The sequence below is a fragment of the Megalobrama amblycephala genome, linkage group LG4 (genome assembly GCF_018812025.1).
Source record: "Megalobrama amblycephala isolate DHTTF-2021 linkage group LG4, ASM1881202v1, whole genome shotgun sequence".
Taxonomy (NCBI): domain Eukaryota; kingdom Metazoa; phylum Chordata; class Actinopteri; order Cypriniformes; family Xenocyprididae; genus Megalobrama; species Megalobrama amblycephala.
In genome coordinates this window covers 24493299-24615194 of record NC_063047.1, presented here as the reverse complement: position 1 = coordinate 24615194, position 121896 = coordinate 24493299, and the positions used below count along the sequence as shown (strand labels likewise).

The 121896-nt window shown below is 38.5% G+C and overlaps 4 protein-coding genes and 1 long non-coding RNA gene across 9 annotated transcripts in view; 3 read left to right on the top strand and 2 right to left on the bottom strand.

Moving 5' to 3' along the window:
• Positions 1-22257: 22257 nt before the first annotated feature.
• Positions 22258-23883, bottom strand: LOC125266103. The gene is made up of 3 exons (XR_007184435.1): positions 23143-23883; positions 22979-23043; positions 22258-22506 (listed from the first exon to the last, which is right to left on the bottom strand). It is a non-coding gene; the product is annotated as an uncharacterized LOC125266103 (long non-coding RNA).
• A 323-nt stretch (positions 23884-24206) lies between these two features.
• Positions 24207-30089, top strand: LOC125266167 (cell wall adhesin EAP1-like; the record flags this gene model as incomplete). The annotated part of the gene is made up of 3 exons (XM_048186620.1): positions 24207-24422; positions 28359-28814; positions 29130-30089. Coding segments are annotated over exons 1-3 (1632 nt in total), but the record flags the coding sequence as incomplete, so codon positions are not given.
• A 5629-nt stretch (positions 30090-35718) lies between these two features.
• Positions 35719-36744, bottom strand: LOC125266102 (tyrosine-protein phosphatase non-receptor type substrate 1-like). Its single transcript, XM_048186567.1, has 2 exons — positions 36659-36744; positions 35719-36504 (listed from the first exon to the last, which is right to left on the bottom strand). The coding sequence occupies exons 1-2, from the start codon at positions 36681-36683 to the stop codon at positions 36083-36085; spliced, it is 447 nt and encodes a 148-aa protein (XP_048042524.1). The 5' UTR covers positions 36684-36744; the 3' UTR covers positions 35719-36082.
• Positions 36745-38817: 2073 nt separating this feature from the next.
• zgc:63972 (protein CutA homolog) lies at positions 38818-61420 on the top strand. Its single transcript, XM_048188505.1, has 6 exons — positions 38818-39199; positions 42887-43035; positions 52251-52310; positions 52486-52531; positions 53861-53910; positions 60975-61420. Exons 1-6 carry the CDS (start codon positions 39104-39106, stop codon positions 61075-61077), a joined length of 504 nt encoding a protein of 167 aa, XP_048044462.1. The 5' UTR covers positions 38818-39103; the 3' UTR covers positions 61078-61420.
• A 12535-nt stretch (positions 61421-73955) lies between these two features.
• dab2ipb (DAB2 interacting protein b) overlaps positions 73956-121896 on the top strand; it is a 179479-nt gene continuing 131538 nt past the window's right edge. Inside the window, exons 1-4 of one of the 5 annotated variants that reach the window (XM_048188492.1) lie at positions 73956-74057; positions 74962-75160; positions 107557-107678; positions 117035-117161. In XM_048188492.1, coding sequence (XP_048044449.1) covers positions 75076-75160; positions 107557-107678; positions 117035-117161 — 334 coding nt within the window. In that variant the 5' untranslated portion in view covers positions 73956-74057; positions 74962-75075. Of the gene's footprint in view, positions 74058-74761; positions 75161-75979; positions 76069-101784; positions 102011-107556; positions 107679-117034; positions 117162-121896 lie in introns of those variants that run through there. The other 4 variants (XM_048188493.1, XM_048188491.1, XM_048188494.1 and 1 more) reach the window with 4 other exon arrangements.

Genomic DNA, 121896 nt, shown 5'->3' with positions numbered 1-121896 from the left:
CAGACCTTGAAAATAGCATAATAAAGCATTTCGCACACACACACACTCACATTCAGAGAATGTTGGGTGACATACAGTTTTTAAGCAAAATAAAAATAATACAAGGCCTCCAGAGGCTAATTGTGAATCTACCTTGCTTTCTCTCACCTTCTTGTAAGCTAAAAGCAGAGACGTGAATGTGTGTGAGAGATAGAAAAGAGAGAAAAAGAGTGTTTGATAGCATGAAAGCAGTGCTACAGATGGAGCCTAAATAAAGCCCTATTAGTCTAAATTAGTCCATCACACATCTGCACTCCAGGGAGGCTGAATTTTTTACATTGCTGGGTTCATCTCAGTGTTAAGCTGATCTTGACAGTACATTTATTAGATGATAACCTTTATCTAACCAGGAGGTATGTTAGCCCAAGTTGAAAACCCCATTTTTAAAAGATAGCTGGATATGACAGACGGATCAAATGACTGATCGAATTTTACACTGCTATCATTGAGACCATTCTCACCTAATCAATCACTGTCTGGTTTGGGGCCACGTCTGCCCACACCAAGGACAAGCCACAGCACATTATTAAATCTGTAGAGCGCATTATGAGTTTCACCTGCCTTCTCTCAACAACCTCAGGGCAAGGAAGAGTGTAAGCAGGTCCAAAGCCCACCTGTCCTCCCCCACACCGACCATCAACTTTTTCAAGCTGTTCCCTCAGGTCAGTCAGAAAAAAAGACTAGCAAAACTGCTGCTTTCACACAAACAACAAAAAGTGACTCATGGATATTCTCCTTTAATTGACATTGACGTTGATGTTGACATTACCTACAATGCCCCCACATACGTGAGGCTAATAAAAGAAAATAAATATTATGCATACTGATGAGCTGTATTGTTCTAAGGCCATTGTGTGCTTGTTTCACCACCATTATACAACCAATTCCTGCATGTAAACATGGCTGATATTGAGATTACTGTGAGGTGGAATGATGGATGGACACGGGTCAGAGAGTCCTCTAATCAGTCAAACAGCTGAGATGATCAAAGAGATGAAAAAGAGCTAAGAGTTTGAGACATTACAGCACAGGGAAGGTGCATTACTTAGAAGTACAGGTACTTTAGCTTTTATGTGGTCTTTGTAGTACTTTGATCATATTTATCGTGTTATTTATTTCTCTACCTACCTGTTTTCCGGCTCCACCTAGTGGTGGCCTCCATTCTTTTGTATTAAGCAGATCTATAATATCTGAAAACAGCTATCCTTTAGCTGCTCGCTGTAAATGCGACGTCATCACAACACTGATTGGCTGACAGGTGCACAGTCACAAACCCTTCATTAGCAACTATCCTGAGTGTGAGTGATGTCAAAGGCTGTTGCTACGTCCAACAAACCATGGCGCTCTCATGCCACACATCATGTTCTCAAGCAGTGAAAAATACATCTTGGATCAAAGAGGACACTGACAGTGCACTGACAGACAAGAAAGAGCAGGTTACTTTTGGCACTTTTTGGTTACTTTCTCAGTCTCAGCTTTCAAATTGTGTCATTTTTTACAAAATTCAAACAACAAATACAGTATTGTGGCTCTTTCATGTGTTGTGACGGATTGCTGTAGTGCCTCAGTTCAAGTGGCACATGAACTGATAATCTCTTCCTAATAGCATGAAATAAACATGAATGAACATCAGGAGGTATGTTGTTTCAACCATGGAAAGACGTCAATACGCACCATTTTTCAAGTCCACCGACGTTAATATACTAAAGGCGGGTGCACACTGTGCAATTTTGGCCACGATTTGGTCGTCTGAGACAAATTTTGAGAATCCTAAAAGATTCCTATTATCCTAGGCAAAAATCTGTAGTCTTTGATTGCTAGTTCGACATGTTCACTGACAGTCGATTAATGACCTTTGCGTTCAAATTTTTCCTCAGACGAAATTCTGCCGGTGACAGAAGATTTAGCGCACAGTCCTGCAGTGTGACTTCTCCTACGACAAACATCAAATTGTCTTCGCAATTGCACCATTGTCTTCGCAATTGCACCATTTCAGTCCCGCGTGTAATGCAGCTCATTGTCACCGAATGTGTGTGGGTTGATGATGTAAAACTCAGGACAAGTTTTCAAGCACGTGTCCATTTTTAACACGTCTTGACTGTCGTACGGTCTGACATAAATGACAGCTGAGATCCCACAGTGTGACATGAGGATCATGTTTGTACAGTCTGACAAGCAATCATAAAGGACTATTATAAATCGCACAGTGTGCACCCACCTTAACTCTCCAGTATGGACAAAATGGCGGATTCACAGCGTTATGATTGGTCAGATCGCCTGTCAATCAAACTCCAGGTGAAGGGTGAATTGCTGATTTTAAAGGTGCTAGCAGGCTAACGTTAGCATTTCTCAAATCACCTACTGTGCCTTTAAGAGCCCACAAAAACGTGCACAGGTAAAACATCTATAATATATTGAAATTTTATGAAATTCAAGATTTAAATGTTCTGTGCAAAAAATACACAGCGGGTTGGAATACACATCAATGGAGAAAAGGTTTTTTTAATGAATATTCGCTGCTAAAATATGCACAATGAAGAATATGAAGAAAAAAACTACATTTTATTTTTTAATCTCTTTGTAATTTTATTAGGGCTGTCGTATGAATTACATGATATATTGCTAAATCAAATTAGTCACATATAAAAGTGAGAAAATCTTGATAAGCCGTAATAGTCTGGGACGTGAGCAGAGTACTCACATGCTTATCCTGTTTTTAGAAATAGCTCCTCATTACTCGGCTGTAGTGCAATCCAAAATCACATAGCAATTTTATACAAGACAGAATATAACTTGAGAGAAAAGAGTGTGTTTGTGTATGTTTGTGTTCTGTTCTACAAACTAGAAGACTAATACATTAATAAATAATAATTGTTTGTGTTTAGGTTGAGTAGCACATTTAATGCCTTGTTGCATTAATATGTATAAGGAATGATGAAAACTTTATGTTTTCAAGTGAAATTCTTGAATTAAATATATAAAAACCTTGCTACTTGGATAATTCAATCAGACGTGGTACTTTTTTCTGAGAATTTGTAAAATCGCTATGTTAAACATGCATATTAAGGACAATACAATTATCATAAGATAACATGAAATCATTTATTTCAAGTTGTGTCAGGCTGTAGCATAATATATGACTATAATGTATGGGCAAATACCTTTATAAGTCTCCAGTTGGCTAGAAATCTCCATGTGAGAGGACATTGGTAAAATAGTTTACTTCTATTTTTTTGCCTCCCCTCATTGTAAATACAAAGTGCATATAGCTTTACTTAGCATATGTGACAATATTTGATCATTTTACAAGGCTTAATATACAATAGAGTTGCACTGTTAAATGTATTCAATAACAATAACTGCTTTAGTGTTCAATGTCTTACTGTTTGTTGTCCTTTTGACTGAGTTATAATGTTAATATAATGCTATATAGAGCCCCTTGTTTACACTAATTATATGAAAATAGGGATAGTTACTATTCATACAAAGTGTAAATGGAAGTAATATGCTGTGTGTAGTACTAAAGGTAGAATATATGTGCAACAGTGGGCGGAGTGAAAAAAATGAAAATAGCTTTTGCAACGAGCCTTGATATTTGCAGTGTGTAAATTGTAAATAGACACTGTCATTTTTGTTGTTGGGGTCTACATTTATAATGATTACTTTTTACAAAGTCCAGGAAGACTATTCACATCTAGATAATGATACCTGATATATTTAAACACTAAGTTTCTACTTGATTTGTAGATCAGTGAGGGTTTAAGAAAAACTGTTAAACTGTAAAATGCTTTTGTTCAGTTTCTCCAGTCTTGCATCTGCTGGTTAGGAGGTCTAAATGAAAGTGAACTGAGAGGACATGCTCAATCAGTGGCCACATAAATCACACTTAACCTACATGTGCTGTGTTCACATACCAGCTCTCTTCAATTCTTCATTAAAACTCAGTTCTGTCGTGACAACTCTTGGAGTGTTTGGCACAGTAACGAATATGACAATGTAGATGTATTTGGTCTTGGCGGAATAGATCTGCTACGCTGCTGCTGCTGTTGATTATTGCTGCTGCTGCTGCTGCTGCAGAGCAAGTACGGGACTTGCTACTGCCAATACATACACGATATGAATAATGAATATGTAATATGGTGCATATTTTTAGCTGACTATCAAGTTTATGGTCACTGAAGGGCTTTTCTGGGGTAAATGTAATGTTCTTGTAATGTCTTCATGGTTGAAACGCTGATTGAGCAATTACATGAGACATGATACAGATTTCGTTAAGTTGTACTGTATTTTTCAACATACCTTCTGATGTTCATTCATGTTTATTTCTTGCTGTAACTAGTAGTAAAGAGATTATCATTTCAAGCGTGCAGCCACTTTGCTTGATCTGATGCGGGAACAGTGATCTGTCATGCCACATTAGAGAGTGCTAAAATGGTATTTATTGTTTGAATTTCATAATAAAATGGACAGAGTTTGAAATTGGACAAACATTCACTTGCTTCATGTGGTGTTGAACATGAAAAGTGACGCACCGTCTCTGTTCTTGTTCTCTTCATAAATAAATGCAAAATCTAGCCTATATGCTTGTCCCGTAAGTTCATGGTTAAAATTAAAAATGTGAATGAAAACAAAAGCTATTAAATGTCTCATTATCATTTAAAATATGACGGGTAATATTAGATTATGACAGAATTTTTAAGACCCTGTCCATCAAAATGATGGACAATGTGACAAAGTCTAACGCAACTTCTGTTACACATGTAAATAAACAAAATATTCCTTCTCAGTCAGAAACTACTCTTTGAACAACAATTTGCATGCACAATTCACTTACAGGTGTTAATGGCTGAACCTGACTCATGTTTTTGTTCTTAAATGCCTAGAAATGTATTCAATCTCTAGTAAAAACAAGCAAGCAGGGGAGGTGGTTAGAGTCATACAGCCGGATGATGAGACAATGAGCATTCGCGCCCTCTCCTGCTGTGTGAAGAGTGCATTCTGGGTAACTCCCACAATGCATCTATGAGAGGGCAGCTGCTTCTAGTAGTTTGGAGCAAGCAGATGGTTACGATTGTCTCTGTCAGTTATGCTCGGGTGGAAAAGGTAAAGCAGGCGTTTATCGAGCGAACAGCAATCATGTGCTGAACTTTTGCTGGAATACACACTGTACGCCATCACCTACACATATTTACTCCCTACTGTTCACTAGACTCATGCAGAGGCATATCTATGTACAGCAAACATGTAAAACAAAAACTTCCCTCTGCTCTGTAGTTGATCACATCACCAGGACCTGATGGTCCTCTCAGAGTGATGCCACACATGCTGTTACATTATCATATTTGCAATCTACAACATCTTTCATTGTACTAATGGAGTTTGAATGTGATACACAGAATGTATGGTCTGGACCCACATCAAAGGAATTACTGAAGATTTATTCTCATTTATTCTAGTTGCATCTTACACAACAGTTATTTACGGTTCTTGAATTTGATTGGCTGGGTGGCGTTCCAAGAATGCTGGTATGCATTGCATCTCTGACATTTATATTATTAAAATGTATATGTATTTGGAACCTGAATGCATAATCCACTTTCACACATGAAAGCTGTTATATTACATCAAAATGGCCAGATTACCTTTCCCAGTGATTTATATAAAGTGACATTGTGTATATCTACTGTTCACATATGCAACATGCCTTTCCTCTCTCTCGCATACAGAGAAGCTCTTTCAATTTTAATGTCTGTCCAATTTGAAAACATTTCTTTCCACAATGCAGAAAATCATGATTTTCGACTCCTGCGTCACAGGCTTACAACTAAATGGCATGGAGTAATTGCTGCAGCTCTTCAGAACTTGATTGACTCAATCTCTCTGACAGAGGACCTCTTACGTCAAAACATCCTGACCTTGTACGTGCTCAAACTGTAAATCTTTTAGCAATACAAAAGTTTAAAACAATACAATAAATCTTAATTTACTTAAACTATTGGAAAAGGCTTTTCCTTTAGGAAAAGGCTATAGGCCTATAGGGCTTTTCACACTGTGCTTATCCCCAGGTTATCGTAGATCTAAACACCGGTTTTAACACCAGCTAAAGGAACGTTGCACACTTGTAATTTAGAAGCGGGGTTAGCACCGCCTTTTTTCCCGGGGTTATGAAAGCCTGCTCCGGAGCAGGGTTGGCACCACTTTTGCGGTGTTACCGGCATTGCGGTGCCAGACTTGTACAGTGTGAAACGATGCGGTGCTAGAATGTTAAGACTAGATGCTAGTCAATAGTGTGCCTCATATTCACTTCACTCATATTTGAGCGAAGATGAGACCGTTTCATTCTTACCTTTATAGTTAGAAATGTCCATTCAGTACAAACTCGATAGTAAAGTCGGCAATATGAGGATGTGCAATAGCGCTGGTAATTCTGTAGCTATGTAAACAGGTCGCGTGCTGTATCCAATTAATGTCACTGACACCGCAAATATGCAAATAAGAACGTTAACCCAGTGTTTAGGAATGTTCAATGTGAAACGTCAGCTTATGAATACCCAGGATTAATTGTTAACCCTGGATATATTATGAGCAGTGTGAAACGTGAAGCAAGATAACCCAGGATTCCATTGACCAAGGGTTTACAATGACCCAGGGTTAACTATTTCAAAGCCCTTTTGTGTGAAAGCATATTGTTTGTCAAGGTTTAAGATCTACATACTCCAAAACTAGCCTCTAGTGCTACCTGTTATTGCTGTTTGTACTTTGTTTGAACAAGGGAATTTAATACTGTCTTCATCTGTTGTTGTTGTTGTTTTTGTTTTGTTTTTTGATAATTTTGTTGTATTTGCTTTTTATTTTGAGCCCAGAGGCTAACGTCTGCCTTGGTGTAATGGAATTTGTCCCTGAGGCATTTTAACCCGACAAAAAGATTGTTCTAGAAGTCCATCATGGGAGAAACACACACTAGAGACACACAGCTCCAATGCCCCCATTTTGCCCATCAGCAAAGCAAAGACATCCTCCTGAGAGAAAATGTGGGAAATGAAGGCTTTGATGTAAAAGGTGCATTTGTGTCTGAGAGAGTTTGCGGGATTGTTTTAATAGAGAACTAAAAAGAGGAGTGTACATATGTGATGCCATTTAGGAAATAATATGCACACATTATGTGAACATGTCCCGGTCTGCTGGTAAACTAAATGGTTTATAGCGCACACATTGGTGTACGACCATACATATATTCAAAATTACATACAGATGAGCATTTGATATAAACACATGCATATTTCACACATGTATTGCCCATGAGAATATGAAAATCGCAAGCTTAGATGTCATGAAAACTATTAATTTTCCTAATGCACTCACATTTATCTAGCTGAACTCATCACCTCTCTCTGGATGATTGTGTGTATGTTTTGGAGATTTTAGTACTGGATAAATATTTAACATGGTGGGGAAAAGAGGTAAAGTGAGTAAGAATGCGTGAGAGAGACAGAGAGCAATGAAAAGGGAGGACAGAGGGGTGTTGGGCTGCAGAGTCTCTGAAGGGAAAAGAAACCTGCGATACAGCAGCAGTGAGCACACACTCGTTTGATCTGCTCCTCTCCTTTTATTTCCCTATCTTCTTTTTGTTTCATTCTGTTTGTCTTTTTTACAAAAGTGAGAGAGGAAACTCAAAGTAAGACTGAAGGAACGAGCGAGGGAACGTTCTCGATATAAGACGGGTAGATGGAATTGCACACAGATATTAGCATGAGCAAACAGACAATCTCAGACATCCTTTGAGACCAGGCACCAGACATGGAGTGCTAACAGTGTCTAAACAGACATTCTTTCAGTCTATGAAACACTTCAATACTAATTCCACATGGGGTTTTTTCAATGTTAAACTACTTTTTCTCAATTTATTTTAAGAAATAACTTTAATTGAATGCTCAATGATTTTTTTTTTTTTTTTTTTGTCTGACTTCCATCATTTTAATTGGTTTCTAAAAGCTATTTTATAACTCATAGAAGGCACAATGTAACTGTCCAATTATTGGACACTTTCATTCATTTGAATGAAACAAACATGATTCACTGCAAATAGCACGTTTCTACAATGGCATTTGGTAAATAAAAACTTGATGCTGCCACTAGATGTCAGTATAAGTCCCCTATTTATAAGTCTACTAATAGTATGCAAACAACAACAACAACACTATGTCAAATAAGTCATTTGTCTGAACACAGTGGCACAACAACCCAATTTTTATAGCAACACAAAACATATTTTTCTGTCCAGATAAGCAGTATTCATAAAAGAGTATTCAAATAAAGACTTTGGTAAGTCATTATTTTAGCCATTGACTTCAATAGTAGGAAAAAAATACTATGAAAGTCAATGGCTACTGTCAACTGTCTGATTACCAACATTCTTCAAAATATCTTCTTTTGTGTTTAACAAAAGAAAGAATGTCATACATGTTTGGAACAACTCAAGGGTGAGTAAATGATTACAACATTTTAATTTTTGGGGTGAACTAACCCTTGAATTTCCAGAATGCCTGTGATGGCATGTTTGTGTATGTGGTGCATTCATGAAATAATTCTGGAAGCCATGCAAGACTTCACTCTCTCATTATTGATGTTCTTAAATCCAATTTTCCAATGTTCCTTCGCACCCCCTTTTTCATCAAACTCCTCTTCAGGAGTGTGGTTACCTGGGCTTGTCATTACTTTGCCATTATTCTATTAACCGTTAACCGCTCTCTTGTTATCAGCTTCCACTGCCATGCTAGTCTCCCTCATTAACATTGATTTTCCTCCCAAACACGGAAGGAGCGAGGTCCGGCTCACAAGACCGCTCATCCATCTCTTTCTCACAAACACACTCTCATTTGTCATTTATCTCCTTGATGCAAACCTGGGCATCATTTAACTTTAATTTCCTCACTCACGCATACGTTGGATCAAACACACACACTCATGTTTCACTATATTAGTGAGGACATTGCATAGACTTCCATTGATTTTACATCAGGTCAATGATATTTTCTATCACCTATAACTCAACCCCTACACGTAAACCTATCCATCACAGAAATGTGCAAAACACTAGAAAAAATAAAAAAAATTTGGCTTATGTATAAGCAGTTTTATCTAGGTAAATGTCCAGTAAAATGTCTTCACTAGTCAGTTGTTAGAATATTTCACTATATAAGTGAGGACTTTTGGCCCTCACAAGTATAGCCAAACCTGTACACACACATGTGGGGTTTTTATGTATTATTATAGGGACTTTCCATAGACGTAATGATTTTTGTGCTATACGAACTGTTCCCTTTCATGGGAACTGTCGACGCTACGTCATATGACGTTATGGGAACGCTACGTCATATGACGTAGTGTCTCGTTCCCTTATTCAGGGAACCAGGGTTACACAAGTAACCCGAGACGTTTTCTATCCCCCAACCCCAATCACAGAAAACATTCTGCATTTTTACATTTTTAAAAAACATCACCGTTTCATGATTTATAACCCGTTTTCCTCATGGGACCAAAACATGTCCCCACAAGGAAAGGAATTTCGGATATTGCCATCTTTGTAACATAGGGTTGAACCACCTGAACCACACACACATACAGAGCCAGCTTGGTTTAATCATCTAGACTCATTCTGGCCCTTGTTCATGTTGAGATCCACACACTTTCCACATACTAATACTGTCTCTTTGTTCATTTTAACCCTCACACAATTCTTTTGGCTTCCTCATTTTTGGATTTGCCTCTTCTGTTGTTTTCTTCTCCCTCTGTATTCGTTTATTCCTCTTCCTGCTCTAGCTCTTTCTCTCTCTCTTTCTTTCCTCTCTCTGTACTGATGTAAAGGTTATCAGTTCCTGGCAAAGCCTCTCTGCATTATAAATGAACAGCTGAAAACCCACTCTAGGGACAATTAAACCTGAGGCTGTTTAGCATGCAGAAAGAAAAAGAGGGAGGGATTGACGAGGCCAGAACTGGGCGAAGAAGAGAAGGCTGGCACTTGAGCAGAGGATTTAGTTTGTTTGTTAGCCCTGAGTCTGCTTTGAGCACAGACACCTACATTCCCCTGAACTCACCGTCCATGTGAATCATGCCGCCTTTCAGTATGTTTACTGGAGTATTTGTGCTATGTGATTTGCAACAATGCCAACAGTAATGATTGCATCAGTCTTGATTATATTCCTACTACATCTTCATCATGCCATCCTCCTCTCTGCTCCAGCACCCTCATTTTTCTTTCTCTCTGTTCTTCTCTGTAAGCACATCTCCTACTCTGTCCACAGTGCATTCTGGGTAACTCCCATAATGCACCTATCTACTTCTTGTAGTTTGGAGTAAGCAGATGGTTGTGATTGTATCGATCAGTTATGCTTGGGTAGAAAAGGTAAAACAGACTTCAGCCTTTTCCACAGTTTTCTATTTGTTATCTGTATATTTTGGGCTCTCAGAGCCAAAATTTATAATAAGCGGCCACGTATTATATTATTATTATTATTATTTTTTGTCATGATCATGACTTAAAGGTCTAGTTCACCCAAAACTGAAAGTTCTGTCATTAATTAATCACCCTCATATCATTCCACACCCAACTTTCATTCATCTTCAGAATAGAAATGAAGATCTTTTTGATGAAATACGAGAGCTTTCTGTCCCTCCATAGACTGCCTATGCAACTGCAAATTTGACACTTCAAAAAGCTCATAAAGAGATCAGAAAACTAATCCATATAAATTGAATAGTTTAGTCCAAATTTTCTGAAGAGACTCAATCACTTTATATGATGAATAGATTTAATTTAGGCTTTTACATATTGATCAGCAAACATAAACGGAAGTTCAACCGAACCTGAATAAATAACAAGTTCAAAGCTCTTCCGGAAGCTCAAAAATGCTGCGTAACCAGCGAGGTTCATTCTAGTGTGTTACATAGCATGTTTGAGCTTCTGGAAGATATTTCAATGTTTATATGTGAATTTGGACCAAACCCCTTCATTCATATATATTAGATTTCCGATCTCTTTATGAATTTTTTGAGGTATTAAAGGCCCTGTTTACAGTGCGTTTTCGTTTTAAAAGGGCATTTGAAAATAAAAATCCTTGTCTACACTGGCGTTTCCACAGCATTTCAGAAACAGTCTCTATCTACACTACACGATCGAAAACACGTCACATGACCGTTCATGCACACTGGGCATGCATGTGCAAGTGTAAACAGTTGCAAACAGTTCCGAAGATGAACGAAAGTCTTAGGCCCTGTTTACACTAGTGCGTTTTTGTTTTAAAACGCATACGTTTTGCTGCGGGTTAACGTTACGTCTGTCGTTTACACTATGCCGGCGTTTTCGAACATCGAAAATGGAGACTTTCGAAAATGCTGCAGACCCTATTTTAGTTTGAAAATGCCGGGGTTGCATTTCAGTTGCATTTCACCAAAACCGAGAATTTTGAAAATGATGGCGTGACTGCCCACGTTCGCTCTGCGTATACTTGACGACCGTGTAAACGATAGCATGGAGACTGACCTGCAATCTTTGCTGGCTTTTTTGTCGTTTTTTGCAGCCATTGTGCAGTTAAACTCTGCATTTTTTTTGTACTGCGCCTACATGTGCAAGAGGCAACTTTTACACTTGTACGCATGCCCAGTGTGCATGAAAGGTCAGGTGACATGCTTTTTCGGCCGTGTAGTGTAGACGGAGATCGTTTCTGAAACACTGTGGTGGAAATGCCAGTGTAGACAAGGATCATTTTCATTTTAAAACGTTGTTTTAAAACGAAAATGCACTATTGCACATGGGGCCTTACAGGTTTGGAACGACATGAGGGTAAGTAATTCATGAACTAACCCTTTAAAGGTGCTAAAGATGATCTTTTCATCGACTGAGAAACCAAAGACTGTTAGTGAGTTTTTGAAATGAGTGCATGCGTAAGAACAACCCCCCTCCTTCACAGCTCATTTCGAGGGAACACCTCCCAAAACTCGTGCACGAGTATTGGAACACGAGTTTTTACCACCGGCATTCGCTGTGTCGTGTTAGTGGATTCCTTATGTCGGCTCACCGCAGGTAACTCATAATCTGCAGTTGTTACTCCTGTCTCCTGACAAAAACATTGAATGCAGCGCCTGTAGAGTGTGGAAAGTTACTGGAGTGCGCAGCCGCGCACGTCTCTCACGTCTCACACAAGGAACGACATGGCAGTGATTGACAAGCCAGAGGGCCAATCGTTTACGTGATCATTGGCTGATGTTTTAAGGCCCTACCTCGTGCACAGATGATGTATAGTAATATTATTCCTTTCAGTGCACCTAATAAATAGTCTTTTATCAATTAGTAAAGACAGTTTCAAGTAATATTGCAAAAATGTTTAAACAAAACATCCTCTTTAGCACCTTTAATATGCATTAAGCACTGCAACTAAGCACACAGTTGGCAGGATAAAAGGCATTTTGCATGCAAGGCTGACATTTTAAATATATATTAGATATATACATTTTTTCAGGGATCTTGTGTTGACAAATCAGCCTTGTAAATGCAAAAGTAAATACATCTGTTCTTTTTGTTATTTCTTTAAAAAGTTCAAAATAATTAGAGGTTTCAAGAAAAAATAGCTTATGTCAAAATCATGATGAAATTAAGTGGATCACGCCAAAAAATAATGATGTCCAGCCCCACTCGTTTCTATTGAATAAGCTCATTTGGCTAGATGCGCAGGTTTGTGTTTGTGAGTGGAATCAACAAGAAGAACCCAGAGTCACTGCTCTGTGTAATGTGTAACGCTGTTGGCTGCCAGGTGGATTGTAGGCTATACTTGAAAGCTCAGGAGTGAGCTGGGTTTGCTTAGGTCTGAAAAAGACAGAAATGAGAAGATCTGCTCTGAACTGGAGCTTCTGTCTCTTCTTTCTTTATATCACAGATGCAGCCCACACTGTGTGTCATGTTCCTGCAGAGGTTATGCAGCATTTGAAAAAGAAATCTGTAATTAATGCCATGAAAATGGCCAATGCAGTCGATTTTAGTGAAGCAATTAATGATCGACTGTGTTTATATGTTTTAGTGAGGTCTTTACATTCAGTTGGCTCAACTTGGCTGTAGTATATTTCCTGCCGTCTTCCTGTAATCAACTATCCTGTAAATCTGTAAAGCTACAGTATGTGCTGAAGTTCAAAATGCCCACATACTATGTGGGCATTTTGAACTGCAATGTTCTGGCATTTCCAGTATGGATTCCCACTGAACCGCAGGGCTGTCTGCCACTGTATGTGTCCAGGGAACAGTGCGCTCAACTGGGGTTGGAGATGATGGATGTGGCCCTCGCACCACTGGAGGAAGCCTTCATGTGTTTCAAGCTCCATAATACACCTACTCATTCATCTCTCTCCCTCCCATCCAAAATAGCATTCCCATATGCTCTCGGTAATTACGACCTGTATTTTTTCCTCTGACGTACAGTGGAGGGAGGAACATTCTGTGGATGCTTCTGAAGGTGCGTATAAACACGCTCCTCAAGCTCCTCTTCCTCTTGAGTAGCAGCAGCTACGATTGGAGTTTAAAAGCTCAAGTTTAAAAGCTCGATTGGACAAGTTTAAAAAGGAATGACTAAAACTGAAAGTCATACCATTTTTCTTATTCTTCCACCCCGCAAACACACCGCAGGAGTGGCCGCCGAGTCCGCTTAAGTCTCTTAGCATCTCAACCTCCTGCTGAGAGACAAGACAGATCAAAAACCCTTCTCTCTGCGTGCGCGCTCTATCTCTCTCATCCCCTCCTTTTATCCATTTCTTTTTCTTTTTTCCAACCTCATTTCTTTTCCACTTATTCCAGTTCTCTCTTTTATTTATTTATTTTTTTCCCATCCCTCTCTGTCAATCCTTTCCTATTTTGGTCAACTGCTTTCATGAGAGAAAGACTCGAAGAGGGGTGTGCAGAGGGAGGGGAGGTGTAAACAACAAAAAGAGATGATGGATTGGTTTGTTTTGTGAACCCAAGCATGCCTCATCCCTCCACCCCTGATATGCAGTGCTCCTTTCAGCAGTTTCTTGAGTGGACAAATTATTAGAAATATGCAAAGCCATTAAAATTTAGCGTTTGTGTAATTAATGTTTGTGTAATTAAATTAACCCTTTGTTCTGTGATTTCGCCTTTTTCAATTTGGTGTTATTCCATTTACTGCCATCAAGCTTATTTTCCTGAGTAAGAGTTGCTTAAGGAAGATGTCACTTTTTTGTGGACACATGGTGCCATCTAGTGTTTGAGGGATGGAACTAACCTGCAGGACTATAATAAATTATCTATTATTTGTAGTCATATTTATTCCAGTTAAATCCTGCATTTTAGACTCTTTGTTAAACAATTAATGTTAAGAACAAGGTACAACATAACTTTTAATTATTTTGATATTTTTAATACTGAGAAAATCTAACTTTGCAAAAAAAAAAAAAAAAATCATTAGTAGGGGAGAGCAGGGCACAACCTAACACTTTGTGTCTTTCTCAGTTTGTGTAAATCCACATGGGGTTCAGAGTATATATTTTTCCCCACAATAATTTCACACATGTCTAGTACAATTACATGGTTCTGTTTCATTAATACAGTGTTTTTTCTTTATTTACCCAGAAAGAATGGAAGTGAAATGTGACAATATTGCTCAGTATTTAGTAGAAGCACCCTTTTGATCTAATACAGCCATGAGTCTTTTTGGGAAAGATGCAACAAGTTTTTCACACCTGGATTTGGGGATCCTCTGCCATTCCTCCTTGCAGATCCTCTCCAGTTCTGTCAGGTTGGATGGTAAACGTTGGTGGACAGCCATTTTTAGGTCTCTCCAGAGATGCTCAATTGGGTTTAAGTCAGGGCTCTGGCTGGGCCATTCAAGAACAGTCACAGAGTTGTTGTGAAGCCACTCCTTCGTTATTTTAGCTGTGTGCTTAGGGTCATTGTCTTGTTGGAAGGTAAACCTTCGGCCCAGTCTGAGGTCTTGAGCACTCTGGAGAAGGTTTTCGTCCAGGATATCCCTGTACTTGGCCGCATTCATCCTTCCCTCGATTGCAACCAGTCGTCCTGTCCCTGCAGCTGAAAAACACCCCCACAGCATGATGCTGCCACCACCATGCTTCACTGTTGGGACTGTATTGGACAGGTGATGAGCAGTGCCTGGTTTTCTCCACACATACCGCTTAGAATTAAGGCCAAAAAGTTCTATCTTGGTCTCATTAGACCAGAGAATCTTATTTCTCACCATTTTGGCAAACTCCATGCGGGCTTTCGTGTGTCTTGCACTGAGGAGAGGCTTCCGTCGGGCCACTCTGCCATAAAGCCCCGACTGGTGGAGGGCTGCAGTGATGGTTGACTTTCTACAACTTTCTCCCATCTCCCGACTGCATCTCTGGAGCTCAGCCACAGTGATCTTTGGGTTCTTCTTTACCTCTCTCACCAAGGCTCTTCTCCCCCGATAGCTCAGTTTGGCCGGACGGCCATCTCTAGGAAGGGTTCTGGTCGTCCCAAATGTCTTCCATTTAAGGATTATGGAGGCCACTGTGCTCTTAGGAACCTTAAGTGCAGCAGAATTTTTTTTGTAACCTTGGCCAGATCTGTGCCTTGCCACAATTTTGTCTCTGAGCTCTTCAGGCAGTTCATTTGACCTCATGATTCTCATTTGCTCTGACATGCACTGTGAGCTGTAAGGTCTTATATAGACAGATGTGTGGCTTTCCTAATCAAGTCCAATCAGTATAATCAAACACAGCTGGGCTCAAATGAAGGTGTAGAACCATCTCAAGGATGATCAGAAGAAATGGACAGCACCTGAGTTAAATATCACAGCAAAGGGTCTGAATACTTATGACCATGTGATATTTCAGTTTTTCTTTTTTAATAAATCTGCAAAAATGTCAACAGTTCTGTGTTTTTCTGTCAATATGGGGTGCTGTGTGTACATTAATGAGGAAAAAAATTAACTTAAATGATTTTAGCAAATGGCTGCAATATAACAAAGAGAGAAAAATTTAAGGGGGTCTGAATACTTTCCATACCCACTGTATATATATCTATATCTATCTATCTATCTATCTATCTATCTATCTATCTATCTCTATCTATCTATCTATCTATATATATATATATATATATAACTTTTTTATATATAAAATAATAGACTTTTTAACACAGCAAAACACAGCTCATAGTTCAAAATATAATTAATCATTTCTGAACACTGACTCTCAGTCTTTATTTACCTTTTTCTCGTGGGTAATGTGTTGCTAATGTGAATTATATTATAACTTATATTAAACACTAAACACTATTAAACACTAAAAAATAAAAATTAACTTAAGTAAGAAATTTACTTTTGCTATGGTTAAATAAATGTTCAGGGATATCTTCCAAAGATTTTTGAAGTTTGGCAAATTTTTTTCTGTTTATAGTGTACCACTAAGTTGTGTGGAAACTTTTAAACCATTTGTGTTACAACTAGCCCCAAGCTAGGTTGTGCCCTGCTCACCCCTATTATTAAGCCTGATTTAGGTTTACAAAAATATTATTATGTAGTGACAAAATTAATGTTTAGAAAGGGAACACACACACACAGAGTTGTTTCTGATCATGTATAATGGTTTTTGTGTCTGTCCTGTCAGAATTAAAGGCACAATATGTAATATGTTTATATTAAAATATCCAAAAACCACTTGCACAGTGTTATATATTTCGTTCAGCTGTGTACTTACATGATCATAATTGTTTCCAAGAATCTGTAAATTTAGAGAAATTCACAATTTTAAATAGTGCCCGTCCCTCCCTTGTCATTTGTCAATGATGTATATCTGCATTATCCCTGGTTTCCTTGTACTGCACAGTAACCATGGCAACAGACATGGACAGCTGCATAACGTCTAGCGAAACTCTGTTTTTTCGTCCAAACTTTATGGCCCATGGCAAGCAAACTTTGGGACAAAAGGAGAAATAAAACAAGGATCAATACTGGCGTGGTGTTTTCGAGATGGTGATAGCTTTGCGATCACTTTAACTAGACGGTCCATGTACGTTTTGATAGTTTGTTTTCCAATTTGAAATGAAATACGCAGAAACGAGAAAACGGTTGTTTATCGTTTTTTCGTTTGTTAAAAAAAACGGAAAAACGAGATTTTGACTCGATTTTCGTTTTTTCGGGTCACGGATAGAAAACGGAAACACGACTTCAAAACTCGTTTTCCACATGTGGGCGGTCATTACACGCCCCTTTCAGCCGATTGGTCAATAAAATCTGAGCCAGTGATGTCATCTTCAGTCCGTTCAACAAAATAACAGTCCTCTGCCGCTATATCAGTAGATGTCATAAATCGGCTTTCTTCTGTGCAACCTAACGCGTATTTCACAGAAATATTTATTTCAGAAACGTTAATCAGCACACAGACTGTTGTAATGCTGTTTGTAGTTTAATATGCATAATGAAACTGCACTACCCACACAGAGGAGCGGATGAAAAGCACAGATTTAAAAAAAAATAAAATAAAAAACAGTTTTTATTTTATTCTATTTTGAATAAATAGAATAAATCACAATAAATAAGTAGTGTAAGCAATTTTGAAAAACGAACAATAGCTCATCTCTCTTTATTTATTTATTTTATATAGGCTAATGTTAATAACCCTTTGGTTAAAAGATTGAGGGAATATGTAAAGATCAAACATTAAAGATCAAAATTACAGCTACATAGGCCTAGCTATTTTAGTTATGACAAAAATAATATATAAATGTTAAGCCAAAACGAATTAATTTAAAGCTGAATTGAAACAGAAACCGGCGTTATAACTACCTCTCTAATTTGACACAAATCCAAATGTTTCAATATTCACGATTTGGAGGCTAAACTATAGGCCTATTTATTATTTAAACGCTTTTATTGTAGCCTACACAGACTACTTGAAATGAGCAGTATAACTTTTTATATATTTGGTTGAATGTATGTTATTTTGACAGTTAACAGGCTGTGATGTCAAGTTACTAAAACTGATGTTGTGTGTGCGTGAGGCGCCGACGAGTTCACTGGAATTTTCTTATCATATATCGGAAACAACTTAAAATACTCAGACATTTATGGTCAAATATATGTAACACCATTCGAATCTGTGAAGGGTTAAATAGGCCTATTATTTTTGTACACTCACAATAAAAACAAAACATTGCTCGTAAAATAAACAAAGAAATTTTCTGCCGTCTTGGTTTCTTTTCTGTGAACTTCTCAAAAATGAACCGACACTCATATTGTCGCATTTTTTCCCCTTTCATTTTGGTAATATGTTAATTAATTAAGTGAAATAAATTTCGCGCATAGACATAGGCTATTTATTCCTTTTATATAATTGAATCCTTTGTTCTCCATTCACAGAAGCGCTGCAGAATCCTCATGTTCTGTTGTTTATTCTGCTATTTGTTCATGTAGGCTAAAACTAAACCCCTGGGATTTTTTAATGATTCACAGACATTTATCAAATTTCGTTTAATTCTAATTTAATATAATCTTGTCGGTTAATGAAACGACGATCGCATCAGTTAAAAAGTCAGGGGGGAAAAACAGAAATGATACTGACAAAGCAACAATAATTTTCGTTTATGTTTTTCAAAACATCGACAGAACTGCATAGCCTACAGTAAATTTTCCCGCTGTTTAAGCCACGAATATTTACAAAATAAAATAATTACAAAGATGATAAAAGATAATAAAATAATTACAAAGATGATAAAAGATAATAAAATAATTACAAAGATAATAAAAGTTCTATGTTTAATATACGAGAGTTTTTGTTTTGCTGTTGTCCACTAAAGCAATTGACGCAGAATAGCCAATAGCCGTTAAATCGAAATTGAAAGTAAAATGTTCAGGGCCATTTATAGCTAATTCATTCAAAAGCGAAGGAAAGACAGAAAAAGTGAGGATAGCAAGTAAACTGTGACATATAATAATGTTCACTGTGTTCATAAAAGTGTTTAATTTAAGAGATAAAATCAGCATGGCCATTTATAAGTAAGGAAAACTAAAAAGCCCCCCGATGGTGATAACGTTATTAGGTGTTGCCACCTATGGGTAGCCTATTTTCTAATATGACTGCATAGTCTACTGCAAGGAATGCGTCTGCTAAATGATTGAATTTAAATGTATAAAATGTAAACAAAACATTAAAATAAGAAGAAAAAAAAAATGAGTGCAGTAGCCACTGATCTATAATAGAGAATAGTCTATCAATAGCCTATTGATCGGTGGTAGTAGCCCAAAGGATGTTATGCGCTTGGTAACAGATATAGAGGCATTTACATTTTACATTTTAAAAACACAATGACAGCTTAAAAACAGACTTAATTAAATTTACTGTAGGTTTTTTAAACTTTTTTTTATCTGTGCAAACATATTTCTGTGAAATACGCGTTAGGTTGCACAGAAGAAAGCCGATTTATGACATCTACTGATATAGCAGCAGAGGACTATTATTTTGTTGAACGAACTGAAGATGACGTCATTGGCTCAGATTTGATAGACCAATCGGCTGAAAGGGGCGTGTAATGACCGCCCACATGTGGAAAACGAGTTTTGAAGTCGTGTTTCCGTTTTCTATCCGTGACCCGAAAAAACGAAAATCGAGTCAAAATCTTGTTTTTCTGTTTTTTTTTTTTTAACAAACGAAAAAACGGGAAACGACCGTTTTCTCGTTTCTGCGTATTTCATTTCAAATTGGAAAACAAACTATCAAAACGTACACGGTCCCTAGACGCTGCTCTTGCACGTTATTAAGCAAGGTAATGTATTCTACATAAGACTAATCAATGTTATATAGCTCAATACGATGAAATGTTAGAATATCATCAGTATGATATTCTAATGTTGATCTAGCTTGTATTATTTTAAAATACTTTGCGAGTAGTTCGGTAGAATAAAATGTCCTCATTCCTGTATATATCCCCTGGGATATATACAGGAATGCACTGATATCTGTCTCTCATTAGCAATCATCCATAAACATTATTTCGCCATTAACATTATTAGATCCATCGGAATGACGACAAGTTCAACAAGGACAACAAAAGATCTGTGGAAAACAATTCTGGTTTATTTCACAAGTTTGAGATTCAGCTCATACAGAGGATCTTTATCTGGTCACTATATTTATATTTACATTTATCAACCTTCTAAATTGATTAATACAAACTAGTAACAGTAAGAAGAAATGGACATGAATGGGTCTTTATATTTTCTGTGTGAAATGATCCATGAAATGATCCAGACTTCATGTTCTGAATGTTTGGTGCTGTTATAGGATGTGGAGTCAATGCTATTTCCTCCTTTTAAATCATTACAGACAAGTAAAAAAATATATTATTTTGTTTGTTTGTTTTTTAATGTTAGGTGGATGTGCTTTATACAAACATCTCCTTGTAAAGAATATCTGTTTTGTCACATGATTTCATTCACATTCGTTGACCCCCAAAGCATTGTGATGGAAACATTTGAAGCTGTAAATCTGATTAGGAGATAAACAGCTGAAATGGGGTCAGTGAAATGGGGTCTGCAAGTTGCATGCATCTGAAGTTTGACTACTTGCAAAAACAAAGATGTCAAATATTTTCCGCTTGATTTTCTGTGAATGCTTTTTAAGCCTTTTTTTTTTTTTTTTTTTTTTTTTTTGCTGATTAGTGCAGGTTTGATGGAAATGTGGCCGATGAACTTTTGATTGCTTACAATAAACAAACACTACTATGCTACAAACGCTATATGGGTAGGTATTGGTCATCATTTAAACTGCACTAATGAAAATGATTGTATTCGTTTGTAGCACTTGTATTCAATCATGTACAATGGATAAACAAAATTTATACACAAACATTGCTGTCTTTTAATTTCACCCAGGTTTATGTTATCTCTTCTATCGCTCCATGGTTTATTTCTCATATATAACAAAATAATATTATCAATGTCAATATTTTACCAAAACCAATATTTCCTGTCTACTCATTTATTTATTTGTTTGGTAACCATGAAAGCAAGGATAAAGTATAGTTTTTTTTTTGTTTTGTTTTTTGGACTAAATTTTAGGGTTTATTTAGCTATACAGTCAACTCCAGAATTATTGGCACCCTTGGTAAATATGAGCAAAGGTGGCTGTAAAAATAAATATGCATTGTTTATCATTTTGATCTTTCATTAAAAAAAATCACAAAATTTTAACCTATCATTGAAGTAAAACAGTTGAGAATGGAGGAAACTCACATATGAAATAAATGTTTTTGCATGTTGGCCACAATTATTGGCACCCCTAGAAATTCTCTGAAGTATATTCCCATTCATATTTACATTTTTTTTAGCACACCAGGCTGACTAGGAACATGAAATTGTCCAGCCATGACTTCTTGTTCCACAGAAGTATAAACATGAATGAAACACAAAGGCCAAATTCCCTTAATCATTCATCACAATGAGTAAAACCAAAGAATATAGTTCTGATGTGCAGCAAAACTTCACAAAATTTAGCTTCACAAAATAGAAAGTGGCTGTAAGAAAATAGCTAAAGCATTGAAAATCACCATTTCCACCATCAAGACAATAATTAAGAAGTTCCAATCAGCTAAAGATGCTACAAATCTGCCTGGAAGAGGACGCGTGTCTATATTGTCCTAATGCACGGTGAGGAGTAGAGTTTGAGTGGCCAAAGAATCTCAGCTGGAGAATTGCACAGATTAGTTGAGTCTCTGGGTCAGAAAACCTAAAAAAAATTATCCGATCTCCACAAGTTGTTCAGGAGGGTTTCAAGAAAAATCCTCCTCGCTCATCCAAAAACAAAATCCAGCATATTCCGTTGTCAGACAAGACTGGAATTCAAACTGGACTGGCTTCTATGGTCAGATGTAACTAAAAAACAGAGCTTGTTGACTCCAGGTCTTCATTCATCATATCTGTTATTCTGGGTCTTTAATTGTAAAATTCCCCTACAATTCTGTCTGAAGGAATGGTCTCTGATCTCTTGTCAGTTGATCTCCAAACTCATCAGGCATTATAGATGAAGACTCGGAGCTGTTATCTTGGGAAAAGGATGTTGCAATAATTGGGTGCCAAAAATTGTGAACTAGAGAAAAACATTTATTTCATAATGAGAATTTCCCTCCACTTTCCATTGTTTTATTTCAATGATAGGTTAGAATTTTGTGATTTTTTTTTTGAATGACATATCAAAAGGATCAACAATGAAGATTTAATTTCAAAGCCCTGTTTGATCATATTTAATAAGAGTGCCAATAATTCTGGAGTTGATTGTATGTCCAGCTGACTGTAAATTATCCTTCACCTAAGTATGCATTTTTACACTGTTGTACACACTGAAGTCAGAATTTGGTAATCGGTTGCTCTTTGTCCGTTGGTTTCCTCGTTTGGGGATGTTCAGTGATGCATAACAAACTTCTTTATGGACATCCTGTGGAAACATTTTATTGTTTTTTAGTGGTATATTTTTAGTAGTATAATAATTTTGTGATTGTAAAACAATGTCTTATTGGTTCAGGATAATGTTTAATTAGTATTATTAGAAAAGAAAGAAAGAAAGAAAGAAAGAAAGAAAGAAAGAAAGAAAGAAAGAAAGAAATTTGATGCATGCCACAATTTTGATTTGCCATAAAATACACCAAAATTATTTATTAAATAATTATTTATTAAAATTATTATTTATTTATTTTTAGTTTGATTCTTTTTTTTTCTTTTAAAACTTTAACAGAAGAAGGAGACTAATATATTGTGCTAATTCATTATTATAGCATTTTTGTTTTTCTTTTGTGGTTTTGATAACATAATTAAAATTCAATATTCAACTATTGTAAACAGGTTTCGGACTCATATCTTAGCACTTTTCTGCATATGGGCAGCTGTTTTAAACTTAAAAATGAGCTTACCTCTTCTTGGCTCAACTGTCTTTGCATCTCAGAGCTGCTTTGTTGACCTTCCGAGTCCTTCAGCACTGTGAATAGCACAGTCAGAGGTACATATATGACTTTATAACTCTAAACATTAACTCTAATCTTGATGGTTGAAACATAAAATACTGTCCTGATCTCACCTGTCTTGTGGCAGCAGCTGTAGCCACAAACAAAAGCCAAAATGGCAGACAGAAGAGAAGACGCGGGACACACTGTTTGAAGTATCAGCCAGCACTGCCAGCAGTCATAGATAGGAGGGCTTTCTGAGTCACACACAAGCTCAGGGGGGCTTTCTGAGAAGATTGATGAGAATAACTGATGAATTGATGAATGAAGAAGACTGATGAATTAATTAATGGCCATTACCTTTTAGGTTACTTTTAGTTTGTTTCTCAATTGTGCCAATTCACCTACTTTTATGCCCTAAAAGTATGTACTGTTTTTGTGAAGAAAAAGGACATACTTTTGAGTGTGTAGCAGAAAAATAAGCAAGCTTTGGGACATATACTTTGTCATAATTGCGTCTCGAACAGACAGAAACTGTAACCGTTTAAACTGCCCTGTCAATCATCTTGTCACAGTTAAAATCCTCCACATTCAATTAAATTTAATTTCCTACCATTTCGGAGAGAAATGTAGCCGCACGTTGATCTGCCAGTCATGGGTCTTTCATGCGGAGAACTCTCCTCATGTTGGCATAATGATGCTCTTAAAAGTTAATGATCAAACGCATCATTATAAAAGTACACAATGCTGTTGCAGATGAAATATGATGTGGATAACATTTAATATTTTTTCGTCAGGTTAGATATTGATTATTAATGTCACGATCACCTGTGAGAGTGCCTTCAGCCTCTAGAGGGCACTCCTTCCCGGACTCATTGTTTCACTCATTTCATGAACTACATTTCCCATATACACTCCCTGGACTAATTACCATTCATCATTGCACCCAGCTGTTTTGTGTTTGTTAATTAGTGTTTGTCTATTTAATCTCAGTTGTGTCTGTCCCTGGTTGTGGTTCGTTGTATTTGTTACGTGCACTGTTTATATCTCTGGCTTGTTGTTTTGTGGACTGATTACCTGGATTTTGACCTCTTGCCTGCCTTGGATTACGTTTCTGGACTCCCCAATAAATACTTATGCTGCACTTGGATCTGTTACATCTTGTTCTTGTGCACCCGTGACAGAACGAACCACCACTATGCAAGGATCCAGCAGCAGGAGACTCCGGTCATCAGTGGGGGCTGAGGAGGCTCAGGCCCTTTTGGCGACTCTCCGCCAGAGGAGAATGGGAGTGCGGGCATTCGTCCAGAAGTTCTGGTCACGGGCGGAGGGGTATGGTCTCTCTGATACGGTCCTCAAAGACACTATTAATAACTGTCTGGATAGACCTCTGCCGCAGTGGGAGATGGAGCTGGTAAGGGGGTTAAACTTTTGGAATTTCTCCAATTACCTGCATCTGCGTGGGAATGGGCCGCTTCGACTACCTCCAGCACCCGCTCCAGCCCGTGTGCCCGCTCCAGCCAGTGAGTCCACTCCAGAGCCCGCTCCAGCCAGTGAGTCCACTCCAGAGCCCGTTCCAGCCAGTGAGTCCACTCCAGAGCCCGCTCCAGCCAGTGAGTCCACTCCAGAGCCCGCTCCAGCCAGTGAGTCCACTCCAGAGCCCGCTCCAGCCAGTGAGTCCACTCCAGAGCCCGCTCCAGCCAGTGAGTCCACTCCAGAGCCCGCTCCAGCCAGTGAGTCCACTCCAGAGCCCGCTCCAGCCAGTGAGTCCACTCCAGAGCCCGCTCCAGCCAGTGAGTCCACTCCAGAGCCCGCTCCAGCCAGTGAGTCCACTCCAGAGCCCGCTCCAGCCAGTGAGTCCACTCCAGAGCCCGCTCCAGCCAGTGAGTCCACTCCAGAGCCCGCTCCAGCCAGTGAGTCCACTCCAGAGCCCGCTCCAGCCAGTGAGTCCACTCCAGTCTCGCATGCTCTCCCTGTCAGTCCCGTGATGGCCAGGAGGGCTGTCTTCACTTTTTATATTTTGGCTGTCTTGCGTGCCTGGAGGATGCACTCAGAACAGCCCGAGCCCGCTTCAGCCAGTGAGTCCACTCCAGCCAGTGAGTCCACTCCAGCCAGTGAGTCCACTCCAGCCAGTGAGTCCACTCCAGCCAGTGAGTCCACTCCAGCCAGTGAGTCCACTCCAGCCAGTGAGTCCACTCCAGCCAGTGAGTCCACTCCAGCCAGTGAGTCCACTCCAGCCAGTGAGTCCACTCCAGCCAGTGAGTCCACTCCAGCCAGTGAGTCCACTCCAGCCAGTGAGTCCACTCCAGCCAGTGAGTCCACTCCAGCCAGTGAGTCCACTCCAGCCAGTGAGTCCACTCCAGCCAGTGAGTCCACTCCAGCCAGTGAGTCCACTCCAGCCAGTGAGTCCACTCCAGCCAGTGAGTCCACTCCAGCCAGTGAGTCCACTCCAGCCAGTGAGTCCACTCCAGCCAGTGAGTCCACTCCAGCCAGTGAGTCCACTCCAGCCAGTGAGTCCACTCCAGCCAGTGAGTCCACTCCAGCCAGTGAGTCCACTCCAGCCAGTGAGTCCACTCCAGCCAGTGAGTCCACTCCAGCCAGTGAGTCCACTCCAGCGCCCGCTTCAGTCAGTGAGTCCATTCCAGAGCCCGCTTCAGTCAGTGAGTCCATTCCAGAGCCCGCTTCAGTCAGTGAGTCCATTCCAGAGCCCGCTTCAGTCAGTGAGTCCATTCCAGAGCCCGCTTCAGCCAGTGAGTCCACTCCAGCCAGTGAGTCCACTCCAGCCAGTGAGTCCACTCCAGCCAGTGAGTCCACTCCAGCCAGTGAGTCCACTCCAGCCAGTGAGTCCACTCCAGCGCCCGCTTCAGTCAGTGAGTCCATTCCAGAGCCCGCTTCAGTCAGTGAGTCCATTCCAGAGCCCGCTTCAGTCAGTGAGTCCATTCCAGAGCCCGCTTCAGTCAGTGAGTCCATTCCAGAGCCCGCTTCAGTCAGTGAGTCCATTCCAGAGCCCGCTTCAGTCAGTGAGTCCGCTCCAGCCAGTGAGTCCGCTCCAGCCAGTGAGTCCGCTCCAGCCAGTGAGTCCGCTCCAGCCAGTGAGTCCACTCCAGCCAGTGAGTCCACTCCAGCCAGTGAGTCCACTCCAGCCAGTGAGTCCACTCCAGCCAGTGAGTCCACTCCAGCCAGTGAGTCCACTCCAGCCAGTGAGTCCACTCCAGCCAGTGAGTCCACTCCAGCCAGTGAGTCCACTCCAGCCAGTGAGTCCACTCCAGCCAGTGAGTCCACTCCAGCCAGTGAGTCCACTCCAGCCAGTGAGTCCACTCCAGCCAGTGAGTCCACTCCAGCCAGTGAGTCCACTCCAGCCAGTGAGTCCACTCCAGCCAGTGAGTCCACTCCAGCCAGTGAGTCCACTCCAGCCAGTGAGTCCACTCCAGCCAGTGAGTCCACTCCAGCCAGTGAGTCCACTCCAGCCAGTGAGTCCACTCCAGCCAGTGAGTCCACTCCAGCCAGTGAGTCCACTCCAGCCAGTGAGTCCACTCCAGCCAGTGAGTCCACTCCAGCCAGTGAGTCCACTCCAGCCAGTGAGTCCACTCCAGCCAGTGAGTCCACTCCAGCCAGTGAGTCCACTCCAGCCAGTGAGTCCACTCCAGCCAGTGAGTCCACTCCAGCCAGTGAGTCCACTCCAGCCAGTGAGTCCACTCCAGCCAGTGAGTCCACTCCAGCCAGTGAGTCCACTCCAGCCAGTGAGTCCACTCCAGCCAGTGAGTCCACTCCAGCCAGTGAGTCCACTCCAGCCAGTGAGTCCACTCCAGCCAGTGAGTCCACTCCAGCCAGTGAGTCCACTCCAGCCAGTGAGTCCACTCCAGCCAGTGAGTCCACTCCAGCCAGTGAGTCCACTCCAGCCAGTGAGTCCACTCCAGCCAGTGAGTCCACTCCAGCCAGTGAGTCCACTCCAGCCAGTGAGTCCACTCCAGCCAGTGAGTCCACTCCAGCCAGTGAGTCCACTCCAGCGCCCGCTTCAGTCAGTGAGTCCATTCCAGCGCCCGCTTCAGTCAGTGAGTCCATTCCAGAGCCCGCTTCAGTCAGTGAGTCCATTCCAGAGCCCGCTTCAGTCAGTGAGTCCGCTCCAGCCAGTGAGTCCACTCCAGCCAGTGAGTCCGCTCCAGCCAGTGAGTCCACTCCAGCCAGTGAGTCCGCTCCAGCCAGTGAGTCCACTCCAGCCAGTGAGTCCACTCCAGCCAGTGAGTCCACTCCAGCGCCCGCTTCAGTCAGTGAGTCCATTCCAGAGCCCGCTTCAGTCAGTGAGTCCATTCCAGAGCCCGCTTCAGTCAGTGAGTCCGCTCCAGCCAGTGAGTCCACTCCAGCCAGTGAGTCCACTCCAGCCAGTGAGTCCACTCCAGCGCCCGCTTCAGTCAGTGAGTCCATTCCAGCGCCCGCTTCAGTCAGTGAGTCCATTCCAGAGCCCGCTTCAGTCAGTGAGTCCATTCCAGAGCCCGCTTCAGTCAGTGAGTCCGCTCCAGCCAGTGAGTCCACTCCAGCCAGTGAGTCCACTCCAGCCAGTGAGTCCACTCCAGCGCCCGCTTCAGTCAGTGAGTCCATTCCAGAGCCCGCTTCAGTCAGTGAGTCCATTCCAGAGCCCGCTTCAGTCAGTGAGTCCATTCCAGAGCCCGCTTCAGTCAGTGAGTCCGCTCCAGCCAGTGAGTCCGCTCCAGCCAGTGAGTCCGCTCCAGCCAGTGAGTCCGCTCCAGCCAGTGAGTCCGCTCCAGCCAGTGAGTCCGCTCCAGCCAGTGAGTCCGCTCCAGCCAGTGAGTCCGCTCCAGCCAGTGAGTCCACTCCAGCCAGTGAGTCCACTCCAGCCAGTGAGTCCACTCCAGCCAGTGAGTCCACTCCAGCCAGTGAGTCCACTCCAGCGCCCGCTTCAGTCAGTGAGTCCATTCCAGAGCCCGCTTCAGTCAGTGAGTCCGCTCCAGCCAGTGAGTCCACTCCAGCGCCCGCTTCAGTCAGTGAGTCCATTCCAGAGCCCGCTTCAGTCAGTGAGTCCGCTCCAGCCAGTGAGTCCACTCCAGCGCCCGCTTCAGTCAGTGAGTCCATTCCAGAGCCCGCTTCAGTCAGTGAGTCCATTCCAGAGCCCGCTTCAGTCAGTGAGTCCGCTCCAGCCAGTGAGTCCACTCCAGCGCCCGCTTCAGTCAGTGAGTCCATTCCAGAGCCCGCTTCAGTCAGTGAGTCCATTCCAGAGCCCGCTTCAGTCAGTGAGTCCGCTCCAGCCAGTGAGTCCACTCCAGCCAGTGAGTCCACTCCAGCCAGTGAGTCCACTCCAGCGCCCGCTTCAGTCAGTGAGTCCATTCCAGAGCCCGCTTCAGTCAGTGAGTCCATTCCAGAGCCCGCTTCAGTCAGTGAGTCCATTCCAGAGCCCGCTTCAGTCAGTGAGTCCGCTCCAGCCAGTGAGTCCGCTCCAGCCAGTGAGTCCGCTCCAGCCAGTGAGTCCGCTCCAGCCAGTGAGTCCGCTCCAGCCAGTGAGTCCGCTCCAGCCAGTGAGTCCGCTCCAGCCAGTGAGTCCACTCCAGCCAGTGAGTCCACTCCAGCCAGTGAGTCCACTCCAGCCAGTGAGTCCACTCCAGCCAGTGAGTCCACTCCAGCGCCCGCTTCAGTCAGTGAGTCCATTCCAGAGCCCGCTTCAGTCAGTGAGTCCATTCCAGAGCCCGCTTCAGTCAGTGAGTCCGCTCCAGCCAGTGAGTCCACTCCAGCGCCCGCTTCAGTCAGTGAGTCCATTCCAGAGCCCGCTTCAGTCAGTGAGTCCATTCCAGAGCCCGCTTCAGTCAGTGAGTCCATTCCAGAGCCCGCTTCAGTCAGTGAGTCCATTCCAGAGCCCGCTTCAGTCAGTGAGTCCATTCCAGAGCCCGCTTCAGTCAGTGAGTCCGCTCCAGCCAGTGAGTCCGCTCCAGCCAGTGAGTCCGCTCCAGCCAGTGAGTCCGCTCCAGCCAGTGAGTCCACTCCAGCCAGTGAGTCCACTCCAGCCAGTGAGTCCACTCCAGCCAGTGAGTCCACTCCAGCCAGTGAGTCCACTCCAGCCAGTGAGTCCACTCCAGCCAGTGAGTCCACTCCAGCCAGTGAGTCCACTCCAGCCAGTGAGTCCACTCCAGCCAGTGAGTCCACTCCAGCCAGTGAGTCCACTCCAGCCAGTGAGTCCACTCCAGCCAGTGAGTCCACTCCAGCCAGTGAGTCCACTCCAGCCAGTGAGTCCACTCCAGCGCCCGCTTCAGTCAGTGAGTCCATTCCAGCGCCCGCTTCAGTCAGTGAGTCCATTCCAGAGCCCGCTTCAGTCAGTGAGTCCATTCCAGAGCCCGCTTCAGTCAGTGAGTCCATTCCAGAGCCCGCTTCAGTCAGTGAGTCCATTCCAGAGCCCGCTTCAGTCAGTGAGTCCGCTCCAGCCAGTGAGTCCGCTCCAGCCAGTGAGTCCGCTCCAGCCAGTGAGTCCACTCCAGCCAGTGAGTCCACTCCAGCCAGTGAGTCCACTCCAGCCAGTGAGTCCACTCCAGCCAGTGAGTCCACTCCAGCCAGTGAGTCCACTCCAGCCAGTGAGTCCACTCCAGCCAGTGAGTCCACTCCAGCCAGTGAGTCCACTCCAGCCAGTGAGTCCACTCCAGCCAGTGAGTCCACTCCAGCCAGTGAGTCCACTCCAGCGCCCGCTTCAGTCAGTGAGTCCATTCCAGAGCCCGCTTCAGTCAGTGAGTCCATTCCAGAGCCCGCTTCAGTCAGTGAGTCCATTCCAGAGCCCGCTTCAGTCAGTGAGTCCATTCCAGAGCCCGCTCCAGCCAGTGAGTCCACTCCAGCCAGTGAGTCCACTCCAGCCAGTGAGTCCACTCCAGCCAGTGAGTCCACTCCAGCCAGTGAGTCCACTCCAGCCAGTGAGTCCACTCCAGCCAGTGAGTCCACTCCAGCCAGTGAGTCCACTCCAGCCAGTGAGTCCACTCCAGCCAGTGAGTCCACTCCAGCCAGTGAGTCCACTCCAGCCAGTGAGTCCACTCCAGCCAGTGAGTCCACTCCAGCCAGTGAGTCCACTCCAGCCAGTGAGTCCACTCCAGCCAGTGAGTCCACTCCAGCCAGTGAGTCCACTCCAGCCAGTGAGTCCACTCCAGCGCCCGCTTCAGTCAGTGAGTCCATTCCAGAGCCCGCTTCAGTCAGTGAGTCCATTCCAGAGCCCGCTTCAGTCAGTGAGTCCATTCCAGCGCCCGCTTCAGTCAGTGAGTCCATTCCAGAGCCCGCTTCAGTCAGTGAGTCCATTCCAGAGCCCGCTTCAGTCAGTGAGTCCGCTCCAGCCAGTGAGTCCACTCCAGAGCCCGCTCCAGCCAGTGAGTCCACTCCAGAGCCCGCTCCAGTCAGTGAGTCCACTCCAGAGCCCGCTCCAGCCAGTGAGTCCGCTCCAGCCAGTGAGTCCGCTCCAGCCAGTGAGTCCGCTCCAGCCAGTGGCTCTACTACTGAGCCCGCTCCAGCCAGTGGCTCTACTACTGAGCCCGCTCCAGCCAGTGGCTCTACTACTGAGCCCGCTCCAGCCAGTGAGTCCACTACAGAGCCCGCTCCAGCCAGTGAGTCCACTCCAGAGCCCGCTCCAGCCAGTGAGTCTACTACAGAGCCCGCTCCAGCCAGTGAGTCTACTACAGAGCCCGCTCCAGCCAGTGAGTCTACTACAGAGCCCGCTCCAGCCAGTGAGTCTACTACAGAGCACGCTGCCGTCCCAGAGCAGCCCCAGCTTGAGCACGCTGCCGTCCCAGAGCAGCCCCAGCCTGGGCACGCTGCCGTCCCAGAGCAGCCCCAGCCTGGGCACGCTGCCGTCCCAGAGCAGCCCCAGTCTGAGCCCGCTGCCGTCCCTGAGTCCTCCGCTCTCCCTGATACGGCCACGGAGACCGTTACCGAGCTGTCCGCTCCCCTTGATACGGCCACGGAGGCCGTCACCGAGCTGTCCGCTCTCTCTGATACGGCCACGGAGGCCGTCACCGAGCTGTCCGCTCTCCCTGATATGGCCATGAAGCACCCTTGGCCTACTGCCCTGCCGCCGTCCAAGCCTTCTGCTCTGCCGCCACCGCCCAGATCTTCTGTCCTGCCGCCGTCAACCAAGCCGTCTGTCCTGCCACCGTCGTCCAGGCTTCCTGCCCTGCTGCCACTGCCCCGGCCGTTGGAACCGTTGGAACCCGCCTGGTCAGTTCCGCCAGCACCGCCCTGGCACTCAGCCAGGATTCCAGAGGCGCTGGCACCAGCCTGGTCAGTTCCTCCAGCACCACCCTGGCACCCAGCCAGGACTCTAGAACCGCTGGAACCAGCCTGGTCAGTTCCTCCAGCACCACCCTGGCTATCAGTTGGGGACCCTGGATCTGGCCCACCATCCCTCCCCCTGATCCTCCTCCTGTCCACCTCCCTCCTGAGTTTTTTTTTTTTGTTGTGTTTTTGTTTTTTGTCTGGTGGAGCGTCTGGTAGCCGCTCCTTTGAGGGGGGGTAATGTCACGATCACCTGTGAGAGTGCCTTCAGCCTCTAGAGGGCACTCCTTCCCGGACTCATTGTTTCACTCATTTCATGAACTACATTTCCCATATACACTCCCTGGACTAATTACCATTCATCATTGCACCCAGCTGTTTTGTGTTTGTTAATTAGTGTTTGTCTATTTAATCTCAGTTGTGTCTGTCCCTGGTTGTGGTTCGTTGTATTTGTTACGTGCACTGTTTATATCTCTGGCTTGTTGTTTTGTGGACTGATTACCTGGATTTTGACCTCTTGCCTGCCTTGGATTACGTTTCTGGACTCCCCAATAAATACTTATGCTGCACTTGGATCTGTTACATCTTGTTCTTGTGCACCCGTGACAATTAATCACTCAAACCCCTTTATCTTAACCGCTCAGCTTAAAGGGTTAGTTCACCCAAAAATGAAAATTAATCATTAATCATATGTCATTAATTACTCACCCTCATGTCGTTCCACACCCGTAAGACCTTCGTTCATCTTCAGAACACAAAGTAAGATATTTTTGATAACATCCGATGGCTCAGTGAGGCCTCTCAGAAAGCTACTAAAGACATATTTAAAACAGTCCATGTGAATACAGTGGTTCAATCTTAATGTTATGAAGTGACGAGAATACTTTTTGTGCACCAAAAAATAAATAAATAATAATAATAATAATAAAAGACTTTTCAACAATATCTAGTGAAGGAATTTCAAAACACTGCTTCTTGAAGCTTTACAAATCTTGTTTCGAATCAGTGGTTCGGATTGCGTATCAAACTGCCAAAGTCACGTGAACTATTGAAATTTCAAAAACACTTATGATGTAAGGAAGCCTCGTTTACTGAAATCACGTGACTTTGGTGCTCCGAACCACTGAATCAAAACAAAAGATTCGTAAAGCTTCGAAGCAGTGTTTTGAAATCACCCATCACTAGATATTGTTGAAAAGTTGTTATTTTTATTAATTTTTTTTGGCACACATAAAGTATTCTTGTCGCTTTATAACATTAAAGGGATAGTTCACCCAAAAATGAAAATTTGATGTTTATCTGCTTACCCCCAGAGCATCCAAGATGTAGGTGACTTTGTTTCTTCAGTTGAACGCAAATGCTGATTTTTAACTCCAACCGTTGCTGTCTGTCAGTCAAATAATGCTAGTGGATGGGAACTTCTACAATAAGAGTAAATAAAACTTGCTTAGACAAGTCCAAATTAAACCCTGCAGCTCGTGACGACACATTGATCTCCTAAGACAAGAAACGATCGGTTTGTGCGAGAAACCGAACAGTATTTATATCATTTTTTAATTTTTACCTCTAATACACCACTATGTCCAACTGCATTCATCACTTGATTCGTTTGGTCTGATCACTCTCTGACAACGGCAGTGATGTCTCGCTCTCATTGAAGTATATGCGCGAGACATCACTGCCGTTGTCAGAGTGCGATCAGACCAAACGAATCGAGTGATGAATGCAGTTGGACATAGTGGTGTATTAGAGGTAAAAAATGATATAAATACTGTTCGGTTTCTCACACAAACCGATCGTTTCGTGTCTTAAGACATCAATGTGTCGTCACGAGCCGCAGGGTTTAATTTGGATTTGTCTGTCATGTTTTATTTACTCTTATAGTCCAAGTTCCCGCTGACTTGCATTATACCCATGATTATACCACTGACAGACGGCAGCGGTTGCAGTTAAAAATCATCATTTGTGTTCTACTGAAGAAACAAAGACACCTACATCTTGGATGCGCTGGGGGTAAGCAGATAAACATCAAATTTTCATTTTTGGGTGAACTATCCCTTTAAGGTTGAACCACTGTAGTCACATTTCAAATATGTTTTTAGTAGCTTTCTGGGCATCTGAAAGTGTTAATTATCATGCTGGCAATAGAGGCCTCATTGGGCCATCAGATTTCATCAAAAATATCTTAATTTGTGTTCTGAAGATGAACAAAGGTCTTACAGGTGTAGAACGACATGAGAGTGAAATGACAGAATTGTCATTTTTGGGTGAACTAACCCTTTAACTGTCGGTCTCGCAAATCCATCATGTTTGTAGTTTTTTTTAACACTTTATATTCATGTTTGTAGTTTTAATCGAATCCTCGTCCACAGCGCAATGGGTTGTGGGCAATATTAGCTGTTAAGAGTGTGCGCGGATCTGCACTTTGTATTCTAACTGGAAAAAGTAGACCATCTGTGTATCTTTGGAATGCTCATTTCAACATACTACGATTTGGGACACACAAATTCTATTTTCGAATACTATTTAGGATGGATATGCGAATTGGGATGCAGCAATTGATTCCCTGGTTGTCATGTTTGCTAAGCATGATTTTATTGGTTGTCATAGTTATGGCTTGATTGATTTCACACACCTGTTCTTTATTGGTTCTCTCAGTATTGCCTTCTGTTCAGTTTACTCTTTGTCTAGTGTTAGTTTCGTTACATTTTTCTCTGACTGAAAATCTCCTTTTGATTTGTTTATTAAAGTACTGCTGCTATCTGATCTGTCACACTTTCTTTCATCTTCTTTGTGAACCTGATCTTTACACTATACAGCTAAAGTTATAAATAGTGTATATACACTCAGTGCAGAGGGGTTGCTGTCACGCAGTCTCAAACCTCCACTTGCTGTATATCTTTTTTTTTAATATTCCATTTCAGAACAGCACTTCATTTCCTGTCAAAACAGGATATGACCTACATTTATTGGAAAACAATATATTTAAATTGTTCCCCCATTCTAATGAATAATTCTTTGACCAACTCAAATAACTTAAGAGAACATACACTAAGTGGGTTTTTGTAGTACCTACACCTGCTTGGTAATAAATATTTGTATAATTTTGTATAAAAGTTCTGAGATGGTTTATCTCAGAACAGATAAACCCTGTTAAAACAGCTGTTTTAACAGGGTTGTGTATACTTTTTATATCCACTGTAGATAATTACATTATATATAAATAATTAATTATATTCCATTTTATTCTGTTGTTCTACATGTAAGCACACATGTATATTTTATTTTAAATTACTTTAAAGGTAGTTGTATATCACATTTTTTTTTTTTTTATGTATGTGGAACATAGAAAAAAAAATTGGTCCAGCTGCACATTAAGTGTCTTTATGTACTAACATTTAAATTAATCATCTGATGCTAAGCACTTATTGTCTACATAGCCAACATGTTTTTACTTTGTACTTATATTTTAAAAAAATACCTGCATGTAGCCTAATTACAGCTGTAATTCATTTCTGTAATTACATCTATAATTACACTGTTGACCAATCTGTTACACCTTAACCCAAACCATACCACCAAACCTGTCCCTCACATTTACATTAACATCCCACCTCAGTAGAAAATGCAACATGAACACAATTATACATTCTACAAATACATTATACCTAACGATTATTAATATTTTATATTATTTTTTTGATGTACGTCCATAGCAGTAAAAGACTTAATATAAAGTGTGAACAAATGAAGTTCAAATTCAAATGTAAGACACTGTATACACTGTAAAAAGATCCCAGTAAAATTTACGGTAAAAAAACGTCAGCTGTGGTTGCCAGAACTTTACCATACAAATTCAGGTAGCAATGTAAAAAAACCTTTATAATTGTACCTTTATAATACACTGACAGTCACCAAACACAGTAGTGATGAGAGTCACATGATGAATCAAAGTTCATCACAAGCAGATTTTCCACAAGCTGAGGAGGACAACACTAACATATAGAAGGTGCACACAGTGTCATTCACACACACACTAAACACCATCATGGTAACATGCATGAAATTTTAAAAATGCAATAAACATTAATTTAACAACATTAGATGTAACATAAAACCCTAATGTACATAACTGATTAGAAAAAAATGAGAAAAACTAAGAAGAAACAGGGTTATTTCAACGAAAATATATCAAATGTGAAGTGTCACGCAGGGAATTGTGGGAATGTCAATTTACGGGTTTTCACTCTAAATTTTACAATGAATTGTTATTTTTCACTTCCAAAAACTGTGAATTTAACGGTATTTTATCGTAAAATTACATTAAATGTACCGTTAGATCTATTACAGTTATTCAACGTATATAGTACGGAAACTTTCTGTAAACCAATTGACAGTTTTTCACCGCAGCATTTTTACAGTCTTTTACTGTTAAAATCACGGTCATTTTTTACAGTGTATCATTCATGCGTTGGGCAGGCAGTTTTATCCAAAGCGATTTACATTGCATTTAAGGTACACATTTTACCATTCATGCATTCTCTGGAAATCGAACCCATGACCTTAGTGATGCTAGCGCCAAGCTCTACTGTTTGAGGTAGAGCATGATCTCAGATCTCAGAAGTGCAAGAGATGGAAATGATAATACCATCTTTGCTGGCTAAAAAGTAATTATAAAGTAAACACATTTATTTAAGCATTTTAAACATTTCAAATTCTCACTTTTTAGGACCAAACTTCTTCTTTCAGTAGGCTATGTTAATTTTTTGCTTTAGTAGAATTATTCAGTGGTCCTTTTTATTTTTTTATTTATTTATTTATTTTTTTTTAACAATGTTTGCAGTGTGAAACAAGCTTACCAGGTGATCTGTATGTGAGATTTATGACAGTATCCCCAGTGTGGTACCAATCTTTCTCTAAGATTTTTCCCTCCTCTTCCATCGTCGTCTTCTCTACCCTTGAGCAATAGTAGAGACCAAGGTCTGCTTCAGTGATGTTCTCGATCACTAAGTCATAGGATTTTGAAGTATTGTTCCAGGACATAGAGAATCGAGGAATGGGTTCTAATAGGCTACTGTATGCAGAGATGATCAGAGGTTGTTGGATTTGTGGAGACCAGATCTTGACCCATCGAATTTCCTGTGCCATGATAAACTCGCAGTCACAGTGTAGGGTTGCATTATCTCCAAGCCTGACCACCACCTCCACCAGCTTTCCAGAGACCTCCCAATAGATGCAACTCAGTGCAACTAAATCCAAACAGAAATTATGGGTTACTCCAAAAAAAGGATTCAAATTTAAAATTGTAATTATTAAAAATTAAGGGTATAAATAATGTAGTCCTAATTTATTTATTTATTTATTTATTTATTTAAACATGAAATTTGAGGAGAAATCACTTACCAAGTGCAGCGATAGAAAGCTTCATGTTGGCCACATCTGAATGTTTGGTGTTTGAGGGTGAGGAGTGTGTAACTGTCAATGTGATTTCCGCCCACTGATCTCTGCATAGATAAAACTTTTACTGTAACTTTACATTTATTCTTAATTACGTTGAGGCTGTTTGCTGTTTATATATATATATATATATATATATATATATATATATATATATATATATATATATATATATATATATATATATAAGACCAGAGTATAGATTAAATATGTGCCTTGGAAAAGGCTAGCTGACTTTATTGTGCTTTGACTACAATGGGTAGTTCCAGTATTAACAACATCCATACATTTCTGCAGGCTGCATCTTACTCTGTCACTCTTTTCATAGCTTTTGCTGGCTCTGAAACACTCACTTGGTATTTCTCCTGCTCTTTGTCTAGCAAAAAAATATCACTCATCACTTAATAAAAGATAAAAAATTAAGGCCTGATTGTTTCAGGGGCCTTAGGTCTATTGACTTTGAATTTCTGTGTTACTTTTGCTATATTTTCACACTTAAAACAATGATTTGGTAATCCTCTTGTTCCACTGTACTCTGTTGTGCTAAGAAATAAGGTTTACTGACAGTTTTCTCCCAAGTGCTTCCATTGTTGTCGGAGTATATGAGTAATATATATATATATATATATATATATATATATATATATATATATATATATATATATATATATATATATATATATATATATATATATATATATGAAGGCCTATAAATATATATATGTTAATATATGTTAATAAAGTCAAATAATTAACAGTAAGCCTGCTCCGGACCAGGCTAGTTTCCAAGTATAAGTTGCCAGAGTAACTGAGTTTGAAATAATTTAAGTTTGTTTTATGAAACAGAATTTGCTGACAACAAGTCTGACTAAGTAAATTAAGCCTGGCTTGTTTTCTAATCTTGTTTTATGAAACAGCCCTCAGGTAGTTTTTGTTGCCGTTTTTGGAGCTTGTGGCGACTACAGAGACCGCGTTTTTTTTTACAGTGTGTTCAGGGGACAGGCAGCTAGCGGATAGTGAGGAGACGTTTGCTGTATGTGACAAAAATTTTTTGGCCTAAAAATGCGTGACATCGCTTAGAGCACCTTTAATATATAAATATGAGGCTGCAGACCTGGTTGGTTTGAAGATGGAGGGAGTCTGAGGGTGAAATTGGGTCAGTGGTTTGAATGGCATACATCTGTGGGCTAAGTCCAGTCATAGATACACAGATGACAAATATTTTCCATGTTTCTGTCTGATGCACAAAAAACAGTGATTGCTGATTTAAAAAATGATCAAATAAAACAGGCATCATCAACTGAAAGGGGGGAAAAAAACATATACATTTATATAGTTATATACATTTCTGTTTTATATATATATTAATATATATACACAAATATTAGTATAGTATTAGTATTTTATAGAGTGCAATAGATTTATCTGCTAAACATGCTGATTCTGATTAAACTACCTAAAACACAAGAAATTGCGACATCTAGAGGTTGCTGAAGGAGGTTCACGGGCAGCTGGATTCTCACTCAGACCACTAGAATTATATTTTCCCTCCAACTTTATCTGTATGACTTTCTTGTAATCACCCACCATTATGGTTGACTAACCTTTTTGAATACAAAACAAGTAACGTTAGGCCTAACAATCGTTAACGCTTAAATGCATAGAAAGTTTGCGGTGTCTATCCTCAACGTCAGAAAAAAATTAACAAATCACTAAAATTAATGAAATATCTGTAGATGAAATAGATGATCATTTATCTTTTTAAAATGATATTTCTCAAAAAGTGTTGTTCTATTATTATTGGTAAAGCCAATCGGTTGATTAACCCAAACATTGCTTACTCGAGCTGGTTCCAGAAACGCGTCCGGGAGTAAGTTCAGCCAACCCAGAGTAATATAGTGAGGTTATCCGCATACTTCTAAACATACCCAGGTATGTCACGTAACATGCCTTCTGGAATCCCCCACTGGCCTACATGTAGGATGTGGGTATTGATATGTGTTGTGAACATAATGCTATTGTCTATTTTAACACAAAAATATTAATTTAAACAACCGAAAAAGCCATAGTGGCATTAACTGTATTTGTCTGGAGTACAAATCAAACCACAAACAGTCAGAAGCAGCACTTAAGTTTATTAGGTTTTCAATCCTCTTATGATGAGACCCGTGCACCGCTCTTGATTGGAAGCCCCGGTATCCGGATATGAGCGTCACTCAATCAGCATCAAGCGCAACACGCAGCCGCTTTGGGAAATGCAGAGACTGTCTAAACTGTCCGACGGACTTTTAAGCGTTATTGGGATGAACCTGCTGGACACCTGACTTACTGATTTACGCATAGAAACCTACACCGCACGGGCCATGTAACTTCTACTGTTGTTAAATAAATATGCAAGAGAACAAACCGGATTGCTTGTACCAGCGGAATCCCAAGGACATAATGTCTTCGGCTGTCCCTCGAACGGGATTTGTGGTCTTTTGCGTGGTAAATCCAGTTTTATCTCTCTTGATACGTGACATTTATATTGAGAGACTTGAGCAGAACGTGCTTGGCAAGTTGAACACAGCAGACTGTTGACATGCTTTTGATTGCCTGTACTTTTCCTTTCAAACGGCGAAAACTTGTTGAACAGTTTTTGAACAATGTGAGTTAATAATTGGTTAAAACTATTAAATATCGGGAAGCTCACGTGAAAAGAGCCTGCTGTCAACTGTGCTGTAATGTTTCTGCTCCAGTATCTCCATCATTTGCTTCTATTTTTTTGTGAGAAGTGTGTTAATAAGTTAGCTTTGTTTGTGAAATGTACTATTTAAATGTAGCTAATACCAATTTCTGAACTAAAAAGCAAGCCTTGTTTTTCAAAGAGCTGAGCAATGCTGCATTCTTGTGGCAAATATAATCTGTTATCAGGTCATCGCAGGATAATCCCTCACTGTTCTTTTCACATCGAACACAATAATGCATGTTTAAGGCCCTCTCTGTGGCTTTGAAAGATGCGGTTGTGCATTCAGCAGTAATTCTTCGAGATCAGCTGCTGAGTGCCTTCCTTGCGATCCTCATATTAATGGCTGAAGTTGAGGATTGTTCGCTCGCTTGCACAGTTGTGTATTGTGTCTGGTTGTGTAAAGTTACCACGTTTATATTTTTGTCTTTTTCTTATTAAGCTCCAAGTCTTTTCCTGAAAAAGCTATTTATTTACATGATCCACAGCTTCTGAATATACATATAACAGGAATAAACAAAGAAATGAACTTTATTTAACTTCTGTTTTCTTATGGAAGTACTGGAGATAATAAATCTTGCCAGTTATTATGCTGTATTTTAGTGATATTGTAATATTAGTAATTGAATGTATACATTATTTATCATTCATGTTCATGAAAACTTTTTTTAAAGGGTTAGTTCACCCAAAAATGAAAATTCTGTCATTTCACTCTCATGTCGTTCTACACCCGTAAGACCTTTGTTCATCTTCAGAACACAAATTAAGATATTTTTGATGAAATCTGATGGCTCAATGAGGCCTCTATTGCCAGCATGATAATTAACACTTTCAGATGCCCAGAACATATTTGAAACAGTTCATGTGACTACAGTGGTTCAACCTTAATGTTATAAAGCGACAAGAATACTTTATGTGTGCCCAAAAAAATTAATAAAAATAACAACTTTTCAACAATATCTAGTGATGGGTCGAAGCTTTACGAATCTTTTGTTTTGATTCAGTGGTTCGGAGCACCAAAGTCACGTGATTTCAGTAAACGAGGCTTCCTTACATCATAAGGGTTTTTGAAATTTCAATAGCAGTTTGAAAGTTCTTTGGCAGTTTGATACGCAATCCGAACGAGTGATTCGAAAGAAGATTTGTAAAGCTTCATGAAGCAGTGTTTTGAAATTCACGTTTATATTTTTGTCTTTTTCTTATTAAGCTCCAAGTCTTTTCCTGAAAAAACTATTTATTTACATGATCCACAGCTTCTGAATATACATATAACAGGAATAAACAAAGAAATGAACTTTAATGAACTTTATATCTTCTGTTTTCTTATGGAAGTACTGGAGATAATAAATCTTGCCAGTTATTATGCTGTATTTTAGTAATCTTGTAATATTAGTAATTGAATGTATACATTATTTATCATTCATGTTCATGAAAACTTTTTTTAAGCGTTAGTTCACCCAAAAATGAAAATTCTGTCATTAATTACTCACCCTCATGTCGTTCCACACCCGTAAGTCCATCGTTTATCTTCGGAACACGAATTAAGATATTTTTGATAAAATCTGATGGCTCAGTGAAGCCTCTATTGCCAGATAATTAACACTTTCAGATGCCCAGAAAGCTACTAAAGACAAATTTAAAATAGTTCATGTGACTACAGTGGTTCAACCTTAAAGGATTAGTTCACCCAAAAATGAAAATTCTGTCATTTATTACTCACCCTCATGCCGTTCCACACCCGTAAGACCTTCGTTAATCTTCGGAACGCAAATTAAGATATTTTAGTTGAAATCCGATGGCTCAGTGAGGCCTGCATAGGGAGCAATGACATTTCCTCTCTCAAGATCCATAAAGGTACTAAAAACATATTTAAATCAGTTCATGTGAGTACAGTGGTTCAATATTAATATTATAAAGCGACGAGAATATTTTTGGAGTGCCAAAAAAAACAAAATAACGACTTATTTAGTGATGGCCGATTTCAAAACACTACTTCAGGAAGCATTGGAGCACAAATGAATCAGTGTATCGAATCTGCTGTTCGGAGCGCCAAAGTCACGTGATTTCTGAATCATAATTCGATACACTGATTAATTTATGATCCGATGCTTCCTGAAGCAGTGTTTTGAAATCGGCCATCACTATATAAGTCGTTATTACGTGATTACGTGATAAGTGTTTCGAAATTTCAATGGTTCACCACTGGGGGGCGTGACTTTGGCAGTTTGATAAATGCTCTGAACCACTGATTCAAAACAAAATAATCGTAAAGCTTGGAAGCTTCATGACGCAGTGTTTTGAAATCTCCCATCACTAGATATTGTTGAATAAAGCCGTTATTTTTATTTTTTTGGTGCACAAAAAAGTATTCTTGTCGCTTCATAACATTAAGGTTGAACCACTGTAGTCACATGAAATGTTTTAAATATGTTATTTCTGGGCATCTGAAAGTGTTAATTGTCTTGCTGGCAATGGAGGCCTCACTGAGCCATCGGATTTTATAAAAAATATCTTCATTTGTGTTCTAAAGTTGAACGCAGGTCTTATGGATGTGGAATGACATGAGGGTGAATAATTAATGACAGAAATTTCATTTTTGGGTGAACTAACCCTTTAAAACCCTAACCCCAATATTTCTGAATTTCTGCCATCATTTACTCACTATGTCATTTCAGACATGAATGACTCTCTTTTTTCTGCAGAACACAAATAGAGATTTTTATTTATTTATTTATTTTTATTGTCCCATACAATAAAAAGTTAATGGGGCCCAATGTTGAATTCTTCCAAATATCGTCTTTTTTGTTCCACAGAAGAAAGTCTTACAGGGCTGAATTAACATTAAAATGAGTAAAATGATGACAGGATTCTCATTTTTGGGTGAACTATCCATATAATGTTTGTTTTAAAAAAGTTTAAGTTTCTTCCTCACTCTAAAAACGTGCTTCTTTAATAGCTTGACTTTTCATTTGTATCTAATATAACCCAGAATTACCTCTGTTTCAACATGCGTTTCCTCATGCACAGATAAAGATGAATAAAATTCAGTTAGAGTGGATAGTCTTGAATAAGGTATTTGAATGACTCAAAATTCTAATAAATAGTACTATACATGCATGAATGAGAACTGAGTTGTTTAATTTACTATCCAAAATGACTAAAAAGCAGTATAATAATGGCAAAAGCATCTCCAGTTTTTCCAATTACACTGATTACATATATATTCATGTCAGGAAAATGTTTAACTTTAACATAAACATTTTAGTTTAGCATTTTATTCATCTTTACTTGGAAAATTACACGAAAAAATACATTATTTACATACATTCTAGAAAATCAGTGGAAATTTATGATATTAGATGATTTTAGTACTATACATCACGCTTAACTGTGTTAATGCTCTTTGTTCTCTCTTTGATCCCCTTCTTTGTGTGCGTATGTATGCGTAGATTCTAGTCCTGACCCTCGCCCTGTACCCTGTGCTGAAGACACTGGGTGTTCAGATTCATTCTGCTATCACAGGAAGCTATGTGGCTGGATATCATTCTGTGCTGCTTGTCAACTGTCCTACTGAACAAACGGCTAGAGATATTGGCAGGTAAGTTGCACACAAACACACAGAAGGAAATAACAAAGCATTAGATATAAGAGAGGTTTCATAGTAGCTGCTAAGTGGCCTACTTTGCCTTTAGCCATCAGATGATAATAGTGTTTTGTTTACAGCCTGCATGTGACAGTCAGTGACATACAGTACAATTAATGTATTGTTACATGTAAATAGAGTTAATTTTGAAGTTGAATTGGCAAAACGGCAAAAGAATGGTAACCTTTTTTTTCTTCCTGTTTTTGAATGTGAGAAGCCATTAGTCCACAGACCGTGAAGCACCCTGACACGCTCAGTAGTGCTGTTACTGCACTTTATGGTTGTCACTCACAGTGTAGTGATGTCCTTTAAATGATTTTATAATCACATGCACTTGTATGTTTTATTTTTTAATAATTATAAATTATGCATGAACGCAACAGTGGTTTTACAAAGGAAAAACATCTCTTTTATTGAATACCTGGATGACAAAGCTTGTTCCAATCTAAGGACAAAAGTCATTCTTACTTGTTCTGTTATAAAGCTAGAGTTAAAAATAACAAGAAATAATAATAATAAGAAGAAATACTTAATTATTAAACGCTACATCTGCAATCACATACTCTTTTTTTTTGCCTTGCAACCATTAAAACATATGGGTAACACTTTACTTGAAGGGGTGTGCATAAGACTGACATGACACCTTCATAATCATGACATGACACTTGTCATGAATATGAAGGAGGTTTTATGCATGTTTATGACAACTGTCATTAAATGTCATTCGCTCAATTATGTCATTTTTAATGCAAATATGACATTGTTTGAGATGTCTTTGTTACGACAACTTGACATAAACCAATACATCATAACCTGTCAGTGTCTTTGTCATGACAACTTGACATTAGCAAAACATCATAACCTGTCATAAACATGACATAGCAGATTAATTATCAAACTTAAAAAACTACTTAGCTTTATGGGTTAACATTACTTTACATTATTTTGGTAACATTTCAGTATAGGGAACACATATATAAATGATTAACTATGATTTTTCCCTCAATAAACTCTTAATTTACTGCTTATTATAGTTAATTGTTAGGTTTAGGTATTGGGTAGGATTAAGAATGTAGAATAAGATCATGCAGAATAAGGCATTAATATGTGCTTTATAAGTACTAATAAATAGCCAATATTTTAGCCATATGAATGCTAATAGTAATAAGCAACTAGTTAAAAGACTCTAAAATAAAGTGTTACCATTATTTTATAACAGTGTCATCTTCTTTAAGAAATTTGAAATTGTCTATTATCTGACCTTCTGTTGGTGGAAACTTAAAAAGTAAAAAAAAACATGAAATGAAATATAGTCATGATGCTGTTAGACACTGACAGGTTATGATGTATTGGTTTATGTCAAGTTGTCATAACTCGGACATCTCAAACAATGTCATCTTTGCATTAAAAATGACATAACTGAGCAAATGACACTTAATGACAGTTGTCATAAACATTCATAAAACCTCCTTCATATTCATGACATGTGTCATGTCATGATTATGAAGGTGTCATGTCAGTCTTATGCACACCCCTTCAAGTAAAGTGTTACCAAAATGTCTATTGGGTGTGCACTTCAGAATATTGCTGGAAGTAGTAGGTTACTTGTCTGGGCACTTTTTTTCTTGCTGTTTTTGGAATACTATGAATTTGGATATACTACTCTTTTTCACATATTTTTTTTTCACTTGTTTGAGGAATGTTGCCGGGGAAGGTTACTGAGCGATGTTGCTTGGGCACTTTGACATTGAGAATGGCCAAGAAATTTCTATCTGGATACTTTGAATCGAAATGTGTTGCCCATTCTTAATGGGAAAGTGCCCAAGAAACATCACTTGGCGACATTGCCTGACAACATTGCTCAAAAAGTTGCACCTTGTATCATCACGTTTAGAATATATAGATACATAGTGAAAATTTGCTCTGTCCACATTGATATAAAGTAGACTGCACCCACTGCAGTTCTGTGTGTGGACTAGTACTGGGTTTACTTATAAATCTGTCAGAACCAACAATTCGATGATATGTTGTGCGTTTTAGCATGTTTGGTGAGCAAAATATTGCGGGAATTGAATTACAGCCTAATTTCTTCTGACAGCTTCCTTTGTATGGGCAAATGCAGTGTTATCTGCACCCATATTTCCACTGAATACCACATACATAGTATGTTTGTTGTTAGATGCATTGTGGTTTATGTCAGCAGAAAATTCATTGCGGTAATGACAAGACAGATGTAATCAGCTGCAAGTTTCTTAAGAGTTGCTAGAGCAGGAGTTGGAAAACTATGAAATGGCACGTAGAGGGGTAAACGCTGGTAGTGTTGTGGGTAAAACATCACAAGTAATCAGATTACTTTTTCTGGTAACTAGTAATGTAATGTATTACTTTTAAATTTATAACAAAATAGCTGAGTTACTTTTTCAAATATATATCGCAAGTTACTTTGTTTTCCCATTTATTGACTGACAGCTCTTCTGTCTCCATGTTGAGAGAAATCAGGAGTAACAGGCAGAGTCAATGAAAGCGTGCAACTCTGACAAACCATTTGCACGACTGCTGTGCATCATGAGCTGCTAAAGGATGATGCAGATCAAGACAGTAGATGTATCACTCAAGTTACTGTACAGTAAGTCCATTTGACTGACAGCTTACAGTTTGTTCTGCTGTGTTTGTTGCACTTACCTTTGAGACAAAAGAGGTTAATTCTAACCTCAATTTAAACCTGTAAAGCATTATTGGTCATGCCTACCGCAATGTGCTTAAATATGAGTATGAGGGTGGATACTTATTATTCAAACTATTTCATAGTCAAGTTATGAATGGAACAAATGTTTGCAAATTTTGAAGAAGAAGAAAAAAAAAGATTCTTAACTGCTCATGTTGTTTTTATTTGCATAGACTTGCATTATTAGCTAGTTTAAATAAGAATACCATCATTTTAGGCTTCATGTAATACAATTTTGTGTATTTTCAGTGTAAGTACACATTAGTTCCTGGGTATCAACACATGTTCCAGACCCTTTCTGGTAACACTTTACAGTAAGGTTTCATTTGTTAACTGCTTGGTATTTGCACGTTGTCTTTTACAGTATGCGAGTTGCACAATAAAATAAAATCAAACTTAGTGAATCCTGTACTGACAAATGTAAGTACACTACTGTAACTACAGATAGATCATGTAGGTACTTTAAATGTAAGTACAATGTAAATACAGTGTCCTCCACAAATATTGGCACCCTTAGTAAATATGAGCAAAGGCGGCTGTGAAAATAAATCTGCATTGTTTATCTTTTTGATCTTTCATTCAAAAAATTCACAAAATTCTAACCTTTCATTTAAGTAAAACAATTGAAAATGGGTGGAAAAGCTCATTATGAAATAAATGTTTTTCTCTAGTTTATGTTGGCCACAATTATTGGCACCCAATTATTGCAATGTCCTTTTCCCAAGATAACAGCTCTGAGTCTTCATCTATAATGCCTGATGAGTTTGGAGAACACCTGAGGAGAGATCAGAGACCATTCCTCCATACAGAATCTCTCCAGATCCTTCAGATTCCAGCTCCATGATTTTGCTTCTTCTCTTCAGTTCACTCCACTCATTTTCTTTAGATTTCAGGTTAGGGAACTGGGACGGCCATGGCAGAAGCTTCGTTTCATGCTCAGTGACAGATTTTTGTGTTGGTTTTGGATCATTGTCCTGATGGACGATCCAACCACGGCCCGTTATTGGATTTCTAGCAGAAGCGGTCAGGTTTTGATTTTTTATCTGTTAGTATTTGATAGAATCCATGATGCCATGTATCTGAACAAGACATCCAGGACCTCCAGCAGAAAAATAGGCCCACAGCGTTAAAGATCCAGCAGCATATTTAACCGTGGGCATGGGGTATTTTTTATCCATGTGTGCACCAATCCCATCTGGTGGGTTTGCTGCCAAAAAGCTATTTTTTTAGTTTCATCTTACCACAGAAGCCGGTCCCATTTGAAGTTCCAGTCTGACAACTGAATATGCTGGAGTTTGTTTTTGGATGAGCAAAGAAGGATTTTTCTTGAATCCCTCTCGAACAACTTGTGGGGATGTAGGTGCTGTTTGGTAATTTTTTTTTTTTTGGCTTTCTGAGACTCAAGACTCAACTAATCTCTGCAATTCTCCAGCTGTGATCCTTGAACAGTCTTTGGCCACTCAAACTTTCCTCCTCACCGCACATTAGGACGATTTAGACACACATCCTCTTCCAGGCAGATTTGTAGCATCTTTAGTTGATTGAAACTTCTTAATTATTGCCCTGATAGTGGAAATGGGGATTTTTAATGCGTTAGCTTTTTTCTTATACCCATTTTCTATTTTGTGAAGCTCAACAATCTTTTGCTGCACATCAGAACTATATTATTTGTTTTTTCTCATTGTGATGAATGATTAAGGGGATTTGGGCTTTGTGTTTACACATATTTGTACTCCTGTGGAACAGGAAGTCATGGCTGCACAATTTCATGCTCCTAGTCACCCTGGTGTGCTAAAAAATGTAAATGTGAATGGGAATATACTTCAGAGATATTTTACTCAGAAGAATTTCTAGGGATGCCAATAATTGTGGCCAACATGTATTGGAGAAAAACATTTATTTCATAATGAGCTTTTTCCCTCATTTTAAATTCTTTTCCTTCAATGAAAGGTTAGAATTTTGTGAATTTTTTGAATGAAAGATCAAACAATGAACAATGCAGATTTTTTTTCACAGCCACCTTTGCTCATATTTACTAAGGGTGCCAATATTTGTGGAGGGCACTGTATAGTTAGTACATTGTATCAAATGCTTAATTTACCATGTAAGTACATAGTTAAGGTCACTTAATATAAAGTGGGACCAAACTTTTAAATATGGTTATGTGAAGGGGGGGGGGGGGGGTTATGTGATTAACAGTGATAAACTAGGAAACCAAAAAATGGCACTTCATGATGAACAAGGTAGCCAACCCCTGTTCTAGAGACTACCTTGTAGTTCATTTTTAAAATAATACTGTATGTACTGTAGTTCTAAAATGTAGTATTATGAAATACTGAGCTTGTTTACATACACAAATACACTGATAACTCCCAAAAATCAGCTTATTTAATTAACCTGGTGTCCCAGCAACTCAAGTAAACTCAATAACTCAAGTTATTGAATTAACCCGGTGTCCCAGCAACTCAAGTAAATTGTGCTTACAAGACTTTATTTAACAAAAATGAAAAGACTTGAATTAAAAAAAAAGTTTAAATCTTACAATTCTGAGAAAAATGAGAGAATTGTGAATTTGTATCTCGCAAGTCGCAGTTACCTTTTTTGTTTTTTATTTTGTGGCTGAAACAAGCTTCCATACTTTCCTGTTACATATCAAACTTGCACACTTCAAGCAGACAGAACTGGGTTTATGTGTTTACATGCTGGGCGAAATCGACCATAGGAAAACTGGTTAACGCGTTTACATGACCACATGTACTGTTGGCTTATTAAGTATAATCGGGTGATTGAAAAATGTGCTCATTAAATACAGTCCAGCCTTGTTTAGAGGGACACAGAAATGATTACAAAAAGCTATCTGTTACATTGTCTTCCATACCACAAGGATCTCCACAATTGTTTTTGGAGAACTTGCAAAACCTGACCATGATTCTTATTATAGATTATCTCAACCTGAGCTTCCATATTCCCTTTCAGCTGCATTAGGATTTATTTTCCCATTATACTCTTGTTAAAGAGCACTTTACAGTGGTTAAGTCATTACAGTGCACTCCAGACTAGTAAGCTTATCCTAGCAGTTCTTATAGTTCAGAACCACAAATGTGTGAGGGCACATTTACTTTTTTCCTGATCCAGGAGTATAATAATCAATCCAGTTTCTTTAATAAAGCATGGGCAAACAAAAATGAGATGTTTTTGGAAGTGCACAAGATTTAGAGTATGGAATGATGTTTTGCCAAGGTCAGAAAAATCCTGCGTAGGTCTATTGATTAAGAAAACATCAAGGAAAGGGAGATGTCTGAGATGTAGTATAAGGTAATGGCAGATGAATTAGGAAAAGGGGAAAGGCAGTACAATTTCAGTTGGTTAGGCGATGACAACACAACTAAGGTATGTAGCCAAACCACTACAAGCCAAACAATTAGCTGGCAAACACAAATCTACCATAGTCCCTCACATTTCAGTAACTATTTTAGTATAGCTTCTCAATGGACAATACTATAGAAATGAAACTTGTATATATTTTAGAGTAGTCAATGTGCTGCTTGTATAGCAGTATAGATTTACTGTCCTCTGAAAATAACTTAACATACAGCCATTATTTCCTAAATAGCTGGCAACAAAAGTGAGTACACCCAGTGATAACAGCTCTACATCTTTTAAAGGGATAGTTCACCCAAAAATGAAAATTTGATGTTTATCTGCTTACCCCCAGAGCATCCAAGATGTAGGTGACTTTGTTTCTTCAGTTGAACGCAAATGCTGATTTTTAACTCCAACCGCTGCCGTCTGTCAGTCTTATAATAAGAGTGGACGGGAACTCGAACAAATAAGAGTCTAAAACACTTCCATAGACAAGTCCAAATTAAACCCTGCGGCTCGTGACGATACATTGATGTCCTAAGACACGAAACGATCGGTTTGTGCGAGAAACCGAACAGTATTTATATCATTTTTTACCTCTAAAACACCACTATGTCCAACTCCGTTCATCACTCGCTTAGTGAGGTCTGATCGCGCTCTGACAACGGCAGTGATGTCTTGCACATATACTTCAATGAGTGCTAGACATCACTGCCCGTGTCAGAGCGCGATCAGACCTTACGAATCGAGTGCTGAATGTTCATGTTTTTGTCTGCTTGATAGGACAATACAAATTTGCATATCTTGTATTAGAGCAGTTAAAATTTGGTGCTTTGAGTACAATTCTCTCATACTGATCACTGAATGTTTAACATGGCACCTCATGGCAAAGAACTCTCTCAGGATTTGAGAATTAGAATGGTTGCTCTCCACAAAGATGGCCTTGGCTATAAGAAGATCGGTAACACCATGAAACTGACTTACAGCTCAGTGGCCAGGGTCAGAGAGAGAGGTTTTCCAAGACAGCTTTTCTGAAGCTGGCTCACAAGAAAGCCCGCAAACAGTTTGCTGAAGACAACCTGTCCAAGAGCATGAATTACTGGAACCATGTCCTGTGGTCTGATGAGAGTAAGATAAATCTGTTTGATAAATGGTGTCCAGCATGTGTGGCGACGCCCTGGTGAGGAGTACCAAGAAAATTGTGTCTTGCCTACAGTCAAGCATGGTGGTGGTAGCATCATTGTCTGGGGCTGCATGAGTGCTGCTGGGACTGGGGAGCTACGCTTTCTGAAGCAGAACATGATGCCATCCCCTCAGAAACTGGGCCGAACGGCAGTTTTCCAACATGATAACGACCCCAAACACACTGCAGCTCCGTGATGTCATTATGGAGGAGTGGAAGAGGATCCCAGCAACAACCTGTGCAGCTGGTGAATTCTATTCCCAGGAGGATTAAGGCAGTGCTAGATAACAGTGGTGCTCACACAAAATATAGAGACTTTGGTCACAGTGAGTACACATTAACAATAATGGCTATATGTTGGCTATATGTTGAGTTATTTTTAGAGGAAATCTGTACTACTGTACAAGCAGCACATTGACTACTCTAAAGTATATACAATTTTCATTTCTATAGTATTGTCGCTTGAGAATATACACTAAAATAGCTGCTGAAATGTGAGGGGTGTAATATCTTTTGTGAGATATATGTAGACTGTATATAGTCAGACCAAAATTTATTCAGACACCTTGAACATTTCATTCATTAATACAGTTTATTCACTATAGTTTAAATAAATGGTAATTAAATATGACAAGATCTCAGTACTGTGTCAGAAAAAAAAAATCTTAATTATGTCAGATAACACTTAAGCAAAACATGGTCAGGTCAAATATATACACACACACACACTTTTTTGCAAAATATAGCTAGTTTTAGATTCAAGGGTGTGTTTGTGTTAGTATGTTAGTAGGTCTGCTTACATTCTGAGTGACTCTATCTATCATTTAGGGGTGTAACAGTTCAAATTACTCACGGTTTGGTTTTTGTCATGGTTTTAGGGCCAAGTTTTGGTACGGTTTGATAGAAAGAAAAAAGGACAACTGTCAAATAAAAATAAAGAGAAGAAGAACAAAAATAATCAAACCACAAGCAACAGCACAAATACATACAATAGAGCAAAGAAACATTTAAAATAAAGTGCTTTTCAGGTTGTTTAGGTATCTAACTGTAGTTTTCAGGTACAGAAATTAAGTGAAGTGAAGTGACTTGTGGCCAAGTATGGTGACCCATACTCGGAATTTGTGCTCTGCATTTAACCCATCCAAGTGCACACACACAGCAGTGAACACACACACCGTGAACACACATGGATATTCACTCCCCTCACCGACAATCCCTGCCGGACCTGAGACTCGAACCCATGACCTTTGGGTTACAAGTCCGACTCTCTATCCATTAGGCCACAACTGCCCCCTAAGGATTAGTTCACTTGAAAATTAGCCCAAGCTTTACTTACCCTCAAGCCATCCTAGGTGTATATGACTTTCATCTTTCTGATGAACACAATCGTAGAAATATTAATAAATATCCCGAGGCATCCGAGCTTTATAATTGTATATATGTATATATATATATACACACACTGTATATATTGAACCCTACATTTCTCAATCCACGGTTCAGCACACTCTTAATTTTTTTATATACACCCCTTCTATCTATCTATCTATCTATCTATCTATCTATCTATCTATCTATCTATCTATCTATCTATCTATCTATCTATCTATCTATCTATCTATCTATCTATCTATCTATCTATCTATCTATCTATCTATCCTGTCAAAGTTATTATTTATTTCTGCATTGCTGTCTTTCCTGTCTGTAATTTTAGCCTTTACATTTTTTATAAACATACTGAATTTGAATTCAGAATTTGAATTTACCCCTATGGTATTACACTTGCAATCAGATGAGCTGTACATGTGCCAATACATTTGAAGGAACACAGAGTGACTTTTGATATCATATGCAAATACAGAGAAGCTAAATTCTCTCACTCTCTTTTCTTTCTGTTAGGAGTATCATGGAGAAAAGGCTGGCAGCATGCGTGAATATATTTCCTCGCACTACCACTATGTAAGACCAGCAAGTTAAGTCTTTTACCCACTATGAGCTCTGAACCCCAAACACCACAACTCAAGTGCAACTTTAGCCACAACATACAAAGTTTATAAATTGACAATTAATGTACATAAACTTGTAATCTTTTAAATGTCATTCGTATAAAATATAAATTGTTTATTAATTTCAGGTACTACTGGAAAGGAGAGATTCGGGATGCCTCAGAAATACTGCTGGTGTGTCGCTAAACTTATTCAAACTTCAGATTTGTCATTCAAATCAAATATTTTTTTATTTTTTAAATATGTTAAAGGGCATATTGCAGGTTAGAGCTTTAGTGATTCAATGTGTAGAAAAATAATGTATGAAATAGATTTTCTTGAAAAAACACGCATAAATAGGCTACGCTACACACGCGTTAATATTCTCACGCGTTAATATTCTCATCACGACTGATTTGGTAGTTAGCAAATGTAATAATCAAACACAAAACTTAAAATGTGCACCGTAAGTCTTCATCGAGCTGCATCTCTGACGGATCCGTGATATGTCTCCCGCCGGCGGCCAAACATATAGTGTTACTGTATGTATTTCATGTTATCCTTTATTCAATAATTCTGTGTTATGAGTTTATTCCGTGCCCATTCACTGATAGTGTGAGGATGTATATGACGCCGTGATTATGTAGTTGTGTGAACTTGAATGTATAAGTTTACATACATGGCATGCATGAAATTGGAGTATTTACATTACCAGCACATCATTCAAAACTGTTTTGTGTGAGTGTGAGACTGTATGCATGTGTACATAATTTGTATTCATCAGTGTTGAAATTGATTCAAGTAAAAATGGTGAAGAAGCATAGCGTGTGTAAGTTTATTCATTTAATATAATCATTTACAGAAGTATTACAATGTTGAACTCTATCATATCGCCAGGATGATAATCCTCCAGTCTAAAATGAACGCGTTTTTCGACGCAGATGCTGAAGTGAAGTCCCTTCTCTTCACCTGCACAAAACAAACCCCGGCACAGAAGATAGCAGCGTAGTTTTTCTTGTTAGTAAACCTCAGTACTCGATGTCCTGACAGGCTGAAGTTTGTGCAACCTCCACAAACACAATCATTTACCATTACGATGATAAATAGAATACAAAAACTACCGAAAACATACTGATTCACGGCCGCTGTTGCTAAATACCAATATATTCTGCACTGAATCAACACAGAGCTCTGCGAACATCTCCCTGTAGTGACGTAAAATGACGCGACGCTGAAAAAAAAGCGGTTTTTACAGAGACCGTCACTTTAACTACTAAATTAATGCCCTTATGTCTCGCAAAACATTTTTAAACCCTGCAGTACCTTTTTATATGGTATTTTTGTACAAGGTTATATATTCATCTCGAAAAAAATGTTAAACCTGCAATATGCACTTTAATGTTTTTATGTAAAGTTATAGTGTATGCAACTGTTCTGTATCATGTGTTGTGTACAGCTGTAAATCATAATGGTTATGAAATTTTAAAAATGTTACCGATACTAAATTAATAATTTCTTTAACAGCTTGTCAGGACAAGAACATCTGTGGTTCAGAGACTTGTGGCTTATATAAAGTAAGTACTTTTTTGTCAACGTTGCTTAAACTTCTAAATTTTGACCCAAGAGATTTGCACATTAGTCATGATAAACATTTAAACAGACACAAATGCTTAAATGTTTGAATATTTCAGTTCATTATAGAGCATGTGTTGTTATTCATATCACAATATATAGTGATGCTTCATTGATTCAGGGTTCAAAATCAAATCAGCATTATCAGGTCAGATGACACCAATTGGCTGTTATATCAAACAATTTGAGCGACTGTTAAGTGAGGCTTTCTCGATTGGTATAACAATTTCCATGTCAGTGGACCATCTGCTTCCTTTGTGGTACCTGTAAGCAGCCCAAAAGACATGTACCACTTACCTCATATAGTTTGAGTGACATTTGTTGAAGTCTTTTAATTTTGTGGATATTGTGTCATCAAGAGGACTAGTCTGGGCATATCAATTAATAGGTTAAAATGTTAGAAATGAGGGAGGATTTCAATATGAAAAAATGAAAATTAAAAATAAAAATTGCCCAGGGCTTTCAAAGACCCTAAAAAGATTTAATGCCCAGAACCCCCTGGTGCATGTGAACACTGTAGAGTAACAAAAAGCCTCCAACTGTGGTATAGAAACGGAAACTTCAAATTACATACCTAGAGGATGTGACAAAAGGAAGCAGTTTCTGAATACCTTTTCCAAAAGTGCAGACATTCACCAGTTTTACTTGACTTTCAGCAACACCATCATTGTACACTATTGTACAAAAGTTTTTAAAAGAAATCTCTTATGCTCACAAAGTCTGCATTTATTTGATCAAAAATACAGTAAAAAGAGTAATATTGTGATTTTTTTTTTTGAATACTCTATTTATTGAAGATTTGAACAATAGTTATAACAATTTTCACAATGAAGATGCAAAAGTTATGAACAAGTTTTAATGAACACTCAACGTTCCCATTCCTTCCCAAACAACACAGCAATAAAGACAACTGTGTCAACATACAGTCTATAAGTGATCAGTACAAATGTCAAATGTCTCTGCTTATTAAACTTATCAGCAGTTGTTCCATGCAAAAGGCTAAAAAAAAAAAAAAAAAAATACATGAATGTAAATGCATCACTATAAATAAAAATCATGTATATATCATGTAAATGAGTACACCCCCTTTGAAAAGTAACATTTTAAACAATATCTCAATAAACACAAAAACAATTTCCAAAATGTTGACAAGACTAAGTTTTATATAACATCTGTTTAACTTATAACATGAAAGTAAGGTTAATAACATAACTTAGAGAACAAAATTTTCAGTTTTACTCAAATTAGGGTGATGCAAAAATGAGTACACCCCACTGAAAGTCTCTGGAGCAAAGCTAAATTTTAGACTACAAATGTCTAATTTAACAAGAATTCAACCACAGGTGAGTCTAATTATTCATTACACAGGTGTCCAGCAGACAGTTGACTATAAAAAGGTGTTGAAGCCCCTTCCCATTTCATGCTGTCAGCAATGGCACCACATGGAAGAGAAATGTCACAAGACCTGAGAAAGAAAATAATTTCTTTACACCAGAAAGGTGAAGGTTACAAGAAAATCAGCAAAGCTTTACTTATCAGTCAGAATACTGTAACAAAAGTGGTACAAAAATGTAAAAAAGATGGAACTGCAACCATCTCACAGTGACGTCCAAGGCTGGATTTCCTGATAATGTTGTCTCTTAGCGTGCTACGAAGACTCTAAAGGTAGACCATAACTGAATATATACCGTTTATATGGAGGTTGCTCAAGGTATATCTTCTTAAGTGCGACGTTACCAGGTGCTGTCCATGGCGGCGATGCTGAAATGGTTGATATTGATGGCTCGAGAATTGATAATTCACTCTATACAGGGGCTGCTTCACTGCATTATGTGAGAAATAAATGTTCTTTATAAAAAGAAGCACTTCAGAAGTAGAAATTGCATTTACCAGGATTCATGGGATGTTATAAAATTAATCCAAATTGCAAATTAAATCTATATTGTAATTTATCTATATTCTTGGGGCACGGAGCCCCCATCAGCGTGAGTTTAAGGTGACCGTTATTTAGAACAAAGTTTTAATTCTTTGGAGACGCGTCATGCAGCTGGAAGACATGTAGGTATCATGTTTATATCGTTTTTTTTTTTTTATTTTATTTTTTTTTTATTCAAAATATTAACAAACTTGTTAACTCTATCATGAATTTTATGATATATTCCGATTGTAAAATATGTGGAAGTGAATGTGTTTTGTTGTGCGATGAGTTTGCATGGCAATTCAGAGCTGTCGGATTTACGAAATCTTCCCCGAAATACATAAAAGTATGTGGTAGCGAACTGGGAGAAGAATAGAGTAAACTTTATTGTTTCATACACAATGTGTATCTGATATGAATAAAACACTTCGTCAAATTATATAATTGCAAGGGTTATTTTTGCAGCTTCCGTAGACATCAGTGTATGGAATTTGATTTTAACAAACTATAAATGTTTTTTTATGCAGTAGCCTACTTAATTCAAATGTGTAATTAAAAGTCTGAAACATAAAATAAAACTGATGAGGTTAAAAACACCGAATAGTTGTGATACATGACAAGCGCAGAGTGCGCGTCTGCCTCTGGATCAGCGCTAAAGCACATTTGAATTTAGCAGTGAATCTTTGCATTTTATTCTTTGCCAATTTCCTAATCGAACACTGGGTGTATTACAGCTTCAGAATTATATTCTTATTGACTGTCAACATTGATAAGGTATAGCTAAGAGTGGTCCAGACCAACCTTACGAAAATATGACTTAACTAACTAAGAACGTTTCGGGAAACACGTATTAACGTTAAGGTACAGCTTAAGGTATAATTTAAGAACGACGTAGAGTTAAGAAGGTTTCGGGAAATCCAGCCCAGGTCATCCACGGAAGTTAACACCTGGACAGGAGTGTCTTCTGATGAGAAGGGTTGAAGAAAATCGGCATGCAATTCACTGCAGTTATCTAAAGAAGTAGAAAGCCAAACTGGGGCGACTATTTCACTTGACACAATACGGCGTACACTGCAGAGGAATGGCATGCATGGGTGCCGTCCACGAAAGAAGCCTCTCCTAAAGGCTCAAAAAAGCCTGCTTAGAGTTTGCCAGAGCCCATGGTGATAAAGATGAAGACTACTGGGACTCTATACTCTGGAGCGATGAGACCAAGATAAATGTTTTTGGAACTGATGACTTCAAAACTTTATCGCATCGCATAGGTGAGGAATACAAAGACGCATGCATGGTGCCTACAGTGAAACATGGAGGTGGCAGTGACCTTATGTGGGGCTGCATGAGTGCTGCTGGTGTCAGGGAGCTGCATTTCACTGATGGCATCATGAATTCACAGATGTACTGCTCTATACTGAAAGAGAAGATGCTACCATCACTCCGTGCTCTTGGTCGTTGTGCACTTTTCCAACATGACAATGATCCTAAATGCACATCTAAGGCCACTGTTGGATTTCTGAAGAAGAACAGGGTGAAAGTGATTCAGTGGCTCGTGATCTGAACCCAATCGAACACCTATGGGGAATTCTGAAGACACAAGTTGAGCATCACTCTCCATCCAGCATCCAGTCTCTAAAATAGGTCATTCTTGAAGAATGGAAAAAGATAGATGTTGCAAAATATCACCAACTTGTTCATTCCATGCCTAGAAGACTTGATGCTGCCATTAAAAATCATGGAGGCCATACAAAGTGCTAGATGTAGTAGTTTTTGTTGTGGGGTGTACTCATTTTTGCATCACCCTAATTTGAGTTAAACTGAAAAATGTGTAATCTAAGTCATATTATTAACCTTACTTTCATGTTATAAGTTAAACAGATGTTATATTAAACTTGCATGGCAATGGTTAAAAACAAAACACAGTTCCTTCAGGGAATAACGGTGAGACACATAGTGGATATTTACAAGGACTAAGAAAAGACAATGGTTATACAAGGTATATAGAGTAAGATGGAAAATGAAATGTTGAAGTATTGGGTAACAAATATTTATATATGTGTATATATGTTACAGTATTGCACATAGGTATGTAATATAAAATTAAGTCTTTTGATGACTGTTACCAGCTGGTGGAATGATCTGCCTCAATCTCAATTTGAGTAGCTGGGCCCGGTTACATGAAACCTCTTAAGTAAGGGTATCCCTGAGGGGGAAAAGTCCCTGAGCCAAGGGATTTCTTTAAGAGTGTTGCAACAAACGTCTTAACTGTCACCCTTACCTACGTGTTTATACTAAGCATTTTCCGATATTTCCAGGCAAAACACTGCAATGGAGAAGCAGTTGCTATAGTTACGAAATCTCCCACAATAAACAGAACATAACAGACCACTGATTTTAAACAAGTTTAACATTTACTAAACAACTGTTCTACAATATTTGTTATGGAAATTATTAAAGGCAGAGAGCCTTTAATAATCATACTAAAATTCAAGCACATTGTTTCTATGAGTACAGCTACGACACCGGAGGATACTCAAAATCCTGCCACGCCACCCACAGGGACCTGTTTTAATCCCTTAATTTTTTAGGGCTAAATGATTACTAAAGACTTTGTTGCAATGCATAGCAGAACTTAAGGGGACACTTAAGCAATTAAGGGAAATACTTAGTGACAGCCTTAAGGGTACTTAACTTAAGGGCTTTCATGCATCTGTGCCCTGAGTCTTTAGCCATTTTCAAAAAGCGTCTAAAGACGCATCTTTTTCATCAACAACTGACCAATTAATACTAGCATTGACCTATTATATTCTATTCTGTTCTATTCTATTCGTTTTTCTTTTTCCCCCTAATTTACTTTAAAAAAAAAAGAACTTGCTATGTGTACTGTGCTAGACTAACTGAAAAATGTTACTTACAGCATTTGTATACTGTTGCCCTCTTGTTGGTCTGATTGCTTCTATTGTTCTCCTCATTTGTAAGTCACTTTGAATAAAAGCGTCTGCTAAATGATTAAATGTAAATGATGAAGTAGAGTGATGTTATTGTTACATCATGGTTGGTACTGTAACTCTTAGTTGTGTAGTGCGCTATTAAAAATTAAGTGATAATTGGGGTTATGGTCACAGTCTTTTGGCGGGTCGGGGAACATTCTCCTTGGCATTCAATGAGAGATTTTTGTAGTAACACCAGGTTATATGAGTTGGTCCACTTCATTCCTGTATGCTGCCTCATCATTGTTGCTGATAAGCCCCACAACTATGGTGTCATATGTAAACTTCACAATGCTGTTGCTTTGGGGTTTAACAGTACACGGCTTTGTGGTGTACCAGTGCTCAGGGTGATGGGCTGAGAGGTCTGTGTGCAGAACTTGTGGTCTGTTGCTCAGGAAGTCAGGAATCCAGTTGCACAATACTTAGAATATGTATAATTTGTGAACACAGAGGCTACTGGGGAAGCATATAACAACCTAATCCAAGAAATTAAGTCATCTGAAAAGCCAAATTGTTTAAGAGTGTTAAAGAGGTTGGCGCCAATGGCCTCATGGGCAGTGCGCCAACATGTAGCGTCAATGCGCTTCGGGCGACCTGAGATCGAGTCCCGGCTCGTGGTCCTTTCCCGATCCCGTGCCCCTCTTTCTCTCCCACTTCGCTTCCTGTCTAATCACTGTCCTATCATAATAAAGGCAAAAACGCCAAAAATTAATCTTTGAAAAAAAGAAAAAAAAGAGTGTTGAGGTATTTCTACTCTACTTTGTCAATGTAAAGAGGGTCAGGTTCCACACTCTCCCTCCTAAAATCTTTCACCAACTCTTTTGTTTTTGAGGAGTTGAGTACCAGATTGTTGTCAGAACACCAAGCAGTGAGTTTTTAGACTTGGCAGACCTGTCGTTATTATATATCAGTTCCAGTACAGTAAACATTCAAAAGTGAAATTGCCCTGTAAGACTTACAAAGGGTAGGATCCTTTTTAATCTTTTGTTTGAAGAGAAATTGAAGCTTGTGTGAGTGTCACAAGAAGTTAACCCAGTAAAGTTGAGAACTTGTATAATTCCATAGGGAAACCGTCTGGCTCTTGGGCTTTACTGCTCTGCATTGTTGTAATGGAATCTGTTACTTCTGCTTGTCAAGTCAAGTCATCTTCATTTATGTAACGCTTCTCACAATTCATATTGTTTCAAAGCAGCTTCACAGTGACAGTAGGAAAATTCTTATTGAGCTAAAGTTGTTTTTTGATTGAATCACTTTCGTTGTAAAAATCGTTAATTATTACTTTATAGGGGCGGCTTAAATGACACCTTTCCTACTGAAAACCCAATACCTTTAATGCAGTCTTGCTGTTCATTTATGTGTTTAGTCTATGTTTGAGTGTGTATGTGCACAGAAGCTTGGTCTTTTTAAAAAAGTGATATTTGCCAAATTACTTTTCTGGTCCGCATAATACAGAAAAATTAGTTGTGTACGCGGATCTATGCGAACTGGAATAATTGTGATAATGTTTTATCTATACATAGGAAAAGGAAAAAATAAAAGCGCATAAGCAAAACATAGCATAAAGTCCAGGCCTGGTCCTCTCTTGTCCTTCACTGTCATCGCTCTTCCTTTTATGCTCCTGGAGCTCCTCCTTGAGAAATTCGAGAACGGTGTTCAGCTGATGCTCATTAACACTCGCGCCACCGGCATTACCCAGTTCTCAGGGCCATCGGCCTCGTCCTGCTTGCCACAGACTGTTGTCTATTTTAATTTAGTCTATTTAAAGATGTATCTTATCCCTATGATGGCAAGCTGAATTTTCAGCAGTCATTACTCTAGACTTTAGTGTCACAAGATCCTTCAAAAATCATTCTAATATGCTGATTTGATGCTCAAGATGCTAAATCTTTTGTAACATTATACATGTCTTTTCTTTTTTGATCAATTTAATCCTTGTTGTATGAAAGTCATTTCATTAGAAAATCTTACTGACCCCAAACTTTTGAATGGTAGTACATTACAGATAAGCATAGCTGTTTCCTTGTTTTAATGTTAATGCTTTTTATTTCCTTGTTATTTTCAAACCTGTTATTTCAATTGGTACTCATGTGTGTTCCCCCAGAGCTGTGCATCCATATGACATTCCAGAAATCATCAGTTTTCCTATTGATGATGGAAGCCAGCACTACATGAAGTGGATAGAAGATGCAGTCACTGATATTTGATACATCACTGTCTGCAATCCAATGAAGATCAAAAAAAATATATATATATTTTTTACATTTTAAGGGTTTTCATGCATAATAGACCTGAGACATTGCTGCATAATATAAATTTATCTAATACTGAAGAGCCTCTTTACAAGTGTATATATTTATTGACCATTTTATTGATGTAAATGACTTAAGTATAACTTATATCTTATATGTCAATATGAATGAATTTGTTAAAATATGGCCATTTATACAACTTTCTAATGGAATGTGGTGGGGCAGATTTTAAGTGTTTTTTTTTTTTATTATTATTATTTAATGACAAAATAAATTAATGGGATCTTTTCAACTTTGACTTTGACTACATGACTTATTAACATTGTTAAATATGCTACAACAAATGACACATTAAAGGTGCAGTATGTAATAATTCTGTCTGCTAGAGGTCGCTAGAGGCCTATTCAAAACAAAGGCGTAGCTTGATGACGCCAAGTTTGAGAGTGGAATCTTGGGACATGTGGTCTCCACCTCAACGGACAGTGCAAAAGAATAGGAATTGGACTCGGGAACAAATCATGTTCATGGATGCAATTATTAACGTTACTGTAGTATGAAGCAGAGCAGGACCGAGTGTTGTTGGAGCTGAAAGAGGCCGCTGGAGCAATTGCAGAACACACGCCTCACGAGCAGCGGAACTTTTATTATGACACAGTCGCCGGCGCCGCTTCCGCTTTTCCGGTCTTGAGTATGAGGTAACACAGCTCTGTTTATCATATTAGATACATTTGAGTGTGTTGAAAATGATGTTATAACGTTACACTGTGCGTTCGCTCAGCGGGTGCTGTGAGACACTTGTTGCACACTGCAGTAAGATAGATCGATATTAGAATATATTAAATGCTGGATGGCTTGTGTTGATAAATGGCATGCAATTAATTTTAAAACGTATTATGGAGAAAAAAGACTAAACGTGTTGAGCTATATAACAACAATTAGTTTTCTGTCTATAAATATATCAAAACAGTTGTTCCTTTGTCTATTAAAACGTGTAATATATTAAAGCGTCTATGGTGATTCCATGGTTTCTACAAAATAAAACCGGAAACCGAGGGTAACGCGGATATGATGCAACTGACAGGCGACTCCTCACACGTCCCGGAGCCTTGGTTAAAATTGCAATTTTCTCACAATTTACAAATAGTTGGAAACATTTGGGATATTCGAAGTACTCAACTAAACAAAATATATAACACTGGCCTAGTGGTTTTTGGATATTTTACTGCAAAATATTACATATTGCACCTTTAAGTTTGTTCATGTTGCTCATTGATCTGCAGTACGTGTACATCAATATAATGTAAATATTGATGTTCCCAAATACATTTTGCGCTTTATCACAGCATGCTAAAAATCAAACTAAAAGGTAAGTTAGAATGTTTTGTTCTTGTATTTATCTCCCAATGGTGCTTTTAGGCTTTTCACACTCAACTAAACAAAAATCACAAAAGTCACAACATTAAGACTGCCTGTAAAGTATATTCCCCTACGCACCTGACTTAAGTTAACCAGTTAAATATTAAAAGAGCTTCTAAAAAGGCCAAATTTAATTGTCTGGTCTTTGTTTAACAGAGACATTTTTTTTTTAATCTACACAAAATAATATTTTGTCCAGTTGGTTTAGCAGTCAAGAGCAGATCTGAGTCTTTCTGTTCCCTCACAAGGGAACGTGGTCAAATTTTCACTGTGTGTAGCTGAATAGGAAATTTTGTTTAGTTGAATGGGTTTATGTTCACACTGTGACAACACAATAGAAGTGCAGATGTGAGGAAGTGCTATTGTGTGTTGGGATTTGCTGAGATCCAGTCATAATGAAGTCACTAATCTGACTACTCATCTAACCAACCAGTAACCTGCAAAGGCGTGTTAATTTTATATTATAGACACCTTGTTTTTTATATATATATATATATATATATATATATATATATATATATATATATATATATATATATATATATATATATATATATATATATATATATGTGTCAAACCATTTATCAAAGACATCATTTACAGCACCTACTGCTCAAACATATGCTGACAGAGAGTTCCTACAGTATACAAGGCCACTCCTTTTTTATACATACATGCCTTTAGAATCAACATTATCATCTTTTAGTACTTACCAAACACACAGTCCCCCGGATGCTAATGTTGATCCATCTGAAATGTGAGGCTCAGTTATATGTTTCAGCAGAAGGGCATTGAATAAATATCTTGTAGATAATCTAATTTAACTTCATTATTTACCAGCAGTGTAAGCAGTAAAATAATTTAATCATTGACGGTGTTCTATAAACGTGTGAATAAGAAGCAGATTGTGCAGGAAAAAAAGGATGGCTATGAAAACACTACTTTGAATACAAAGCTCTGCCAGATATAAATATATTTGCTCTGAGGTGGAAGACACTGATTTATTACTTCAGCAATGTAACACTTGCTGTAAAACTAATCAGCCTTAAACTTATTTTCTGATTTAACTCAAATGAAAGTCTAAGCAATTTAAAATTTTATTTTATTTTTAAACACTGAAACTCTTCAAAAAGTGTTTACATTATTCTATACCGTATGTACATGAATGTTCCTGTGGCTCTGTTGGTTTAGGTTGGAAACAAGAAGAAGCTTTCACCTAAAAGAATATGCAGATTGTTAAAACAGAAGGGAGAATCTGCAGAGACTAATAATGACTGATGACTCCAAATGACAATCCAAGTGGCAAGCTGCATGTGTTTAGAGGTCGGTTTCTCAAAGGAAAATTGGACAGGATGTTCCCAACAGTTGTATTGATGAACAGGGAATGAATGGAAAAGGACCAGGCCGGGCACTGTGCTTGCCATCACCATCTCTGTCAACATCGCCACTGAGGCCTGTAGACAGTAATCCAGCGCCAGTGATTAGTTCTTGTTCAATGCATTCATTTCCATGCAACAGCAAAATGAAGCATGAAAACCTTTTGTGATCATGGATAATAACCCATCGAATTAAGAACAGTTATTTGTACACTAAAAAATGCTGGGTTAAAAACAACCCAAGTTGGGTTGAAAAGGTTTGCAGGTTTGCGAAAAGCAGTTGGGTTTGTTTGCCCAACATGCTGGGCAGTTTTATTTAAACCAACTATTGTTTGAAAATTACTAAATGGCTGGCTTAAAATGAACCCAAAATAGATTCAGAATTAAAAATCAGACACGGGCAACAATGGTAATCAAAAGCTGAACATAAGCAACTGAACATGTTTATAAATGTTTAATTTTTATTCATTAAACTTTTTAATACATGTTCATTTATTAAACATACTAATAAATGATTTCCAACATACTTTGGATTCATTTTAAGCGAGCAATACAGTACTTTTTAAAAATAGTTGAGTTAAATAAAACTACTCAGAAGGTTGGGCAAACATTTAACTTAACTGCTTGGATTGTACATTTTCAACCCAACTTGCCCACATGAAAAAATACTATAGTAATTTATAGTAAATACTATCCACAAGTTTCCTACGCCCCATGAGGCCTTGCGTCAAACGTGGGAGCGTCTTCCGGTTCGAAGTAAACAAGCTGGACGTGACACTCATTCATTCAACAGTTGACAGTCATTCAAGATTTAACGATCCAAACTTGCGAACGTTTGTTTTTTACTTAAAGATTTAATGCCTCGTTTCCACTGAGCGGTACGGTTCGGTTCGGTACGGTAGGCATTTTTTGCCGTTTCCATTGTCAAAAGTTGTGAATGGTACCCTAATTCCGAACCGAACCGTACCGTACCACTTTTTTGGGACCCTTTCGTTGGGGTACCAAGCACAACAGTACCGTACCAAAAGGGTGGAGCTACACTCTGCAGAACGTTGATTGGTTGACAGAGAATCATCACTTGCGCTTGCTACAAGGAGAATAACAACACAAGAGGCGCTACACACAAATGTGGTCCAGGCAACGCGTGCATTTATTATCTTCACTTCATGTAGGTTATATAACAAAACAAAATATAAAACACAACCCTGCCTCTTTTCGTTTTTATTTAAAAAATATTAAACCTATTAATGTGAGGTTCAGGCAATATGTGCATGTATTCTGATTATCTTCACTGTATGTAGCCTATAATAAAATAAGACAAAACAACCTTCTCTTTTTGTTAAAAGTCAGTTTTAATTATCAATAATAACCATTATAAAAGTATAAGTATAAAATATGAGAAGCTATAGGCTACAATAAGAAATAAAGACAAGCAAATAATTCAGTTAAACGTAGCGCACGAAGTACAACGGTAAAATTAAATAAATATATAGTTATGAAACTTCACTTTGCCCTCAGCCAAAACGATTTGCCCGGGAACAAATTATAAATTCATGAGACCAAAGATTGCCCGTTATACAGAAGATGAATGATATCTCGTTTTTAACCACTACAGAAAGATCTGAGCCAGCGGCGAATGTCAGAAGGACTAGCCGAGGTACATCTGCTCTCGGCCGGGTACATTAACACTGAGCGCCCGGTGATTGCCTGGATCTCACAACTCCGACAACGTCAGATCAAATTTTCAAATAGGCGCTATCTTTATAAATAAACCACAGAATTGCGATTTAAACAACTACATTCTCGCCTGAAAAACTTTTAAAACTACATTTCATGATACAATAAAATAGTTTTTAAATTACGCGGGTTTTCTCCTCCGCTCTCCGCTTACTGGTAGGTGCTGCTGCATAGACGTCTGAACTTTGCGTACTTGGTATTCTGAAATGCTGAATGTTGGTGTGCAGAAAGCAAAGCTCGTCTTCTTGTGACAGACAGCTTCAAGCCGAGAAGCAAGAACAAGATCTGCTGTATGTCCTCCGTTGTTGTTTACTATATCGTTTTCTTCTTCGCGCGAGAATGACGTTGCTTACTATTTTCCGGCTACACCACGCCTATCAAGTAAGGGTACTGTTGGCAGTGGAAACGCAAGCCTGATCAGGGTGTACCGTTCCGAACCGAACCGTACCGCTCAGTGGAAACGAGGCATAAGATTCCGGCATCAATATTTGAACAATGTTTTACAATAAAAAAGTGTTACAGTAATAGTAATGTATTAATTTATGTCAGGAGTGCACATCAATCATGCTAAATCTAACTGATATTTATATTGACATAAAAAGAAAACACAGACCTATTCAGTTGCGCCTGCTTCCATTTATTTGCGATCACAAGAATGCAAAAAACAAACTCCACTACGGCTTTTAAATCCAAAGGCTTATACATTTAGAAATATATTGATAACATCCCAGCAAACACAAACGTTCCCCTAACGTTCCCATATGGTTCCCATTTGGTTATTTTTTTGGGGAACCAAATAAGAACGTTCTGGGAACGTTCTCTATTGGTTCTTTTTTTGCAACCTAAAGAGAACGTTTTCAGAACGTTCCCTGCAGGTTATTTTTGGGTTTTATTTTTAGAACCTAAAGAGGACGTTCCCAGAACGTTCCCTGCAGGTTATTTTTGGTTCTTTTTTTGCAACCTAAAGAGAACGTTTTCAGAACGTTCCCTGCAGGTTATTTTGGGGGTTTATTTTTATTACCTAAAGAGAACGTTCCCAGAATGTTCCCTGCAGGTTACTTTTGGTCCTTTTTTTCAACCTTAAGAGAACCTTCCCAGAACGTTCCCTGCAGGTTATTTTTATTTTTAGATTTCATTATAACCAAACTATTGCAGATGATAGACAAATGGGCTACAGAGATGAAGGGTTATCTTTCTTTACTGCGCGCCTCTGATCACGCGCTTCTCCAGCACGCGCTTCTGTCTTCCACAGAGAGCCGCGCACTCGCGTAATTTAAAAAATAACGGTCATTTAATTTTACTGACTGACTATAATATTTGTTTATCGATCTCTTTATTGAATAATTATTTATAATTAATATATGTAGGAGTGTAAATAGTGTGATTTCAGAGACATTCGACAGGTAATTGAAGACAACATGATGTTAACCGAGGAGTTTTTGTTAACCGACCAAAAGAGAGCACCCGCTAATTCAGTGGTAAGAAATGAATGTAATGTTATCCCAGTTAAAGTCACATAATTGTGACTATTGATTAAATAAAAGTTCAAAACAAGACATGGTCTGTAGTATTGACGTCCATTCATCCGATCTTCCGTGCCGCTTATACCATATGGGACACGGAGTGATAACTAACCTACAACAGGGTAAATTATATCGGAGTAAAAAGAGGTTAGGGGAACGTTCCGGGAACGTTCTGAGAACGTTCTGGGAAGGTTAGGGGAACGTTCTCCAAACCAACAGGGAACGTTCTATTTACGTAAAGAAAACTTTCCTGGCTAACCAACAGAGAACGTTAGGATGTATGTTCTGGGAACGTTCCCAGAACGTTCTGGGAACTAGAAACTAACGTTCCCAGAACGTTCTGGGAACCAAAAATTGTTAGCTGGGATACCCTATGTTTACGTCACTTTTCTGAGCATTTCTATTTATTTTCCTCTAAATTATGCGATGATTGCTATCCGAGGATGTTTGCGCGATCTCTCCGTCTATCTATCCTGATCCTTTCAACCAGAGCAACAAAGGGAGCTCATGAGTTATACGAGTTAACCGGAGTGCGTGAATCTGTGAAAGATATGCATTTGTCAGGAATCAACAGGCACAGGGAAGAGACAGATAAAACATTAAACCAAATAAATACACGATTATAATCACATAAGAATTGTCTTCGTTCCTCAAGCAGTCTTTGATATTTTCCATAAACGTGTGTATTTAATATCGCAATGGTTAACATAATATAGCCTTTAGCATCGCATACAGTGGAAACGCGACTGGCTCTGGCACGCACGATACGTTAGGAGTAAAATATCACATCATAAGGCTTTGGTGCAAGCATCAGTGACAGGTGAAGTACAGACAGCGGGTTGTTCATGTATTGCAGGGCCAGGATGCTCTTGTAGTCATGCAGCAGCACTTTTGTGGAAGGTCAGTAAAGTAAAGAGCAATTAAGGGCACGAAAACTGTTTATTGTATTGTGATATTAACTAATAATGTAGTAAACTGAGATGTTGTCCCTGAGCACCGTAATGACATCTCTCATAAAGATTTGCAACTTTACAAAGTAAACAATGATCCAAAAAACACTTAGCCTCTTCGCTAATTAGCACACAAAATACCATTGGTATGCTGCTTCCGCCGCCTCACCAGAAGTTGTACCCACGTTCTCTTTTACAGTAGCACCCCGCGGAAACAGGTGGATAGTAGTAAAGTACTTGAATAAATTTGTTGTGGTAATTCTATAGTTGCTGTGGTAATATAACAACTATAGTAATATAAACAAATTACTTTACCCAATACTGTACTAAGTTTTCTACAAAGGGTATATTACACTACATTACACTACAGTTTACTGTAGTAAAAACTAAAGTATACTACAGTATTTACAGTTCATCAGTTCACTATAGTTAATACTACAGTATGCTGTAGCATTCATTAACAAAGTGTTCTAAATACTATAATATATACAGCATACAATTTACTATAGTATGGTTTCATGTGGGTGGGTTGTTTTTGACCCAGCATTTTTTTTAGAGTGTACAATGGACAGTTTTTCACAATGGACTTTGTATCACATATCTAATATATTTTCATGTGGCACTCACACCCTAAAAATAGTGGCTATCTCAGAACTGACTGATATTGTCATACTTAGGATGAAAGCAAGACATAATGCAAACAACAACATTATCATTCAATCTGGATCTTGTTGTTGGCATCATAATAGTGAAAATGAGAAAGTAGCTAGCAGAAAGGCTGTCCTGATGTGAAAAATAAGCCTTGTTTCCTCTGTGGTCTCACTACAGTACTCAAATATCATTCTCTCTCACTGTATTAATTACATAGACTGGCTTTGGTCTCTTGTGGATGAGTAAATGATACCAGAGTTCTAATTTGGGTGTTCCTTGAGGGTAGGGCTTAAAAGGACTTATCATCCATCTGTATGGAAGTAAATTAATGCCAAATGTTTTTGAAATAAAAAGCTTGTTGAATTGCACTAATTGAAAAAAATATGCATAACATTAGCTGTGATTGCATTTAGATGATTTGTATTTTTAAGGCTTGCATTTTTATGGGCTGAAATTCAACATGGTCGTATATTTAAGCTGTGAATATTTCAATTAAAAATATTTCACACACATTTTCATTATTAAAAATTCAATAATGTATATTCACCTTTCAGATTTCACTTCCAAAATATTCATTCTGTTTAAAAATACAACCTATAAAATTCGACTAGCAATTTTCAGTCCATTTTATTTCCATCTACAAATTCGCTTCCACAAATTCAGTGGTTCAAATTCGGCAGAAAATTCAACATTTCACATCCAGGAACTGCAGGAAAAGCAGTAGAGTGCCGATGCATGATCTCCATCTGCTGTTAGTCTTCTTCACCAGCAGGTGCCGCTAGCAGCTGTTTACGAAGACCAGAGCAACCATTAGAAACAGGTCATTCATTCATAAAAACGGATTTACAGAAATAGAGCAAGCAGTAAGTGAATGTGTAATGATTATCAGGACCAGTATACATGCAGAAAAGCTGATAAAGACACACAAGCTGCATTTATGTTTAATTCTGTGTCTTTACGGTTACTTTCCCTGTGTAGGCTACAACTTTCACTTCAGTGAATTAGATTATAATGTTATTGCCCGATGCTTGTGTACAAATCAAACGTTAAATCTGAAGTAGACATATATTTCTTTCTGTTGTTTAATTTCCTTAACTTTAAATCTCGCACTGTGTTGCAATACTAGGGTTTCCCTCATACATCATAGGATTCCCCTGTCATCGGGACATATAAAACCCTTAACACAGCTTAATGGACTTGTACAGTGATATAAAAGACCAAACTCGCACCTCATTTGTGAAGTAAGTTATACTTTATAGGCTCCAAGAAAGCAGATACTGGCATAAAGTTCATTTTTGACGTTGAATGTTTGATTATTCGCAAATTTAGGGACCGTCTCTAAAGTTAAAACATTCGGTATTCACGTTTCTACCTTTTACCAAACTCTTGTAGACACACATTCACATATACATAATCAAACACACCTCACTCAAAGTACATGCATATATATACTATTTCTCTCTTCTTTTTTTTTTTTACACGTTCATCACACATTTCGTTCTACTTTGTTCATTTTTTATTTTACCTGATCATATATTATCTTGCTTATACAATTTTTACATTGTGTTGCCAAAGCATTTGTATGAGCAGGAAAAATAAAATTAACTAAGTGTGTGTGTGTGTGTGTGTGTGTGTGTGTGTGTGTGTGTTTGTGTGTGTGAGAGAGTAGGGTGTATCACTGTTCGACCTGAGACCTAGATGAACATGTTAGAGTTTGTTGTGTGACTGTAAATCATTCTCGTCACATACTATTGAGATTTAAATTATGGCATTTTTTTTGTATGATCCCATAGAGTAGTGAAATACATAGCAATATTTACATATTACTTGACAGTTTATTTGGAAACACTTTACAATAAGGTTCATAATGTATTAACTAATGTGAACTATCCATGAGCACTACATTTATTACTGTATTTGTTAATGTTAATAAAAATACAGCAGTTCATTGTTCATGTTAGTTCACAGTGCATTAACTAATGTTAACAAATACAACTCTTGATTTTAATAATGTATTAGTAAATGCTGGAATTAACATTAATAAAGATTAATAAGTGCTGTAGAAGTGCAGTTCATTGTTAGTTCATATTAACTAGTTAATGTAAAGTGTTACATTTAATTTTAATAAACATCAAAAATCTAAAAGGTTTGCATCATACCTGACACCTAGATGATCACTTTACAGTTGGTTTTGTGACTGTAAGTCATTCTCTTTAAACGCTATTGAAGGTAGAAACGTGAATACCGAATGTCGTAACTTTAGAGACGGTCCCTAAATTTGCAAATATCAAACGTTCAGCATCAAAAACAAACTTTATGCCAGTATCTTCTTTCTTGGAGCCTATATAGTATAAATTACTTCACAAATGAGGTGCGAGTTTGGTCTTTTATATTACTGTATGAGTCCATTAAGCTGTGTTAAGGGTTTTATATGTCCTGATGGCAGGGGAATCCTATGATGTATGAGGGAAACCCTAGTATTATGACACAGCACTGTGATATAAAGATAAGGAAACTAAACAACAGAAAGAAATATATGTCTACCTCAGATTTAACGTTTGATCTGTACACAAGCATCGGGCAATAACCTTATAATCTCTGTAGCCTACACAGGGAAAGTAACTGTAAAGACACCGAATTAAACATAAATGCAGCTTGTGTGTCTTTATCAGCTTTTCTGCATTTATACTGGCCCTGATAATCATTACACATTCACTTACCACTTGCTCTATTTCTGTAAATCCGTTTTTATAATGAATGATGACTTACTAACGTTGCTCTGGTCTTAAACAGCTGCTAGCGGCACCTGCTGGTGAAGAAGACTAACAGCAGATGGAGATCATGCATCGGCTCTCTACTGCTTATCCTGCAGTTCCTGGATGTGAAATGTTGAATTTTCTGCCGAATTTGAACCACTGAATTTTTGGAAGCGAATTTGTAAAGCGAAATAAAATGGACTGAAAATTGCTAGTCGAATTTTATAGGTTGTATTTTTAAACAGAATAAATATTTTGGAAGTGAAATCTGAAAGGTGAATATGAATTGTTGGATTTTTAATAATGAAAATGTGTGTGAAATATTTTTAATTGAAATATTCACAGCTTAAATATATGTTGAATTTCAGCCCATAAAAATGCAAGCCTTAAAAATACAATGCGTCTAAATGTAAGCACAGCTAATGTAATGCATTTTTTTTTTTCAATTAGTGCAATTCAACAAGCATTTTATTTTAAAAACATTTGGCATTAATTTACTTCCATACATCTGTGGTCTCAGAGAAATTCACTACAACAAATTTCCGAGGAAAAAAAAAAAAGAATTGCAGGGTCCCGGGAGATTCGGGCGGCTCCAAGTATAGGTCTCTGCAGAACAAAAGAGGGGCGTCTCCCAATTTTGGGGTGTTTTCTGACTGAGAGAGGTGTTTATAACGATCCAACCAAAAAAGTACGGAAGCCGGGATAGGCGTTTTTTTTAAAAGTACGGAAGCCTGAAAGGCCATTCATTATTATTTTATTTTTTTGCTTGTTTTCTTATGATCACAACTACTTTTTTAATGTTTAGATCCCGAGAAACAATTATGCCGAGATAATGAAAAATAAATAAAATATTGCTGCATGCTTGACTTCAGGGAAACTGCGTTTTTCCCGAGTGCCTGCCTAGATATATGGAAACATTTTACTACAATACATTCATTTATTTTGAAGAGTATGAACTATTTTACAGGACCTGTAGCTTATAGCTCGAGAGGGCGAAATATATGATTTATGCAAGTTTTATTAGCCTACTCCGTTTTTTTATTGCTAGTTATTTATTTATTATTATTATTATTATTATGCATAAACTAGACTACGAATTATAATGACACGGGATGTAATTTTGTCACAGTATGGCTATATAGTCTATATTTTACATAGACAAATAGTCATTTGTCTGAACTTATACAATCGGCGTCATTTGGTTGGACATGGGGTGAAAAAATACTATAGTAATTGATAGTAAATAGTGTTTTTGAACCAGTAAATTGTAGTATACTGTATATTATATTATTTACAACACTTTGTTAATGAATGCTACAGCATAGGCTGTAGTAGCCTATACTTTAGTTTTTACTACAGTAAACTGCGTGTATTGTAGTATAATATAGTTTAAAGAAAACTTAGTACAGTACTATTGGGTAACGTAATTTGTTTATATCGCCATAGGCTAGTTGTTATATTACCACAGCAATAGCCTATAGAATTACCACAACAAATTAATTCAAGTATGGTTCAAAAACACTATGGTATTTACTATAAATTACTACGGTATTTTTTCACCTCTTCACGTTTTTCACCTCAACTAGTTTCTTAAGGCTAGATCGCCTTCTTGTGCTACAAGTCTTGTTTAATAATTGATGCTCTTCAATATGAATAACGCAGAAGAACACAGGCACGCGATCAACAGCCTATTTTATTTAATCTCTCGCATGCCAAATTTCACGTGCATAGTGTAAACCTTCGTCATAAAATATATATATATTAAAATGACATAACCACTGCACTATATCAACAGACAAGCAGAGAGAATACGTAGGCTAGACAATGTTTGTTATATAATTAACTTTAATTTTAAGTGTAATTGTTTTTTATAGGCTATCAACCACACAGAAACACATGACTGCGTATATTGTATAAGTAGCTATAAGCTTTATATGCATTAATGAGACTACTGACCTTGTGTAAGCTTTAAAAAAAATTGTTAACCTGAAATGATGACTCTGAAGACTTTAAACTTTATAATCATATTGACCACAGACACTGTAGCCACAACCTAATGGCAAAACTAAAACAAATCAAGTGACTAACAGATACATCAAATAGAATAGCGAATGTTAGCTAATAATAGTTATCGCTAGAAGTGAGTGGAAGATTGCTTGGAGCTTTTTACAACGAGCTAGCAAGCATATTCACACAAAAGAAACGTTAAACAACTGTTAAACAATACACTTACATTCATATACAATACATATCTCTTATTGTTTTTCTGCAAATCTCCCACTCGATTTGAGCAAATCAGGTAAAGAGGTTGAAAAACACCTATTCCAGTGTGACAACACCCCAAAGTTGGGAACCGCCCCTTTTTGTTCCGCGGCAACGATTCCCCTTGATGTCATTGGAGGCAGTGACTGTCAATCATTTTCACGCAGTGGTATGGGGCGGAGCTAATGAGGAAGCTAACTACACGCGCTTCTTTAAACGTTCCTGCCTTCAGTGCCTTGTAACAAAGACTATGCTTGTAATCAGGTAAAATTCTCGTTCATTTCAAACTGCCCACATAGAAACAGTTGCTCACTTACCTGCGATTAAAATGTGAAGCTCCTGCCGGTGGCATATCTCACGTTTTTTCATAAAGTCCTTAGAATTAAGTTTATTCAGTTTCCTCAATACACCGCTAATAACTACAGTCACTGGAACACAAATACACACCTCACTGGATAAACAAGAAAAAAACGGTAATTTTGTTAAATGTTATAATTTAGAAGTAACACGTTTTAAATACACCGTTTCGACGCTATATGTCTCATATTTTGATATATAGTTGCATTATATCTTTGGTTGCATTACTTATATCTTTGGTGTACACTATAGCCTACACCGTAAACGGTTTAAATTAATGTTTCTACAATGATTGTTGTTAATCTACCCCGTTGTATCAGCAATTAAAAAAAAAAAAAAACATAGACATTTTAAGTTATCTGCATGTACTGATTGTGGTTGCTCAATGTATTAATTACATTTATTTAAAATTATTATATTGTCCCTTATAACATCCCTATTTAATTCTAAATATTTTAATTAAAATGGTAAACAAATAGGAAATGACATGGTTCGTATAACGTAACCAACATACGATATGACTAACATCTCAAAATATAAGTGCATGTGAGTATTAGTCACTCTAACAACTGTGTCAAATGTATATTCACAGTTCCATTGATTCTGCTGAACAGCTAAAGCATTATTTCTTGAAAACATTTTGTGGATGTTAGATCAAACTAAACTTCTGCTGCTTCAGATGATACAACTTTTGTCATTTAACATCATGATCTTAGATGAAATTACAAATCTGATCAGCCTGCATGAATTGTTCTCTCTCTTCCACTCTTCCCCCCACCTTCTCTCTCCCTCCCTCTCTCTCTTTCTGAAGCACACACACGCTGCAGCTGAGAGCACTTGGAGCGTCGGACAGTAGCAGATAGAGGGATGCACGCCTCTCTCACTAGATTATCCTCACGCTTATTGGTTCAGATTACCAACCACAATGACGCAAAGGAGAAGAAACACAATGGAGAGCCCTTTATTCTATTCATCTCACAGCCAACATCATGGATGGATTCAAGTCTCAGGTAGGACTGTCCCATAAGAGGGGTGGCGAGGCAGTGCATGCAGTGAGAACAAGAGGAGAAAATCTGCAATACTTTTGCTAAGCAGTACACAATTTTATCACATACTTGTACTTTTTTGGGGGTGGGGGGGAACTGATTTGATTAAAAAATGCACAAAGGGAATCTACACTGAAACAGGCAAGTTAGGTGAGTGTGTGTTTCATGACAAACCTCCTCAGTCAGATAAAATAGCTGTCTTCTACACTAGAGAAATGAGCTTGGATCTGGATGAAACTCTGCCATGGTAACACAGTCATTTACATGTATTAAGCAGCCGTATTAATTGAGGCACGGTTCTACTTGTTGATGTGCTTTTTGTGCAAATCTGCCATCAAGATCATCTAAGAATCGTAGTTCAAAGAATTCTGAGGATTTGTCTCAGAGGAATTTTTTATATAAGCCAGAGAAAACAGCTGCCCAGAAAGTCCTTGTAGGAAAGTAACTTGCTAGTAGTTCTGATTAATACTGAGCCAAGTCAAAATACTTCCATTTCAGAATGAGGCTGAGTTGTTTGTGTGTGTTTCCCTGCATCTTGTACAGTGAGTATACATGGACCTATTCCTTTTTTCTCCATTCACAGACAGATCTTCCTCTTTCAGGTCTATGTCATTTACAATTGGTGGGTATTTCCCATCCAGACAAGCACTCTGACACACAGTCATCTGCTGTGAATGATCACAATGACAAAAAAGTATGAGGAGCAAGTCATGTGATTATGTAGTAACACCGGCTCATGATTTACACATGTTGTGCTTAAAAAAAAAGTTTTAAAGGTTTATGTTTTAATTAGTGACCCTACTGGTTGCATCTATAGGTTTGATTGATACCATGAAAATAGACATTTATGGGAAATAATACATATTTGCGCAGTAAGTTCTGTAATTAACATGATTTTGTTGTTGTGGCGAATTCTTTTGGTAGATGCCATCATGTATTAAAATAGTCACACTTATTTTTTCATTTAAAAGCAGAAGATGCAGGCCAGTGAAATGAACTGTTAACTTGAGCACCATGTTTTTTGAATGATGTAATGCACGACAGCAAGCGAAGTGCAGCAATGTACGTTATAATGTTGCGATGCCACTTTTAGCATTTAAAACTATTTTAACTGATTTTAATCAATTTTGGCCTTTAGTGTTTTATTTTACATTTATTTTAATTTTGACCATACCAATCTAGTTCTTTGTGAATATGGCTGGTAGACAATATTATTTTGTAGAATTCCATGCTCTTTCTTTCTTTTATGTTATTCCGGATGCATCAGCTATTCAGGCTTCAAATCATTAGTAATCCTTCATTACCCAGTCCTGCTTTACTAGATCCCATTGGTTTTTTCAAACGGCAGCACATGAAAGTGAGCATATGTGTGTGCTGTGCCAGGATGTGTTTTATTTGTGGAAGCTGTGTTTTTCTTGTGCAAGCTCCATCTAGAGTGTGTCTGTTCATGTTGTTGTTGTTGTGATGTGTGTGTGTGTTTGTGCATGCTCTACCTGTGTCTGTTTATATTATTGTTGTGGTGTGTGTGTTTGTGTGTGCTCTATCTAGAGAGTGTCTGTTTGTGGTGGTGGTGTTGTTGTTGTGGTGTGTGTGTGTGTGTGTGTGCTTGTGCAGTCTCAGTTACAGTTTAAGAGCCTGGGGACTCAGTCACACACAGCCTCTCTTTAATACCCTGCTAATTGATTTGTCCTCTGGAAAATGTCAGTGGGTGTGAATTGAGCTCTCATGCTCCCCTCGGCCCCTTCAGGTTCTTCCCTAAAGCAGCCTTCCCTTCTCTTTAAACTAAATGACCCATCATAAATATCCTATCATTCTGTTCTTCGCTCAGGTGAACATGCTCATGAATTCCACTTCTGGTTAAATGTCACTGCCTCCAAAGATTAAAGACAGGGGTTGTAATTCCAAAGCAGGCATCCTTTCTTTCTGTAACAGGAAGAGATTCTTCACTATTACTGAGTGCTCATATTGTAAGCTCAGATTAAACCTGACCGCAGATGAGGGATTATTGTCTATGTATGGCCATATTACAAAACATCCAATTTTAAGTCTTAAGTTAAAGGAATAGTTCACCAAAAAATGGAAATACTTTCATCATTTGCTCACCCTTGTGTCTTTTCTTTCTATCTTCTGCAGAACAAAAGATTTGAAGAATATTGGTGAAATTACCATTGACTTCCATTGTATGGACATAAAACATTTCTCAAAAATATCTTTTATATACAGCAAATGATCAAAGAATTTAAGAAGAAACTATCCCTTTAAGATCTGAGAAGTTACTTGTTTTAAAATGAGATCCTAACTGAAATCACCATGGTTACTATAACCAGATAAAAGAAGATTTTGGGTGTATAAATATTCCCATCTTCTCTATTTTCCCATACTCCCTATTCTGAGTTTCAGGTTTTACCCTCAGGATCTCAGTTAAGATTTCCCTCTGTTAGGAGTAACAGGTACAAACATTCATTTATTCCTACTTCTATTTGTCTGTTAAATTCATCCATGTGGGGAGTAGGTGGAAGTAGGTGGTAGTTTGGGTCTTGTTGTTTTGTTCTTTAATGTAATTTTTTAACTGTAATTTTTAATGTATTTTAAATAATCTTTTCTGTGTGCTGGTCTTGCTGTAAAATCAGTTGCCCTTAGGGGACATAAATAAATAAAGAAAGAAAAAGAAAGAAAAGATAGAAAGAATTGGAGATGTCCCTCACGCAGCCGGTCAGGCTTTACCGGCCACTTGCTGCAAACATGTAAATTGAATTAAGTATTAGAGATTAGCTGTGTACTTTGAACCGTGATGTATAATCAGATTTGTAACTTTCACTTATGTCATTTGGAAGAGGACATCGATGTTTAAACGTAGGATCATCAATCAAATGTGTAGCAACTGAGATATTAGACACACATGGGTGATTATTACTCCAGTTGATTACTAGAGTCTTGTTGTTCAAGGACGTTTGTGTGTGTGTGTGGGTGTTTGCATGCTTCAGTGTGCATGTATCTGAAGTATTATTGATCCATAATTCATAATCGTGCTGTTGAACTTGTGTCCTGGAAAAGTGTGTGTTTGTGTGTGCGCTCGTAATTGCATAATAAATAACCGTTCCTTCTATCAGACATCTATTCTCACATATGCATGCAAACATTTGCTGTTCTGACAACACTACAGCAAACACTACAGCACATTTACTCATTAAGTTGTCAGGATGTGAATTAAAGCTCTATGTAAGCGCATACACCTTGATGATTGCATACCTTCATCACAGTAAAGGGCAATGACTTCAAACTGCAATCCATAACAGTTGTAACTGACAGGTTATTTGACACTCATCAACATCTTAGATGCATTGACTTCATCCATGTATGATGATTTTGAATGAATAGGATACAATATAGAATATGTAGTACGCATATGAAAAATGTAATGCAAATTTGATAGCACATTCAAATTCCAACCTGATCTTGCACCTTTATACAGTATATGCAAAATAGTCTAAGGGACTAGGGGCAGGTTCACACAGAATGCGTTTTTTCATTCCAATGCGCTACTTTTCCATTGTTTTTCTATGTAAAAGTGCTAGACGGATGTGTATGACCATTGCATTCGCGTCATGACATGGCATTCTGAAAACGCAGCGCTCAAGTTAAAATCAGTTCAACTTTTAAAAAGCGCATCTCGAGACCTTGCGTTTTTCAAAGCAAAAATGCGTTCTGTGTGAACGTGCCCTTAGTCAGTTTTCACAGTTTTTACAGGGTTAGTTCACCCAAAAATGAAATTTGTCATCAATTACTCACCCTCATGTCGTTCTAAACCCGCAAGACCTTGGTTCATCTTCAGAACACAAATTAAGATATTTTTGATGAAATCCGAAAGGTATTTTATCTCCCATTAATGGCAACAAAATGATCACATTCAAGGTCCAAAGAAGTAGTAAAAACATCATTAAAATAGTTCGTGTGACTACAGTGGTTCAACCTTTAGTGTTATGAAGCGACGAGAATACTTTTTGTGTGCAAAAACAAAAAGTATGACTTTATTCAACAATTTCTTCTCTACCCTGTCAGTCTCCTACGCGGTTGACGTAGTAAACACAGTGCAGCACTTCCGTGTTTATGTCCAAACGCTGGCTCAGTATTGGCCGACGCTGTACACGTGAGCAGCACGTGGCATGATTGTGATGCTGATGCAGGAGTCAGCCAATACAGAGTCGGCATTCGGATGTAAATATGGAAGCGCTGCACTGCGTTCACTGCGCCAACTGCATAGGAGCATCACGTAATGCTACTTTTACCTCAGAAAAGCCATTCAATGTCAATAAACTTGTTAGTCAGCTAGAAAAATAACTATAGAGAGGAACATTTTGCTAAATATATGCACTATATAACGTATTTAATATACTTAACCTGTTGTCTACATGATGAGAAACAATGGAAAGAGTTAAAAATAAAACAGGAGTTATAAATTCAACACTGCCTATATGTTGCATGTGAAGAGATGCCTTTCACCAAATGTATTACTATTAGATATTACTAATTAAGAAAAATAGAATGGATGTATGCAAGACATATGACAACATTTATAGGATGCTGGAGGAGGCCAAACTACACTCAACTACACAAGTGTTGCTGATATAATTATGATCCGTGACCATGACACTGTTCAGATTCTGTGTGAAGAACAATTCTTTGTGACTGGATGTAGTTCTCAAGTTGGAAAAGGCATTCAGTTCCCACTTTAAATGAACCTCAGTTCCCAGGACATTCACAAGATAGATGAAAACACATGGCAGGATGACAGAAATTAAAGGTGCCATAGAACGTCTTTTTAAAAGATGTAATATAAGTCTAAGGTGTCCCCTGAATGTGTCTGTGAAGTTTCATCTCAAAATACCTCATAGAACTGCCTATTTTGGGGCATCATTAAATATGAGCCGATTTAGGCTGCGGCCCCTTTAAATGCTCACGCTCCCCGCCCACGGAGCTCGTGCTTGCGTTTAACAGCATAAACAAAGTTTACACAGCTAATATAACCCTCAAAATGGATCTTTACAAAGTGTTTGTCATGCAGCATGTCTAATCGCGTAAGAATGGTATTTATTTGGATGTTTACATTTGATTCTGAATGAGTTTGATGGTGCTCCGTGGCTAAAGCTAACATTACACACTGTTGGAGAGATTTATAAAGAATGAAGATGTGTTTATGCATTATACAGACTGCAAGTGTTTAAAAAATGAAAATAACGACAGTCTTGTCTCCGTGAATACAGTAAGAAACGATGGTAACTTTAACCACATTTAACAGTACATTAGCAACATGCTAACGAAACATTTAGAAAGACAATTTACAAATATCACTAAAAATATCATGATATCATGGATCATGTCAGTTATTATTGCTCCATCTGCCATTTTTCGCTGTTGTCCTTGCTTCCTTACCTAGTCTGATGATTCAGCTGTGCACATCCAGACGTTCTGCCCTTGTCTAATGGCTCGATCATGGGCTGGCATATGCAAATATTGGGGGCGTACACCCCGACTGTTACGTAACAGTCTGTGTTATGTTGAGATTCACCTGTTCGTCGGAGGTCTTTTAAACAAATGAGATCTATATAAGAAGGAGGAAACAATGGTGTTTGAGACTCACTGTATGTCATTTCCATGTACTGAACTCTTGTTATTTAACTATGCCAAGATAAATTCAACTTTTAATTCTAGGGCACCTTTAAATGTAAAAATTTTTTTAAAAAATAATCACGTTTATTCCTATATGTGGCACTTAAAAATAATTTGGCGCCTGTTTTTTTTCTTTCTTTTTTTATTGAATTTATTTATTGTGATGGATATACTCTATAATTCAGTATACTCAGATATACAGTGGTGCTCTGGTCCTGGAGTACCCCCAGCACTTCAAATTTTTTATATCTGTTTGACACACTGCATTACAAGATGGAATAAATCTGTCCTTGCTTCCGTTTCTTCACAACTTTACTAAATGGAGCCATAAGGTGCACACCCAATTTGTTTGATACACAAGCAAATTATTACACTTTACCTTATACTGATGTAGGGGGTTAGAAAATGATAATATTTTCATTTATTTGGTTGAACTGCTCCTCTTGCTTTATTTACCATCATGTCTCTTTCACTTTGAACTTGCCATATTGCGTAACCTGGCTTCAGAACTAATCCTGTACTTAGACCTTTAAGCCACCAAATCTTAACAAATCTTTGAAACTTCTCCAAAAATTTTGACAGCATTTGTATTCATGTACATATATAGTTCCATCACTGCATTTGGCATACGCTTTTATCCAAAGATAACATACATTGTATTCAATTTGTACATTTGATCAGTTCATGCACTCTCTGGGAATAGAGCGTCATGCTTTACTGTTTGAGCTTCTTTCCATTTCTCATGTCACCATTTATTATTTGTTACTATAGTAAAGTGAGATGTGTCTCTCTGAGATGTTTATAACACTGCACAGCCATCAATGGAAGAGTAATATCCCGTCTGCTTTGATCCTCACATATAACCTATGGTGATGGGGAGCTACACACATTCTCTTTCTTATTTCGCAGAGCTGTCAGAGAAGAAGTCTTGATCAATGCCGTGTGCCACGGTTGTCACACACTCTGCAAAGACAAAGTAGAGGCAAGCGCACTTGTGCTCATTTATACACAGACCGTAGGAGCTGCTGTATATCTTAAACATCATGGTCACACTAAACGGACAGCATCTTAATTTAAATCTTGGATAATCAAAGCAGGCAAGAGAGTGAGCGGTATGAGAAAGAAAGAAATAGAGAGAGGAGTGGGATGCCATGAAAGTCATGAGGAATCGATCTTGTCATATTGTTAGTGCACTGTGAAATGAGTGAGGCAGGAACGCACATATCTTTCAGATATCATTCATGTCTTTCACTTTTAGCAGACATAAACTGGCATTTCCAATAGATTGAAGCCACATAGAATGTTTACTTTTTCTTCAGAGCTGCTGCACAAATACTGACCATTGTTGCACGCTGCTTGAATAATGCAGCAGTTTGCCATTTGAGTTGCGTAGGTTTAGTCAGATGTTTTGTTTTTATTGCGACTTGATAAATAGGAAGGCTTGGGAGTTTTTTTTTAAAAGAACAATTATATGGTATTAACTGCCATAGTTGACATATATAGTCCTCATCACACCTGTCATGTCACTATTGTTAGCTAGAACTATTGTGTAATCTTGGCCTCAATTCAAGTACATCAGAGAACAAAAGCAATTTTAATGTTAAGCTATAATTGTGATTTTATAGGCTTTGTGTTAGAATTTGTATAATTAAGGTAAATGGCTTTCACTAAATTGTTAATGCAGTCTAGAATAAAAACAGGCATATTTTTAGAGCACAATACAGATGGGAAAAACTTAAAGGATTAGTTCACTTTCAAATAAAATTTTCCTGATAATTTACTCACCCCCATGTCATCCAAGATGTCCATGTCCTCCTTTCTTCAGTCGAAAAGAAATTAAGGTTTTTGATGAAAACATTTCAGGATTATTCTCCTTATTGTGGACTTTAATGGCCTCCAAACAGTTGAAGGTCAAAATTACAGTTTCAGTGCAGCTTCAAAGGGCTTTAAACGATACCAGACGAGGAATAAGGGTCTAATCTAGCGAAACGATCAGTCATTTTAGAAAAAAATGTAAATGTATATGCTTTATATAAACAAATGATCCAAACAAATGAAACAAAGTGGTACCGCCAAAACCGCACTTTCGTACTCTTCAAAAAGCTTACGCTGTATGTTTTATTTTATGTATGTTTTAAAATTTTATTTGAAAGTGAACTAATCCTTTAAAACAAATTAATTGGGGACCACAATTTCAATCATTACACTGTGTAACTTTTGGCCTTCTAGCAGTTAAAAATCAAAACTGCATTCAGTTTGCAGAAGAACATTGTTTTGGTTGTGCTTCGGGTCTGCGGATGCATGTTTTATCCTACTGCTCATAAAACATTTACTACTAGGCTTAAGAGTAGAGATGCACCGATTGATCGGCCAGGGATCGGAATCGGACGATTTTCCTTATGATCGGCCCGGATTGGTGATCAGTCTCACTTCTTACTGATTCCAAGCCGATCCGTTTTGTTACCAGCGGCACAGGCAATAACGTCAAATGCACGTTCTTGCTCTCTTCTCTGTCACGGTAAATTGACACACACCCGCGCGGGCGCCTCCTCTGTCTCACTCGCCTCATTCACTCCGGTTAAATAGTACGCTTACTGCGCATAAATTTTAGTCATTCCCGCAGGTTTCGCTCTCACACCGAAAGCGCGCGCACCACTGGTCTATATCAAAGTCCCTTTAAGACAAGTCATTTCACTCTGCGGCCATCTTTGAATCGCCTCTCGGGCATCCTGGGCATCATGCAGCTCTTATCTCTTTGAATGGGGAAACATCAAATTCTCCAAAGCTGTTTGCCAAGCTTTCGATTAAATTTCATATTTGTAATCACCAATGAAATCTGACAACTGTCATATAATTTTTTTTCCAAACGCTCGAATCATGACAAAAAACTGTATTTTTCAGGCTGGATCAAGCTAATGCGCATGCGCAGACCTAAATGCGCGTCTCTTTGGAGGCGAGCATCTGACTGTTTCTATAGAAACCAGTGCTTCTAACGGCCGCTGCAATGACGCGATGACTTTACCAGTCGGCGATTGGCTCTTATTTAGAAAGCGGGACTTATTCCGCCATATTGCGCGTTTCACTTTCTCCCATTCAAAACAATACGAGTAACACGTTGTCACAGACAAGTCAGGTTCCACCTCACTCCCGTATCCACGCACTCAATCACCAGTCTACTAATCACCGCCACCTGCACTTCATCACCGCAGTCATCAGCACACAGTTAAATACCACACACTCACACACACTCATCGTCCGGTCTCGTTTGTGTTACAACCAGTTGTACGCTTACCTTCAAGGACTCCAAAGTGATACTTACCTGTCTCCATTGTCTCCTTCGTCTCCATCGTCTTCGGATCTCCTCGTGTGCTTACCTGCCTGTGTGTGAGTGTGTTCGTCTGCCAGCTCCAGCGTCTCCCTCCAGTTCCATCTGCATCATAAAGAAAAGGACAGTATTACCTCTCATTCACCTTCAAGATCTTCACCTTCATCTATCTACTCACCTGTCTCACTGCTGATCATTACAATAAACTGTTACATTGCTTTCATCTCTGCCTCCGGTGTCTCTGTCATAACAGAAGACCAGACCATAACAACTATCGATCAGCATGAGCCATCACGACACGTTTCAAGAGCTCGTGGACGCACTGCGACGAGCACTCACTCCACAACCACCGTCACCGTCACCTGTATCCACCACCGCGGCTGCTTCCGCATCCACCATCACCGCTGCTTCTCCTATGTGCACCGCCAGTCCCATGGCCAAACCGGCGCCCTTCTCAGGATCGGCGGAGGACTGCAGCGGATTCCTCCTTCAGTGTGAGTTGGTCCTGGAGATGCAGCCGCACTTCTATCCCACCGACACGGCGAAAATAGCGTTCGTGATTTCTCAACTGCAGGGTAAGGCCCTCCAATGGGCGGATTCTCTCTGGACTCAGAAAGGACCAGTTATCAGATCCTATGCTGCTTTCGTTTCTCACTTCAGAGAAGTTTTCGGAAAACCCCTGACTGATTCTACCACTGGTGAGAAATTGTATAATTTAAAACAAGGTAACAATACTGTTAACGATTATGCCCTGCAGTTCCGAACGCTCGCCGCAACCAGCGGATGGAACGAACAAGCCCTCATCATCACCTTCCGACAAGGTCTGGAGCCCAACGTGTGGCTGCATCTCGCTGCATACGAGGACTCCATAGGACTCGAACGTTTCATCCAGCTCGCCATCCGAGTGGGTTCTCGTATGCAGTCGTGTCTCCGTGAGCACCAGGGCCAGCCACTAGCCAGCACTCTCCTCCGTCGGTCCGAACCCGTCAGCTCTCCAGAACCAGCCACCGAACCTATGCAAGTGGATAACTCCCGTTTGTCACCCACAGAAAGACAAAGAAGGCTGACCCTGAATCTGTGCTTGTATTGTGGATTACCTGGGCATGTCATCTCTGTATGCCCAACCCGTCCTCCTCGACCCGTGGTGAGTGCTATCATTCCCTCTTTCCAGAACATGAAACCACTCACTACCATTGTAAACCTTACTGCTGCTGATGTTTCCATTCCAGTGGTGGCACTCCTCGATTCAGGGTCAGCAGGAAACTTCATCTCCGGCGCCCTCTGTCGACACCTCGGGATCAAGACCTCGCCGTCTCCGACTCACTATCAAATCAACTCCATCACGGGCAAACCCCTGAGCCGTAAGACGGTTCGCCGTGTCGCTGGACCCCTTCAATTACAAGTGGGTATCTTCCATCAAGAACTCATCCATCTGCTGGTTCTGGAGGAGTCCACCGCTGACGTGGTTCTAGGGCACCCGTGGCTGGAACTCCATCATCCCACCATCTCCTGGCGCACGGGCGAAGTCCTGAAGTGGGGCGACCACTGTTTCTCCAGCTGTTTTCCAGACCTTCCTGTTCCAAGATCTCCTCCATCCAAGAACCTCTCCATCAATGCTACCTCCATCAAGAGCCCTGTGGAAAAACGCTCCATCGACATACCTCCCGATTACGCCCCCTTCAGCGACGTCTTCTGCCCGCAACGCGCCTCCAAGCTTCCTCCACACCGGCCATGGGACTGTGCAATTGATCTGTTACCGGGTGAGCCAGTGCCTAGGGGACGCATCTACCCCCTATCAGTGCCGGAGGAGAAGGCCATGGAGGAATACATCAAAGAGGCCCTTAACCAAGGATACATCCGCCCGTCTACTTCCCCTGCTGCTTCAAGCTTCTTCTTCGTGGCCAAGAAGGACGGAGGCTTGCGGCCCTGCATCGATTACCGGTCACTGAACAAAATCACCGTCAAATTCCGGTACCCACTTCCCCTCGTCCCAGCGGCCCTGGAACATCTCCGCGGTGCCACTGTGTTCACAAAGTTGGACCTCCGCAGCGCGTACAACCTCATCCGGATACGCGAGGGGGACGAGTGGAAGACCGCCTTCGTCACGCCCACCGGTCACTACGAATACCTCGTGATGCCGTATGGCCTGGTCAACGCCCCCTCCGTATTCCAGGATTTCATCCATGAGGTGCTCCGGGAGTTCCTCCACAAGTTCGTGTTGGTCTATATCGATGACATCCTGATTTACTCCCGGAGCTTGGCCGAACATCGCCACCACGTTGCGGAGGTCCTCCAAAGCTTACGGCAATACCATCTGTTCCTGAAAGCAGAGAAGTGCTCATTCCACCAGCCCTCTGTCCACTTCCTGGGATATGTGATTGATCACAGTGGCATCCGGATGGACGAGGGGAAGGTATCTGCCATCCAGAACTGGCCAGCTCCAAGCACCATAAAAGAACTCCAACGATTCCTTGGTTTCTCCAATTTCTACCGTCGATTCATAAAGAACTACAGTACCATCGTCAGTCCACTCACCAACCTCCTCCGTAAGCAGCCCAAGTCTCTGTCCTGGTCCCAACCTGCCACCGAAGCTTTTGAGACGCTCAAGAAGGCCTTCACCACCGCTCCCCTCCTCGTCCACCCCAACCCGGACCTACCATTCGTCGTGGAGGTGGATGCCTCCACCACAGGAGTGGGAGCGGTCCTATCACAGCAGCAGGGGAATCCAAGTAGGCTCCATCCATGCGCCTTCTTCTCCCGCAAGCTCAACCCGGTGGAGGTGAACTATGACATCGGGGACCGTGAACTCTTGGCTGTAAAACTCGCCCTTGAGGAATGGAGGCATTGGTTGGAGGGGGCCAATCACCCTTTCCAAGTACTCACCGACCACAAGAACCTCGAATATCTGAAAGCCGCCAAACGACTCAGCCCTCGCCAAGCCCGATGGGCGTTGTTCTTCTCAAGATTCCATTTCACCATCTCATACCGACCTGGCTCTAAAAACCTGAAAGCCGATGCTCTCTCTCGTCTCCACGCCCCGGAGGAAAAGAATGAAGAACCCGAAACCATCCTACCTGAATCCATTTTCGTCAGCCCCATCGAATGGTCAGAAGAGACCTTACCCTCCTCCAATGCCTCCCCACGCACTCCGCCGGGTTGTCCCCAGGGCTTGCGCTACATCACCAGGACACGACGCACTCCACTTCTGCACTCTGTTCACACTTCACTTGGCACTGGTCACCCGGGGGTCAATGAAACCCTCTCGCTGCTCAAACAGCACTTCTGGTGGCCAAACATGGCCAACGATGTCAGGAGGTACGTGCAGGGCTGCAGGGAGTGCGCCATCTCCAAGAGCCCACGCCATCTTCCCACCGGCAAGCTCCTTCCTCTGCCCGTTCCTGAGAGACCCTGGTCACACCTGGGAGTAGATTTTGTCACAGATCTCCCCGAGTCTGATGGTAACACCTGCATCCTGGTCGTCGTAGACCGCTTCTCTAAAGCCTGCCGTCTAATTCCCCTGGAGGGTCTACCAACAGCTATGGCCACAGCAGAATTAATGTTCAACCATGTCTTCCGTCACTACGGAATCCCCGAAGACATAGTCTCAGACAGAGGACCACAATTCGTCTCACGGGTATGGAAGGCTTTCTTCTCACTCCTGGGTGTGACCGTCAGTCTGTCGTCTGGATACCATCCTCAGTCGAACGGGCAGACGGAACGGAAGATCCAGGAGATTGGCCGCTTCCTGCGTACCTTCTGTCACAGCCACCAGGACTCCTGGAACCAGTACCTGGGCGGAGAACTCCCTCCGCCAAGCCACAACAGGATTAACACCTTTCCAATGCGTGCTCGGCTTCCAGCCCCCACTGTTCCCCTGGGACGGGGAACCCTCCAACGTTCCTGCTGTCGACTACTGTTTCCGGGAGAGCGAGAGGGTATGGGACTCAGCTCACCACCAGCTGCAGAGAGCCCTGCGCAGGCGCAAGACGACAGCCGACCTTCGGCGCTCCCACGCTCCAAACTACCAACCGGGGCAGAAGGTCTGGCTGTCCACCAGAGACATCAAGATGCGCCTGCCCTGCAAGAAGCTGAGTCCCCGCTTCATTGGCCCGTTCACCATCCTCCAACAGATCAACCCTGTCACTTACCGGTTACAACTCCCAGCACAATATAAGAGAATTCACCCAACTTTCCATGTTTCACTATTAAAGCCTCACCACCCTTCTGTTCTTCCTCCCACAGAACCTGACGTGGCAGCCGTCGAGCCCCCCCTTCCACTCATTCTGGATGATGGAACAGCCTACGTTGTACGTGAGATTCTGGACTCCCGGCGCCGTGGTGGTCTTTTAGAGTATCTGGTGGACTGGGAGGGCTACGGTCCCGAAGAACGCTCATGGGTTCCCAAGAATGATATCCTTGATCCAGCTCTGTTACAGACCTTCCACACCAACCACCCAGACAGACCTGCCCCACGACCTCGAGGACGACCACCACGACGTCGGGGTCCACGGCCCTCTGAAGCGGGCCGTGGGAGGGGGGGTACTGTCACAGACACGTCAGGTTCCACCTCACTCCCGTATCCACGCACTCAATCACCAGTCTACTAATCACCGCCACCTGCACTTCATCACCGCAGTCATCAGCACACAGTTAAATACCACACACTCACACACACTCATCGTCCGGTCTCGTTTGTGTTACAACCAGTTGTACGCTTACCTTCAAGGACTCCAAAGTGATACTTACCTGTCTCCATTGTCTCCTTCGTCTCCATCGTCTTCGGATCTCCTCGTGTGCTTACCTGCCTGTGTGTGAGTGTGTTCGTCTGCCAGCTCCAGCGTCTCCCTCCAGTTCCATCTGCATCATAAAGAAAAGGACAGTATTACCTCTCATTCACCTTCAAGATCTTCACCTTCATCTATCTACTCACCTGTCTCACTGCTGATCATTACAATAAACTGTTACAATAGCTTTCATCTCTGCCTCCGGTGTCTCTGTCATAACACACGTCTTGTGTTATTCTATAGTCTTTTTTCTATATTAGTGAAGCGAACATGCCTTAACACGCTCAGTCTTAAACAGAGATAGAAGTCAAACAGACTCACAAGTACCAAAACGAGCTTAAACTGTCAAATACGTACAAAAGTATGTCAAAATCAGCGGCACAGGCAATCTAAAATCTAAAAAGGCGAGTATACAGATAAACACAGTCAGTTTTGAATCGTTAAATAGCTAAGAAAGTGAACCCATGTCGTGTGTAACAGTATTGGGTCTGTTGAATAACGTTCATAAACTCTTAAAGGGACAGCAGTCCAATATTCCTGCTGCTGTCTGTCATGTTAATCAAAGAACAAAAGACAAAGAAAATCAATTTCTGCTCTTGACTAAATACGTTTTATAACTTTAATGGTAAGAATTGATCTGTATTAATATTTACAATAAAGACTACAGAAATTAATGTAATCAATGTAAAATAACACTGAATATGTAATTTTACATTTGATTACTTTAATTTCTGTAGTATTTCTTACCTGAATAGAAACCCAGTTAACTCAAAAAAACTTAGTTTCATAGCTCTCTTTATTCTGTTGCATTTATTTGAGCTGTTTATATTTTATTACTGACTTTTACTGACTTTTTTTTTTTTTTTTTTTTTTTTAATGAAAATAAAACTTTGCATTGAAGAAAAGTAGATTTTTGTTTGTATATGTTGTCAATTATAGTTCTTAGAAAGAAAATCGGAATCGGCAAAAATTGGTATCGGCCGATCTCACTAACAAAAAATCGGAAATCGGAATCGGCCAAAAAAATTGCAATCGGTGCATCTCTACTTAAGAGATATAACCAGTTTAGATATGTTACTGTAGCTACAGTATACCCATTAATAGACACGGTACTTCCTTGAAAATAAATTCCAGCACAGCGCTACAACAACCATAATTAAATGACCCTTCATTATAAATAATGCTTTACAATGGGCTACATATGGCAATGTATCTGTTCATTAAAATGCCTTACCCTGTACCTGTCGAGTAATAATAACGCCATCTCCGGATCACTTTCACAACATTTCAAATCCCTCAGTCCTCTCCGAAAAGCCAAAACAATGTTTATAATCTTGTAATATGTAATGCTTATAATCAGTGTTGGGCGTGATGCATTACAAGCAACTTGAGTTACATAATCAGATTACTTTTTCAGATAACTAGTAAAGTATCGCATTACTTTTTCAATTTACAACAAAATATCTGTTACTTTTTCAAATAAGTAACAAGTTACTTTTTCACATTTATTGACTGACAGCTCTCCTGTCCACCTGTTGAGAGAAATAAAGTGCAGAGGTGTTGTGTGTGCTGTGTAAACATGGCAGTTATTGTAGTTCTAGACTAAAGGTGAACATGCATTTACTCATCTCACTTGCACAAAAACTTTCAGTATTCCTCAAAATGAATCAAAACAGTGAAATGCAATCTCAGAATTTTACGCAAACCCGTAATAATTAACTATATTAAATTACACAAATATACTTTATGTATTTAATCTCACTTTATTATCCAGTGTCTAATAAGCAAGAATTTCCATACTAATAAGCAATAATTACATTAGATTACACTTAGAAATAAGAGTGTTGAACTGCCTTCTCCTGTATCCTATTCTTCTGTATTCTAGAATGGCAGCACAGCTGAAATGTTAGACAGGGTAAGACAATAAAAGATTTTTTTTTTTTTCTTAAATTTTGAAGAAATATTAAAGAAACTAAATTAAAGTCCAAGATCCAATATCAGAAATAAGGTAGTATGAGTTTGTGCACAATTTTACCTTTTTTTTTAAAATCACTGTGTATATTTCCGTCAATTTCTTTTGATATTGCACCTTAGACTTCCTTTGTATTCAAAGTTACAACTTGATTTGGTGTGCAGTGCTATATATTTTAACTGGAATACACAACAAAAGTACTGTTTAATTTTTATTTTGCCATGCTAACCGTGGGTAAGCTGCAATTGGGGAAAAAGGTGAACACCCAAAAGAAGCACAGGATCCCATTGGTGCAATTTATTGTTGGCATTGTAGCTGTCTTGGCATAAGCATGTTGTGATTTTTAATTGTGAAAAATCGCATATTTGGTTGTGTATAGCAGAATGTTAAATCTTGGACTATAGATGTGTGTTTGTGAGAGGCTGTGCATGCTTGTTAGTTTATATCTGAAGAATGAGCATCACTGCTGAGATGAGCGCACACACAGAAAAAATGTCTGTGCGACTGATTGGCTAAAAGAGGAGACCAATGGCGATTCTCTAGAGGCAGAGATTGTATAGCTTGCACGGATCTCAGGGACAGATTTAATGCATGTGAGCTAGCAGTTTCAAATACACACGCGCTAATATTTCCATGTCTCACAATTGCTTGGCCAGGATTCTCACAGATTCACTCTGTATCTTTCATAATGTGCTCACTCTTCTTCTTTGGTTTGAGGTTGCTTTGCACACACATTTTCTCTATACAATTAATCTGTTTTCCTTTCAACGCTCACTGCCACCTGAGATCTGTAATGCGAAATAAACAAGTGATGCACGTAATTTGTGTTGACCAGTGTTTGACTGCCTTTCTACAAAACAAAAAGGCAGAGAGACCAAGAGAATTTGTGAAATTGAAATTACCAGTGAGCAAAACTCTGCCTCAGCTGACTGCAAATAGTCTTCAGAAAGCACAGAGCACAAAACGCACGCATGCTCTCGTACACATGGTAACAGCATGTTCTCTCACACACTCTTAGCATATGCTTCTCACGCTCTGAAGGACTAACTACAGAAACTGGCAATGAACAGGCAAGAGAACACGTTCGGCGATTTCCTCTCAGGTAATCACCTCTGAGCGCACACTCAGTCTGATTTTCTCCTCTTTTTATCCTTCTTTGCTGGCTCACCTCGTCTTTGTCTGTCACGGACTATTGTTTTGTGGAACTGGCTTATCTTTACAGGCTTATTTTTGTTGATGCAACAAAGTAATTTTGTATTGATGCAAGACACAGTTTCTTCTCAATGTTGTGGCTGCAGATTTTCAACAGGTGTGTGTTTTCATCGTTGTATTCAAATATATAATGCTGACTGCTGAATATTCACTGTAAAAATGCTTAATTTTTATAGAAAAAAAACATGCTATAGTAAAAACCTGTTAATTGGTTAATTGTAAGTTACCTTATTATTTACAGTGGAAAAACTGTAAAGGGATTACATATAATTTTACTGTAAACTTCTGTCAAATTTGTTTTTGTTTTTGCAAGTAAAAACTAATATCATATAATTTACGGTGAAAAACAGTAAAAGGACATTTCCTGAAGTCCCTGCAAAAGTAATTTTGTTGTTTATTCTTTTTTTGTCAGTAATGTACATCAGGTGTTTTGTGTTACGTTTTCTATTATTTAGTGAATGTTTATTGCATTATTTTAGTTTGTGTGTTACCCTGATGTGTTTTGTTTTTGTGTTTATGGCCCTGTGCACAGTCTGCATGAGTATTGGCCCCGTTTTTGTACTGGCCGCTAACAATGAACATCATGATTCAGTGATTCATCATTTGGCTTTTTATTTTAGCACCTTTATAATGGCTGTTATCAGTACATTTTATTATATATTATCATATATTACATATTTTACATTATATGAATTATACAGTATAAGTTGTGAAATATACAAGCACCAATATGCCATCTTGTAATACATAAAACATTATCACCCTATTTTATAGGGAATTTCATTTTGTTTGTTCTTTACTGTAGTTTAACAGGATGTAGTATAAGTGGTGGTGTTTGCGCTGACATAGAATAAGCAAGAAACATTAGATTAGTTCCTCTACTGATTGATTGGACAGCAGAAAAACCTATGATGTAAAAAAAAAAAAAAAAACAATAACTGGGAAACATGAAATGATCCATATGCATGTGAAGCATCTGAAAGTATGAATGAGAGACAGTGAGCTGATGTCTTCTTAAGGAAACATGCATTATGAATATCAGTAGTAATGGACATTGTACAGTGGGACTGTATGCGCACATGAAATTTTGGTCCGCGCACGTTCTGTAGACAAATATCCCTGATCTTTGGAGCCTGAAATACAGTAGAGCAGAACACATGCAGACCTGAGCAGCTGGAGGAAGAGAGAGCGAGAGACAAAACAGATCAGCTGCTGTATTACTCTCTGACCTACTTAGAAAAATTTCATCATAGATTTCTTTCCAGGCTTTTGTTTAGTAATTGGTTACATACAGTCATATAATGAAGTGTTTAATCTATGGCTCTCTTGTGCACAAGGTTAACTTGCACTGTAGTAAAATGGAAAGAGTTCATATAGGCTGCTGTAGGACTTACTGGAAATGCAGTTTTGGTGTGAGTGATGTTCATTTTCATAATTTTGATTAAAAAAAAAAAAAAAATCAAATGAACATTTGTGTTAAGAATAGTTCTAGTGATAATTAACTCTCTTAAATAGAAACTAAAGGTAAAGTTTTGTCCCATGTCGGAGTAATCAGTGCTTTGCCTCTCTGTTTGTCAGTATGTCTGTATATAGAAAAGGATGGTGTTTTAATTCAGTTTGTGTTTGTTTTTTTTCTAAGGATTTCCTGTCTTTCATGCAGTAACACATGATTTAGAGCAGGGGTACTCAACAGGCGGCCCGCGGGCCGCATCCGGCCCGTCAGCATTAAATTTGTGGCCCGCATCATGCTACATATAAATGTATTTTTATTATAATTTGCGTCCAAAATTAGCGTGAATATTACTTTTTTTACACGTACACTAGGGTAGGCGTACAGTGCGCGTGACGCTGTAATCATCAGCAGAGAACGGTATGGAGTCAAATTAATGCCTTAAAGTTTTGCACAAAAATAAAGTTTTGCAAAACACAAAAAAGAATTGAGCAATAAAAAAATGTTTTGCAAACAAAAATAAAGAATTGCAAAGGAAAAATAAAGTATTGAGCAGAAAAAAATAAGTTTTGCAAACAAAAATAATAAATTGCAAAATAAAATAAAGTAGTGCAAAAATAAAAATATAATCAATTACAAAAATCAATGACAGCTGTAATCCTATTTTATCTTTGCCACATATTTTTCATGCTCAAACCTACTAAATCATTTGCAACGCTCATTTTATTCTGCGTTTCAGTCAAGCGTGCGCTCACGATACTGGTTTTCTTTTGCGCTGCACTGTTCTGTGCGGATCTCTTTATGGCACTGGTTTGACGTGGGGGTGGAGTCAAGAAACGGGGGCACGCCCCCGCGAAATGCATTGGAGGGGAACGTAATCAGCGACAGGTGAAATAATTCTTTGACATGGTTAAAAATAATGAATGGTTTGTTTTTGTTGGTTTGTTTAGCATATGTTATCGCCAATTACGACCCCCTCCAATGCATTTCTTATAGTAATATGACCTGTTGTGCTCTGTCTCACTGCCTGTATCCACTTTTGTGTCCTTAAACATTCGTTTTTTGGGGTCGACAGCTTATAAAAACTTATTTCTGGGTTTTTTAGCTTGTTAGCTGTACACCTTGTCACACAGCAGCTTTTAGGCATTGTTCTGTTTTTTGTAATGAGTCAGAAAAGACAAGGAGGCAGCCTCACGCATTACAAAGTCAATAGAGACGGTTGGATTGTTTTTCCCCCGGTGGGCGTGGTTTTCAGATTATAATAAATGCGCTCTGTCTCTATGCTTGATCTGTTCTGTTGCGATCTGCGTCTCCTGCCGATGACGTGTTTCGCGGGGGCGTGCCCCCGTTTCTTGACTCCACCCCCACGTCAAACCAGTGCCATAAAGAGAACTATGGCGTTATTTTACTGTCAATTGTCGAGAGCACATTATTGTGACGCGAGAGCATATCAATGTAATGTGCGAGCGCAAATCTGTCCGCTCGCGCGCGGATTTCCTTTGCTCTCGCGCAAATCTGGACGCGCGCGCTCAAATATACAGTGCTCTCTTATGAACTGCCTCTCCTCTCGCTCAGATATTGCGTGTGCACGCTCAAACTGTTTCCTGCGTGCTCAAACGTGTCCTGCGCGCTCAAACTGCACATGTGCGCTCACGAATCTCTCCGTGCTCTTGCAGAAATTAATTTGGCTTTTGGATTAAACGCTGTCAAAAGTTATAAACCAATCAGAAGAGACGACTGATCCATGAAAATGCTACATGGAATCTTATTGGCTGAGAGTGAACTGCGCCTGGAATTCTTTCGACAAAGATATGTATTTTATTTATTCACAATTTAATAATATTTATCAAATGTAACCTAGTCTAACTGCATCACATTACAGGTCAAACCCCTATTTATCTAAACAAACAAACAAAAAATGTTTCTTAAAGTTATTGTGGTCATACGTTTTGTGTTGAATTTTTTTTTTTTAAAAATAGGTAACATTTTACAATAAGGTTTTTATTTGTTAACATTAGTTAATGTATTATCTAACATGAACTAACAATGTGCAATACATTACTGTAATTATTAATCTTTGTTAACTTTAAAAATACAGCTGTTTGTTGGTTGTTTACTTCACAGTGCATTTAATAATGTTAACAAATACAACATTTGATTTTAATAACGTATTAGTAAATGTTGAAATTAACATTAACAAATATTAATAAATGCTGAAGAAGAGCAATTCATTATTAGTTAATGTTAACTAATGCAGTTAAATAATGTTAACGCAACCTTATTGTAAAGTATTACCAACAAACATCTTCTGATTTAAGACCGAACAAGATCAGGGTCAAATCGTCATTCCCTTAATACTTAATGTGGAGATCACATATACCACTATAGTCAATTTCTTTTGAGGTCTGGAATTAATGATTCTGATACATCAAATACATTTTAACAGTCACTGGTCACCACCTACTGGCAGAACAGTGTAACAACATTAGTTTCAACATTCATTTAGCTACTTATTTTAATTGCTGAAATCAGTGTATATTCAGACTATAAATTGTTATTGCAATACTTGCATTATTATTTAATGTTTGCAACACAGATGTAGCAATAGTATGTTGTTGAAAACACTTTGTGAAGCTGTTTAAAACATATAGCTTACATGACCACTGCTTTCAGCAGCAATGCAAAAGCAGGTTTAAATATTCTGGTATGATTGTAATTTCAAAAGGTTTAATAGACATAACCGAATCGTTGTCATTTAGGAATAAGATCGCGTTCTTTTGCTTAATCGTGCATACACAAGAGCTTAGGTATTTTTGTATGTCATGTTTTATACCAATTGACTATGGTGGTATGTGATCTCCACATTAAAGGCAGGGTAGGCAAAAAAATGTATAAAAAACTTTTTTTCAAAATTTGTTTAAACTTTATTTATATATCAATACATAATTAAAATGTAAGTACTCTGAAAAAGAAAGTATAAAAATCGAGTGTCTGTAGACCTCTCACGACTGTTTTAAAGACAGCTCATTATTTCCATTCACTCCACCCCCTCCCTTCTGGGCTCCTTCCAAAGCCACGCCCCCAAAACGCATGAACGTGTGACTCCGACCACTGAGCTGGAAGACGCATTATTTACCTGAGACGAGCGGAGAGGAAGGAGCACAGTGCATGTAGTGACATCATGTCAGAATCACATGTAATAAAAATAACTTTAAAATTATGAAGATAAACAAACAAGATGTATTTTAGTACTCACTATCAAGCTAGCATATTGATATTGGTAAAGTTTAAAATATATATTTTTTGATTCGCTAACGAGCTAGTTATCTATAAGGCAAAGCTAAAAACAGGTTGCATGATACACGTTTTTCCATTACCATCATTTACACTGTGATGAAGATGAATTTCGTGTAAGATTCATAACATATACGTTGTTCTACAGATCAACAGAGTAACATACACTCAAATATCAACTCACAACTGCATTGCAGACACAAAATAATAACACACACATACAACAAAGTGTGTACGACACACACAGATACAAGATAAAGACATCAGTAAACATAGGTAGAGAATATAAAAACAAAACAAAGGCGAAAAAAACGTGCAGGTAAACTTGCAGGTGAACATGGTAAAAGACTTAGACAGAGGGTAAAATTATGCACAATTCAACACTATAGCTATCATTATTTATCGTCTCTACTACGGCTCGCTAAGTAATGTTATGTTAGCTATATTACGCAGCTACGTGTGCTAATGACACATGCTTCATGAAAAAATAAACAAAAAAATATGTATGATCAAAATACAAAAAGAAAGATTTACCTGTCCAGCAGAAATAAAGCCATCAAGGAGTCACTTTTCAGCCCCTTGAGTTCCCTCAGTTCTCGCCATCGCTGGAAAGCCACGCCGATATTAACTCGCGTTTTATTTCTTTGTTTATCCAAAGACTTTTTGTTCATTGCCTTTTCTTGTACTGTTACTGTCTTCCTTTTTTTGCCTGGTTTGCCTTCACTAACTGCATAGGCCGATACTGTGAATTTAGCTTGCTGTTTCTCTGCCATTGTTTTGGTATTCCTAGGATCCGTGCCTCTTGGATTCCCCAAATCAAACGTGCGCGCGCAAGTGGGCAGGTCATGTGTGGCAAAAGGGTGGTTGCCATGGTTGCGAGAGAGTGACAGCCGCCTAAGCCAATCCTATGTTTCGTCCCGGATGGAAATAATGAGCTGTGTTTAATACAGATTAAACGGTCTAGAGTCACTCGATTTTTATACTCTTTTTACCAGAGTTCTTACATTTTAATTATGCATGTATATATATAGAAAGTTTAAACAAATTTGGAACAAAATTTCTTACCTACCCTGCCTTTAAGTATTAAGGGAATGACGATTTGACCCTGATCTTGTTCGGTCTTAAATCAGAAGATGTTTGTTGGTAATACTTTACAATAAGGTTGCGTTAACATTATTTAACTGCATTAGTTAACATTAACTAATAATGAATTGCTCTTCTTCAGCATTTATTAATATTTGTTAATGTTAATTTCAACATTTACTAATACGTTATTAAAATCAAATGTTGTATTTGTTAACATTATTAAATGCACTGTGAAGTAAACAACCAACAAACAGCTGTATTTTTAACGTTAACAAAGATTAATAATTACAGTAATGTATTGCACATTGTTAGTTCATGTTAGATAATACATTAACTAAAGTTAACAAATAAAAACCTTATTGTAAAATGTTACCTATTTTTTTTTTTTTTTTTTAATTTCAACACAAAACGTATGACCACAATAACTTTAAGAAACATTTTTTGTTTGTTTGTTTAGATAAATAGGGGTTTGACCTGTAATGTGATGCAGTTAGACTAGGTTACATTTGATAAATATTATTAAATTGTAAAGAAATAAAATATATATTTTTGTCGAAAGAATTCCAGGCGCAGTTCACTCTCAGCCAATAAGATTCCACGTAGCATTTTCATGGATCAGTCGTCTCTTCTGATTGGTTTATAACTTTTGACAGCATTTAATCCAAAAGCAAATTAATTTCTGCAAGAGCACGGAGAGATTCGTGAGCGCACATGTGCAGTTTGAGCGCGCAGGACACGTTTGAGCACGCAGGAAACAGTTTGAGCGTGCACACGCAATATCTGAGCGAGAGGAGAGGCAGTTCATAAGAGAGCACTGTATATTTGAGCGCGCGCGTCCAGATTTGCGCGAGAGCAAAGGAAATCTGCGCGCGAGCGGACAGATTTGCGCTCGCGCATTACATTGATATGCTCTCGCGTCACAATAATGTGCTCTCGACAATTGACAGTAAAATAACGCCATAGAGAACCGCACAGAACAGTGCAGCGCAAACGAAAGCCGGTATCGTGAGCGCACGCTTGACTGAAACGCAGAATAAAATGAGCGTTGCAAATGATTTAGTAGGTTTGAGCATGAAAAATATGTGGCAAAGATAAAATAGGATTACAGCTGTCATTGATTTTTGTAATTGATTATATTTTTATTTTTGCACTACGTTATTTTATTTTGCAATTTATTATTTTTGCTTGCAAAACTTATTTTTTCTGCTCAATACTTTATTTTTCCTTTGCAATTCTTTATTTTTGTTTGCAAAACATTTTTTTATTGCTCAATTCTTTTTTTTTGTTTTGCAAAACTTTATTTTTGTGCAAAACTTTAAGGCATTAATTTGACTCCATAAGAACGCGTATAGTGTACGCGCGCAGCAGTTTTTCTAACCGCAAAGAACAATATAAACTGAAGGCACTTTGCACGCGCGCATTGAATAGTTTTTGCACTAATTTAGTTTGTCCACAAGGTGTCAGCACTGAAACGGGCTGTTGTTTCAGTCTGAAAAGAAACGGATAAGACAGAACAAGAGTAACAACAAACACAATAGCCGACCGAGAGCGCTCGTTTGAGGGGATTAAAAGATACCAGCAACTCTAATTTTAAACAAGTACAAAGACATTTTATTGTAACTATTTGAGCGAAAAAGACTAGACAAGCATGAATCTCTCCAGTGCGCATGTGTCGAGCACTTGTGTTCGTGAACGCCATCAAAGGCTCGAGACTGTGCGCGCATGTAAAAAACAAAGTAACCTTATTTTTCCATGATGAAATGCAGTTGACATTCCTCAAACTTTGCAGTGCGTATGTTGCCGAGCATCATGAAAACAAACCTTTTATTCTTAATGTCAATGTGTTATAAACAGAAAGCAAGCAGCGCTCCCATTACAGATCTATCATCACATCATTGAGCTTACGGAGAATATCTTATTTATCGTGTTTACAACGTTGGTTATAGTTAGATAATTCATGAGATTGTGATTGAACATTAAAAAAAGAAAAAGAAAAAAAAAGATTTTTGGATTCTGACCAAATTAAAAGGTAGGTAATAATAATACAAATAATAAAACGTATAAATAGGTGCTATAAAAAGTGTTAAAAGGTGCAATGGAGTATAAAAAGACTAAAAAAAGTGCAATGTTTTCGTCTTATGGACAAACTCTCATCAGCCAGTGAACAACAGCCACTCCTTAAATTTCTTGTGAAAACAATGCAGACATTTCAAATGAATAAGGATTTCTTTTCATCAGTTCTTGTTTTTCTTTATGCATTTGTACATTAAGAATACAGCAAGACAAGCTATTAATCATTTTTTTAAATGCCATTTATCATGTTAAGTGACACTTTAAAAAGGACACCATACTATTAAGACTTAGCTAGATAATAAACTGCACTTTTAGTAAATAAACAGTAAAACTACAAATATTGTCTTAAGTAGGCCTAAATAAAAGTCTTACGATCCAAGTTATAATTTGTGGCCCTTGGTGTTTCATTTGGTTAAAATGCGGCCCTCTTGGCCTCTGAACTTGAGTACCCCTGATTTAGAGCTTAGGGTTGTTGTTCAATCCCCTGCACTGTGTTATCAGACTTGGTTTTGTTATTAGGTAAAGGAACATTTGCTGGCAAATACAAACTTGGTTTGTTTGATTATTGTGTCTTCTATTCATTCCTAACCTAATGAAGGAAGGATCATATTTATTCACATTGTCCATATCAGATCTAATTATGCTCTCCTACAATCACAAACACTAATTCTTTAGCTGCTTCACATAATTCTCATTAAATCTCATACAAATTTCTGAATTGGCATAACAACAGTGTTTCTGTTCTGATTTGGTGTATTTTTTGTTTATTGAAGACTGAATAACAGTTCAGACTGAATCAGACGCATAATTGATATAATCCGCATTGCATTAAGACATATTAAGAAAAGCATAGTTGTCTTAAAGGGGACATATTATGCCCTTTTTGTTTTTATGGTCTACTAAAATAAGTTTTCATGGCTGAATGTTCAAAAAACACCTTAATTTCCACATATTTTACATTGTAGCAGCACCTCTCTTCCAAGTCCACTTCTGAAAACTAAGTCTGCTCTGATTGGTCAGCTGGATCAGTGTGTTATGAACAGTCAACTTCTTCGTGTTTCGGAAGTGTTACACCCCTTACCATAACTGTGAGATTGCTAACACAACTTAACCAGGGCTGCGTTCAGCCCCGACAAAACGTTGCAAAATGTTTTTTAAATGGAAACGATGGTGCGTTGAACACCCTGTTCTGATGACGCAAGAGTTGCAACTATGGCAACTGAGAAGGCCTTTCTTTGTGTTCTTTTTGAAGAATTTTCGGAGCCTGATGAAGTCTGTATAAATACATGTTTAATGCAGCAAAATACGCTCGATCTTACAGTCACTGCCCTTGCCGTCCAGAATAAAAGAGAACATCCCAATCGAGTGAAATTTTTGTGGAAAATTCGAATTATTGTGATCCAACATTTGCCTCGCATTTCAGGATGAAAAGAGAAACATTTCAGGTAGGGCTGTGACGGTAGGCATGACAACCGCGCACCGCGGTCGTGGAGTGTCACCATCACCGGCGGTAGTGTGACGTCATATATAATATATATTTATATATCTCAGAGATCGCGCTAACTGAAAATTTTCCGTCTTTGATGGAATTTGTTTAGCAGTGACGGAAAAAATCTGCAGCCCGTCCGTCATTTTGACAGATTATGTAGTTTGTATGTTAGATTGTTGTAATTCCCACTCCTGTCCAGTAGGTGGTGAGTGCGCTCCAGTGTGGCAGCAGAGCGCGAGTTCAGTCTCCAGAATAAAATGAAAACGATGCGCTTGGTTACACACAGACGAGCACCCAGTTTAAGTAAATTGTATAATGATAAAGTTACTTATGCATGCTTACTTAAGTTTTTTTATTTTTCTTGCTGACTATAAGTTTATGGTCAACGAATGGCTTTTCTGAGGTATAATGTTAGGTGACATTGTTGGCAACACTGACTGAACTGACGTGATACAGATTTCGGTAAGCTACTGTATCTTTCAACATATTTTTTTATTTTCATTAATGTTTATTTCGTTCTGTACAATAGTAAAGAGGAAAGGATGATCGCATTCACTCACAATCCGTGACAAGAGTTCAAGATAAAAACTGAAAGTGACGCAGCTTGTCTTTGATCAACTTTCTTTTCATAGTATAAATAAATGCAAGCCTATGCCTATTTGCTTATCCTGTAAGATTGTGAATAAAATGTCTTATCATTAAAATATAAAAATTAAAATGATTAAAAAGCCTAATATTGATTATGATGGATTCTTTTTACGATCCTGTCCATCAAAATGACGGCGAAACGCAAGTCTAACACAATTATATATATATTTTATATAAATATATATATAAAAACCTCGGCCCCTCCCCCCTTCGGACCCCACCACCGCAACACCGGCGGTTGTTGGTGATTTACCATCGCGGTAGTAAAAATTTGCCACCGTCACAGCCCTAATTTCAGGTGAAGGATAATCCGCTTCTTACCTCCGAGATTGTGTTATGATCTATATGACCTTATTATTTTTTATTGTATTAGGCTTATCATTATTGATGATCACTGGTGTTGTGCTGTGATATTGTAATATTATATAATCAGAGGAGTAGGCCTATAGAAAAGTTTATGAAAGTGTCACTTCACAATACAATAGCAAAATATATAAATATGTATAGTATTTTTATGTTACATTCATACCCATTGTGTGAGCTGTCTCTTTAATACCGCATGGTTTAAATACATGTTGCCGCTGATTGGGCTGACATTTCTGACACATCCACCAAACAAGAGAAAACCTTTCTCAAACCCGTTGCACACCTTTTCCAGGAAACATGTTGTTCAACCCGGAAACCGTACAATCAAGGCATTTCAGGGGGTTCAGAAACTGCTTATTTATCTGAATAACTCCCTTTGAAGTGTCTTTTTGCGTTGTGGCTTTGCAGACCTTTTTCATGCTAAGTCTTACAGTATATTTGCCTGATGTTTCAGAGCACAAGCTATTCTGGGTTTGATTCTGAGGAAACAATGTTTGACAGGCTTGTTGGATTTTACAGGTTTTCACTCTTTTTTTTTTTTCTTGTTCTCTGAGGTAAATTGGCAATTTCTTCTGTTTGTCCAAGTGCAGCCTGCAATACAAAAGTTCCAGTGCTAGTCTCTTTGAATGCACTTTTCTACTTTTCTTAATGATCTTTTTTTTTTTTTTTTCTCGGTAGCATAAGTATTTTATTAGTAGGATAACAGATGCATGGTGCTGAACTGGTAGTGTGTGAGTTATTGGGTGCATTTCCCAAGGGGATAGTACAGGAAAAATGTTTGTTTTCTAGAAAAAAATACTAGGAAAAATGTTTGTTTTCTTTGTTAAACATAAAAATGAAGGCTTAAACTTCAGTGTCTTTTTTATTAAATGAAAAATATATATTTGTGTAAAGTGTGTGAATGAGACATGTATTGTTTTGTGGATGGTAATGCTTGTTGAGATTCTATAAAAATAGTGCTTTGGTAAAAGTACCAAATGGATTTCATTTACTGTATGAATTCAGTAGCAGTTAGATCTTTCTCAGGGAAACTTTCTCTGTGTTTGTCCTCAGAAGTATTCAAATGCAAATAAGCTCAGGTGCCTTATTAAATGGAGAGGAATCTACTTAGTGAGTCTGTTTTTTAATTTAAAAGTGCATCATTGTAATGGACACTTTAATAAAATTAATGATAATTCTAAATGATATCCATTATAATATGAGTTAAAAGGAGTACATTTCTTATTTGGTTTTGATGAAGGGGAATTTAAACCTTACTGTTGGACCACAGAGTTACAGCCAATGAGGAAGAGAGACTTGAAATAAATCTTTTTTTTTTTTTTTCTGTCTCTCTCTCATGTCATTTGTGTGTTTCGCTCCCTTTCTCCTCCCCTCCCTTGTGTGCATGTTATTGCTCTGATAAGAGCTTCACTTTGGCAGTGGCATAAAGTAATCTCCTTTTTGATGTGACCACATCGCAAATGGATTTAGCAGATTAAAAGGAAAAGGCAATAATTCTAAATTTATTAATGTCTTCTAACAGAGCCGCTATAAATGATTTGATAAAATCACAGCAGTGGTCATTTTGAAGTGCTTATTTAGAGAAGCAGAAAACTGGCTGCTAAGATAAAGAGACCAATTGCCCTCCCTATAATAGTGTGAAGCCGTAAGCCGTTAAATGACACTTTAAAGTAACTGAGAATAAGACCGGGCACTAATTTCTTGACAGGAGAAGGAATGGAGCAGCATATCACGTTTAATCACACACCTTATGCGCCGGGTCACTGCTCAGTTTGAGCAACAACATCCTGTCAAGAATCAAGGACCTGATATACTGAGGAGTTACAGGAGCTGAAATGCTGTCTTTTTTATTAATCTATAGACATAACTTTTTGCTGATTTTGCTAATTATTTCTTTGGAAACATTAGCCATGTTCCATCTGCCTACATAGACAACATTATATAGACATTATGCTTTATTTTAAGGTTATATATTTATTTATTATTGAATCCCGGTGGTGCTTGCTTGCTTTTTTGGAATAGTTGGTTTTTAGTTTATTTAAAATATAAGTTAAATATATTTAACAGTTTATTATGCATTTTCCAAATGTACTTTTATACTCTCATTCATCTTTAGTATTATTTTATTTTATATAGTTTTGCTTTGTTTTTATTTTATTTTATTTATTTTATTTTTGGCTAAGCGCAGAATGTGCTTCTTGTTTTTTTTTATTGCTAGCTAGACCTGTTTTTTAGCGAGTGAGTGAATGAGTGAATACATTTTTTTTTAAAGGTGTACATCTGACATTACTCTAATGGTGGGTAAAAAAATGTGTCAATTGAATACAAAGAAATCTCCAGATAATATTTTATTATTTAATTTAATAATGTATTTGCTTGTCTGTAGTTGTCTATAGTTTTGGCATTGCACTGCTGCCTATCTAAAGCACATAAATTCAGTCACTTATAAGGTTCTAGTTTGGTTCTTGTAGTCTATATAAAGTAAAGTTATATAAAAGTAGTTGTCAGGTGTTTTGGCACAAAATATGGCAGTCTTGTTTCCAGATAGTGGTTTGTTTTTTCTTGTAGGTACTTTGAGGAGAACAGATTGGCCACTTCAAAACTATCTTGGGAGAAAAGTCACTGCTTCTAGCAATTTGTAACTAGCCATATGCTCCTCTTTCTAAAGCATCGTGTGTGGGTTTGTGTGCATGATAGAATTGTAATGGTTGTCTTAAATGTTCAAATCTCTGAGCTGTGTGTGTTTGTGTGTGTCCCTTTGAGGGGGTTATTAAGTGTAATGCTCATTATCTAGCAAGCGTTGATTGTGCACAGTGTCCGGCATTCAAAGTACAGCTGCAATGCTAATTGCATCTGCACAATCAAAAAATTAAAAGATAAGACTTCTCTTTTTTTATCGCAAGATTACAGGATGCCCTGGCCTTGTACTTGAACTGTTCTGTATGATTGCATGTGCAAGAGTCGGATATCGTCAAATAAATCTAAAGCAAGATTTTTCTTTGTGTTGCATGTTTCCACTGGACTATAATGAAATCAAGTCAAAAGATCATGTGATATCTTTCATTGACAGACATGGATTTCTGAATTCAATTTCTGTGTTCTCTAATCTCTCTCTTTCTTACTGCATCTTTTAATTTTCTGGACAGGGTTCTCATTTCTTTTTCCTTTAAATATTATTGCAATTAACAAAGAAATGCTAGAAAATGACACTTTAGTGTTGGGGAAATTGATTATTGTGCTCTCCAAACCCCATGAATTGTGTGTTTCTGGCCACCTGCATCTTCATACATCAAGAACACCGAGATTGGGGCTATTTCCATCAGAATAAGGTTGAATATAAGGTTGAATATTAAGCGAAAATTATTCGTCAACGAAAATTAACACTGATCTAAAGTCAATGGCGCAGTAATTTTTTTCTTATTTAAAGGGTGCGTTAGAAATATGCACCAATAGGCGGGTGCACAATGCACATACAATAAAAGTGAATTCAAAAACACCTCTGATTGGCCATTGTGTTCACATGCTCAACATGCCTGTGATTGGCTACAATGAGCAACGCACGGGAGCGTTTAAAAGGACATGGAAGAGTTTGAATTTGAAAGCGTTTTGAAAGCCGCTTTCAAACGCTCCTGAGTGTATCTGTGTAAGCACTTGGTGACAATGGCCAATCAGAGGTGTTCACGAATCCGCTCAACAGCGCTCAAAGCGTCACATTTTAAACATTTTTGTACCGACTTGCTTCCAAAGACGGTACTTTTGACAACAATACACTACAACAATACATGATGCTGAAAAATCCGCATTGCCATCACACAAATAAATTACGTTTTAACATATATAAATTGAAACCAGTTATTTTAAATTGTAAAAATTTTAATTTTTGATTAAATAATTGCAGCTTTGGTGAAAATCAAAAAATCTTACCAACCCCAAACTTTTAAACGGTAGTGTATGTCTTATTAATGTTAGATATTAAAGATTTCTCTTTTCTCTGAGATATTACCTCACGCATAAGTCACGTTACTTTTACTTCCTGAGCCCTGAACCTGTGCTCAACACTGAATGGAAGCTGCTCCCATTGAGCCATTTGAGGGTTTAATGTGTCATTTTTGGTCCATCTGTTTGTGTGTAAAAGTTGGTGTTATTGGCTACCTAGTGTGTTTTGACCTTTTCAAGATTGGAGCAGAAAATGAAAGATCAAACATCTCATATTAATTCACTGTTACACACACTGATTAAAATAGTATTAAACAATACATTAATCTGTAATGTTTTAGAGCTACTGAGCTGTGAGAGCACCCATGGACAGTTTCCAGTAGTAAAGCACAGCAAGTGTAACAGCTAGTTTCCAGTCGTAAAGCACAGCAAGTATAACAGCTAAACTTCAACTCATTAATTATTTGGCTGTAAAAGGCCTTTTACCTCCATTCAACATGAGAAATGGAGGTTCACCGTGAATGTGAATGTGAATGAGAACAGAGTCCAGCAGGCTTGTTCAATGTTCTGAGACAAGATGAGATTGTTAACGTTCCATGCGGCACGTCATTGTCTCCATATGAGATGTATGCAAAAAAGAAACACTGTGACAGTGTGGTAATTCACGTTACTTACATTCTCTATATCAAACTTAAATTAACATTGCAATATTTCTTGCTCACTTGGTGAAATATTTGGTTATCTTGTTGTCAGAAGAGATGACGAGCAGGGGGCTCATTACCATATAAATGTGTTCTGGGTGCTCTTGTTGCATTTGGAAGACGTGTCTGCTACAGGTTCAGGAGCTGTTTGCTTTGCAGATCTTTCAGAATTTAGTTTGACCTTTGTAAATAGTCGAGGAGTTAACTAAAAGGCACAGGCCATTCTGTAAATACATGAATCAAAAAAGGAATCGCGTAAATTCCTTCACCTCACATGTCTCTTCTGAATTTCCAGGTGCTTTTTTGTTGTCATCTTTATCATCAATATCTTTTTCTGGTCTTCCTTCTTTCTGTCAGATATGAGGGGTCCTCCAGGCCACTGGATGTCATATGGTCACCCGTGTGCAGAACATGCTGTGTGGAACCCCAAATTCTGTGTGGTCACCGACTATCAAATGCTGCTGCTGGACAAGGAGGAGGTATGATGCTCACAGACACAGAGAGCATTTTTTACACATGCCCTTACAATTGTTAGAATTATGGAATTTCCTTGAAATTATGGAATTTACATACATTACAGGTAATCTGATGAAGTGGACAGTGCAGGTGGAAACAAGGTTTAAAACATTTTGCCACTGGATCACTGAAACCACATTTGCATCTTAAATATTTTGCAATAAAACTTCACCGAGTAGCTTTGGTATGCCTGTTTAGACACAGGTCATGTGAATCACATCCAAAGTTTAGTTAATATAGTTTCTTGACTAAAATAGATTTGTACTTATCTGCACTTAATGAAGAAAAGAATGACTATATAATTTTGTTTCAGTGAAAGGGTGAGTTTTATGAATTAAATGCTTACAATAACTGCTGCAAAGTTGAAAAAAATCTGTATATATAATAAATATATTTATTGTATTAATATATCTTTATATATACACTACCTGCATATAGAGGGTATGCGTGTGATGTCACCGTCGGCCGTTATGACTGTGGTTACGCCCATTGAGTGGTAAAAAGACCGAGTGGCAGCATTGGTTTTCAGCGTGAATGCCACAAAAAACACATCCAAAATGAGAAAGAGCTTTGCGATTGACTGTTATCGTTTTTGTGTCAAAACATTGGATTTTGCGGTAAAATCATACCCTATATATTGTATTGTTTTAAATTGTGTTGACAACTCATCAATTAAATATTTACCATCTTATATTCTGCATAACTGGGTCAAACTATAACTATACAAGTTTTAGGGCTGGACGATATGACGATATATATAACATTGATATAAGTGAGCACACCAATTTAGACCTACCTACAGGGCTCAGCGTAAATGAGTACACCCCCTTTGAAAAGTAACATTTTAAACAATATCTCAATGAACACAAAAAACAATTTCCAAAATGATGACAAGGCTAAGTTTTATATAACATCTGTTTAACTGTTCAAAAGTTTGGGGTCAATAAGAAAAAAAAAATAATAATTACTTTATTGATTAAATTGATCAAAAGTGACAGTAAAAACATTTATAATGTTTATAATTTCAATTAAATGCTGTTCTTTTGAACTTTCATCAACAAATCCTGAAAACATTATATCACTGTTTCCACAAAAAAGATAAATAAATAAAATATATAAATAAGCAGAACAACCATTTCAATATTGATAATAAAAATATTTGTTGAGCAGTTAAATGTTTCTTGAGCAGCAAATCAGCATATTAGAATGATTTCTGAAGGATCATGTGACACTGAAGATGGAGTAACGGCTGCTTAAAATTCAGCTTTGACATCACAGGAATAAATTACTTTTATTTTGCATTTTTGCAAAATACTAAAAGTAAAACAAAATACAGAGTGAGGAAAAAAGAAAGTAAGAAACGGAAAGGGGAAGTATTACCTGCTGGTAGCGTGAGACTGAATGAGTACAAGCACATGAGAGCGAATAGCGCTTTAGCTGTGTGTAGTTTGTCATCATGACACGTGCAGGAGTGCGGTACATCAGCAGGCTCCCTGAGCTCACTTTTCGCCATGGCAGCCAAGACACGCAGCGTTTCACAGGGACAATCGATATATGGCCCACACTTGCAAAGAATATATGCTGTGCACCGTGGTCGATAAAGAATTTTCCGTTCCCCCATAGCTCACGCTGTATGTCGAAGCCTCTGTTATCAGCCAGAGGGCAGCACTGTAATAAATCTCCAGTCATCTATTAGTGGCCTGACAGAGCAGTGGTGAATGATTCTCTGCTGAAGGAGGATCAAGAGACAGATTTTCTCCTGGCAATGCCAGATCTTTAATGCTCTGAGCAATTTGTTTACTTGCTGTACTTATAAGATGTTTTTTTATGTTTACAGTTTTTTAGTAGTAGTAGCAGCAAGTTTGTGGAAAGATTCCTAGATGTTACTACTGAGGACTTGTTTTATGAGACCCTCAGCTACCATACACTTGCCTAGAGCTCTCATTATTTTTTATTACTATGTATATTACCCAATATTTAAACAAGTGAAGCAACATTAACAAATTATAAAGGCACATTTGATAAAAGCAATAAACAGTCTTGTCCTTTTCCACAAATACTTGAAAATTGCTATCGTCATGAATTCATTTAAGCAAAAACAATGAGCATGTCAAAGCAACTACATTTTGTGATCATAATGATTACAATATATGGAACATTTTGGCAGTTTTGTATGGTGATTTAGAGTTGGCATCATCTGAAGTCCTCGCAGGGGTTGGCATCATCTCTTCACAGGTGTTGGGTCATCTGAAATCATTGTAAGAGGCTGGATCCAAACTGGAGCTGGCGCAATCTTTAGTTAGCGTCCCGAAGTAGAAACAGAAAAGCAAATGGGATGCATTATGTGAATGCTTGGCTAAAGAGATGTGTCTTTAATCTAGATTTAAACTGGGAGAGAGTGTCTGAGCCCCAAATATTATTGGGAAGGCTATTCCAGAGTATAGGAGCTAAAAGTGAAAATGCACTACCTCCTTTAGTGGACTTTGCTATCCTAGGTACTACCAAAAGTCCAGAGTTTTGTGACCTTAAAGAGCGTGATGGAAGATTGGTTAAATACACAGGAGCTAAACCATTTAGGGACAGCAATACTTTGTAATCGATACAGAACATAATAGGTAATCAGTATAGAGATGATAAAATTGGGGTTATATGATCATATTTCTTGACCTGATAAGAAGCAGCTGCATTTTGGACTAACTGGAGCTTGTTTATTGAGGATGCAGGACAACCACCTAGTAGTGCATTACAGATTTTGGTCCATATTGACATGATAGCATGATGTAGTTGCTGCAGATTTTTGAGCTGCACATCCATGATGCAAATCTCTCGTTCCACCATATCCCAAAGGTGCTCTATTGGATTGAGATCTGGTGACTGTGAAGGCCGTTTTGAGTATAGTGAACTCACTGTCATGTTTGAGATGATTTGAGCTTTGTGACATGGTGCGTTATCCTCCTGGAAGATGGATACACTGTGGTCATAAAAGGATGGACATGGTCAGCAACAATAATCAGGTAGGTTGTGGCACTAGACTTTGGTACTTTGGGCCCAAAGTGTGCCAAGATATATCCCCCACACCATCACAGCAGCACCACCAGCCTGAACAATTGATACAAGCCAGGATGGATCAGGCCACGTTTTCCAAATCTTCTATTGTCCAATTTTGTTTAGCCTGTGCAAATTGTAGCCTTAGTTTCTTGTTCTTAGCTGACATGAGTGCCACACGGTGTGGCCTTCTGCTCCTGTAGCCCATCTGGTTCAAGGTTTGATGTGTTGTGCATTCAGAGATGCTTATCTGCATACCTCAGTTGCAACAAGTGATTATTTAAATTGCCTTTCTATCTGCTCGAACCAGTCTGGGCATTCTCCTCTGACAACTGACAAGGCATTTTTTGCCCACAGAACTGCCGCTCACTGGATATTTTCTCTTTTTCAGACTATTCTCTGTAAACCCTAGAGATGGTTGTGCGTGAAAATCCCAGTAGATCAGCAGTTTCTTAAATACTCAGACCAGCCCGTCTGGCACCAACAATCATGTCACGTTCAAAGTTATTAAATCACCTTTCTTCCCCATTCTGATATGCAGTTTGAACTTCAGCAGATCGTCTTGACAATGTGTTCATGCCTCAATGCAATGGATTGCTGTCATGTGATTGTCTGATTAGATATTTGCATTAACAAGCAGTTGAACAGGTGTACCTAGTAAAGTGTCCGGTGAGTGTATATAACTGAGTTCTGTCAGGACCACTATTGTCAAATATGATTGATAATGCATAGACTTTGTATTGGCGGTATGGTTCTGTTCTGGGCAAGAACTCCCTGCACATCCATGCAGCCTAGCATGGATAAGAGCAGGGAGAGCAGCAATAACCTCCCTAGGGTAAACAGAACAGAACCAACATATACAGATATCATTAATGTCAATAATTTAACATGTACACATATTTCAAGAATTAGTCTGATTCAGGGGAATCATAAGGCCAGTCCTGACTGAAGAGAGGAGGAGCTGGGGATGGAGGAGGGTAATTAGCTCCTGAGAAATGCGATAGCTACTAATAATACTGAGGAGCTTATATATGGATGCTGTGATAGACGTCGTATTCCTATAGGTTGACACGAGTCACCTGGGAGTCAGCTGATGCAAGCTTGACTGACGTGACCTGCCAGAACTGACGCTAATGCTGGATTATCATCAGCATAACAATGGAAACTAATTCCATGTTTATATATATATATATATATATATATATATATATATATATATATATATATATATATATATATATATATAATTTACACAGTGGGGATCGAAAGTTTGGGGACCCCTTTCAGAATCTGTGAAAATGTGAAAATTTCTAACAAAACAAGAGAGATCATACAAAATGCATGTTATTTTTTGTTTACTACTGTCGTGAGTAAGATATTTTAAATAAAAGATGTTTACATATAGTCCACAAGACAAAAAAATAGCTGAATTTATTAAAATAACCCCGTTCAAAAGTTTGGGAACCCTTGTATCTTAATACTGTGTGTGGTTACCTGATGACTGTTTTTATGTTTTGTGATGGTTGTTCATGAGTCTCTTGTTTGTTCTGAGCAGTTAAACTGAGCTCTGTTCTTCAGAAAAATTCTCCAGATCCTGCAGATTCTTCAGTTTTCCAGCATTTTTTGCACATTTGAACCCTTTCCAGCAGTGACTGAATGATTTTGAGATCCATCTTTTCACACTGAGGACAACTGAGGGACTCAAACACAACTGTTAAAAAAGGTTCAAACATTCACTGATGCTCCAGAAGGAAACATGATGCATTAAGAGCCGAGGGGGTGAAAACTTTTTGAATTTGAAGATCAAGGTAAATTGTACTTAATTTTTTTCCAGGAAACATGCAAGTATCTTCTGTTGCTTCCAATGGGCAGTACTAAATGAAAAACAATGATATTTAAACAAAATAAGAAAAATGTGTACATTTTGGAACATATTTTGATGCCAACTCTAATGTGTACATTTTGGCATACATCCTGTTCAAAAGTTTTCACCCCCCAGATCTTATTGCATCTTGTTTCCTTCTGGAGCATCAGTGAATGTTTGAACCTTTTTTAACAGTTGTGTTTGAGTCCCTCAGTTGTCCTCAGTGTGAAAAGAAAATCATACATCAAAATCATATTTCCGATTCACTAGGATCTAGTTGTGGTTTCTTGAGAGGCTTTACTGCCTGCTTGAAGGTTCTTGGGACGTGAACTAGAGACAAAGGAGTTAATAATATTGAGAAGACACTCTTCTGCTACAAGTGAGTATGGGATGTAATAACGATACATTTTAGCTCTTCCTGTTGTATAATTGTAAAGCACAACAAATATACTTAGGGGTGGATAATTGAGCCTGAATCAGAAGATGCTGTCAAAGGTTGTACATTTTATAATTGTATTTTTGATGCTTTCAATATTATCAGTGAAGAAATTTACTACTACTAAACTGTGATGGAATATTCAGCTCAGGTGATATCTGTTTATTTGTTAATCTAGCCACTATACTAAATAAAACCTTGGATTGTTTTGGTTATTTGGTTATTGGTTATTTTTGGTTATTTTCTATGAGTTAGCAGAGATGCTCGGCCTTTGCAGCTTTTAGATCCTTTTTATAATACATTGTTGTCTTTTTATGAAATTTACTGTATGGGGAAACAAAAACGACCTCAGCTTTGCTTTAAATTTTTAATACAAAATGTTACAAAATGGTGTAGGTAAATACTAGCTATTGATGTATGTGTTTATGTGTGTGTACTTGGGGACAAATTTGTACACAGAAGTAAGCTAAATCTGATACTTTTTTTTTTTTTTTTTTTTTTTTTTTGGAATGTCCTCTTTTGTAAAAACAGTATAAAAACAATTTAAATTTTTGTTTATGGTGTGGGTTAGGTTTTAGTATTTATAACTAGCTGTGTATAAAACGTTTTATTTTTATAAGGTTTTCTGTTAAGGTATATTAGTACCTTAGTATATTAGGGTTATTTTATAGTATTTTTTAACTAGCTGTGTGCTATAATATATGACAAGCCCTTTAGTACTGTATGTTGTTCTATTTAATTCAGATCACTCTCAAGTACAGGTCAAGAAAATAATCAGCTTACAAGCTGGTGCTAATATAACAAGTAATGATATGAATCAAATTTCACTCACTTCATGTATTTAGTATTTGGAAATGATCACAGTCATGAAACTAAAATGTCAGTGGTATTAGTTTGGACTGTTAGTTAAACCAGATTGCTGTGGCTGAAATTGAATGTGGACTGTTTCTTGAGGGCAAATTCATGGTTGGCAATAACAATAAAAGCACACTAGCACAGACTCGAGAGAATGCACATTCAGAGAGTTTGGTTTTAACTCCATGAGGGTGGAATGTGTGCTGGAAACATGATTCTGGGAAGGTAAGCAAGGTCATATTGACATTCAGAGTTACCCAGATCTTACACTGAATTCCCCAGAGTTAAGCTCTCTCTTCCTCCTTCTCCTTCTGTCTTCCTCTCAAAATCATCTCCTTTTTTGACACCATCTTCTTCACTTGCCAATAGTGAGTGAACTGAGTATTCTGGCTATAAATATTTATCACTGTCCATGAAATTATATTTTGCATTATTTTTCAATATTATTTTATTTGTATTGAAAATATATTTTTGTCCTTATGATGATCTTTACCTGTTTTTTTTTTTGTTTTGTTTTTTGCATGAGTATGGCATTATATATGAAATAACAATATTCATATTCAGTAAGTGAATAATATAGTCATAATATAGTCATATTCTGTCCATCTGTGTGCCTGTTCTATTGGACAGTTGTGGCCTAATGGTTATCCCCCACACCATTAGAGTGTCAGACTTGTAACCTGAAGGTTATGGGTTCGATTCTCAATACTGGCAGGAAACGATTGAGGTGCCCTTGAACAAGGCACCTAACCCCTAATTGCTCCCTGGGTGCTGCAGTGAATGGCTGCCCACTGCCCCTGGTGTGTGTCTCCACTGTTTGTGTTCACTACTCACTGCTCCTAATGTGTATGCGCACTAACTTGGATGGGTTAAATGGCCAGGGACAAATTTCAAGTATGGGTTACCATTACCTGGCCTTCACTTCACTTCACTTCACTTCACTTCACTTCACTTCGCTTCACTTCACTGCATTCAATCACGCATTGGGGGTCTGAAAGCCAACTATCCAACAACTCCAATCCTTATTGGCTGGCGACAGCCTATGACATGGTGCGACCCGGAAGTATAAAAGGAGCGCCTGGAGAAACGGTTAGTATCTTTTTCGTCTTTCGGGTCTGTTCTGTCTGATCGTGACTATATCAACTCCGGTAAGGGATTCTTTAATATGCCTTACAAACATTAGAGAGTTCAAGTGTTCAAGTGTTCATCCCTGTCCCAGGTTTTGACACTTGATATATACATTTCTGGGCGGTTTCTGTCTGGAGAGGAGCGTGCAAAGACAGTGCTTGAGGGCGCTGTCTGTGTGTTTGTCTGTTGTTTACTCTGAGCGTCTCCCTATCGGGACGCTCCGTTCTCGTTCGGCACTCTCCTCAAGGGAAGAGGTGTCTGCATCTGTGCCTGGTGATTCTGGACCCGTTTGTGCTGAGGCAAAACGGCGGCTGCAATCATAGGGCTCGCAGGTGAGCTTGTTGGGAAGTTTGAGAAAGTTGTATTCTCTCTCAGCTTCCCCTGGGCTGACGAGGATGAGTTGTTGGGTGATGATGACGTCCGTGTATGACGTCATCGCTTCCGGCAGCGAGCGCTCCTTTGGCTGCTGTGTATGCGGAGCTGCTGGTGTTTTTGGGACGCGCTTTTTGGCAGGCTGCAGCTGCCGTGAGAGCGCGTTAGGAAAGGGGCCATGCGCGAACGGCTCGACGAAAGGCGGTTCCTTTCTTTCCGTGAACGTTGCAGCTCCCATAAACTTTCCATTCCTTCCTGATCTCCGCGTTTGAGATCAGGAGGGCATGGAAAAATTCAGATTTGTATCTGAGCCCAGACAGACGGAAGGAGGAAGAAGTGAGAGTGAGATGGGTGATTAATTGTAAACACCATTTGTAATCGATTCCCCAGCTACATAAGGGCAATTTATATCTACCTTCTCCTCTTCTTCTTTCACCTCCTATATATATATATAATATATATATATGTGTGTAGCATGTTGGAGTTCAGTTATGTACTCCTCTTGCTTTGAGACTAAAAAGGTGCTTTTTCTGAGTGCTCTTCCGAGTGGCTGACCTCTCAGGGGTGAGTTTTTGTGCTTAAACCTTACTGAGGTTTGGTTTTAACTACATTAGCCTCCTTGAGTCTGGGTTTCTACTCTAGTTGAGCTAAATAGCTACCTAGTATCTAGGTTGGTTCTATTTTTGCTCCTAGAACCCTAATGGCCACCAGACTAACGCCGTGTGTCTTAAAGGTTTTAGGCCTTCTGGCCGCCTTTTTTGAACATGCTAGCGTATGTTGTAGTGTATCCTCTTACTAGAGAGCTATCAGTATCCTACTGAATACACTTCTGGTTGGCCAGGGCCCCAGGTGATAATTTAACCTCCTTATGGTTTGGTTCCCTGGCCACATTCCCTTTAAGGGACCACTTTTCCTCGGAAAAGTTGGTCCCAGATGCCTTTAGCGGCCTTGGTAGGCTTTCTACGGAAGGCCTCTTTGAGGCTCAGCTTGGGCTGTTGGCCGTAGGGAATGCTGTCACTGACAGCCTTTGTGTGACCCGAGGGTGAGTTGCTATCTGGCGTTTCATTCGAAACTGCTTGACGTTTGTCTAGCCATTTTTTGGCATGCACTCTCCTTAAGCATGGTGGCGTGGGTATATCGTTCCCTAATGCGTGATTGAATGCAGAGTTGAACTTCCCTTCGAAAGGGAACGTCTCAGGATACGTAACCATAGTTCCCTGAAAACAGGGAATGAGACTCTGCGTTACCCTTCCATGCTTCGGGGCTGCATGCTGAACAGTCCCTCAAGACGAAAAGATATTGACTGTTTCTCCTTTTATACTTCCGGGTCGCACCATGTCATAGGCTGTCGCCGGCCAATAAGGATTGGAGTTGTTGGATAGTTGGCTTTCAGACACTGGGTCATGTTTGACGTTCCCCAATGCATGATTGAGTCTCGTTCCCTGTTCTCAGGGAACTATGGTTACATACGTAACCTGAGACGAATTTGTGTCTTGCTTAATCTGATTGTCTGTCTGATTTGAATTTCTTAAAATTAAATATATTAATCATGAGATGAGAAGCAGCCAAATATGTACTCAATTGTGTCTTTGTTTCTCTTTTATGTGTCCCATTCTCAGATACACCCTCTGCTTCTACAGGGGAACAGGACTGACACCTGCAAATCCAGACTGCTGCGTCGCACCATCAGTGTTCCTGTGGAGACGCAGTTCCCGGAATTTCAATGTCATCTCTCAGTGGACAACAGTGAGTGCACTACTATTAACCTACATGTTTATAACACAGTTAAAAAAAAAAGGTCTATCTAGGGTCTCCTATGGAATTTAATCATTTTGATTGTAGTTTTCCAGTTATGTTCGGGTCTTAAATTATTTCATCTGCTAGAATTAACTATTTGTACATCCAAAAATATATTTTTCAGTAATCTTGAATAACTAACGAAGTTGGAAAAGCATATCCTATTGATAAAACCATCATTACTTATTTTATTAATCATAATTATAAGGCATTGGTCCAATTTTCCCTTTTTTTTAGTCACAAACTATCTTTTATATATATTTGCAAAGACAAACACATTTGCTGTTTACTGAAAAGAGCAAATATTTACAGTAGGAGTTGTACTTGTTACAGACCATGCTACAGTAGTGACAATTTTTTTTTTTTCCCCCAAAGAAGTTATTCTCGCTACCTTACACACAGTTACTTGCGGCTTGTCATTTTTATTGAGGCCAGCAGGGGAGGATGTTGGCTGCAATATTCTGTTCTTCTGGCAAAGCATATTTCTGTCAGTGTTGTGTTCTTACAGTTCTGACTAGCTTTTATACTCATTATGTATTTTTTTTTTTAACTACTTTTTTATATGATGTTTGCATACTTTATTTGCTGATGTTGTTTTGTAGAATTAGACTGGTCTACCAATGAATGTTGTATTTGTCCCATGTATATGATGCTGCAAAATGGGTTCTGTCAAATTTACTTTTTAAGTCACCCTTTTAGGGTGTATTGGGTGGTTGAACACTGACTAGTGAGTCAGAACTCACTAGTTAAAAAGGCTTATAGATCGACCAAATCATGTTTGTTTTAACCAGAAAACATTGGAAGTCTATGAGATGTCCTCACAAATATAGTGAAACAAATGTGTCTATGTGTGTGTTATGTACATTTTCAGATTGTGGTTTATAGCTATGCTGGACATACAAGTATTTCAATTTATTAATAAGGTTTAATAAGACAGCGACACAGCTGAGCTTCAAGCAAGTGGACTATTGATTTCATAGATGAATGCAAATTTTGCAACCGATAACCAGGCTTTTACAGTTTTTGTAACACAAGTAAGTAAGTAAGTTGTACATTTTCAAACTCTTAGTACAAAAAATCCAAAATGATCAAACTTGTAACACAGCTAGTCATTCTTTTAAAACCTAACCTCATGCTTTCATTCTAGTTGTACATATTTTCATTCTACATAATCACTGTTTCAAAACACAAGATCATTGTGATATTTAATGAGAACATTTGGTTTAATAATAGAAACACAACAGTATGATCTTCTTTTAGTTTAGTATTTTTATCAGTTAATTCAATAGCAAACAATGCAAGATACATGTTTCAAATCACCCTTATTGCTGAAATAATTACAATAATAACAGATGCCACATTAGAAAATACACTTACAGTACAGTCCAAAAGTTTGGAACCACTAAGATTTTTAATGTTTTTAAAAGAAGTTTCGTCTGCTCACCAATGCTACATTTATTTAATTCAAAATACAGTAAAAAACAGTAATATTGTGAAATATTATTACAATTTAAAATAACTGTTTTCTATTTGAATATATTTCACAAAGTAATTTATTCCTGTGATGGCAAAGCTGAATTTTCAGCATCATTACTCCAGTCTTCAGTGTCACATGATCCTTCAGAAATCATTCTAATATGCTGATCTGCTGCTCAAGAAACATTTAATGTGTACAATATTTTTTTTTTTCAGGATTATTTGATGAATAGAAAGTTCAAAAGAACAGTGTTTATCTGAAATCTAATCTTTTGTAACATTATAAATGTCTTTACTGCCACTTTTGATTGATTTAATGCATCCTTGCTGAATAAAAGTATTAATTTCTTTAATTTCTTTAAAAAAAAATAAAAATAAAAATTCTTACTGACCCCAAACTTTTGAACGGTAGTGTATAATGCTACAGAAGCTTTGTATTTCAGATAAATGCTGTTCTTTTGAACTTTCTATTCATCAAGGAATCCTGAAAAAAAAAGTACACAACTGTTTTCAACATTGAAAATAATCATAAATGTTTATTGAGCAGCAAATCAGCATATTAGAATGATTTCTGAAGGATCATGTGACACTGAAGACTGGAGTAACGATGCTGAAAATTCAGCTTTGCATCACAGGAATAAATTACTTTGTCAAATATATTTAAATAGTACACAGTTATTTTAAATTGTAATAATATTTCACAATATTACTGTTTTTTACTGTTTTTTTAATTAAATAAATGTAGCCTTGGTGAGCAGACGAAACTTCTTTTAAAAACATTAAAAATCTTAGTGGTTCCAAACTTTTGGACTGTACTGTACATTACTTCAATCACATAATTGGCATAAAATCCATAATGTTTGTAATTTATCTATTATCTAAAAGTATCTACTCAATTTGATATCAAAAGGTATTGTTAAGTTATGAAATGGCCATGAGGTTTTTTGCTGCCAAAACAGTAAATGTTCTCACTGTGCCATATAACTTAATCTATATTGTTGTTGACCTTTATTAGGGTATAAGTGCTAATAATGTGTCAGTCTCTACCCCTACTCTTAAACCTATCCATCACAGAAAACATTCTGCATTTTTACATTTTTAATAAAACATTGTTTAGTATGTGTTTAAAGTTTTTAAATCATGAAATGCCCTCATGTTTATGTCAAAATAGTGTCCTCATAAATTTACATTTACATTTACATTTATTCATTTGGCAGACGCTTTTATCCAAAGCGACTTACAAGTGAGGAATACAACAAGCGAGTCGTCATGACGAGGCAAATAGACAAGAAGTGCTCATAATACAAGTTATAGGCAGTGCTCAGATTATCCTAAACTACAATAGAGAGGGATTAGAGGAAGTGAAAGGATAGGAATTAGTATTTTTTTTTTTTTTAAGATGAGGTTAAGTGCTCACGAAATCAAACAAATCATAAAACAAACACACACGCACACACGCGCACACACACACACACACACACACACACAGTTTGAACATAGTTGTTATAATCTAAAATAAATCACTTAAAATGTAAAAAGAATTCGTTACTTTGGGTTATCCGTGTCGGAAATTGCAAACAAATAGAAACTATTAATAGAAACTATAAGTAGAAACTATATCTATAGAATCTGTTTTTAGGTGTACCAAATGATTAACCATTAAGATCAGTTGGATTTAAATAATAGACAAATCTATTAAACTGAATGAAAGGAGATGCAAATGAAAAGTTTGAGAGTATAAGCTTTATAAAAGGCAGTTACTGTGAATGAAACATTTATATACTGTAGATGAAACACTTTTGTGTAGTAAAAAAAAGGATACTTTGTGATTTTGTGTATTGTACAAACACAATTGAAAATATGCTGAAATGTTTGAAAAAAGTGCACATATGATGATCTGTTGTGATTATTTTTCTAAGAGTTTTGAAAATTTACCAATTGCTAGTGTAAATTGCACCAAAGCAATTAAAAAAAAACTGCAAAGACTACTCAACTACTCATACGACTCTATTCCAGTATGCCCTGCTTTTAATCACTGTGCTGTTTTTGTTTTGTTTGACAGACATTTAGATTTTAAGACTTTTTAACTTTGTCATTTGTTTTTAAACTCAAAGACTTTCATCTTAATATTATCCTGATCATTTATTTATTCATGTATTTATTTATTTACATATTTACTTACATACTTTTTACTTACTCGCTTGCTTGCTTGCTTACTTACCACACTTGGTTATGGGTTATGGGGACCACATAGGATATTTTATTTTAGTGTTATTAATCTATGATCCGATTTATAACTGTATTTTCAGTTTTTGTATGTGTGTGTCTTGTGTGCCCCACCCCATACTGGATAACTGTTTGAAGATAAAAGCGAAACTGAAGTAAATCTCATAGCTCACTTTTGCTCCCCCTGAGAACTACAGCACCTTCTGTTTGATGTCTTGCACCAGAGGGCGAGGGCAGAAACAACTTCACTAGCTTGATTCATAAACATCCGAACTTTTCCTGTGGGGTCCAAGAGCAGAAAGCATGTACTGTACATCAACACTACAATTTAAAAACACATGTACTCATCAGAGAGGCTTTAAAACAAATCCCTTAAATACCTAATAATAGTAATGTCAACTTCTCTTTGAGTTTCTTAGTGTAATATATTCTCGGTTGGCTAACACAGCTTCTGCACAATGCTGGGCACTGACATGTCAAAATGCCTTTAAATCATTATTAGTGAATGTAGCTTGTTAACCTCACAGGCAAACATCAGAGTGAGGCATAATTTATAAAGCTGTTGTCCTATTGCTCATTCAGGTTTATCATGTTTTCAGGATGTTTTACAAAATAATGCTAAACTAATGGCTCGTTGAAATAGACTGACAGTATGCTAGTCGCTCATACAGACTAATGTGGCAGTGTGCAGTTTGATATATAGTATACTGTATATCACAGGGAATTTTTAGAAAGAGATCATAGTGCATTATTGCATTATTGCTGTCACCTTTTACAGTGTAGTGTTTGTTACATGACTGGTATTCATTACTGATATTAATTCATTCTGTGAAGAGTCTACAGTGTTAGTAAAATATGCAGGCTTGTGAAAAGTATTGTTACTGATACTGTGTCTTTAAGAAGCATGTGAGAAGTAGGAGCAAAAGAGAGAACGCAACTTACAGGAATAGTCGATCTGCATGTGTACCACAATGCGTCCATT

Coding starts and splice junctions, on each gene's coding strand:
- LOC125266102 (XM_048186567.1), bottom strand. CDS start 36,683: ATGAAGCTTTCTATCGCTGCACTTG. Junction 36,505..36,658: donor GCTTTCTATCGCTGCACTTG/GTAAGTGATTTC, acceptor GTTTGGATTTAG/TTGCACTGAGTTGCATCTAT.
- zgc:63972 (XM_048188505.1), top strand. CDS start 39,104: ATGCAAGAGAACAAACCGGATTGCTTGTACCAGCGGAATCCCAAGGAC. Junction 43,036..52,250: donor ACGGCTAGAGATATTGGCAG/GTAAGTTGCACA, acceptor TCTTTCTGTTAG/GAGTATCATGGAGAAAAGGC. Junction 52,532..53,860: donor ATGCCTCAGAAATACTGCTG/GTGTGTCGCTAA, acceptor TTTCTTTAACAG/CTTGTCAGGACAAGAACATC.